This window comes from Salarias fasciatus, chromosome 7 (assembly GCF_902148845.1).
Source record: "Salarias fasciatus chromosome 7, fSalaFa1.1, whole genome shotgun sequence".
Taxonomy (NCBI): Eukaryota; Metazoa; Chordata; class Actinopteri; order Blenniiformes; family Blenniidae; genus Salarias; species Salarias fasciatus.
Genome location: NC_043751.1, coordinates 8,092,877 through 8,235,550, shown reverse-complemented (window position 1 = coordinate 8,235,550; position 142,674 = coordinate 8,092,877). Strand labels below are relative to the sequence as shown.

The following is a 142,674-nucleotide window of genomic DNA, read 5'->3' as shown; positions in this document are numbered from 1 at the left end:
GCAGCTTCCTGATCGCTTTTTGTTTCAGTGTCATTTTTCTGAGTAGGAAATGTGGAACCAAGGAGATCAGCTAAAGCGCATGATGCTCTGGGCCTCTTCACGGGTGGCATGTCGGGAATGGGTTGACTCTCAGGTTCTGGTGAGGGAGCAGGTTGATCCTCTTCATGTTGTTCTTGCTAAAAAACATAAAACAAGATTTTAAAATTCACATTACATAATACAATCAACTAAAAAGGTTATATTTTATTTACTTACACTGTGCTTTTGCTTTTCTGTCACGATAGCATCAGTCAGTCTGGAGTAGATGAGCCTCTGCTTTTCTTCAGGCAGAAAGGGCAGGTTCTTGAATTGTGGATCAACAGCAGATGTCATGTACAGGGTCTCATCATTGGCATGTCTTTTCGACAGATCTTGTGCTATTGCAGCCTTGATGTCTTTAACAGTTTGTGAATCTTCAGAGTTTTCCTCTGTTTCCATAACAAGCTTGGCATGAAGTGGCGCAATGACTGACAGAGTTGGCATGCCCTCCTCAGACATCACTTTGGTAGCATCTTTCATTGCCTTCAGTGCTTTGAGTACCTCCTCTGCGCATGTGATGTCAGCCTCAGTCAGAGTGAACACTTCCTTTTAATTTTTTCTCACTTCATTGGAAAGAAGTGCTGCGACGATAGCTGGCTGCTGCTCCAAAAACCTCTCAGTCATATCATAGGAGCTGTTCCATCTGGTGATCACATCTGTGATCAGTCTGTGCTGTGGTAGCTGCAGTTGGGCTTGAGCTGGAGCTGGTGACTTGCAGTGGTGCTGCGTCTGAAGAATCCAGTGACACGTCTTATTCTGCCGAGCAGCCTCGCCACTGCTGGTAGTTTGAGTGCTTTTTGCGATGCCAGGTTAAGGCTGTGTGCAAAACACTTAATGTGATCCATCTCTGCCAGTCGAGCAGCTACAGCCATGTTGGGAGCATTGTCAGTAACAACCACGGGTTCTTTTGCTCTCAGCCCCCATTCATCCACAACTTCACGCAGCAAAGCAGTAATGTTCTCTCCCGTGTGGCTGTCATACATTGGTCGTGTTTGTAACACGTGAGAACTAATCTTCCACTCGTCAATGTGATGTGCTGTTACTGTTACATATGACTCAGTGGACCTAGATGTCCAGGCATCACATGTTAATGCAACTCGCTCAGCAAAACGAAGCTCATCCAGAACAGTTGTTTTCTCTTCTTTGTATAAGCGGGGCAAAGCGACATCAATGAAGTGCTGGCGGGATGGTATTGTGTACCTGGGTTCCAGAGTGTTCACATTGAAACGAAAGCCATCTCCTTCCACCGTGCTCAGAGGGCGCATGTCTTTACACATGTAGTAGATCACCGAGTGTGTTATTTTTGCAGCACGCGGTGAGCTTGAGGCAAATTTGGCTGAAGTTACTTGTTCAAGAGTAAGTTGAGACGAGGAAGTCGCTTGTTTTCCCTTTACCTCTACGTCCTGGTGGTGCCTTGCAACGTGAGCACGGAGGTTGGTGGTGTTCCCGCAGTATTTTACTTTTGAGAGGCACATTTTGCAGATGGCGTGGCTTTTATCTCTACCTCCGTCCTTGCTGTAAAATCCAAAGTGCGTCCATATTTCTGATTTGTAAATACTCCTCGGAGCGTCTTCCAGTTCACCCGCCATAAGACCATGAGTAAACAAAATACCGCAAGACCGTAGTGTAAAGAAGCCACTTGGGATAGCTCTCGCGAGATGCTGTTCTTGCTCTGCCGGACTGGTGGCTCTGCAAAGCTCCTGGTGTGGAGCGCTGCCAACTAGTGGCCGGGAGTAAAAGTACAGCACACAAAAAGAAGCTGCAATGGATATTTACCCGAAAAATACATAATTAAAAATCGATATGGACGTGTTTTGAATCGATGCGAGAATCCCGTGACGTAGTATCGCGATATATTGTCGAATTGATTTTTTTAAACACCCCTAATTACCATGTTAATGCCATTTCTAGGGTTTGGACTAGCTAAAAAAGCATGATACAGCCTCTTTAAATTAAAGTCTTTCATTGCAGATAGGGTCTCTAAGCAGACCAAGCACATAGTTTTGCCTTTACATTCTGTAAACAGATATTTTGCTTCCCATTTAACCTCGTCATTCAAAGTTCCTCAAAGGTAAGGCAGAATCTTTTGTTTATAGTTCTTTTATTGCGGTTAATGAGTTAATTATGACAAAACAGTAGTGCAAAAAACATGGGCATGAAACTTACAAAAACAACCCACAAAAATATGTATGCATATGTACAGAATTTACAAGTGTCAGATATGTTTGCTGATGGACACCCCTGGCTTAGCGTGTCTTTTTCTTTCTTTTGACAGTGGATGTCTGTGTGCAATCTGCAGCAGGGGTGACTTGTGCGATGCTGTGTTGTGTGGTGTCATGTGTGTAATGTTGGGCCACTAGCTCGGGCAGCACAACGTTGTAAAAAAAAAAACAAAAACCCTGAGCCACAGGTAACACTTGACCCCACATGTGCTCGTCTGGCAGGACACGTGCTATTACACACGTTTTGTTTGTCCAAACAACAAAGTCACAGAACTGTGACTTGGTGACAAAAATCTGGGTTTGGACTTGTTTGTAGTAAGGGTGTGTATGTTTCAGTTCCAGAACTCCATCAGTCAGTTGTAGACAAAAGTTCTTGTTCTCACAGGCCTGTAGCAGGTTGTGGTCCCGGTGCTTGAAAGGTCATTTTATTTCGAGACAGCCCTCCCCACAGCAAGCGCAATAAACCAAGGCATCTGGGGTGGCACCCGACTCAGGGAATGAGGGGTTGATAATAAATCCACAGTTCTCCACTTCCAGCTCGCTGTGCGTGCGCTGTGTGTGACATACCACTCCCTGGCTGTTTGCTCGTGGTTTCTTCCCCATTTGATCGGCTCCGGTTCATTGCCATTCAGTTTTTGAGTGTGTGGATAGCAAACCTTTCGGATTGTGGAGACTGCAGGGTTGGAAGCTGAGGTCGACACAACAGCATGTAATGCTGTGCGGACACTGTGCTCTGACCCAGGGGTGAGCAGTGCAATAACAACAAAGCTTAAAGCTCGTGTCCGGAGTTTTGAAAGATATCCAATGTCTCGAGGTTCCGCCCTCCCTCTGCTTTCATGAGCGACCAAGCCACGCCCCTTTAATTGTGCACGCTATTATCCGTCGGGTGAAAATAAGAGCCTCCGAGTCCTACAGCATCCTACACGTTTAGCTGTTTACGGTCCATGATTGTTTAATAATTTGTTAAATTGAATCCTAGCCAGATTTTGGAGGCCCAGGTCCAGGTGATTATAATTTACTACAAGCAGCATATTAATTAACCAGATGGTAATAGCATGTTGAAATGATCTCTATCTCAGTGTTTCCCCTAGGATTGGCTCCTTTGGGGGGGGGGGGGGGGGGGTTCGGTTCGCGTTGGTCATTGTCGCCGTCGTACAAAAACTCCAAATAAGGAATTTGAGTCGTAATATGTTCTTCTTTTTTCATTTCTAATTAGAGCTGGGCAATGACTAAATTTCTTAATCGCGATTAATTGCACCCCAATCCTGGAGTTAATCGCGATTAAATGGCTCATTTGAAGTCTGCCGATTCCATTGAAAATGTGTGTTACATAAATAATTTTACAATTGATCAAATATGATTTATAATGGCTTAAAATACCAAGTCTTTATCAAGATTGCCCTCCAACACACACACACACACACACACACACACACACACACACACACACACACACACACACCAATAGCAGAGCAGATGAAAAATGGAAGTTTCTTATGAGCGCTCCCTTCCTCAAACTTCATCCTATCTGCAAGACAGCCTAAATTCAGTCACGCCGAATTTTGCCTCATACTTATGTAGCGTGGCACAATACGAAGTTGTACTCGACTACACATTTAATTTTAATTTCTTTTATTTTGATGCTGTAAAGAGCAAAAAGATGTGTTTTAACACCACAGTTCACATTCACTGACATCCGTGGGTGTTCCCGTTCTCGGGGTGTAATCACGGCGAGAGTACCCCTATCCATGAACACACCGTGTAGTGAACGCGCCCTCTACTGGCCAGAATTAGATACTGCCCCACAAAACAACAGTTTTCAGTGTACTAATGGCTCTAAATGCCACACTTAACTTTATTAAGCCAGATTGTGTGTTGAAGGGAAATGTCCTTTATTTTGCGTGTTTTCAGCGCCTGAAAAACGCCCAGCTGGCCGAAACGCTGCACCGACAAAACTCGCGATTTAAGTTTCAGTTTCATTTTCTTCATATTTGCGCTTGTTATTTCAGTTTGTGCCTCATACCAGCATTTTCCTTGTGATTTTTCTGATAATACGGCCGAGTTCGATATGGCAAATAATGAGGAATGGGCCGTGTTTCACCGCTAAAAGCGCATGTGTCGTTTTTTTTTTATGCTCAGCTGGAGCGCAGTGAGGCTCTCCTACTCGGGGCGCAGGACAGGTTCGGCTAGCGGCGCACGCGGCGCCCCCCTGCGCGTTGTGTGCGGGCGAGAAACTCCGTGCGCGGCGCTTCCACGTTCAGTGCGTTCAACCCGTACAGCACTCGCTGCAGCACTCCACTGTGTCTGCACAGTGAACACAAATGAACTCTTTTCTTTTGGTAGGCCATCATATATGGCCTGTCTAAGCAGGCCAATCTGTCCGTGCAGGAGGCTGAGCAGGTCTTCTTCAGTGGTCCTGCTTACCATCAAAGGTAAGAGGAAAGGATTTTTTTTTAATTCACACAATGCACTAAAATGTTTTTGTTTTTTAACTGTTTACCTATTAAAGTAGTTGCCACCTTCGTTGAAGTGTACCAATGTCTGTGAATGTATCCTCTAAGTGTTCCCAGTATTTCTGTCAAGCCTGCAGTGATAATGTCTGCCTACTATTTCAGTGAAGTGGAGGAATTCTGTCAAAGGCTAAAGAAAGACCTGAAGAAAGAAGGCAGACTGTTCAATTGGTACGTGCTGCTCATTTCAAAGGAGAAATATTGGCTTGAAATGTAAAAAATAAAATATTTTATTAAATAAGTGAAATATGTACCGTTTATCAGATAAATCACTGCTATATGTACTTATTCTCGTTAATGTCTGTCTGTGTGTCTCTGTCAGGAGGAAGTAAAATACAGCGGGAGTCACAGACAACGACGTGTGTGTGTGCGTGTGCGTGTGCGTGTGTGTCAAAGTTGGAGGAGACGGATCAACATGTAATAAAAATAAAAGCTACACACACACACACAGGGTGAAGTAGTGAGAAGCGTAAAGCCAGGCCAGTCAATCAGAATCCCGGAAAGCTTCACACACAAGTCACACACACATCACACACATGGTGACAATAATGCTTTTGCTGCTTATTGTCATATTGGTTGGTTGCCTAGCCAAGTGTAAAATAAATATATATCTGTCTTAAGAGTTGCCCTTGTGTTTTGTCTCTTTCCCGTTAGATCTGGACTCCACAAAGGCCATTACAGATGATTTCATTAATATTTTCTCTTAATAAATAGAATATTTTGATAACTTGTGACATTGTAATAAGTACTGCTTGTGTGAATTAAACATTTAAAATCATAGAACATAAAGTGTGTGTGTTGAATACTCGGTGTGGTCCAGAAAGAGCAGACTCTGGCTGTGTAAAAAGAAATATAGGGGTTAATATAAGTATAATTTGAGTGGAATTGTGGCATTTAGAGCCATTAGTGGTTGTTTTACATTAATGTTGTTTTATAAAGCAGTGTCTAACTCTAACCAGTAGATGGGGCATTCACTACACGGTGTGTTCGGGGATAGGGATAGTCTCACGTGGTTACACTCTGAGAATGGGGACACACGGAAGTCAGTGAATGTGAACTGTGGTGTTAAAAATACTTTATTTTTGCTCTTTACAGCATCAAAATAAAAAAATCGAATTAAATGTGTAGTGGAGTGCAACTTGCGCCACGCTACAGAATCACCAATTTAAAACGTAAATTGCGGTAGGGCCGTATTCGTGCGGGTCGTATTCGTGCGGCATCCGGCTGCAGACACATCTTATTGGACGCAACACGGCCAGGAAAGAGCCCACGGCCACCGATCCCCCACAGCCGAGGCTGCACCGCCCCTGCAGCACCCCCGTCTCAACAGCGGCTACTCACAGGCGAGGCAGGGATCAGACCCTGCTACTGTCGGAGCTGCATGCCGGGTGCTGGCGGTCTCCGTTGGGTCGTGTTGGTGGCCCTCTCGGTGTTGTCCCGCTCCACTGCCTCACTACTGCCTGTGTAGCGTGGACTGGCCTCGTCTCCTCTGCTGTGCTCCCCTCCTGCTCCACACCTGCCCTGTTTAAATCTTGGGATCCCTCACTCCCACACAGCAGCCCTGATTAGTCTGATCAGCTTCAGGTCTGAAGACTGCAGGTAGTGGGAATGGCCTGACTCAATTAAAAATGTCCACAGCAACCAATAAAATTGCAGCAACAAACATGCAAATAAAACAAATATAAAAACACAATAAAAGAGGTCGCTAGTCCCACACAGAGTTCAGGATTTCACTCAGTTTTTTCAACCTGCTTGGTGAAATGGACCTCAGACCTCAGGTGGGCCGGTTTTGGCTCACAGGCCTTATGTTTGACACGTGAGCTTAATAAAAACTGAAAAAGACTCGATTCTCACAAAAGAATCGGTTCTTGATTCCCAAGTGGCTGATGTCATTGACTTCCCAATGATGTCATCAGACACAGTCAAACATCAAAGCCCCTTTCATCTCTTGAGATGATAACCTCTGAGAGTCCGTGTAACAACACAAAAGCAGCATTTCTGCAACATGGCGACAGTTCAGGAGGAGCTCCGTTTAGCTGGATTGCTTTGTGATGCATTTCTGAAAGTTCAAGACGTTGAATTTCAAATTCACAAAATTATCTTGTGTGAATGTTCACCATACTTCGAGTAAGTTGAAACAGAGAAACAATGTTTTCCTTTTAAAGTGATACATTTCACCTGGTATGATGGATAGAATATGAAAAACTGCTGAGCATTTTGTAAATTGTACTAATTTAGCATAAATGTGCTGGACCCAGCAACTTTATTGTGGTTTGAGTTGTTGTTTCAATGCCTGATGTGCTCCTTTTAACCGTTTCACAAAAATTTGAAATGTTTTCTCTTTCAGAGCTCTTTTCGTTAAGAGATCCAGCCCAAACCAGAGGGACTATGTCATTGATGGCGTCACTCCTGTGATTATGGAGCTTATTATCCAGTTTGCATACACAGGCTCTGTTCCTGTGACAATGGACAATGTGCAGGACCTCATGGTCACGGCTAATCATTTTGAAATAATGGACATTGTACAAACCTGCAGCCATGCACTGGAAGAACAGCTCTGTCCAGAGAATTGCATAAGCATTTGGCAGTTCACAAAAAACTATTGTTTCTCCAAGCTAGAATTTCAAGTCCAACGCTATATTCTGTATCACTTTGAAGAAGTGGTTTCCAGTAGTGCAGGGCAATTGATGCAGCTCAGTGTCCATGAATTTGTGCATTTCCTCAGCAGAGATGACCTTATTGTAAGGACAGAGAGAACTGTGTATGAGGGCATTATGAAATGGATCACCAATGACCCCCATCAACGAAAAGGACACCTCTGCTCTCTAATTTCAAAGGTACAGTAATCTGTGTGACTCATATTCAGGGTCATACACACTAGGCAGGATAGTGAAAGGCTAGGGTTTGACTTAAACATCCACAATCATAGACAAATAGAGATAACTGACAACAAGTGCCATATTTCATAAGGTAATACTCATAAAATGTGTCCATTTCATTGCTTTTTAGATGCGACTCTGTATGATGAGCTCGACTGACATCATGAATGTGCTGCTGTCCAACGACCTAGTGAAGAAGGACTCTCAGTGCCGGGCCATGGTCACCAGAGTCTCCAGAATCCTGCGTTACCTCAACAATCACCATGCTGGTGACATCTTCTCAAACCCCTTTGCTCGACCGCGTCAACCAAATGCCATTCTGGTGGCCATTGGAGGCCTTAATGAAGCAAACGTCATCTTAAACATTGATGCATATGACATCCGGGTCAACCGTTGGTTCCAGTTAACAGCCCCTTTAGAATCCCCTCGTTATTGCCACGGCACCGCCTTCCTGAATGGATATATTTATGTCATTGGTGGCTCGGACGGAAATGAGCAGTTGAACAGTGTGTGCAGGTTTAATCCCATCATGAAAGTTTTTGAAGAAGTGGCACCGATGCATTTTTGTCGTGTCTTTGTCAGCGTGACTGTGCTGAATGGGCTCATCTTTGCCATGGGAGGCTCTGATGGGCAGATGTGTCACAGATCTGCAGAATACTACCTGCCCGAGAGCAACCAGTGGACCCTCATAGCACCCATGCATGAAAGGAGGGGTGCCGCCAGTAGCACAGTCCTCCACGAGAAGGTGAGTGACTCCAAAGAGCAGCTGAATTTAAAGTTTGACAGTCTGTTTGCACCTGATATGAGATGGGATTTATAATGACCTCTAAGGATGAAATAACTTATTTATTTATTTATTTATTTATTTATTTATTTATTTTCTCATGTTCAGAATACTAATGATGATTACCATAACACTGTAGCTCAATAGTGACATAGGAAACATTGGCAACACTTACGGCCTAAAATGTAAAATGACTTCCTGTCCTTGCTTTAATTTTTAGATTTATATTTTTGGAGGAAGCAATGGGAGGGACCCTCTGCAAAGCGCTGAATGTTACAATCCACAAACCAACCAGTGGACAAGGATTTTTGACATGAGTATTCCCCGCGATGGATGTGCAGCTGTTGCTCATAAGAATCTCGTCTATGTGGTAAGTTTACCAAACCAAGCTGACACTTCGATAACATGTAACTCACTCATAGAATGCTTGGAATGATGGGCGTAGCTCGGATGTATTCCACATGGGTTTTCATGCGGGAGTTGCCGAGTGGGGGGGGGGGCGAGCGTGTCCGAGCAATGCCGAGTAGTGCCGAACGCTGCGGTGCTCACACAGAGCGTCGGAGCGCTCGGAGAGCATGGAGCTCCGTGCACACTCGGAACACAGAGCGTCGGGGCGCCAGGGGGGCCCGTGGGTTTTCATAACCCACCAACCCTACGTAAATTACGCCTCTGCTTGGAACCCTGGATGAGCTGGGTTTTGAATCTGAGTTAGTAATATGATTTATCCTGACCACTGATGAAGAAAAACAATTATTTAAAAAGAAGTATCCATTAATTCATGTAATTAAGAACTTTTTTCAAATACATTATTCCTTTTTCTTTCTGAAGGTTGGTGGCTTTGATGGCAACGAACATCTGAGCAGTGCTGAGGTCTATCATCCATTGACCGACAGCTGGGCCGTCCTGCCGTCCATGGGAAGCAGGCACACCGCCCCTGGCATCGGAGTACTTGATGATCGCATCTTTGTGGTTGGGGGTTTCGACGACCGCATTCACACCATCCGTGCTGTGGAGTGCTTTGATCCGATGTTGAATCTGTGGTCTGATGTCCGGGACTTGTATGACTCTTGTGCTGCATTGAGCTGCTGTGTGATTCACGGACTCCCCAACATGGAGGACTACACCTTCAATCGAGACAGCCTGCCATTTATTCAGGTAGACGCAGAAATGGAGGATCGGGAAGAGTAACAAAAAGAAGACGAACACAAAGAGGACGAAGAGGAGGGCAACGAAGATGATGAGGAAGAGGAGGAGGAGGAAGAGCAGGAGGATGAAGACTAAGAGGAATAGAAAGAGGAGGATGCGATGAGGAGGAGGAGGAGAAGGAGGACGATGAAGAAGAAGGAAAACACAGAGGAGTCGGTGCCACTTGCCTGCCCACTACCGATAGAAAGAGAGAAAAGAACAGGAGAGACAGATTGATTTACTGATTCAGCGTTAATATGTGTTTTTAGGGAGAGGGAGACAGAGAAAGAGTGAACAGAGGGTATAGAGGTCCGATGAATAGTGAAAGGGAGTCAACAATTATTAAAATACAAGACAGTTTTAACAATGGAACTGATAAACCAGGACAAAAAGACAATTCACAGAGAGCCATCTACATCCAAAGGTGCCACAGTCCATTTCTACGGGGGCTCTTTACAGGATCACGCCGACCCACAGCACGGTCCATGAACCATAGTGCAGGCCACCCACCAATCAGGCCAGAAGAGTCCCCAGGACGACACCCTCCATAGGCAGACCAGACACAACTCCCAATGTGGACAGCCCCCATGAAGATACACTCAGGAGCCAGTAACCAGCCTCATCAGCAGGAAGCTGAGACCAACAAAGTCACTGCTTTAGAGTCTAAACAAAAGCAAATGGACTCCAAGCTTCGGAAGAAAGACCAGCAGGGCTGAGGAGTTGGATGGCGCAGAGCTTGAAGACTGGAGAGCTGCCAGGTTTTGTTGAAAATGGTATCAAAATATAATTGGTCAACATGAAGAAAGCCGAGGACAAAGCATGAAAACAAGCTGAAAGAGAGAGGAGGACGTGGAGGACCAGAGACAAAGCAGACACAAAGACATCCCTGTGGACAATAAGGATCTTAAAAAGAGAAAAGAAAAATACAACAAGTTAGAAAGAAAGAGCAGGACAACAACTGAGATATAGAAAAAACAGGTAAAGGGGAAACACTCAGGTAAGATGGGGTTGAGCAAACCAGTCATATGAACCGCATGGTCCGCCTCAGAACGTGTGACCTGAAATACGTGCTCAGCCACCATGTTCAGCCATGCCTCTGGCCTCCATCTTGGTTTGTGGACCGTTACGCACAGCGCCTGAAGGCTTGTTTCTCGCCACACATTCCAACGTGGAGAGCTGGAGGGCTGCAGAGCTTGAGGACTGGAGAGCTGCCAGGTTTTTTTGAAAACGGTAAAAAAATGTAATCGGTCAACATGAAGAAAGCCGAGGACAAAGCATGAAAACAGGCTGAAAGAGAGAGGAGCACGTGGAGGACCAGAGACAAAGCAGACAAAAAGAAATCCCGTGGACAATAAGGATCTTAAAAAGAGAAAAGAAAAATAGAACCAGTTAGAAAAAAAGAGCAGGACAACTACTAAGATATAGAAAAAACAGTTAAGGGAAAAGACTCAGGGAAGATGGGGTTGAGGGAACCAGTCATAGGAACCGCATGGTAACGGCAACAACCATCTGACCATTGCTGAGGTCTATCATTCATTGAAAGACAACTGGGGAGTCTTGCTGCCCCAGCGGTCGGCCCCCATGAAGATACACTGCATATAAAATAATGAAAAATAAAGTATGAAATTAAAACAAAACAGAGTAAGAGAGTATGAAATAAAACATGATTAACAGTTAAATACATAGTATGTCCTATTTGCACAGGGTATTACCTTGGGACCTCCGGTAATTTGGTAATTTGACATCTGTGTTTCTGTCAGTGCATTTGCACAGGACAAGCGAGCTCTGTATTTTATTCAAATTTACTGACATTACAGTCAGATATGTGTCATTTCAGATTATGTTTACTATGTGGGTCAGTTTTGGGCCACATGCCTTATATTTGACACCCCTGGATTGGAGATTTTTATATTCAGCATCCTGTTGTGGATGAGGAGCCGTTCTCCCTCCTTAGCATTGCTTCATGAACATACAGTTGGCCGTCTTGACGTTGGCTTGGGATCATTTGATGTCTCTAAACTTGACTGGAACGAGTTTCAGTGAAAACAGAGTCTCCTGTGTTTGCAGGCGGTGCAGCGGCGTCCTGATGCATCTGTCCAGCCTCCATGCGGTGTTCGTGGAAGTCCATGGTGCTGCTGGCTCTGGCGTCCATCGCCATCCAGTACACTGCCATCCGGACCTTCTCCGCTAACCCTCTGAACCTGCTGTGCTCCGTCGGCCTGGCCCCCACCGACCACGCCGTCAACTGCAGCCTCGGACAGCTGACGCCGGTGGGCCGGAAGGCTCTGGGGGGCTGCGATGAAGCCCCGTCCCCTACGTCTGCTTCTCCGTCCTTCTCCCTCCCCGCCTACAACAGCAGCAGGAGAACCCACATCCTCATCCTGGCCACCACCCGGAGCGGATCCTCCTTCGTGGGTCAGCTCTTCAACCAGCACCCGGAGGTCAGGGCGGGACACACCGTCACCGACGGCTCCTTGTTTCCTTGTAGTCTTGAAATGACAGAACCTTAAAAATCCCCTCATACCGCTGCTTAATAAGAGACTGGTCCAGATTGAAACCCCTCCCTCAAGCACAAACTGATGTTTAGGAGTATTTCAGTAGCTCAGCACAGATTCCCTTTCCACTCCAGGTCTTCTACCTGTTCGAGCCCCTCTACCACGTCCAGCTGGCGCTGCTCCCCCGCCTGGATCAGAGCTGGAACCCGGCTGAGAGGAGGGTGATGATGGGAGCCGCCAGAGACCTGCTGAGGTCTCTGTTCCACTGTCACCTGGACGGCCTGGAGGGTTACATCCAGCCCCGCCCCGCCCGGCCCGGCACGCCACCGACAAGCTCTTCAGACGGGGCGCCAGTAAGAACCCCGCCACTCCCCGCAGCTCGCCCGGCGGGTCGCGGCGCGGCGCTCATCCTCCGCCTGGCTCTGTCCGCAGGTCGCTCTCTCTGCTTGCCCCCGGTGTGCGAGGCCTCGCTGGACGCCAAGGAGCAGAGTCTGGTGCTGGCCGACGAGGGCGAGTGTGTGAGGAGGTGTGGGCCGCTCAGCCTGTCCGTGGCTGCGGAGGCCTGTGGAGCCAAACGCCACGCTGCCATCAAGACGGTTCGAATCCCACAGATCAGCGACCTCCGAGCCCTGCTGGAAGACCCCAAACTCAACCTGAAGGTAGAACCAGTCTCATCAGTAGCTTGACTTTTTTATTTAAGATTGATTTTCTTCTTAAATGGTTGTATGAGTATTTTTAAGCTTTATCTAAAGCAGAGCCACAGTCTGGTCTGTGTGGGATTATATAGTCCATCCATTTCTTCCAAATAGATCCTTCTTGTAAACTGACTCTGCTGTTATCCTCTCCATTCTCCTCAGGTCCAGGTTGAGCTCTCCCTTGAAAGCCATCTTTTCATCAGGGCCTTTTTTCCTGCCACCAGCAAAAGTATTTATCTCTCTTACATTATGTTTTCTTGCAGTAACGTTTAATAACATGATTTGTCCCAAGAAGCTAAAACGTGGCAATCATGTGCATTTCCACAATTTCTCCAGCAGGTGGCGACAATTCCTTCACATATGGATGTATAATAACTGAGTTACCCACTCTTACTCTGTTATCTATTTCCCATTTTGCTTGAACTGTTTTAACTCCAGTGTTTCCTTCAGGGGGGTTCTTCACACCGGGAGTTGGTCTCGGTCCTCTGCTGGGGTCACTGCGCTCGAGTCCTTATCGTTTGGCATCACCCCCCCCCCCCAACAACTCTCAGGACTGCTCGAAAAACACGCTCCCAAGGGGCGCTCATCTCGGGCTCGCCTAGGGCGCCTTTGAAGTCCAGGCCGGCCCTACCTGGGGGTCTCCACACCTCGGTGTGTGGGTTCTCCTTGGTCTGGCGGGGTCGGGGGTCGAGCGCTGGGGCCCCAATATTAATGACCTTCACCTTCTCCTGGTGAATGGCCCCACTGATAGTGTTTTCCCATGATGCTTAGTGCCATGCCATGTCTCTTCTGCTGTGTGCAAATAATTCAGAGTGAGTGTGAGTGTGAGTGTGAGTGTGAGTGTGAGTGTGAGTGTGAGTGTGTGTGTGTGTGTGTGTTCTTGTACATACCCAAAAGTAAGGACCAAAATTCGTATTTCACCAACAGAGTGAGGACATTTTTGCCGGTCCTCACTTTTCAAAAGGCCTTTTTTGGCCTTTTTGAGGGTTAAGACTTGGTTTTTGATTTAGGGTTACAATTGGGTTTAGGTTAGGTTTAGGGCATAGGTTAGGGTTAGGCATTTATTTTTGATGGTTAGGGTAAGGGGCTAGGAAATGCAGACCTGCCAACCTGTACGCATTTTGCGTAGCAGGTACGCAATTTGACATTAAAATACGCTGGTACGCTCCGCCTCATTAAACTACGCAAAAAGCTGCAGACGTCTGTGAGCGCTGTTATAAATGCGGACCGTGGACGTTCTCATGTCTGACAACACGATGCAGCAGCAGGGCTCTGAAGTGTCACGCATTTCGGTGTGTTGTCACACATTCACGGCACACATTGTATTTGTCACGCTGAAAAAAAATACCGGTAAAGTAGGCTGGTGCGCCGTAGCTATGGAACCGGGAGGAAACACATGTGCTACCCTCGTAGTGCTGCGACGTTCAATGAACGAGTCGTTCGTTTGAACGGCTCTTTCAAGTGAACGACGAGAGCCGGTTCACAGCTGTCTGAGAGTCGTTCCTTTGTGCAAATTGTCCTCGCTTCCTTCACATGTCTCCTGAGTCCCTCTTGAGTCCAGCTGTCTCCGCTGCTTTCGTGTTAACGACCGAGTTTCACTTTTCCGCAGCAGTTCCAGTCACCTGAACGCAGCAGCTAACTAGCGGAGGAGGAGTGTCGCGAAACCGGAGCGGAGCCGGTGTTTTGGAATAACTGAGTCCCTTTTAGCTGGCGACTGGGTTTCTTTCACGTCCCTTGTTGCTGATAGATATTAAAAACCAGACAAAAAGTCGTGTCAGACCTTTTATGAGTCTGATTTCAACATCTGCGGCTACTAGCAGCAGCAGCAGGAAATGCTAAAGGAAGTCAGTCACCAGGTAACATGGACACCAGTTAATTTGAAACACCGTATTCACGGCTTTATAAAGGTTTTAGTAATGGAACAGACACGCGCACGCATGCGCACACACACAGCAAAAAATGCTTAGTTAAAGGACATGTAGCAGCATTTTGAAGCTCTTTTCTGGGGACAACGTGTCACGGTCAGCCGCAATGTAATGTGTATCACAAAAACATCTGTTAAATCTTTGCCAATAAACAAATTAAAGAACAACCCCCCCCCCCCCCCCCCCGGTCGACAACTGTCCCGGCAACAAGTGGTACTCAAAAAATTTCACGAAGGTTGGCAGGTCTGGAAATGCATTATGTCAATGAGTGTCCTCACAACGATATAAGTACAAACATGTGTGTGTGTTTGTGTGTGTGTGTGTGTGTGTGTGTGTGTGTGTGTGAGAGTGTGTGTGTGTGTGTGTGTGTGGTGTATACTGATTGATGGTGCGGTTTTTTTTCTTTTGTTTTTATGACTGTTTTTACTGTTCAGCACTTTGCGTTGTTTTTATAAACATGAAAAAGTGCTCTACAAATAAAGTTTGATTTGATTTGATTCGAACATACAGTGGGTAAAATAGGTGTGCTGTTCTCACTAAAGCGCGTTTACTTCAGCTCAACAGCGAGCTAAACTCCACTCCAAAAATGACAGAGTCGTGTAGTAAAGTTGAACATTTACTGAAGGCTCTTCATTTCAACATGGACATGGAGTAAAAACTGAAATACACAAAATAAAATAATGTTACATGCCATCAGTCTCGAGTATTACAGGCCAGAATTGGAAACACAAACACTTTTTATATGATGCAGAAACAATCACTTTTTAACACATTTTATCATCTGTTTTATCTTTCTGTAACTTATTAACATGAAATATTACTCACGGCATTGCTTGAACGGAGTTGAGAGATGTTTTGAAAGAAGAGAGAGCTGAAAACATGGAGATTTTTACATCTTCTCTGTGAGTGTCTGAACACTTCCTGTTTCTCTGAGAAAACGGCCCTTCAAAATAAGAACACTTCCGGAAAACCCGCATTTTCAAAATAAAAGTCAGATAAAGAAACATCTCTGAATAACAAGTAACAACACACTCCCCGCCTGACCTTTATGAGGTCACTGCTAAATTACTATAAAGATTTTGAACATCATTCTTCTTTCGGTAGAAGCAAAACTACTTCAGTCACTGGTCTGTGGAAGGTTTTTGTGCATCCTTGGTCCACAGTCTTCACTTCCACCTTTCGAACTCTCTCATCATTCCCTGGAAAGGTGCATGTGATCCTTGCCATTGGCCAGTTGTTGCGAGCTTCTTGATTGTCCTTCAGCAGAATGATGTCTCCTTCCTGCAGATTTCTTTTAGGTTCCGTCCACTTCATTCTCTTCTGCAAGGTAGGCAAGTACTCGCGACTCCAACGTCTCCAAAACTGGTCAGCTAGAGCTTGAACTTGTCTCCACTGCTTGGTGTAGAGATCCTTCTCTGTGAAGTCTCCAAGAGGAGGGGGGACTCCAGCTTTCTGTGTGAGAATCATTGAAGGTGAGAGTATGAATGGAGAGTCTGGGTCTGTAGACACAGGAGTGAGTGGTCTTGAGTTCATGATCCCTGTGACTTCTGCCATGAGCGTGCACAACACTTCGTGTGTCAGATGGACATTGTTTTGAAGCAACATGGAGTCTATGATTCTTCGGCCCATGCCGATCATCCTTTCCCAGGACCCGCCCATGTGTGAGCTGTGAGGGGGATTGAACTCCCAAGTGCACCCTTGCTGGCTGAGGTACTTTTGTACACTGGTGCCCCTCTGGTCTTGGGTGAGTCCCAGTTCATTGCAGGCTCCTATGAAGTTGGTCCCACAATCCGACCTTAGCTGCTTCGCAGGTCCTCTGATGAAGAAGAAGCGCCTAAGAGCATTGATGCAGCTTGATGTACTCAGTGACTCAATTACTTCAATGTGAATGGCCCTTGAACTCATGCAGCTGAAGATAATAGCCCACCATTTGTTCTCTGCATGTCCTCCTCGAGTGCGTCTTGTTACAATGGACCAAGGACCAAAAACATCCAGTCCCACATAGGTGAAAGGAGGACATGTTTGAAGGTGTTCTGGAGGTAAGTCTGCCATGCGTTGCTGTTGGAGTTTCCCTCGCAGCTTTCTGCAGGTCACACATTTGTGTATGACCGAGTTGATCAGAGTTTTTCCCTCCCAAGATCCACAGACCTGATGTTTCACTTGGCCATGATGGTGTCTGACAAGCAGTAGAGAGACGTGGCTGTCCTTAGGCAGGATAACTGGATTCTTTTCTCCTCCACTCAAATGTGCATGCTTGAGTCGTCCTCCAACACAGATCAGGCCACCTTCGAGGATTGGACAAAGTGGCTGAAGACTGCTACCTTTTGAAATTTGGTTGCTCTGTTGGAGAGCGACAAGTTCTTTTGAGAAAGTTGCTCTTTGAGTTGCTTTGAGGACAACTTCTTTCGCTTGAGTCAGCTCGTTTGGGGTGCGAGGTCGGTTACAGAAGTGCCATCCTTGGCATTTGCCATTGTTTTGTCTGAAGGATCGTGCAATATGGATCAGGAGTGCTACACCTCTTAGGAGAGAGCTGAAGGTGGAGAAACTCTGAAATCTTTCAATGGTGAGGCCTTTCTCTTTCAGCTGAGTGGCGTAGGTTTGGATCTGTGGTCGTATCTCAATGTCACTTTCAGGTTCAACCAACTCAAATGGCTGACCTTTTCTTGTCTTTTCTGCAGGATGCTGGCGTAGGAAGGCAGGTCCAGTGAACCAAGTGGTCTTTCCCAGATGTGATGCGGGTACTGAGCGAGATGCGTGGTCAGCTGGATTGACTTCGGTGTGTACATCGTGCCACTGAGCAGGTTTCATGGACTGACGGATTCGCTGCACCCTGTTGTGGACGTACACAAAGAATCTCTTGGTCTCATTGCATATGTAGCCTAAGACTACTTTACTGTCTGTGTAGAAGTTGGTTTCCTTCAGGTTGATGTCAAGCTCATCCTGGATGAGCTCCGCCATTTCCACAGCTAAGACAGCAGCACAAAGTTCGAGTCTTGGGATGGTAGGCTCAGACTGAGGTGCCAACTTTGACTTTCCCATCACGAAGCCGATGTCGACATGTCCATCTTTGCACTGCTTTTAGGTACGCCACCGCACCTATTGCCTTTGTGGAAGCATCGGAAAACACACACAGCTCTGTGCGTACTGCCTTGGAGAGAGAGGTTTTCGTGTATGCACGTGGCATGTGCAGACCTTTGAGGTCTTGGAGAGAATCTCGCCAGGCCATCCATTTAGGGAGCATCTTGGCAGGGATTGGGCAGTCCCAAGCAGACTGGTCTCCAGTGAGTTCTCGAAGAAGAGCTCTTCCTTGAATTGTAACAGGAGCCAGCAATCCCAGGGGATCGAAAACACTGTTAACTGTGGAGAGCACTCCTCGGCGAGTGAACGGCTTTTCTGCTGAGGATGCAACGAAAGTGAAACTGTCAGTTGCTGTCTCCCATAACAGTCCCAGGCTACGTTGTGCGGGCATGGCTTGATCACTGAAGTCTAAATCTTTCACACGTTTAGCACAATCTTCAGGTGGGAAGGCTGCCATGACAGCTGGATTGCTTGAGACAAATTTATGGAGGCGCAGGTTCGATTCAGCCAGTGAGGCTTGGGTCCTTCTCAGCAGGTCAATAGCTTCAGTTTCAGTTGGTACCGAAAGGAGTCCGTCATCAATGTAGAAATGTCTTTTCACAAACTGGACGGTGTCTTCTCCATGGCTGCATGCACCTTCCATGATGGCTCTTCTCAGGCCATATATGGCCACTGTGGGGGAAGGGCTGTTGCCAAAAACGTGGACTCTCATCCGATACTCGATGACTGGTTTGGTTGTGTCGTTGTCTTTGTACCAAAAGAAACGTAGAAAGTTCCTGTGGTCCTCTCGAACCTGGAAACAGTAGAACATTTGCTGTACATCAGCCATTGCAGCAACTTGTTCTTTGCGAAAGCGGATCAGGACACCAAGAAGGGAGTTATTGAGGTCAGGGCCCGTGAGCAGCACGTCGTTGAGAGAGATGTTGTGGAACTGGGCGCTGGAGTCAAAGACCACGCGAATTTGTCCGGGCTTTTGCGGATGGTACACTCCAAACGTCGGCAGGTACCAGCATTCTTCATCTTCTCCCAGCGGGGGTGCTACTTCAGCGTGGCGATTCTCGAAAATCTTGCTCATGAAGGTGACATACTGATCATGCATTTGTTGGTTCTTTCTCAGAGTTTTCTGGAGAACTGTGAAGCGATCAACTGCCTGTTGTCTGTTGTTTGGTAGTCTTTGACGTGGCTTTCTGAACGGTAGTGGAGCAACCCAGTTGTTAGCCTCGTCCTTATAGACTTCCTCATCCATCATTTTTATGAAGATTGCGTCTTCAATGGAGGGAGCTGGCTTATTGTCTGATTCGGTTCTGTTGAATACTGTCTGTCCGATCGTCTTTTCTTTACTCTTGCTCGCCCTGAAGAAACTATCACGTGACTCCCTGCCTTGGGAGGTTTTCTCTTTAACGTGCAGAAAGTTTGTGCATGGTCGGAGGATTGATGGGCGGCCATTTTCTAACCCGTTGGTCTTAAACGTTGTGACCACGGGTTTGTGCGCGTTGCCCAGGCATACATCTCCTATGAGCACCCAGCCTAAGTCCAGACGTTGGGCGAAGGGAGCATTGTGTGGCCCACTGACTTGTTCTCTTACTTTATGCACTCTGATGACATCTCTGCCAAGCAACAGTAATATCTCTGCTTGTGGGTCTAAATGTGGGATGTATTCAGCAATCTTCCTTAGGTGTGGGTGGTGCATGGCTGCATCTGGTGTGGGGATCTCTGACCTGTTGTTGATGATCTCGTTGCATTCGATAAGCGGTGGCAGATGGATACTGACATTGCTGTCCAGCGACTCGATCACAAATCCCTCAGCTTTCCTGCCGGATGTCTCGACCATGCCGGAACATGTCTTGAGGCAGTATGAAGATGGTTCAACCTGTATGTCAAACAAATCAAAGAAGTCAGATCTTGCCAATGAGCGGTTGCTTTGGTCATCTATAATTACATAAGCCTTGATGGCTTTGTCCCGAAAACCCTTTGGATGCAGTTTTACAAGACAGATCTTGGAGCATGATCTGCCAGCTTGGCCCAGACCGCATATTTCTGTGCAGCTGGAGCTAACAATGGCTTTGTTAGCACGGTCTTCTTCTCCCTCCCCGCCGTCATCTGTTGGCGATGAAGTAGGCCGGGATGGCTGCAGGACTGGTCCGGGATGCATGGCTGTTTCATGCAAGCTGCTGTTGCACTCAGCACACTTTACTGCTTTTTTTGCAGTCCTTTGCCATATGAGAGGATGAAGATACACATCTGAAACATATTCTCTTTTCTTTGAGAAAATTCTTCCTGTCAGGCAACGGTTTATTCCTAAATGCCCTGCACTTCTGAAGAGAGTGTGGCTTGTTGTGGATTGGACATGTTCTGGCTATGTCAGTATCGCTCTTTACTGGTTCTGTATCCAAGTTCTCTGAAGAGATGTTTGTCTTGTGAACTGTGACTGGATTTCTGGAGCTGTGACCTCTAAAGGTAAGTTTATCTTGTTTTACAGGTGTGTTGCTGCTGCAGGGAAGAATGAAACTTGGATCAATGCGCTTTCTGGCTTTGTGACAGACAAACCTGGTGAAGTATGCGAATGGTGGGAAAGAACCACCATTTTCTTCTTTCCAACTGGAGCCAGCGGACACCCACTTTTCTTGAAGTGCATACGGCAGTTTCTCAACAATGGGATTTATGCTTCGTGCAGTGTCTAAATATGACAATCCCAAGAGATCACCATCCTCCTTTGCACACTGAAGCTCCATGAGCAGGTCACCAAGTTCCTGTAGCCTTTTGTTTTCTTTAGCTGACACCCGTGGAAATTCATCCAGCCTCTTGAATAGGGATCTTTATTATTTCTGGTGCTGCATAACATTCATGGAGTCTTCTCCATGCTTTTGTGAGTGCTGCTGCTGGATTATTCACATGCACAGACCACATCCTTCTCACATGTTCACCGGACTCTTTACCGAGCCATTTTGTCAGTAAATCCAATTCTTCTGTTGGTGTGAGGCTTAGCCCTCTAATGGCGCTGGTGAAGGATGAGTGCCAAGCACGGTAATTTTCAGGTCTGTCATCAAACTGGTACAGGCTGGAGCTCACCAAGTCTCGGCGAGCGAGGAGCTGAATGAGAGGTTCGGTTGCAGCTGAATTACCACGAGCTGTTGGAGTGGTGTGGGGAGTGAAAGGCTGGGCTGAAACATTTAGATTTGGGTGAGGCCTGCTTGGATGTCTCTGGTAGTCATATTCTTCACATGAGAGCTGGCATTCACTTTTCATAGAGAATAGTTTACTCACCGCTTGATGGTCAAACTGTCTTGGCCTGTTCATAGAGTCAAGACATGATGGCTTTTTACTGTGGGTTACCTGAGCCTGGTCTTCTGGATGGCTGCCGTCATCATAGACTTGTGGAAGAGGGGTGACAGGTGTAGGTGACCCACCTTTACCTGAGTAGAAGTCGGTTTGTGACTTGACAAACTCACTCGTGCGTTCTATTTTTTCTTCTTCTGTGATGGCATCCAACACTTTAAAGTCTCCTTTTACTTCAATAGCTTCCAAGACTTCAGCCTCTGCAACGGCTGCCTCTGCTTCACGCTTGAGGGTGGGTGCTTCCAACTCTGCATCATATTTAGCTGCGGCTAGCTGTTTCTCTGCTTTCTCTATCTTGAGTCGAGCTCCTTGGTTGGCATAAGCTGCTCTTACTTTGGCGGCCTCTGCTTTAGCACGGGCACGTGCTGTGGCGCTGGCTGTCGAGCATGATGTCCGTGAACTTCTTATGCTTGAAGTTGAAGACGTGTCGCTCTGCCTCTCCGCCATCTTTCATAGCTGCCAACACCGCTGATGTACGGTGACATGTCTGTTATATAATAGCATGTGTGTTCAATACTTTTTTCCTGTGTTATTGCACTTAATTCCACATAATCACTATTTATGGATTTGAATGTTGTGATTTCTTTTCATGTGTGGATTATTTGAGTTAATACCAGTGTCTGGAAGAAATGTCACATGAATTGCATCTTTGGAAATAAATGTAATGACAAAACAGTTAATGCATTCAATACTTATTTCCCCCATTGTATATCAAACCGATTCTTTTGTGGAACCGGTTCCCAGTGACTCGATTCCATGGAATTGTTTGTCTCCTTGATGATTCCGCTTGTCGGTTCCGCTGTGTGTGTGATGGTGTAACATGCGCGGAGCTCCGGTTTGGCTCCGGTCCGGACACCGCAACCAATCAGTAGTCATTAAATTCAGTGGTGTGGCTCACACCAGCCACGGTGCGACTGTGGTCCAGCTCTGGCGCCGCGACGGAGCCCGTCCGGCAGTCCGGAAACTTTCTTCAGAGATCCATTTTTCTGCACACTGGAGCAGTTCCTCGTGAGTCTCAACAGAAGCTAGTCGGGTGCCGGAAGGGAAGTAGATACGTGTTCCAAAATAAGTGATTTCAAAATAAAATCTTTGTTTTTTATTCTTCTGGTAGAATACGTAACCACGTGATCGAGTCATTAGACACGCTAGAAGAATGAACTGTTTTGTACTTAGTAGGGCTGAACGATATGGGCAAAATTTCATATCTCGATATCCATGCCAGATATCTCGATATCGATACGATATATTACAATGATTTCAGTGAAAGTTAAGCATTTTTCAGAAAAATAAAAACATCATAATACAAAAGGATGTAAAAAAAAAAAATGCAGTTTTATTTATGAGAACTCACTGCCACTACCACCAGATTCTGCAACCGCCCTCTGCCATCAGCTGTCAACCAGTAAATGAGGTTTGTGGTTGGCTGGCCTTACCTGTGCATGGGCGAGCTTACATGCAGGGCAAGCAGGGGAAATCTTGACACCGTTGATTTTGAGAAACTAATGCCCTGAATGTTCATATCCTGATGTCGATATGATAACGATATATCGTTCAGCCCTAGTACTTAGTCATTGTAGGAAAGACAGACGACACCAAAACTGCACAAAAAACACTGGAGACCCGGTGTTCAGTATCAAGCTGTGACAATGTTACCTGGAGACCAAATGCCTCTAGCGTCCGTTGTTTCTGCTAGCAACAGCTGATGTGGAAAAGCAGACTGAAACCTATAGCTGTCCTGGCGAATGCTGTTCTACAGCATTTACAATAGAGTTTCAAAGTGTGTTACCTTTTAAGAGTCGGGTCGTGACTGTCACCCAGCTGCCTCTGCTGCTGCACGCGCTCATATTGGCATGATTGAAACAGTAACACTGGGGTCCTGACATGTCACTGAGGGGGCGGGGCTACACCTTGTGTCTCATCTTGACAGGGGAGTGCAGACAGTCACAAGCCATTATAAGCTGCTTATTGTTGGCCTGGCATGCAGGGCCGGCAATTAGGCCGGGCATCCGGGGCACTTGCCCAGGGCGCCGAGCCATAGGGGGCGCTCGAGGCCATGAGGCGCACAGCTCAGGGGGCACAGTGCACCCCCCCCGTTCGACAACTTTCGGCGACACTTGGCGGCCATTCCGCCTCCCCCCGCTCGACAACTTTCGGCAACAGTCGGCGGCCATTCAGCAACAACCCCCCCCCCCCCCCCCCCCCCCCCCCCCCGCTCAACAACTCTCGCGGCGTGACTCTCCGCGACACTACCACGGGGCGCTCAGAGGAGGACGGGGAGGTCTGTGTGGAGCTGCATGACTGGAGCAGACGCTGGAGCTCACAGCTGATCTGTGTGTGACTGCAGCACACAGGCGTAACAACAAAGCATTGTTTGTGGTAATTGTCTCAAGTCTACAGGTGAAAAGGTAAAGTGAACTGAAACTGAAACTGTTGATTGCGGCAACAGAGCCTGGAAAAGTGCGTAGAAGCATGAGAGTTACGCTAAAGATGTAGAGAGGGTGATTGACACGTTAGAAAACCAATAGATAACAAGGCTACCTCATTATTGATTGGCTAAAGTAATGTTGGTTTTACAACGTCGAGTTGATTTTTTTTTCTTTTTTTAAATCACGATAAAAACAAGACTGCTACAGCTTAATAATGCCATTTTTTTTTTGCTTTAATTCATTTTTGTTAAAAATGAATTTGTTATTACAGTTCTCTGTCTGTAGACGGATTTCCGTCAGTTGGAAAAAGTGGGAGGGAAAAAAAAGTTGCATGTGTATTTGTTGTGATTGAGTTTTGACTATGGAATTAATGACGCTGGTGTAAACCAACAAAGCCAGCCAGAGCCTTGCTATTAGCCAATCAGAAACAGAGGAGGGCGGCTTCACCGCTGCCCCCCCCAGAGAAGGATCTGGAACTTCTCTCAGCCATTCCGCGCCAGTGATGAAAAACAGTGCGAACGGGTCCACTGGTATGATGGGACAATGTAACCAGAAAATATTAAAAAAATCAAAAAGTACCCCCTCCTCAGCTGGCCGGAGAAGCGGGGCTTTAGTGCCGCGCTAATGCACAAATGAAACGTCCATGGCGGTCCAGTGTATGACAGGCCATTACGGTGTGTTTCCACCAGACTGCATTCGCGCGACACATGACACCGCGCCGCGCTAGATGCACGAGTTTTATCGCTGGTGTGTGAATTCATTTACGCGACGCGTCACGCTGGTACAAATATGCGACACAAAACATCCTGCAGAAACATCACAGCCCTCCTCATCACCGTCTCCTGCACAGCAGCAGTGGGCGGGATTCTTCTTCCTGTGTGCACGCGCTCGCATACTGATCGATGGTGCGGTTTTTGTTTTTGTTTTTGTTTTTTTATTTTTATGACTGCTTTTAATCTTCAGCGCTTTGCGTTGTTTTTATGAATATGAGAAGTGTTTTCACAAATAAAGATTGAGATTGAGATGCTCCGCCTGCCACTGTCACTGCTCTGTATTACTTGGCAGTCAGCTCCGGCTGCGGCGAGGCGCCGGCATCGCCTCTGGCTGCATGCTGCCCTCCGGAGGCAGTCTGAGCTCGGTGAGTTCCACCGTCTTCTGCAGGAGCTGCGCCTGGCCGGCAGGTTCCAACGCTACTTCAGGCTGATGCTGTGTTTCCACCAGAAGCGGTGAACAAGTGAGATCGTGCTCGCCGCTCGCCTTGGCATCCTGCCAACTGTTTTGCGTGGTCGGAGTCCTGCTGCCCTACGTCAGCACGTCCGTGAAGACCTCCATGCTGATAGGCTGTCCTGGCCCGAATTTGCTTGAAAAGTTCAATTATTTCAACTCGAGCGACAAGCGTGGAGCGATGAAGCGGCGGACTTTGGGCGGCGAGCGGTGGGCGGGGCCAAGTGGCAGTGAAAGTCGACGGGTGCACGGATTTTTCGCTGGAAACGCTCGTCGCCTCGCCGCCCGCCGCTCAAGATTGAGCGACAATCGCGGATTTACATTGACTATGTATGTAATCTCATCGCACGAAAAATTCGCGTCGCATCCGGTGGAAACACACCGAGATCCATCCTCTGCCGGAGTCAGAGCACCAGGAGCCTCCCAAGCCTCCTCCTCTGCTGGAGTCACAGCAACACCAAAGAAAACCCAGAACCGAACATCAAGTGTGCTTGAATTATTTGGTTTTACCTCCAAAAAAAAGAAATAATTCAAACTTGTTTCGTTCTGTCACTATTGCACTTTTGTTAATTGTTCTATTTATAATTGTTCTGTCCTGTTCCTGAGGAATAAAACCTAAACAGAAAAGATTTGTAGATGGTTACTTGTTTGACTGCATTACAAACTGAGTCAAGCCCTGCAAAAAGCATCAGTTTAATTGAATAGAACAAAACATTTAAGTTAAAAGCAAACAACAATAAATAAACCGCTCAAAACAACTTAAATGTTGTATTAGAGAAACTGAGGGGCTAATACAGCATTTAACCTTTTTTCTTGAAATCTTTAGGAAACTATTGCGTGAAAAAGGTGTTATTCTTAATGTGTAGTGCAGCATATTGCGGGGGAATATGAACTGGCCTGGAAAAATATTAGACTGAGTTGTTAATATTCATGAAGTTGAGTAGAACTTGAATTTGATATTTATAAAGTTATTTACATCATTAATGCAGTTATTGAACCTTTGAGGGTACTCAATTGTTGCTTATTCATGGAGTCATAGCCTCAGATTTTGAGAAAGGGAATATAGTTTTTTGTTTAATACTGCAGTAATATTTCTTGATCTTAAGTCACATGAAATGTTGTCTATGTTGTGAGTTTTCTTAGAATAATTGTGCAATAAAAAGTTGTTTTATGAGTAAACTTATTGTCTTCAACATATTTTCTATTTTCACAAAATGATATTTGAAAAATAAGGGTCATCTTATAATCAGAGTCGTACTATATTCAGGCCGACACAGTACTCTGGCATAGGGAGGTTAAACGGCTAAAGCAGGTGTGTGTTTGAGCAGAGAGAAGCTAACGATGCTAACGGTTAAAGCAGGTGTGTGTTTGAGAAGAGAGAAGCTAACGATGCTAACGGCCAAAGCAGGTGTGTGTTTGAGTAGAGAGAAGCTAAAGATGCTAACGGCTAAAGAAGGCGTTTGTTTGAGTAGAGAGAAGCTAATGATGCTAAAGGCTAAAGCAGGTGTTTGTTTGAGTAGAGAGAAGCTAACGATGCTAACGGCTAAAACCGGTGTCCGTTTGAGCAGAGCTAACGATGCTAAGCTAGTGGTGTCAGATTTCAGAGTTGGGGACGGAGCCTCAGCCCTCGGATGTCCTGATGGTGGAAGTGAACAACATGCACCATGAGCCGTTCACCGTCACCGAGGAGGTCAACGTGAGGGGGGGCGGGGCCCAGAGGAGTGGATGGGCGGGCTCGAATGGACAAGTGGGCGGAGCTAACCCCATCTCGACCCCTCCCCCAAACCCCAGGCTCGGACAGAGGAGATAGTGAAGACCATCTGTGACATCATCGCTCTGAACCCGCTGTACAGGTGACTCCGCCCCCTCTGCCACCCGACCCTGGGCTGAAGGGGCGGGGCTTACCTGTGTGTGTGTGTGTGTGTGTGTGTGTGTGTGTGTGTGTGTGCGTGTGCGTGTGCGTGTGCGTGTGCGCGTGCGCGTGCGCGTGCGCGTGCGTGTGCGTGTGTGTGTGTGTGTGTGTGTGTGTGTGTGTGCGTTCTCGTATTTCTATCCTTGTCGGGGCCAAATGTCCCCACAAGGATAGCAAAACGTAGAACGACGTGCCTTGTGGGGACCTTTTTCCGGTCCTAAGTAGGAGAAACAGTGTTTTCTTGACCATGTTGTTGTTACTGAAAAAAGTAAAAGTGCAAAAACATTTCTTTAGGGTTAGGCTTTGTTGTGGTGTGGGTTAGGGTTAGGGTAAGGGTCAGGGTTAGGGGCTAGACATGAATGGGAGTCAATGGAAGGTCCCCACAAGGATAGAAATACGAGACTGTGCGTGTGTGTGTGTGTGTCAGGGAGTCAGTGCTGCCGATGATGCAGGCGGGCCAGCGGGTGGTGGACGACCCGCTGTACCTCAGCGACAAAGGCGCAGCCCTGATGGGGGCGGAGTCCGGCGAGCTGCGGGACGTCCTGGAGGAGACCAGCATGAGTGGGCGGGGCTTGTATGGGTGGGAGAGGAGTAAAAATTTGGGGCGGGGCCTGACCTGTGTGTGTACTTCCTGTCCGCAGATCCCCGGTGGCTCTACAAAGCTCTGTCTCTGCTGAAGAAGGAGCACGAGCTCAGCAAGCTGCAGCAGAGCCTGGGCTGTGAGGTGAGCTAGCAGGCTAACGCTATACTAACAGCAGAGGCTGGGCTAGCAGGCTGACACTGTGCTAACAGGACAGTCTGGGCTAGCAGGGTAACACTGTGCTAACAGGAAAGGCTGGGCTAGCAGGCTAACGCTATGCTAACAGGAAAGGCTGGGCTAACAGGCTAACGCTATGCTAACAGGAGAGGCTGGGCTACCAGGCTAACACTGTGCTAACAGGAGAGGCTAGGTTAGCAGGCTAACACTATGCTAACAGGAGAGGCTTATTGTAGCAGGCTAATGCTGTGCTAACAGGAGAGGCTGGGTTAGCAGACTAACGCTGCGCTAACAGCAGAGACTGGGTGGTGAGGTGAGCTAGAAGGCTAACGCTATGCTAACAGCAGAGGCTGACACCTTGCTAACAGTAAGCTAAGATCATGCTAACATAATGGTAACAGTAAGCTATATGCTAACGCTAATCAGCCGTGTGGTGCAGGTGGAGAAGATCAGACGCACAGGAAGTACCTCCTGCAGGAGCAGCTGAAGATCATCAAGAAGCTAAGCTCCTACCCCCTCCTTGTCTGACTCCTCCCACATCGGACTGACCCCGCCCAAACTGCTCTTATAGCTAAATATGCTAATATAGTTAAAGCTGCTATTATTACTAAAGATGCTAACTTTGGCAAAGATGCTAATTTGGCTAAAATTGCTAGCTAAAGATGCTAATGTATGTAAACATGCTAACATAGCTAAAGCTCCTGTAGCTGCCATTGTAGGTAAAGTTATTAATATAGCTTAAGTAGCTGGCAATGCTAATGCAGGCAACACTGCTGTTTAAGCTAAACCTGCTAATGCAGTCCCGCGCGTTAGCGTGCTAACATTCTCCCGTGCCGCAGCGTGACCCGGAACTACCTGGATTGGCTGACCAGCCAGGGAACGAACAGCGAGGAGAACCTGAGCCTGGACCGAGCCACCGCCATCCTGGACGAGGACCACCACGGCATGGAGGATGTCAAGAAGAGCATCCTGGTGGGTCGGCTAGCCGCTAGCCGCTAGCATTGGTTTCCACTCAGGAGGTCCTACCGGCTAGCCAGGGGCGGATCTAGGATTCTAGGAGATCAGGGGCTTAGCCCTGAGGGTGCAGATGCCGATTTATTTTTTCCGCCATTTTTTGTGCCACGCACACTATACTATCTTTTTTTTTTTTTTTTTTTTTTTACATCAACTTACCACCAATTCAAAGCTGAGAAAGGCACGGAGAACACTTAAAAATCAGACCCTTTAATGACGCAAATGTCTTACCACCAGAAGCCTTGAAGAACATTGTTTTATGCCTCATGTCAACAGAAAGAAAAAAATATAAAATACAAAAGTTATTCAGACTGATCATAAACTAAAGAAATAAAATACCTTATTTCCTTACTGCAGGCTACCTGTGATCCTGGCTGGCACCTCTGCTGTCCTTTACTGCTCTGTTTTTCAATCCTGTCATCAAGTCCTGTCATCCATCCTCTTGTCTCTTCTCTCTTGCTTTCTCTGCACATTTTTTATGATTTCCTGTTCATTTTCCCCCTCACTTTCTCTTTCACTCCTTCCTCTCTTCTGTCTCTGTTACTCTTTAAATACAATATTTCAGAGCTGTTCTCATGTCTTGTCATGCCTTTTTTTGAATGTTAAATGTGGGTCATCTCCTGTCTTTTCCTCTTCACTCACACACGAACTAAAATAAATAAAAATATTTAGAAATAAAACCTATGAAACATACTGATATATTGAGTTTAAATGTTTGAAATGTCTCTCGATCACATTAGAAAATTCTCCCTCTTCTTTAAATAAATGAACTGTTTTGAACTCCCTTGGATTAGCTGAAAATACATCATTATTAACTGTTGATTGAACCACTCAAAAGTGTACATATTAGCTAAAATTAGGACAAGCTTAAACATCTGCAGTAGTAATATACAGTGTAATAATCCAAAAACATCCTATATAATGGCGAAGCACTGACAGGGAGCACTTTTCTGCACAATGAAGACTTTAATCATTTTGCCAGTAATACTTTTCATTCATATTTAATAAAGGGTTTTTTTCCTTATCCTGGAATGCAACATTGATCTTGCTGTCTTTCATTTTCAGTGCGGTTGTGTTGTTGTTGGTATTAGCTGATAATACTGATAGCCATCCAGCAAAATCAGAGTTTCACAAACCGGGAACATCAGTCCGTGTAGCTGCTTCTGCTGCTGCTGGTGTTGACGTCTGCTTTTTGAAAAAGCTTCAGACATCCATTACGTGAGTCAACTCTGGTCAGCAGTAGAATCAAGGAGCAGCGACTGGCACGCATAGACGTGAACGCTTCTTCTTCTGGACAGGCGGCAGACTGCTGGCTGCTCTCCAGCGCATGCTGCCACTCTCTGGTGAATTACAGTATTGCACATTATACTCAGACCAGCTCGGGTCAGCGATCCGGGGCTCCTGACAAAGCATCCAGGCCTTGAGCCCAAGTAGCGACCTCCTAGATCCGCCTATGCCGCTAGCTGCTAGCATCTGTTTCCACACAGGATTTTGTAGCTGTTAGCTGCTAACCGCTAGTATCTCTGTTTCCATACAGGAGTTCGTAATCATTAGCTGCTAACCGCGAGCATCTCTGTTTCCACGCAGGACTTCGTAATTGTTAGCCGCTAACCGCTAGCATCTCTGTTTCCATACAGGAGTTCATAATCGTTATCCACTAACCGCTAGCGTCTCTAGTTCCATACAGGACTTTGTAACTGTTAGCCGCTAACCGCTAGCATGTCTGTTTTAATACAGGAGTTCGTAATCATCAGCCACTAACTGCTAGCACCTCTGTTTCCACACAGGAGTTCGTAATTGTTAGCGGCTAACTGCTAGCATCTCTGTTTCCATCCAGGAGTTCATCATCGTTAGCAGCTAACCACTATCATCTCTGTTTACATACAGGAGTTTTTGTAATCTTTAGCTGCTAACTGCTATTAGCTGCTAGCCATTAGCCGCTAACTGCTAGCGTCTGTGTTTCCACTGAGGAGTTGGTAGCTATTAGCTGCTAGCTGATAGCATGTAGCTATCTTATGCTAAAGTAGCTCCAGAACTATCTTATGCTAAAGCAGCTCCAGATGCTAAAGCAGCTATTTTATGCTAAACTAGCTTCAGATGCTAATGTACCTGTTAAAGTAGCTTCAGATGCTAAAATAGCTATCTTATACTAATGTAACTTCAGATACTAAAGTAGCTTCAGATGCTAAAGTAACTTCAGATGCTGGTGTAGCTATCTTATGCTAAAGTAGCTCCAGATGCTAAAGCAGCTATTTTATGCTAAACTAGCTTCAGATGCTAATGTACCTGTTAAAGTAGCTTCAGATGCTAAAATAGCTATCTTATACTAATGTAGCTTCAGATGCTAAAGTAGCTTCAGATGCTAAAGTAGCTTTAGATGCTAATGTAGCTATCTTATGCTAACGTAGCTATATTATGCTAAAGTAGCTTCAGATGCCAATGTAGCTACCTTATGCTAAAGTGGCTCCAGATGCTAAAGTAGCTATCTTATGCTAAACTAGCTTCAGATGCTAATGTAGCTTTCGTATGCTAAAGTAGCTTCAGATGCTAATGTAGCTATCTTATGCTAAAGTAGCTTCAGATGCTAAAGTAGCATTGACTGTATCAATAAAAACACTCAGTACTGACCATTAATTCTTCACAGTTCACTCATTACATAAAAAGATTTTTCACCTGTGTTCAGAGCTGAAAAACATCCATATATTAATGATTTGTTTTCATCTGTGACCCACTGGCCTTAGGCCTCACACTCGTATCACTCTAAATGATCTTCAGCACCTTATTTTAATCTTGTGTAGTTCACATCAGAATAACAAGAAGAAGAATTTTTCCTGTTAGATCACAAGAAATCGGTACGATGAATATGTGATGACTACTTATGTTATGACACATGAGGAAATATAGTATTTTGATGACGTCACACTGGAACGGTCCAATCGGATGATGGGATGTGAAGAAGCGTTGATGTCGCGGCTCCGTAGAAACACTCAGCAAGAGAAAATGTTCTCAGTGGAGGTTCACATGCTGAGAGCTCATTTGGCTGAATAACAGCAGAAAAGCTCAACTTCTGGGGACACAAAATAAGATTGCTGTTGTAAATACTCTATCAGGAGCCGTTACCGTTACTTCACCACTTTCAGCATGAACCATTTAGTGATGAGTCAGTTTCATTAATTTATTAACTCAGTTACAGTCAACTGATGTTTCAGGAGGTATCTTCCTCCTGTCCCTCCTGTCCACACCTGAAGCTTCTCATGTTGTCTTCAGTAGCAGTGTGTAGTTAAATCCCTCCATGGTGACCTTGAGGCTCAGGTTTAAATCCTGGCTGTTGTTCTTCAGCACCATGGAGAGCTGCCTCCAGCAGGAGTTTAGGGTCTTGAGGAGACATGGATTCTGAAACACTCAGGCTCAGTGCAGATCATCTTTACTCATTTGAAGAGATCAATAAGTTCCTTGATGTCACGTGGAAAATCAGTGAAAGCCAGTGACTACTTCAGTGACACTGACAAGTTCATCAGATCTGTGAGCTCTCTGAAAAGGCTGGTTGGTCTTGACCTTCTAGATGGGTGAAAGCAGTGTCATCTCAGTAAATTCTCCACAGCTTTGTGAAAGGCAAAGACTGTCTCACCTGGCAGAGTGTCAAAGAAAGCTAAGTGATCTTGTTCCACTGGGTGTTCTCCCCTTTCTGCTGGACTCTACTTATCTTCGTGGACCTGTGTCTCCTTTTCTACCTCTCCATGCAGAACCTTGAAATAGGCTCTTTGAACATCAGTGGTGGGAGTGACCGACAGAAAAGACCACTAATCTCTGAGGTCGTCTCTCAGAAGCAGTTGGATGTGCTCTTTCTGCAGGAGACACTCACTACACTACCAGAGGAGGTAGACTGGTGGGACGGCTCTTCCTCTCCCAGCCATCGAACCAACTTCAGTGCAGGAGGAGCTGTTCTGATCAGACCTTAAGATAATGCAGAGCTTTTCTCCTCCACAGAGGTGGCAAAGAGTCGACTGCTTTTTGCCTGGGTGGAAATAGAGAGTTTGTTTTTTTTTTGTTTTGGTTTTGTTAATGTTTACGACCGAGAATCAGGGCTCAGAAAGATCAGATTTCTTCACACTGTTATGTGATTTTCATCAGGATCAGCTGATTATTGGTGGAGATTTCAACTGTAGCCTGGATTTCACTCTGGACAAGATAGGAGAGGAGCCCCACCCTCAGTCACCTCAGAGCCTGAATATCATCATCACAGGTCTGGATCTGTTAGACACACAGAGGGTGAAGCATCCACAGTCCAGACAGTACACATGGGTGAGCGCTGGCAGCAGTAGGTTCAGTACAGCCAGCTTAGACCACTTCTCCATCTCCCAGAACCTCAGCTCCAGACTCACACACAGCAGTAATCCAGCTGGTTTCACTGATCACCATCTCATGACTGCAGTTTTAGTCTGATCACAAAGAACAAGGGTCAAGTCTCACTGGTTTTTCAGCAAAAAGTTACTTCAGAACGGAATTTTCAATACTTTTGGAAGCAATTTGGAGAGAAGAGGGATTTCGTTTCTCTGAGACAGCTCTTTCTGTGTGTGTCTCTGGAGGAAGATCCCCATCCTGTTGTGGCTGCACCAATGAGAGCTTTCTAGGCTTGGTTACCAATGATCTCTGAGGTAAAGGCGTCACAATGACTGGTCCAGACCTTGGACTGTCCTCTTCTTAAAGGCCAGTACAGGATTTTTTTCAATCTTCCCCACACACTAGAAGACAACAGAGGACAGATCGCACCAGATCTTCCTCTCCTGATCTTCTAGTGTGTGGTGTCGCTCTGGAGCAGAACACACACTACAAGATTCTTCATCAGAAATGTGGCTCCTCACTCCTCCAAAATCTCGCTTAGTCAAACGTGACCTTGTGAGGTTTTCCCTTCATTCCTGTGTTTACAATAATCTCCACTTTCAATAATAAGCGGAGAACTCATTCATTCCCTCAGTTCATTCATTCACATCGGGCTCACAAGGTGACTTTGGTTTTCATCCTCCCAAAATATTTTAATTGTTCTCTTAATGTAGTTTTAATTAACTTCATGTGATTGAGTTTTATTTAAATTAAATTTCTGTGTTCACTTTTTTCTCTTTTTTCCTCCAGACTGTCAGGATTTCTTTCAGAGATGTTCTGCAGTGCTGCAGCTCCTGTTTTGCAGCTCCTGCTTCACCTGGCTGCAGCAGCTCCATGACCTCCACCTGCAGTTTTTTTATTTTTTATTTACCATCATCGATCCATCAACCAGCAGGATTCTCTCCATTTCTGACCTGGGATGTTCATCCTTGTTTTTTCTGTGGTGAATTTTCACTCCGTTCAGTTTGTCCTGAAACACTATTTAAAGGGGACATATGATGCAGTTTTTCAGTCACGTCATATCGCTCTCAGAAGAACAAAAACATAGTATTTAAATGAGCACAGCGCAGTTTGCTTGTTTTATGCGAAACGCCAACCCCTGCAGGCCTTAGGTGTAACTGTAGCTTAGTGAAAAGCTCGTGTCTGTGGCTTGTGCCCATGTACGTACACAGAAGAGGGGAACTCCTTCCTCGCTCTTTTAGCAGTGCTCGAGTAAAATGTAAGTATCTTTTGCCTGGTGGGGTCTGTGCTGGAGTTGTGGCAGTGCGAGGAGCCGGTCTTTTCTTACTTTCTGGAAGCTCCATCCTCAGTACTGCTCAGTTGTTGCTGCTAAGCGTCTGGCGGAGTAATGGCGGACAAATCGAAACTTAAGGATTACCAGGCCAGCGGGAGCGCGCATTACGTCATGCTCAGAGCGATTCGTACCCGAATCACTCATATTGCTGTGCCTTCAGTGCCCTGCACAGGGAAATAGGAGCGACTGCGATCTTGCAAAAATAGCTCTTGCTGCCCATCAGGCAAAGGTGAAAACGTGTGTGGGTGTGAATAATTGATAATGTTATATTTAAAACTGCGCTGTGCCCCTTTAAGTTTGTTCTCCCAAATTCATCCTTCGTTCAGAGTTTCAGCGGTCTAAAAGTGGCTCTGAGGAGCCCTCCTCAGAACAGGCTGTTTCTGAACCTGCTTTCAGGTATGCACTTGAACACGTCTGGCCACGCCCATTCTCACACACACACACACACACACACACACACACACTCACACACACACACACACACACACACACATGGTGGGGACACAGTCAGGGGGAGGCGTCACATCCACTTATTTCAGGATAAATAAACCAAACTCAGCAGTTTCAGTTTCAGTTTCATTTTCACAAAATGTGGTGCAGCGACACAGGACGAAACAGGCAGTTTTCACATTTGAACATCATAATGAGGCTATGGCAACATATACAGTACTACTATAAGAAACTCTTCACAAAGTGAAAAAAGCATAATATGTCCCCTTTAAAGGTGCCTTAAGGAGTTTGCACGTTTTATGCGAAACAGCGCCCCGTGCAGGCCTTGGGCGTAACGCAGCTTGAGTGAAAAACTCGTCCCTGTGGCTCCCGTGCACGGAAGAGGGGGACTCCGTCTTCGCTCGTTTAGTAGCGCTCAAGTAAGATTTAAGTTTCTTTTACCTGGTGGAGTCTGTGCTGGAGCTGTGGCAGTGCTAGAAGCTGGTCTTTTCTTACTTTCTGGAAGATCCTGCTCAGTTGTTGCTCTCTAAGCATCTGGCGGAGTAATGGCGGACAAAGTGAACTTAACAAGCCGGAGCGCGCATTACGTCATTCCTTTCAAATTCTCCCCCAAAAAATGCTGGTGCCGGACCGGCACTGCAACTTTCAAGTGACAATTTAGCGCTGTTAGAGGTACTTGTAATGAATATGTCAGGGCACATTGTACACATCATTAAAAATGTGGAACATATTTATGGTGGAAAATAAATATTTTTCAGGTTGTAAAACTCCTTAATGCACCTTTAAGGACAAAGTGTTGTCAATAAATTGGATTGAAACCTTCCTACCTCCCTTGACTTATTTATGACAGTTTTGAAAGAGAACAATGAAATGCCTCGAAACACCCATACATACATACATATATATATATATATATATATATATATATATATATATATATATATATATATATATATATATATATATATATATATATATATATACATATGAAAGAAAGCATACTCCTATAAAAATGTATTGCTGACTGTATCTTGCATTGATCACATGATTAAAGGAATACTCCACCCAAAAAACGATTTGGCCTCATTTTCTACTCACCCTCATGCTGAGAAACACTCTGGAGCACTTTTTTGACGTTTCAAATGCAGTTGGAGATGTTTGGGGATTTTCGTGGTCAACAAACAGGGACCGACAGAGCCCGAAAGAAAAAAAGATCCATAAAGTCCACAAAACGTTCCCATTTTCCTTCATACTGCTCGTCCGCTGTAATCCAAGTGTCCTGAGCGCATACCGTCCATAATTAATTCTTAACGAGGTCATTTAGTACATTTTAAGAGCCCAAACAGTGCGCTCTGGTACAGCTCCATTGCATGTCTGCACGCGCACCCTGCACTACGGAAGCCGCGGCAGACCAAGCCAGACGCTTGCCGCTTTCAGCGACTACTTTTCTAAATTGCAAGCGTAGAAGACGAAGTCCCACTGTTTATATTCTGCTGTGAGTGATCGAGCTGTGGACAATCACAAAAGTGATTGGCTACTGTTTTAAAGCTTTGCATTCCGTGTCCTGCTGAAAGGGCACAAGCGTGTTGCTTGGTCTGCCGCGGCTTCCGTAGTTCAGGGTGCACGTGCAGACATGCAATGGAGCTGTATGAGAGTGCCCTGTTTGGGCTCTTAAAATGTACTAAATGACCTCGTTAAGAATTAATTATGGACGTTACGCGCTCAGGACACTTGGATTACAGCGGACAAGCAGTATGAAGGAAAATGGGAACGTTTTGTGGATTTTATGGACCATTTTTTCTGTCGGGCTCTGTCGGTCCCTGTTTGTTGACCACGAAAATCCCTAAACATCTCCAACTGCATTTGAAACGTCAAAAAAGTGCTCCAGAGTGTTTCTCAGCATGAGGGTGAGTAGAAAATGAGGCCAAATCGTTTTTTGGGTGGAGTATTCCTTTAAAGGGGAAAATATAATATTGGAGACAAGAGGCAGTAAGAATAATAACTGTGTAATACTTCCACTTTTTAAAGACAATTTTTTATGGTTATTTCCATGTGGCATTCTTATTTTATTTGTATAATCCTGCATTTACTTCAGTCTACTTGTTTATATTTATTTCCTGAATTAAAAACAATAAAAAAATGCACTAAATTTAATATTCATAATCCCATCATTTTGTAACATAGAAACATTTTTAATCATTGATTTAATGTGTTTTTCCTTTGAATTTTTGTATTTCTGCATCTTTTCGTGGATTTTGAAAACACTGGTATGGTAGAAGTTTGGTTCACAGCTCAACAGGAGCTTGCATTCAAACTTTATCTGGTCAGTTCAGACAAGCTGCCAGTATCACCACCATCTCTGAAATGGGGAGTTCAACTACACAGACTGCAGATGAGGACATAAACCTGAAGAATAATGTGGGGAAGAATGACAGAAGTGATGGACGATGCATTTGAATGCCAAACAGTGGAGGTCGGCGTTACAGAGGCCCAGAAGGGTCAATGCCAGAACGCAACTGCACAAAGAAACAGTGTGAGCAGTGAGCAGCTGGCTGAGACGAAGCAGTGACGTCTCCAGAGAGAATGCTGTCCTCCAGAAACATCCTGCTCCTCAAACAGCTGGCCCGCCGAGCAGCTGTCCTCGCTCCATGAGCATGTTCATCTGGTCGTCAGTCACGAGGTGTTTTGCGCTGCTGCCTCACAGGAAGAAGAATCAAGCTGTAAATCTGGGTGGAGCCGTTTCTGCAGAGATTTCCTCTTTGATCCTCCTCTTCCTTTCTGCGACTGTAAGTGTGGCTGATGGTTTCCTTCGCGATCCCCATACAGCAGCCTGTGCAAAGGCTCATGGTCCTGCGGTTGAAGAAGAGCTGCAGCTGGTCCAGGTTGATACTGCGTCTGCTGCAGAGCGTCTGATGATCCATTCGCTGCAGCTTGTGGCCACCCCTCCAGCACTCACTGTGAACTTCCTGTCATCGTGCTGTAATTCTCTAATTGACTGAAGTGAAAGTGAGATTTCACTGTAGAAACCATGTAAACAGCAGTGACTGCTCAGTGTAAACACTGTCTTAAAAAATTAAAAAATGGTGCTTTAATCTTTTTCTGTTCATCTGAATTACAGTAGTTTTTGTGGAGCTGCTGTGATATGAAGCCTCTGTATCAATAAAGTTGGCTTGTTTGAATCACCTCTGACTGACTGACCGTTGATCTCAGGAGGAAGTGTCTCTGGGGTTAAATGCAGCTGCTGGTTAATCAGTACGAGTGTGTGTGTGTGTGTGTTTTGGCAGTCACGGTGGGTGTGTCTACTACAATAAGTGAGGTGAACACGTCTGCTCACTTCCTGTCTGCATGTCATATCAGGAAGTGGTGTGTTTCATATCATAACGTTCCTGCTCTGCGTCAGTCAGCTTCCTGTTTCAGTCGCCACATTCAGCTCAGTATCGTCTGACAGGAAGAGCTGAATTCAAACTAAAGGTTGTGTTTTGTGAAAATTGGACATTTTCATCATGTATGCCCTGCACCACGACAACAAAACACAACTACTGTAGAAAATGTCAACAGCCTCAACATCAAGAAAAATTTAATGGAACATTTTGGTGCAAAATGCAGTAAACTGTCCAAAACACTTAAATATAACTGTTGCTGCATGTATGTTATTTATAAGTCAAATCTTTTTTTTTTTCTTTCATAGCTGCTACGAGAGATGCTGCCATGTATCCAGGTTTGGTTTCTTGAATGACAGTAGAGCTGCTTCTCTCCTGGCAGCCTGGCTCTCAGCCTTAATGCTGCTCTGTTATCTTTCATGGCGTCTTTCTCGGTGACCCCTGCAGTGTGTTGATCAGGAGAATGGAAACACAGGGACCTAAATAAACCCAGATTATGGAGGATTACTGTCAAACGGTGGCCCTGCTGTGGAACTTCTTTACTTTGGATTAATCCCACTTCTTTATTGGTTTATTAACCAGTCTGTCCAGTCTGTCTGTTATCTGTTATGATTGCAATACAGCAATCAATTAAAAGAAAAGGAAATTACACTCATTTTTCACCTTGGATCTGTCCCAGATGATTTAAAAAGCATTATATATATTTCTTTTTTTATTTTGTTACTTCATCCGGTCAGATGAATCTGATCTCAGCTGCTCCTTTCTGCTGTAAGTCTCTTCTTTTCATTCTGGACAATAACAACCTGTTGTTCGAGACGTACACAGGAACTCTTCAACACCACACACACTGAACATGGATTTATTGGAGACGGAATTGAGTGCAGGCTGCGGGCTGAGAGGGAGCGCCGTCGCCACGGCGCCTGAGGAAGGTCGGAGGTCATCTCGACAGTTCCCCTCTGCGTTCTTCTACTTCTTGCTCTTGTAGTCCTCCAGGTGAGCCAGGATCCATCCGGACGGACCCAGGATGGTGGCGAACAGAACCGTCATGGCGATGGCCTGCTCCTGAGGACACACACACACACACACACCTGTTTCAGTTCAAACAGCCTCTGAACTGGGTGATTTGAAACAGTGTCTTGTTTGGGTGGAAGCTCCATCCAGCCGTTCCCACACTGAAAACTGTTTATACTGAGCATCCAGACTTCCCGGCTTCTGATCTGTGCAGCGACGAGCCACGTTCCAGAGAGCAGACTTCTCCAGGAACAGCCGATCAGGAAGCAGGAATGTGTTGTTGCTCAACGATAAACCGCTGCCTTGCCTCAGATCAAGGTCAGTGTTTTGGCACGACGCCAGCGGCGCGCCGAGTGTTTACAAGAAACCACGGCCTGTTTCACTTCAGCACGCCGAGGCGGAGGTGTCAAACGTGAGACCCGTGGACCAAAAGTGGCCCGCAAGGGGTTCCAATCCAGACAAACCAACGAGCAAAGTGGTAAAAATTAGAGAAAGAAAAGCAAATAAAAGGCAGTGTAGAGGCCCGAGCTGAGACCACTGTCCATGTGGAGGTGTCCTCCTGCAAACCGCTGCCCCGCGACCCGCTCCCAGTGGAGGGACTGGTTTGGGGCAGCAGGTCGTCTAGAGGTTAGGATTGGGCATGCACATGTTTGAATCCCTGTCACCACCTTGACCCCTGAGTGCCGCTTTGGGGAAAACGTAACCCCCTCCTGCTGATTATTAATAAAGTCAGATTACAGATTACTTTTTTACTTTTTTAACTCTCTGGGTGCCCATTAGACACAAGACCAGGCTCCTGGACAGGTTTGGGGTTTAATCCCCTCGGTCAGCGCTGCCTTTGAGCAGAGGGACGCGCATGAGACTGCAGTCGGTCTGCAGCCTGCTGGCGCGCGCGCGCGCACGCACGCACGCTCGCAGGTCTACGTGTTGGAATTAAGCAGAATCATGGAGAGACAGTGACGCACTTTATCTCGAGAGCCTCGGCCGTGCGTGAGACGCGCGCGCGACAGCAGCCCGCGGACAATTCATGAAAATCAAAGTGAAGATTTTTTTAGATGAGAGAAAAAAAGACGGACAGGTGTCAGGAGGAGGAGGGGGGGGGGGGGACTCACCCCGGCGCTGATGTTGTGTTTGGCGGGCTTGGACGTGATGTTGGCCGCGGGCGGCAGCGGCGCGCGGAGGGCGCTCCTGAAGAGGCGCGAGGCGGCGGCGGGCAGAGACATAGCGGTGCGTCTGATCCAACGGCTCCGGTGAGGGACACGGGACTGCGCGCGCCCACCTGAGAGAGAGAGAGAGTGAGGGAGCGAGCGAGTGAGGCGGGAAGGGAGAGTGACGACGCTTTAATTGGCCCTATCACCTCCGGATATGTGACACCGTGACCGCGGCGCTCTGCGCGTGTCCCGGTCTGACCTCGTGCAGGCGGAGCCGCCGCCGGACTCCAGCAGACCCCAAATATAGACAACGATCTGCTGTCCTTATCACCTTCACCTTCATCAGGTTTATTGTAGAATTGTTCCACATATTGTCTTTACAGAGTGATTATTTACTTTGTGCTTCGTTTGATCATTACAGGAAGTTTGTTTGTTTGTGTTTTCTTTTAATGTCCCCGGAAAACTCATGACCCTCCCGAACACATGATTTTTGCGTTTTCGTTTCAGAAAACTATGTTTACACAGAAACAAACAAGTTGGATTGTTATTACGGCGACTGTAAGCTCTAAAAATATAAGTCCTCTGGACCAGGACCAGGAGAATATGGATGGGATGCGGATATGGAATTTACTCCAGCCTTGCAGTAGCAGCGTTACATCGAGATGGAGCATTTTTAAAAAGTTCAACCTTGGTAGCCTTCTTCAAAAAGTTGTTTCCATTGTCATGGAAACCAGACACCAAACATTCAAAATCCCCCAAAACCTGTTGTGTAAATGGGGTTTTAATTAACTTCTGCACTTATGAACACTTTGTTACTGTTGATAGTAACTTTTTTTTATTTATTGTACTGTTGTTATTTATTTGCGTGTGAATTATTTATGTTTGTTGCTGGACACCTGAATTTCTCCCTTGGGAGATTAATAAAGTTTATCTATCTATTTATCTATCTTATATTCATATCGTAATAATTAAACATATTCCAAACAAAATTGTAATGTTGAATAATATTGAATGAATCTGATCAAATAGCCAAACATCTAAACAAACTTGTCAAAAATATGTTCATTATTACAAATTGTCATACACAAGAAATGTCATACAAAGTTTATATATTGTAAACTGTGGTTTTAGTTCATGGTTTCAGTCACATCCTGAGTCAGCTGAGTCACAGTTCACCTGAGGTCAGCTTTCAGCAGTTTTCATTCCAGATCTCCTCTGGACTGAAACTAGAGTTAGTGGGAAAATCAGACTGGCACATATAGAGGGATTCGAAAACCGGTCTAACGAATTTTTTACTTTTTTTTTTTCATTTTAATTTCATTTTTTGCATGTTATTTCCTGTTTGTTTTTTCCTGGCTGCAGTTCTGTCTCTGTCCACCAGATGGCGCCCTAGCAGCCTGTCGAGGTCACCTTCACGGAGAACTGCTGCAGACAGTCTCCACTTCTGAGTCTGGTTCTGGTGAAATTGTTGGTTTTCTCTGTAAAGGTGCTTAAAATGAGTGTGTTGTGTTTGTTGCTATCTGAATATAACAGAGCAGCAGCAGCAGCAGCGCTCGGCCCTTTAAAGGACACTAAATTCTCTGCTGACTGGTCTGCAAGCGGCTCTGGCTCTGAGCTTCACTCCCACTGCAAAGACTGACTCACCAGTTACTGAATAAAGAACTGCTGAACGCTCACATCTTTTACTGTGTTTTCTCTCCTGTTCCAGATTCATCTTCACCATCAGCTGCATCCAACATCCGCCTGGAATCAGATCATTGGCTGCAGACAAAGTTTATTGATTACTGAACAAATGAGCATTGATTTGGATTTGATTTGGAAAACAAATCTAAGAAGTGGTTACAATGGAAGTTATGCACCAAAATATAAATGACTGATCACTCAAGAATGACTTTATTGGTATAGTAAAAACAACTGTGACATGGGTACATAAATATGAGTTTTTAATATGTAAATAACATTGAAAAAACATATTAATTTACTTCCTGCTGGTTGGTATCACCATTTAACCTCACATGCATGTTTTTGGACTGTGAGAGGAAACCACACACACACTGAGGAAACATGCAAACTCCACTCAGAAAGGCCCTGATCAGTAACTGAACAACCCTCTGAGCTTGAATCTAGAACAGTAAATATTAATATTATCAGTTAATGATAATTAAAATGATGAAACATGAAAATCAGGGATCCACAATTCACTTAGGATTCAATTAGAATCACACCTTTCAAATATCCATTACAATAATGATTAATAAAGAAATGTACATTCTTCTCCTGCAGTTCTTATCTGTGGCCCACAATGCTTTGGGAGTCACACTGCAGGAGGGCTGCACAAGGAGGAATGTTTCAGGTGTTTTGCCCAGAAGGAAAAGAAAAAAAGATTCTGAGTGCTGAAGTGGGTTCAAGGACGGATTTTTAGAAAGATGACTGTGAGCGCACTGGAGACAATTTAGGCACTGATAAAAGAGAATTAACTGTGAATTAGGACTCACATTTTCAGATATTTTTTTGCAAAATATATTAATTGGAAAATATATCAGTTGACAACTGAAGGTTATAAAATACAATTTTCTTTTTCCCCACATATTTTTTCTTCCAAACAAACATACAAAGCAAAAAAGAAAACAACACAAACACGCACAAATCAAGCCCAACAACATTCACCCAGCCCACCCTGGCTCAGACTCAGGTCGTAAAAACTATACATGGAAGAATGTATAGATTTGGGAATGGGAGATTTCCACTGTAGGAGGAGGCGACAATTAAACAAGTAACATTTGGACCAAGTGGACCAAATTTTTTTGGACCAAGTTTAGTTCCCTCAACTTAAAAGGAGTGACAAAAATAGCAATAAATGGACAGGGTTATATAACAATTCCCATTATAGAGGACTTTATATTAAAATAACTTAACCAATAATTATGCAGGTGTGGGCAAAAGAGAAACGTGACTCAAATGACACTGTGAGTTGGAACAACGGTCACATTTTTCCTCAACCTCTGGAGGGATTTTAGACAATTTCAATTTAGAGAAATGAATCCTGTGTATAATCTTAAACTGGATAAGTGCCTGACTTACTCACCGCTCCATCCCACCGGTCTTCATCAGTTGGAAGACCAGTCTCCTCCTGACATGCAGCCCTCGTTTTTGAGCTGGAGTGATCACCCAGGTCCAGTATGCGGTCATACGGTGCTGAACTATATTGACCTTTTTTACACCATGCTGAGAAATTAGAATCCATTTTTGAGGGGGAAAACAGGTTAATACCACACCAAGAGGAGACGCTACAAGAAAATTGAAAGATTTCCTGGTCTGAAACCAAATCTTTAGTGTTGAGGACAACAGGATTTTTTAATGTATGTTGAGACCTTGACTCTCCCCCTAGAACTGCCACCTTAACGTGGTGGGGGAGTTTGAGAGCCCGCATGATCCCAGGAGCTATGTTGCCGGGGGGCATTATGCCCCCTAGTAGGGTCTCCCATGGCAAACAGGTCCTGGGTGACGGGCCAGACTGAGAGCAGTTCAAAACCCCCTATGATTAGAAAAAGAACAAAGGTCGTTACGTCGCCCGGTATGGCGCAGCTGGGGCCCCACCCTGGAGCCAGGCCTGGGGTTGGGGCTCGTAAGCGAGCGCCTGGTGGCCGGGTATTTGCCCACGGGGCCCGGCCGGGCTCAGCCCGAAGGGACGACGTGGGCCTGACCTCCGGTGGGCTCACCACCCACCAAGGGAACCGTAAGGGCCGGGTGCAGTGTGGATTGGGTGGCAGCCGACGGCAGGGTGCCCGGCGACCCGATCCCCAGACACAGAGACTGGCTCTAGGGACATGGAATGTCACCTCGTTGGCGGGGAAGGAGCCTGAGCTTGTGAGGGAGGTTGAGAGGTACCGGCTAGATATAGTCGGGCTCACCTCCACACATAGCCTGGGCTCTGGAACCCAACCTCTCGAGAAGGGCTGGACTCTCCACTTTTCTGGCGTTGCCCGCGGTGAGAGGCGGCGGGCTGGTGTGGGTTTGCTTATAGCCCCACAGCTCAGCCGCCATGTGTTGGAGTTCACCCCAGTGAACGAGAGGGTTGCATCCCTGCGCCTTCGGGTCGGGGATAGGTGCCTCACTGTTGTCTCGGCTTACGGGCCGAACAGCAGTGTAGAGTACCCGGCCTTCTTGGAGTCCCTGAGAGGGGTGCTGGACAGTGCTCCGACTGGGGACTCCATTGTTCTACTGGGGGACTTCAACGCCCACGTGGGGAGCGACAGTGAGACCTGGAAGGGGGTGATTGGATCGCACGGCCTCCCCGATCTGAACCCGAGTGGTGTTCTGTTATTGGACTTCTGTGCTAGTCACAGTTTGTCCATAACGAACACCATGTTCGAGCACAGGGGTGTCCATAAGTGCACTTGGCACCAGGACACCCTAGGTCGGAGGTCGATGATCGACTTTGTTGTCGTGTCATCTGACCTCCGGCCGCGTGTTTTGGACACTCGGGTGAAGAGAGGGGCAGAGCTGTCGACCGATCACCACCTGGTGGTGAGTTGGATTCGCTGGCGGAGGAGGAAACCGGACAGACTTGGCAGACCCAAACGTGTTGTGAGGGTCTGCTGGGAACGTCTGGCGGAACCCTCTGTCAGCATGGCTTTCAACTCCCACCTCCGGGAGAGCTTCTCTCATGTCCCGAGGGAGGCTGGGGACATTGAGTCCGAGTGGTCCATGTTCTCCACCTCCATTGTCGAAGCAGCTGCTCGGAGCTGTGGTCGTAAGGTCTCCGGTGCCTGTCGTGGCGGCAACCCCCGAACCCGGTGGTGGACACCGGAAGTAAGGGCTGCTGTCAAGCTGAAGAAGGAGTCCTATCGAGCCTTGCTGGCTCATGGGACTCCCGAAGCAGCTGACGGGTACCGGCAGGCCAAGCGAACTGCAGCCCGAGCAGTTGTGGAGGCAAAAACTCGGGTCTGGGAGGAGTTCGGGGAGGCCATGGAGGAGGACTATCGGTTAGCCTCGAAGAAATTCTGGCAAACCGTGCGGCGCCTCAGGAGGGGAAAGCAGGTCTCCGCCAACACTGTTTACAGTGGAGGTGGGGAGCTGCTGACCTCAACTGGGGATATTGTCGGACGGTGGAAGGAATACTTTGAGGACCTCCTCAATCCCATCGCCACATCTTCCGTGGAGGAAGCAGAGGCTGAGGTCTCAGAGGTGGACTCGTCCATCACCCAAGCTGAAGTCACTGAGGTGGTTGGCAAGCTCCTCGGTGGCAAGGCACCGGGGGTGGACGAGATTCGGCCTGAGTACCTTAAGTCTCTGGATGTGCAGGGACTGTCTTGGTTGACACGTCTCTGCAGCATCACGTGGCGGTCGGGGACGGTGCCTCTGGATTGGCAGACCGGGGTGGTGGTCCCCCTGTTTAAAAAGGGGGACCGGAGGGTGTGCTCCAACTAGGCCTGGGCGATTATATGATCGAGATTGTTGATCGAGATTAATTTCCAGTCGATCACGGTGATCATCTGTGAGCACATGTTCTAGATCAGACAAGGCAGAAATGTGCGTGACCACAGCCAATCAAAGTCAGCTTTTTCCTGCTCAACTTCCGCCTGTAAGTTGTCTGAGAAGTAACCAGAGATGAGCTGAACGTGGAGCCGAGGGCAGCGAAGCAGATGAAGTCAGCCATGCCTCGGCGTTATCCTCTGAAGATGAGGCTGCTGCTGACAGGAAAGGCTGCTCCACCCGCACCGCTGCTAGCTCACCGCTGCTAGCTCACCGATCCGCAAAGAATCTGGTCTTTTTAGTAGGAACTACTTGTGATACAGTTTAACTAACGATGGTTCAGTTCTTCTCTTTTACTGGAAATGACGGTGCATCGCATCATTGAACATATCTCCAGCACCCCTAGTGGCATGAAGTGTAAATGTAGTCATGGCGTCGTCTGTGGCCGCGGTCTGAATGAGGATCTCCCTGGGGTTATTATGTTTCAGAAACCAGAATATTTATCTTAACACGAATATTGACGGCATGTAAACGGAGCCAGTGTCATCTTTTCAGGCCACTGCAACATACGAGCAACATTCTAAGAGGATAAAAACAATTACTTTTGTCTATTTTTTTTGTGTGTTATTGTAGTTTTGTACTGCTACATTTTAAGTCTAATCTGTCCAATCTAGATTATTTAAATTTTGTACATTTGATGCAAGCATTAATGATGGCAGCAGCATATTTAGCATCATAACTTGAAAATAATGTTTACATTCTAAAGCACCTTCATTATCTCCAGGCGGTTTCTTTAGTTTTTTAATCTTTTATAGCAACAAAAATCCTCAGGGCTGTAAACTGTCACACTGTAACTAACGATCGTTCAGTTCTTCTCTTTTACTGAAAAAAAAACGGTGCATCGGAGGATTTTATTATCTTGGTGCTAGATTTTTTTTTTTCCATTTACTGCACTGTTCAGTGAAATTGTTCTTATTTTTCTATGTTTATATTATTTAAATTGCATTGCTATTTACTTAGTTTGTTAATAAAATGTTTAACTATTCTATACTTCTAGTTTTCAGTGCAGATGCTTTAAAACTGGTTTAAAAACAATATAACATATCGTGATTATAATCGAGATTGAATGATATTAAAAAAAAAGGTAACACTTTACTTGAAGCCCCCCTGCATAACACATTATAAGTACATTCATAAAGCATTATAATGCCATTATAACACGTGTAGCTATAGTTATAAACATTCATAGATGATCACAATGCCAGGACCTTACCCTAACCCTAACCCTAACCCTAATCCTAACCCTAATCCTATGCTGTATAGTGCTGTATAGTGAGTTATAAAGCATTGTGATCTTGTATTAGTGTTTATAACTACTTATAATGTGTTATGCAGGGGGGCTTCAAGTAAAGTGTTACCAAAAAAAAATCGTGATCATTTTTTTTGCCATATCGCCCAGCCCTAGCTCCAACTATAGGGGGATTACACTCCTCAGCCTCCCCGGGAAAGTCTATTCCAGGGTACTGGAGAGGAGGATCCGACCGATAGTCGAACCTCGGATCCAGGAGGAACAATGCGGTTTTCGTCCTGGTCGTGGAACAGTGGACCAGCTCTATACCCTCCATAGGGTGCTCGAGGGTTCGTGGGAGTTTGCCCAACCAGTCCACATGTGTTTTGTGGATTTGGAGAAGGCATTCGACCGTGTCCCTCGTGGTGTCTTGTGGGGGGTGCTCCGGGAATACGGAGTCCGGGGCCCCTTGTTAAGGGCCGTCCGGTCTTTGTATGACCGGAGTAGGAGTCTGGTCCGCATTGCCGGCAGTAAGTCGGACCTGTTCCCGGTGCATGTTGGACTCCGGCAGGGCTGCCCTTTGTCACCGGTTCTGTTCATAATCTTCATGGACAGAATTTCTAGGTGCAGCCAGGGGCCGGAGGGGGTCCGGTTCGGGAACCACAGGATTTCATCTCTGCTTTTTGCAGATGATGTTGTCCTGTTGGCTTCATCGAACCCGGACCTACAGCATGCACTGGGGCGGTTCGCAGCCGAGTGTGAAGCGGCAGGGATGAGGATCAGCACCTCCAAATCCGAGGCCATGGTCCTCGACCGGAGGAAGGTGGCTTGCCCCCTCCAGGTTGGTGGAGAGACCCTAGCCCAAGTGGAGGAGTTCAAGTATCTTGGGGTCTTGTTCACGAGTGGGGGACGGATGGAGCGTGAGATTGACAGGCGGATCGGTGCAGCGGCTGCAGTGATGCAGTCGTTGTATCGGTCTGTCGTGGTGAAGAAGGAGCTGAGCCGAAAGGCGAAGCTCTCGATTTACCGGTCAATCTACGTTCCCACCCTCACCTATGGTCATGAGCTTTGGGTCATGACCGAAAGGACAAGATCCCGGATACAAGTGGCCGAAATGAGCTTCCTCCGTAGGGTGGCTGGGCGCTCCCTTAGAGATAGGGTGAGGAGCTCAGTCACCAGGGAGGAGCTCGGAGCAGAGCCGCTACTCCTCCACATCGAGAGGAACCAGCTGAGGTGGCTCGGACGTCTGTTTAGGATGCCTCCTGGACGCCTCCCTAGGGAGGTGTTCCGGGCATGTCCCACTGGGAGGAGACCCCGGGGAAGACCCAGGACACGCTGGAGAGACTATGTCTCTCGGCTGGCCTGGGAACGCCTTGGGATCCTCCCAGAGGAGCTGGAGGAAGTGTCTGGGGACAGGGAAGTCTGGGCATCCCTGCTGAGACTGCTGCCCCCGCGACCCGGCCCCGGATAAGCGGTAGAAAATGGATGGATGGATGGATGGAGACCTTGACTGGCAGAGAAGAGTATTTAAGGGCAGGATTGATCCTCCTGTTTGCACCAAATTAAATGGGGACAGTTAACTCAACAACGTATTTTCACATTTTCTGAATGTGTGTTGCTCAATAAGAAAATTCAAAGTTTGGTAGAGCAAGACCAACCTCTAAGCTTACATCTATGCAATTATGATCTCCGAACCCTTAGAGACCCCGCCCCAAACAAAAGAACAACGCCTTTATCTAGACGTGTTTTGATGAAAACAAAGGGATTGATTAAAACAGGTAAAGAAATTTCGGTAGGATATTCATTTTAATAACATTAATCTTTCCGATCAAGGAGAGAGGCAGATTATTCCACCTCTCAAAGTCAGATTTTACTTGGGCAAAGTTGTCAGAGACAAGGCCAGAAAAAGTAGGAGTCACATAGATACCAAGTTATTTGAGGCTGGAGGGAGGAACCTTAAAAGGCAGGTCAGCCTGTTGGGGTAGTGAACCAGCTGGATTATTGGGGAAACATTCACTTTTATTGAGATTTTGCTTATATCCTGAAAATGAACTAAATGTATCCAAAATAGACAGGACACCTGGAAGAGAAAATACAAGATCTGTTACATAAGGCAACAAATCGTCTGTGTATTACAGTACTCAGCGCCGTTATGGATAACACCTGAATTAGAGGACCTTATTGAGATGGCCAATGGTTAAATAGCTAACGCTAAGAGAGATGGAGATAGAGGGCAGCCCACGTTCCAGAGCAACACAGTCTGAGTGAACATTGTTTATATGAACTCTAGCTTGTGGTGAATTGTATAGTAGTTTCACCTAACTAATACATTTGTGACCAAAGCCAGATTTTTCCAGTACAGCAAACAGGTACCTCTCGACCCTATCAAACACCTTTTCAGCATCCAAATGAGACCACAATCTCAGGTAAACTGTCTGAATGGTTGGAATAAATTATATCCATGAGGGAATACGTGTTGAAAATATGATTTTCCTTCATAAATTCTGTTTGCTCCACAGAAATAATACTGGGTAGGACACTCTCCAATTGAATGGCAATAGTTTGTTCACATCAGCATGGAGAGAGGAGAGGCCTGTAAGAGCTACACTGTGTAGGGTCCTGTTCACTTTTTAAAAGAAGAACTATTGAGGCTTGGGATGAAGTGGGCAGTAACAAGGCATTCTCCAAAGATTCGTTAAACACTGATCCATCAAGTTTTAAATGAAGTCATTGTCCAGGTAGACTCTGAAGACCTGAGTGAGGAATCTCAAGTAAGTGTACATATTTTTACATGCTGATGTGACCGATATGAGGAAATAAGTGTGATCTCTACAGGATACAAATTAAAATACTTTCACATATTATGATTGCTGTCGTTATCAGTTTGTTGCATTTCGTAGAAGTGGCCAGCAGGGGTCAGACAGACACTCACATGCTGAGTGCCGCTGCAGAGATAAAAGTGAAGAAGAAGAGTCTCCTGGAGGTGTGGAGTTGGATCTTTCTGAGCTCTTCTCTTCGTTTAACGTTTATCCTCTGAACCCCGGTAAGTCTGACTGACCACACTAATCTGGTTTCTTATTATCAGTTCGGACAGTCAGGTTTATCAGAATGAAAGCTGAGACGAGCTCCGCTGTGGAGTATCTTCAGCTCAGGGCAGGAGATGTTTCCATCAGTCAACACCAGGGCGCTTCTCTCCGCTCCGCTTCTTTACGCCTCCGTCTCACCGGGAGCTTCTCTCGGTGGTATACCGGGGGTCGGGGCTGAACTTTGGGTTGAACCTGTTAAGTTAAGTCGCCTGTTCCGTCCTCCTCCGCACTGCTCGGCCCGCAGCTAGCGACACTCTGTCTCAGTTCCGTGTCCTCCTGTCAGCTGCTGCTTCGTGGCACACACGTCGGCTCCTGTCCGGTAACGTGAGCCGGTCACCGGCGTCTCCTGCTCCCAAGCTGACTTTGTATCAACCTTCAACTGTAGACATAAAGGAAAAATCACCTCAGTGACTATTGGAGCTGAAGTGTCGGCTCTGCCGCCATGTTGGATGGGTCTCTGTGTCTCCTTTTGGGCTCCCACCGTCTAATGCAGTATCAGAGTGTCCGCCATATTGGATGGGTCTCTGCTTCTCCTCCAGGCCATTCGCTTCTGCTGAGGAACGAAGTTTTAACACTTTTTAAATTAACTTAACTCGGGGACTGTCCAACTATCTGGTCGCAGTTTGGTTTGATACAAAATGCGGGCATGTAGTTGCGGTGCTCCTTGCCTTTTGTGCTTAAAAAATATGATATTTCATACGAAAACAGTACTTTAATGCAGTATCAGTACTAGTTATAAACTAAACTAATCATACTTTTTAACCACATTGACCCGTCCTGTTTTAGGATGCTGTGAGTAGTCGCACTGAGGCACTCAGGGAGCTGATCAAGGGTCGTGGGTCTTGCTCATGGAGCCACAGTAGTGGCCTGTCTACAGAGGGAGTCAAATGCTTATTTCGTTCCCTGTCCAGGTCCCAACACAGCTTTGATCAGACTCTTCTCTTCATCTAATCACCATAGTTCAGTGATGCACTGTTAGTACCAGGTTGGACCTTCTTTGACCTCCTTTGCCTTCAAACCTGCTTTGACTCAACAGGATGTTGGGAAACAGTCGCTCAAGAGTTCAGTCCTCATGCTAGTGTCACTCAGTTGCTGTAGATTTGGAAGCTGCTCGTTTGTCATCCAGATGTACAGTTCAGGAGACTGGATGCTGCTGCAGTGCAGTGAACTCATTGTCTTGTTGAAATAAAAGTAAATATATGAAACACATCATAAGTTTATGAGATAGTCAGACCTTCCCATCTGCTAACAATCCTGACCGTTTTTATGTTTAGTTTGGACTTCAGCAGTCCTTCTTTACCATGTCTGCACGCTTCAATACACTGAATTACCTCCATGTGGTTGGCTGATGACTTCTCTGTGTTACGGAGTGGTTGAAAAGTGGCTTCTGCGTGTTATGCACAGAAACAGTACAGCATATTGATAAACGATAAAACTTTGTACTCAGCCACAGACTGTGGCCCACAGTGCAATAACAAAAAATCTTAAAAAAAAAAAAAAATCGCTGATATGCAAAGGCCATGATTCTGTCTTCCACATCTGAAGACCCTTGCACATCCTGTTGAAATCCACTGTGTCAATCTTGACATATGATTGACAGATTTATTTTTAGCAGTTTTAAAAGCAATAAACCACCCTTCATCTAACCTAATCTAATCTAAGTGCAATACTTAGATTACTGATCAGACCCAGAGTCTGCTCACTGCTTGACATGGTCAAGAAAAATCTGACAAAGAGGCATTTCTACTTTCTAATATAAGATTGTCTCCTGCCTACCGCTGTCCAGCCTTCTTTGTGGTTGGAAAGGTATCCTTGATCTTTCATGGTGCTCCATAGCAGCAAGCAGGTGGCCAATGGGAGATTGAAATTTTCTTGTTGAGGTTTAATGGAGTGAAAAATTCGGTTGTTGATATTTGGGCTGCACAATATTAAGGAAATGATGTTGCTGTAAAACAGGTTGGATGTAATGTTGAGCTAACATTTTCACCACAGTGGACTTCAGCAGCACTCCGTCTGCCCGGCCTGACATGCTGACTTGCAGAACATGAATGTACAGTGCAGGAAACACAATCGCACTTCAGTCTGTACATGATGTATTGTGCAATTTGGGTTGCACAATACGTCATGTACACACTGAGGGCAGGAAAAAAAAAAGGTTGTGTGGCCTTGTAACAGGGATTCCTGTCAGAATGTCCTCTTCCAGCTCAGGGGTGTTGGCTTTTGCTTCTTTTGTATGTTCCTTGTGAATGACCTTTGTGCTCAGCACTGCCCCCTACAGTGAAGTAGAGGCACTGACTGAGTCGACACTGGCTTTTTTTTTTTCTTAATGGCTCTTTATCCTTAATGGATCAAATCAGTAAGGCCAAATACCTTCCTGACTTGAGCTCTCTTCTGGGAATGAGCCCCGTATAATTATAACAGCGTCTATAAACATCAGGCGAGTAACATATTAACAAAGCAGTTTGAATTGTTCTGTGTGATCCTTGCGAAGCCTTGGCTTCGCGTCTGCAACAAATGGTTTGGAGTTTGATGATAACATCATTAAAACCCTCCAGGACTTACCTTTGAACTTGTGAGCAAAGTGTTGTGTGGCAGCGTGCCTGCTTTCTGTGTCCTGTTTACTTTCTGGGCAGGGTGCTGTGTAAAGTGGAATCCACATATTCAACAAAACATCTGCCGCGAACGTCACTCCAAAGATTTGTAAAGTGCAACAACTGATATGGATGTTCCGAGAGAAGTTTTCCCTCAATGATTCTTGTCAGATGGTCTTAATTTGCTTTTTTTTTCTTCTTCTTCTTGATGTTTTGATTGTTTCAATGATTTTTCATTCAGGACTACCGTATGAGCACAAGAAACAGAAAATCAAAAGGGAGTCGGACTGAAAACAGTCACTTTGTAATGTTAAAGTAATTAAAACGGTTCACTTCTGTTTTATTTCTAATGCACCAAATAAGACACTTTTACAGAGAAAACCAGCGATTTCACTTGAGCAAGACATTGAGTGGTACCGTACCCAGAGGAGGAGACTGAACCAGCTCGAACTGTGAGCTGTGTCAAATAGAAAGGTCTTAAGCAGAGCCTTGAAACTAAAGATGCTATAATCAATATTCGGGTTAAGGTCAAAATTCCCGTTTCTGAAACAATGTTCTGAAAAATGTTCTCTTCTGTTTTGCATGTGCTGCAGGTGCACAAAGTGGGCGTGGCTTCACATCCTTAGTCCTCCAGCTGAGTGGAGCCTCCTCCACTCCTCCTCCTGGTGGAAGCTAGCCGGTATGTACGTGTACGTGCACGTGCGTGCGTGTGGACCGGTGCTGGTGTTTGTGTGACGGCTGTGTAAATGTCAGCGTCTCTGTCGTCCTCTCGCAGTGCACCATGTCCAAGTATTCGTGGAAGCGCCGTCTGAGTCCGTGGTTGTGTGTGGAGCTCCTCCTCCTGCTGCTGCTGCTCCTCTCAGACTCCTCCTCCGCTGTATCCAAGAAGGATCTCCCAGACCCGGCGGATCTACCGCAGGTCAGCGGAACACAAGGGGGCAGCACTACTCTGGGTGAGTACGAGATGAAGAGTCGTCCTTTAAGCTGCCTGAAGGTCCAGACCGGCTCATCGTTCAGCAGACAGACGGGAACGGAACGCTCCGTTTACACGACAACGTTTTCAAGTGAAAACTGAAAACCTGTGTTTTAGGGGTCAGTTTACACGACAGCGGTGCTCGTAGTCACTGAAAATGCAACTTTTTGAAAACTCTTCGATTCCATTGCTCAAGTTGTTTATGTTTATGGTGTATTATTCTGTGATCGGACGTGTGTTTTGGGCTCATTACAAAAACAAACAGCTCCTAAAGTATATCATTTTCAGCGTTTCTGTTTAAACAGATGTCTTTTTCAGAGCATTGTCGCTTAAATGTGAAACTGTTTTGAAATGAAACACAAAAACGATGTTTTCACTTGAAACGTTATTGTGTGAACGGGGTAAGCTTGAACCTGTTTGTGTTAGAAATTTGTCCCTCATGAAACCAATGACGATAAAAATAATTAAAAGAGAATCTTAAGAAAAGCAGAAGATTTTAAAGAAGTTAGAATAGAAAAGAGAAATGTGGCATCCAGTCATCCACAAGAAAACTAAATGAAAAGTGTCACTTTTGGCTGTTTTCAATGGAGACTGAGTGGGAGGATTTAAGAAAAGTTCCATCCCAGCATTTGTTTTAGGATCGTTGTTTTCCGTGGATCTGAGCGATCTTGTCATGTAGCCGGACACAAAGTTTTGGTTTCCTCTTGAAAACGCTCTTAATGTCACAGGTTCCTGAATGTTTTCTGATGCTTGTGGGTTTATTTCCCCCAGATGGGAGCGATGGTGTCGCCACTTCTGTGGACAGCACTCAAAAGCCTCCAGAGACGAAGGACTCCCAGGTCACCGTCGGAATCGCGTCCGTCAGCCAACCGTCGGTTTCTGTGGCGCAGAGCGACTCCAGCTCGAACAATGAATCTCTGACCACGGCCACGACGGCGGCGCCGCAGGTTCAGACCTCCCTCAACTCGTCCTCCACCACCCCGCCCTCGCAAGGGGAACCAACGGCCTCGCCATCCACCCGGCAGCCGTCTACATCCAGTGATCCGACGGCGTCGGCAGGGAAGGGGCCTCCATCTGCTTCGACTGTCAGCTCCACTGCAGCGACTGCAGACGCCATCACCATCACGACCACGCCTCTGGCAGCTCCTACCACCATGACCGCCACCAGGCCTCCGGGAGCCCCCACCACCACGTCTGTGGGAACTCCTAACACCACCAACTCTACGCCTTCGATGACGACTACAACTAGGCCTCCTACAACTCCTCCCACCGCAACAACCAGGCCTCCTACCACAACTACAACCACCACCACCACCACCACCACCACCACAGCAACACCACACCTTCCAACAACGAGAGTTCCTACTTCTGCTCCAGCTCCTCCCCCCTCCAGCAGTAACCGCACGCTCACCCCCGCCCTCAAAGACCCGGCCGCCTCCGCCCCCGCCTCCGCCCCCAGCGCCCTGACCCTGGGGGACACGGCGTCGCTGCTGGCCGTGCTGCTGTTCGGCCTGCTGTTCTTCCTGGTGACGGTGGCGGTGTTCGTCACGCAGGCCTACGAGAGCTACAGGAGGAAGGACTACACGCAGGTGGACTACCTGATCAACGGGATGTACTCGGACTCCGGCGTGTGAGCGAGGACGAGCGCGGCGCTCGGGGGCGTCGGTGCTGCGAGGTCTCGGGGCGACCCCCAGCCTCGGATATTTCAGGAAGTGGCGCTAAGAGACTCAATCGACCAGCAAGGACTCCGTCTGCTCCGTCACTTCCAGGCTTTCTCCTTTCACTCGTGCTTCTCGGAGCGCCGGCTCGTCCCGCTTTATCCGGTCAGCGTGGGTCCTGACTTCACTATGTCCCGATAACTCAATGCCTTTCTAATCACTGCTGCTCAAAACACGGTGGGATCATTTCAGTTCCGCTTCATTCCACACCATTTCCATCAAAGTTCAGGAGTCGTTTTCACCAGTGTAGCATGAGTGAGAGGCCGAATGAAGACCAAAGCCGAGTGTGGCTGTGAAGCTCCCCCCGCCATTTCCCCCCCGCCATCAGATGGTGACCGGTTCTCGGACTGCTGCTCTCCAGCTAAAGTGCCTCCGACAGGAAGTGCAGATCATGTGATCAGATTTACTGTCCATCTTTTCAGATGCCAGTGTTTCCACCTCCGTTTAAAAAGATGCTATATTTTCCTCTCAGAATAGTTATTTTTTCACTAATTTTGCTCTTAGTTTTTCCCGTCTTCTGATATTCTCAGAGCTTAATTCTTCATCTAGTGACAGCCTTCATTTAGGTCGGAATTAGTTGAGATTTGTGTGAATTGTTTTGTTTTTTATTGTCGTCACTCTGACAGCTGCTGGTTTACTCACCAGGTGGATGCTGGTGTTTTTTCCCTCAGGTGGGATTAGAACCAGGCGAAGTAACGTGCACACTGATCCCACGGTGTCTCACACACTCATTCCATCGTCATCTGACTGATTCGACTGTTATGGGAGAGCACGGGTCGTGCGCGGCTCTGCGAACTCCCCGTCTCTTCCTGGCTCCCGCAGGTCCGGATCAATGTCTGACCTTTCCGTTCTCGCCAATATTTCTTCCACATGTCCTTTAGTTTCATAAGCAGAGAGTCGTATCAGAGAACGGCCCATCAGCCCGTGTTAGCGGCTGGACGCTATCTGATGGAACAGATCGGTTGCCATAGTAACCACTGGACTGCCCACCGGGATGGAGAATTCAGTAGTGATGGAGCCTCCTGCTGTTCATCGTTCCATCAACTCCATCCTTTTCCAATCATTCCTTTTCTTTTTGCACCAGGACACGTCAAACCGGAGTGCTTCCATGAGAAACTCTGCATTCTCAGCTTCAAAGTAGGAACAGACGCAGGTGTTTTCCTGTCCCAGTATTGGCTTGTGATGGTGGAAGTAGTGGAGAACGCTGAGGGGCCAGCGCAGCGTCTCCTCCAGCTGCTGCGAAGGTTTTTCCCCAAAAGGTCCGACGACATTTCAGCCACATCGTCTTCCACAGGCAGCGCGGAACAAGTTGGTTCAGTCTTTGCTCATGATGAATGTATTTCTTTTTTTGGATTCTTAAACCCAAACTGCAGCTCACTTCTCATGCATCAGCGTCCCAGTGAGTGACTCGCAGAGACCTGAGAGGAATCTCGGCGTGTGAGAGCGCAATCATTTTAATGAGCTGGTTATGGAAGCCATCAGCGTCCGTCCGCCGGGGCAGGAGCTGTGGAGACCGGGGAGGATAATGACGGCGTCTCTGATCTCCTTCCAGTCCGAACGTTTGGACTGTCGATGGTTCAGCCTTGAAACGCAGAGGAGGGACGGAGGAGCGGCGTTTATTTCTGAATTACTGATGCCTTTCCTCTCCTCTCCAGCAGATTGTATTTTAATTTCTCTTCTTGCGGGCGGTGGAAATCACTGAAGCACATTTTGATGATAAAGCCAAGGGAAACGTAAAGCCATGATGAGTTATCTACCAGAGCTGTATCAACCAAACATTCCACTCGTCACATGCCATGCTTTCTTTAAGAAAAAAATTAAGAAAAGTAGCTCATTTGTTGATTTCTTGTCTTGTTTTTTGTGGAGAAAATCTAAAGACCTTTCAGATTGTCTTATTGAGCACAGTGTTTGAGCACTGCTGCTTCGTTTGCACTCAGATTTTTATTTTCCCTTAATGTAAAGAAAGTAGAGCAATATTGTTTCTTAATGAGAGCTGAAAAAATGTCTTTTTTTTATTTTTGAGTATTTTCATTATTTTGTTTCTCGGTACAAATGTTTTCCACATTTTGATTTCTGACCAAAACAGCTTTTTTTTTTTTTTTTTTTTTCTTTTGTTAAACTGTGGTGCAGGTTACTTCTGTGTTTAAATCTTCATTTCAAGTGACGTTTCCGTTTTGTACAGGAAAACGACTGAATGTGCCTGAGATTAATGTCGGTTTCACCACAAAAGAGGTGATTCGTTTGAAAGAATACGCGGATTAAATCTGCTGCAGTGTTTCAGTTCAGTTCAGCCAGTGGTACTTTTTCTGCAGAAGTGCAGAAATGAAAGTTGTTGGATTTTCAGAAAAGGTGCAGTGACAGAGGACGTTTTGGGAATAAATCTCAATAAAAATATAAAAAAATGTTTACTGTATTATCAATATTTTTAATCAAAATTTCTGTTTGACTTATAGATAAAAAAAAATCAACAATATGAAAGAGTAAAGCCATTATTTCAGCATAATACACATTTTATGGACTGATTTAAAGAGATAAGGTATATAAATAAATATTGAGTGGAATTGTTGCAGAAAAGGCTCCATTCTGGCAAAAGCAAGCTTTTTTTTTTTTTACAAATTTCTACAGAGTAGCAAACAGAACACTGAGACCCGAGCTGAGATATCAGTCATGAAAGATAGATAACCAACATTAGCACAAAACCCTTGAGTTTGTGAAATCGCCCATAATGCAACAGCGACAGGAGACGTTTTTTTTTAGACACTTGACTGTATTTTGCACCAGAAGTTTCATTAAAATTGGCCTTATGTTGAGATTGTAATAATTTTCCATACTATAATTGTCTAATTCTGTGAAAATAACATTTCCATCGCCGACGCTCTGCGCCACAGCGAAGACAAACTTTAAAGTGTGAATTCAAAGTTCATCATTTCACCGTTTCAGCCGTTCACTGCAGATAAAATCAGAACGCACGTGGCCCCTGGACCGAAGTGTGCTGAAGTAAAGATGACTAATTTAAACGTTTACCAGCAGGAGAAAAGTGATTCATTCCATTTAAAGTTCCTTGAGACGGAGTGTGTGTTTGTGTGTGTGTGGTATATGAGAGTTGGGGTGGTTCAGAACGAGGACTCATCCTCTCATTCTTTGAGAAACCCTGGTTTACATTAAAAACCCAGCATGAACACATCAAGATTTGAACCAGTTTGTCTCATTTTCCTAGAAGAGAAGCTCCTGAGACAAAGCAGGAACCTGGTGATTGTGTTGTTGTCATGTTTACGGATGACGCCACGGTTTTCTAATGTCATTGTACTTTTCAAGACCCTGGAGGAAAAGGAAACATGGATTGTGTACCTGACGCGCGGGAAGTGTAGGACTGATGTGTGACCTGCCTCGTGCCAACAAATAATTGTACTAATGCACTTTGAGAAGCTCTTTTTACTTTGCAGAAAATAAAGAGGACTGAACATGAGCGCAGTGCTGTTGTGTGATCCGTCCAGGCCGCCTCCTCAGCCTGAGGGGATCCGGCCTGTGCGCCGCGTCACCCGTGAAAGGTGAAATATTTTTTATTAGCGCTGCTTTCAAAGCGGCTGTTGTTGTTCAGATGGCAAAATGCGGGCTAATAGATCCCACGTGGCTGTTAAACACGGGTTCCTGGCAGAGGCTTTGGCAGGAGGACGACCATAAAATGTTTGTTTTCCACTCTCAGCTCAGTAACCGTGTCCATAGCTCCGTCCGCTATAATGCCCGCATGTGGGTTGAAACAAGGCGCTCCGCAGCGATTCACAAAAACTGAAATGTTTCCACTTTACATTGATGGAAGTTCAACTGGAACAGTTTATCACTGGGAGGAAAACCAGAGCTGCTTATCGGCCAAACCCATTCTGACAATACCAGCGTTTACACCACGACGCTCTCCAGTGAAAACGGAAAAATATCTTGGCATTTTGTATCCATTGGAGTGTTTTCCTCCACAGTGTCATGATTTTCAGTCCAGGTTCTCCTGGTCCTGGTCCTGGTCCTGGTCCTGGTCCTGGTTCTGGTCCTGGTCCTGGTCCTGGTCCTGGTTCTCCTGGACTTGGTAGTTTCCAGGTGACGGTCTAAAAACAATCAAACTTGGTCGTGTGCTCATATGAATGTGTGTGTCTACCCCATTGTCCGTGTTGGGCAAGTTACTTTTAGAAAGTAATTAGTTATGGATACTAGTTACTTCTTCAAAATAGGTATCTGAGTTACAATATTAAAAGTAGCTAATTACTAGGAAAAGTATTGTATTCCTAATAAAGTAAACAAACACTCCATTAATCTGAATTATTCAAATGTAGCTGTGTGAGGGTCAGTGATGGGGAGGGTGTTGGACAAACAGCCGTAACCTTTCGAACATTATTTGATCTGATGTTGCTCTGTGTCTGAAGCTGCAGGACTGTGTGAAGTGTGACGACACACAGCATCTTCAGTAGACTGGTCTGGGGTCAGTGGACTGAGGCAGGTTGGTTTTGATATTCTGTCAGTATCTTGAGACATTTGATCACAATGAACCTGCAGTTGTGAACTCTGCCCCACCTTCTTAACCCCCCTGACCTCCTCCACCTCCCCGTGAACCTCCACCCGGGGACAGGAGGGGCAGGACGGAGGCCTTATCATCCAGCAGCAGAGGATTTCTCTCTGTCTGTGGCTGCTGATGATACCGGCTGGTACCTCTGATCCCTTCACTCACTCGTTTACCCGCTGGTTGTGTGGATCTAATTCTCCGTTTCAGTATCCTCATTCGTCACAGAACTGACACACACACACAAACAAACCGAGCTACACAGTGGCAACTACTTTATCGTAATTAAAATGACAAACAAATAAAGCCTCGATTTGAGTAAAGCCGAGTATAAAGGCATTCAATAAAACAAACTGTGAAGCTGTAAAAACATATTTTCATGTCACTGACCTTAGCCTGCTGCTTTTAATGCTGGACTGTCACACATTTGGCATCAGGTTTACCAAGGAAATACAAATACATTGGTAAAGAGATATTACAGAGTAGGACCACATGGTGGCACTATGGAGCCATGTTTAATATGTACTGTATAAGTGACACACTGAGTTTCAATAGTTTGAACAGTGTGGCTGACACCAGTCTAACAGACATCTATAAGCTATTGGTTGTGATCAATGGGCTCTGATGTTGCCAGTAGTATAACTTTGTTCTGTTATGTTTTAAAAATAGATGAGTCAGCATTTCATTGATGTAAGTCACTAAAGGGATTATTTTTAAATTTACTTTACCAGTTTATTTATTTATAAGTAACCCAGAAAGAGTTCTATGGTTGCCTGCTGGCACTGAATTGCTCTGGGATGTGAATGTTTGTCCTGTGATGAACCGGAGAACTGTCCAGGGTGGATCCTGCCCTCCCCCACGGTGAGCTGGGATTTCTCCAGCACCTTGTGACCCTGAGGATTATAAAGAGGTACGGAAGATGGATGAAGTACGATTGTATTTTGAAATATTCCAAAGGGCATGTTGAGACTGAACATCAGATCTGCAGTGAACACAAAGGTGAACCAGCAAAGTCAGCGACAGGTGGAAGAATGGCAGCTTGTACAGAACGGAGGAGATCAGTCTGTTCAAAGGAATAAAGAGAGTGATGTGGAATATGGCTTCAGTGAAGCAAAAACTAGAGCTCAAAGTATCTTTTGTGTCAAAAAACTGAATGACGGTTTGAGACTCAAAGCTGCACCATAACACCAAGAGACGGAATGTAAACCTGAAGAGTTTATTATCGAAGTAAAGGAAGTCTCCATCACTGAATGCAACAAAGAACCTGTATTTCTTTATTTCCTTTTGGTTCTTTTAACTTGTCATTGTACAGGGTGTAGTCATTAGTGGCGTCACTGAGGTTTACAGCGGCAAAAATTTGAGTCCCTCAAGTCAGAGGTTGGGAACAAGAGTTTAGAAGACAGTTTGATGAAAGAAAACATCGTGAAAAGAGTACAGACAGGATATGTTCTCAGCACCTGGTAACAACTAGTTGAAAGTGAGGATGAAGGAACGATGACTGGAATTCAGCGTGCCAGCAAATTCCACACTTGGTGGTTTGATTCCCCTCCTCTCACACCATCCTTTGGCAAGACGCTGATGCTTTGATATATAAAAAAAAAAAAAAGCTTCTCCTATAGCTGTTATATTCAGCATGTTTTTTTTAAACTCCCCTGACAGCAGGGATTAATGCCAGTTTACTGACTTCCATGGCAGCTCAGCTCAGGTCTGTCTTAAGGAATTTGTTTAAAGGAAAAAGAAAAGATGTTTTCTTTGTAATTTTGATACTTTGCTTGTTGGTTTGGGGCCCAGATTGAAGCCTCTTGCAGGCCAGTGTTGAACTGTGAGCCTTATGTTTGACAGCCCTTTCTTTGTTGTGCAAGTTTGGATGAAATTTTTGGGATTTCTGATCAAGACTATGGTTTCATACTCTACAGTCATGGTGACATTGTTGTATTCTATCTGAAAAACTGACAGTACAGCAAAGGTTAGACTTCCTGATCTACAGTCTAAAAACTGCAGATTTGCTGAAGTTACAGTGTGTTGTTTTGATCCGCTCTTCCCGTGAAGGAAACTCCAGGACACAGCCAAAAAACATAGAAACCTGAAACCTGAATATATAATGTGACAGAAAAAAAAACAGTCTATAGAAACACATGTCGGTGTGCTTCTGGTCTGAGACTCGTTTTCTGGAGCGTGTTAAACCCCACAGTTGGAACTAAGAAGAGATGTTTCAGCTTGATCTGAATAAAGAAACAGATGTTTGCACGGGGTTCTGTTCAGGTGGTGGAGAAAACAAACACACCACAGGTGGAGGAGATTAGAGATCTTGTGATGAGAGGGGTGATTGTCAGACGGGGCATTTTTATTACTATGAAGTCTTAAAATAGAAAAGCTCACATGTAAAGCAATGTAAAGCAATATCCGATCAATATCACAGCAAATGATAATCCTGAAGAGGTCCGTGTGTTTGTCATTATTTGTGACGGACTCGGTGAAACATGAAGGAGTAAAAAAGAGAATATAATCTAACAGTACTCCTAAAAGAGCTGGAAGAAGCTGTGGAGGTCAGGGGTCATCATTACAACCCCATGAGGACTAAAAGCTCATGAATAGATGCGTACGTTCACTTTCTTATTCTAAATGACGCCATCGAGGAGAAACAGCCATGAACGATGCAGGGAAAATGTAAAGTAAGACGCTGTCAAACTGCAAGAGTTTCCAGGAAATACCAGGAGTTAAACCTGAGGGACCACCGCGAAGACACGAAGAGACGTCAGGAGGTCTGGCTGCACTCTTCTCTTCAACATCTGCTGTTTTGGGGTGGGGTAATGAGTGTGAGTGAGTAAGAGTGAGAATCCAGTGACGGAGGAGTGGCCTGCAGTGCCAGCCTGGAAGCTTGGCCCCTGTTCAGCAGGGTTCAGAGGTCATGTGGATGTTTTCTTATAAACTATGCTGTGCATGCTGCTTCAGTTCTGGGGTGTCAAACATAAGGCCCGCGTGCCAAAACGGGCCCGCAAGAGGCTCCATATCTAGTTTTCCTAACTCATCTAATATCAAGTACTGTCCTCAGTACTGTATATTTAAAAAAACAACAATAAAAAAAAAACATACCGTGGTAATATTATCTTTCACCACTAGAGGGCAGAGTGGAGCTCTGGTGGAATTTAAGGCCATGAGAGGGATTCTGTTCCCCAGAGCACTGAATGCGTGTGTGATCATCTATGTCCCATGTTCAGGATTACATGGTTGTTTTTCATGTCCTAAAATCAGTTTTATTGCTCTGATTTCAACAAGAAAAATACAAACAGAATCACATTCAGCAAAATGCAACCATATACATATATATATATATATATATATATATATATATATATATATATATATATATATATATATATATATATATATATATATATATATATATAAGCATTATTTGTTTTTTTCTGTCTTTTTTATATCTGTGTTTGAAAATGCTTTGACTTGCCTTGAATGAATTAATAGTGAAAAAAAGTAGTTCCATAATGTAATGGAATATTTGAGTAGTAATAACATTTTTCCAGTTATCTAATAAATAATCACATCAATGAGTAGCATTTTTTTTAATTTATTTTAAAAAATGTATTCATTTTTTAATTTATGTAATAACCGCAGTAAATATCACACAAATAAAAGTACATTTTTGCTTTGTTTAGTTCGGATCTCTGATGAAGAACAGGCAGAGTGGATGAACGCTCTCACTTATGGTTTGAACGGTTTCATCACGTCACTGCCAGGTTGTTGTGTTACTGGCTTTGTTACACTCAGAATGGACCAAATTATTACTTCACTGGCAAATCTTCTGTGGCTGCTTCATTCAGTGAAGCTCATTCAAAGATATTCTGAAATGCATGGTTGTCTTTGTTTATTGATTAAGCACTGAAAACCTTCAATAAAAAACTTTATTCATGGAAAACTTTTGCTGCACTTAGGCCCTGTTTGCAGGACATTTCATGTGAAATCGCATCATAAATGGGGCGTCTATTAGTCGGAAGTGGCAGAAACATCATAAAGGTTACAGAGCGGCAGCCCTGTCCTGAGCAGCAGTCCATAAAGCCCCTCATGCTTTGTCTTGAAATCACACACATCAACTAATGAAGAGACGATTCATTGATAATTTTTCTCTAAACGGTGAGAGAGTTTCACTGTGGACGTGTTGAGTCTCAGACATGCAGGCTGCTTTAGTCAAATCATACATTTGATACGACGATCCCTCAGCTGAGACGTACAGAAAGCGAAGAAAACATTCCCAGGACCAAGGTAAACCACCTTTTGGAACATTAAAAGAAATGCTATTCAGCGTTTTATTTGCACCAACTAGCAGTTAAGTTGTTAAGCTGATGTAAAACCTGAATAATGTTGGCTGAAAACACTCGCGTGTTTAATGAAGCAGTGAAGGATTGAGTGTCAGAGAGTCCTTCTAAACAGATGGTGATTCAGAATATATAAACAACAGCCCCACGGCTAACTGGCGTTATAAAAAAGAAGTTTTCCATTAACCTGTAGAGTGAGCAATGCTGCAGAAGGATTGCTGGCCAGGCTGTAACTTTTTGAAAATGTACAAATAATCAAATCCCTCTTTCAGAAACTCTGATGGAAGTTGTTTCTGATGTGTGGAGCGTGTTTCAGAAGAGGCTGGCACACCGCTGCCTGCACACTGGGTTCTGACAGATGTCAGTTACCTGTCCAAGCATGACTTCAGCGTTCGTCAGCGCTGCGGCTCGGCGGACGGCGATCAGACCCGACGCCGGCGCCGCGGCCGCCTCTGGCCTCATCAATCATTTCATCGTGCAGCACGGGCAGCGAGCACCACTCAGATCAGACTTTCTGTTTGGGTCTGACCGAAGAGAGGCAGGGCAAATTAAAAACATGTCTGAACATGGAACAAGAACAAAATCCACAGTAATCTGAAAACGTTGGAGGAAGAAAAGATCAAGATGGAGAGAAGAACCAAGAGTGAAAAGCAGCAGGAATCAGGAGAACGGTGAACAGACGGAGCAGCGATGGACAAGCCAAGGGATGGCACGGCCGCGAGGACACAGTGGGAGCGAGGAGGCACAGCTGCACACAATCAAGGCTAATCCAGAGAGGAGGGAGGGAGCGCAGGTTTCCTGCTGCAGGTCCCGTTTACACAATGTTTTCCAGCACAAAACACAAAACTTTCATTCCTTTTGGGTGTCTGGTTCCATGAAAACAGCTCCAAGGTGGAACTTCCTGAAAAAACCCAGCGCCTGTCTCCGAGGATATGGTGGAAATGCGAACTTTAGAAACAGTTCCTGCTCTATCCCTATGTATAGGGTGGAAAATGTCATTTTTTTTCAAAAGCTCTATGATTCTATCTCTTAAGAAATGAGGGATTTCTTTTTTAAACCAAACTTTGAAGAGTAACAAACAACATGCGCTGAGATCTCAGTGATGCTACCATGAAACACAGAAAACTAACATTAGCCTCAAAGCCATGCCGTCAGGAGGAGTTTGTAAAAACATGCAGAATACAATGAAGTCAAGAGACATTTTTTGGGAATATTTCACAATATTTTACACCAGGTTTCATTAAAATTGGTTTTACATTGAGACTGTAGTCATTTCCTGTACCGAATGTTTGTTTTTGTGAAAATATTGACATTTTCATTCACGCACACTGCAGCACAGACAAACTTCAAAGTTTAAATTTAAAGGTTATTACGGTGCTGCTCTAAACTCCAAGCGCTGAACATTTAGGTAGGGATGCTTGAATGCGCTGGAACGCGTTCGCAGCTCACCCACAGTGTTGGATACGCCACACACCAGCGTTCACGCAGCGGGAGGACTTCGTAGATTGAAGGAAAACAAATATTTTAAGAGGGAAACATGGGAGCCATTAAGTGTGAAAAACTGTGAGAACACAACTTTCTCTGGCTTCAAAGGCCCGTTTTCAGGTCCGCCTCAGAACACAGATGACATTCAGTAATGCCGTTCCTATCGAGGCTGGTGTTTTTACGAGCACCGAGGGGCGTTTCTTTCAGTTGCTTTCGGTGGTGTTTCTTCAGCGGAGTATGGCTCCAATCATCCACCGAGGCCCCCGAGGGGGACGCCAAGTTGAACCTGTCTCAAGTCCTCAGCATAAAAGTATAACTTCATCACAGCTGGGAGTGTTTTCCCGCTCGTCCCAGCCGCCGTGCGTATACCTGCAGTGGTGCGTCGATGTTCCCGAGGAGACCCGATCAGCCTCCAGAGGACGGAGACACCAAGCATTGCGGTTTTGATGAATGCATGGCATCTTTTTTGAATCACTGGGAGCGGTGCGGTTTTGATCGGGTCTGCTTCATTAGCTATAAATTTAACTTCAAAAGGTTTTTGGCCCTTTTGAAGCAGTTGTTTGGCTTCATCGATCCTTCTTCGGCTTGGTTGAACTTCTGCTCTGCGTTATCCATCAAACGTAGGAAGCACAGTTTTGACATGACTGTGTTCTGAACATGCTGCTATCTGCTGAGAAGACGGAAGACGGAACCTCATGTCGACATATTTCTGCTCCAGCATCGCCAGTTAGAAGAGCGTTGCTCAGAGGTTGAAGTAAAAACGATTCATTTCTGAAAAGTGTTACATTTTGAAAACCGTTCACAAAATAAAATTTTTCTGTTTCCACTTGAAAATGTTGTGTAAAATAAAAAACATGGAAGGTGATTCCATGTCTGCCTGCAGCTCTGAGCGCGTTGTTGGCTTTGTGAATCATCACTTTGATCCATATTCAAAAATGTTGATGTCATTTTGTGAAGATAACAAAGAAAGAATCCTCCCTGACTGTTTTTTCTCTGGCACCAAAATAACACTTGCATCTGGAGGTTTTATTGAAATCCTCTCACACGTGGACCATTGATGCATCATCAGTTAATGTTCAAGCAAACTACACTTGGCAGGTTGGAGCCTCTTTCAGGACGGTTGTGGTCCACGGGTCTTATGTTTGACACCCCTGCAGGGTGTTATCCATGCTGTTAAAAGCTTCCACAGCTCCACAGAATAACTGGGAGGAAAGAGCAATGAAGAAAGAGGAACAGTGTTGATCGCACTATGTCGTTTGTACGTCTTACTAAATGTGGAGTTTTTAATGTCAGTGCCTCCTCCCATATGCCTGTTCAACAAGTCAGATCGTTTGAAGGATAAATGAAGAGCAGAATCGACCGTCCATGTCATTTATTCTGCAGAACTCCAAAGAGCGCATCTGGCTCATTGAAAAAGTCCTTGTAAAAATCAGCCACCACTCAGGCCGAGCAGCCAGCATTAGGCTGTCTTTGTCTCCAGCGTCTGGAGGCCTGCTCATAACACACACACTATCACCAAGACATGAGATATTCACTGTTTGTGGCAGTCTTCAATATGAGCTCCATCTTCAAAATAGTCCTACAATCTGGTCTTCTTTTTCGTGGGTGAGCGTGACCTCAGGCACGTTTTTCTTTAATCCTGGGCGGCACGCCATCGGGCTCTGATGCCATCGCAGGCTCCCCACCAACAGTCTGAACCGCCAGCTTTTCCAAACACTTGTATTTTTCTGATATTGCAAAGACAGATGTGGCCATAGCGGGTGTTCTGCTGTCATTTTCTCACATTTTCAAATCCCCAAAAAAGGCCTCCCTCACTTGACGGCAGTAAATTTATCCGCATTAATCTCCATGACGATAAAAGTTCTTACCACACCGCCAACCCGCCTCAATTAAGTCATGTTTTCTGCCTGTCAAGCTGCAAAAAATGGAGTTAAACTCAACGTTTAGTGTCAGAAAAAGCATGTGAGAGGCGTCTGATCGTTACAATAAAAAGGCTGACTCTTCTCTGGTGGGGGAGCAGGTTGAATTACCACAGTTCAACCTGCTGAATGGGATGAAGCCTCAGTGTAGGGCTACTCCTGGATGACCACCCTGCAGCCAGGTGGAAGACTGTGGTCTTCTCTCTGGGAGTACAGACCAAGTCAGAAGTGAAGCTGTGTGTGTGGTTGGCAGCATCTTTAGAGGTCAACTCAATATCCATAGATAGATAGATAGATAACTTAGTGAGTGTTGTAATTTAACCATTCAGTGACGTGCATGTGCTTTTGGAGGTTCAGGTTGATGTAAAGCTCCCACGTTGTAAACAGCTGCACATCCAGACAGCTGAAATCTTCACCTGCTCCTTGTTACCCCAGGGGGAAAAAAAAAGAAGTATTTGTTACTCTCAGTTATATTACTCATGAGCCCTGGATTTGTACAGCGAGGATGCAGGACAACTCGTTCTGATATTAGCAGCCAGCAGTGTGTGGATCAAAGTGAAGCCGCCGGCTGTATGTTGCAGATGACTCGTGAAAGAAAATCTACTTTATTACCAAATTCCAAGGCCAGCATGAACGCATTGAAAAGGAATATATAGAATGGACAGTTTGATGCTGCTATGTGGACCAAATAGACCACAGTAGACAGCACAGCTGTATTCTAGAGCTCTTCTGCACGTGCACGAGTAGATAGATGGACAATAATAACGTGTCGTGAATTCCAGTTCATTCCCCTGGAACTCCCCAGAGGCAGGAACACGAGGAGGTGGATCCACCTAGAGCCCTTCAGGGACAAATTTAGGCAGTTCCTCAGTGGCATCAACCAGCCTGAAGACAGGACAGGGACTGGCATGGGGACCTCGGTGGTCCCTGGCTCTGACTCTGCAGCCTCCATCCCCAGCAGGAGATGCAGATCCTGGTTGTCGTGGTTCCAGGTTGGAGACCCAAGGGTTCGCCTCACAGACACAGATGGTTTATTTAATAACTAGTGTTCTGTATCGGGAGGTCAGTACAGTCAGGAAGAGGTACAAGCCAGGGAAATTAATGCTGGTATGAAATTCTGCCACAGCGGATGATAAGAGAAACAAACAAGAGTATGGACCAAACATTTACCCATCAGAGTGGAGAGATGGCCATCGGAAAGGGACATGCGGTCAGATAGAGTAAACCACAAACCAAGGCCGCAGAAAGGAATACAAAACTCAGGTCAGTGACAGATATTACAGTTACTGTCAGTTACTGGCCAGACTCCTGGAATCAGCTGTTCAAATACTTCTGTTTATTCTCTCTCATGCACAAATATTGACCCGTTCGAAGGGACATGGTCAACTATTGGTACTTAGTTTGATCTGTTGTGCAAACAGAATAGTGCACAAAGTTGTTTTAGAAATGCTTCTTTCTTCAGAAACACATTATAAACAAACCTTTAAAGTAATTATACCACCTTATGAATCCTCCTAATTGCAAAACGTGCCATTGCAGCTCCAGTCACCTCAGCCAGGCCTTCTGAAACAACAGTACCTGTCTCTCCTGTGTATCGTGTGGCACTGACGGTTGCTTACCTCTCTACATGCACTTGGAGAGACCACGGAGGAGAACATCTGCTTTGAGTTTACCAACCCTTTAAAGTAAAGGCCATCTGGAGCAGGGAATCAAGGCATTCGGAGAGCAGACGAAAAATGACAGGCCTGGCCTCGCTTTAGGTGTGTGTGAAGACAGCTCTGGATATATAATCTCTGCTTTCAGTTGGCAAGCATTTGTTGTCCAACTACCGCTTTGAAAAACTTTCACTGCAACGTCTCTAAATTACATTTTTCTGGAGATTCCAGTATTAAATGCATTAAAAACATTTGTTCTCGGTGAAAAGCTGTCGGAAAAGCAAAACGTTCATGCAGAGTCTTATAGTGATGGAATGTTTTCTTAATGCAACACGAGACTGTTTTTGCTCCAGCGTGGTAAAGATCGTTCATTTGATTCATTTTCAGGACAACTGTGGCAACTGGTAGAAAACAAACTGCAATATACCCACATGGAAGCACCAGGATCCCAACTCTTAGGACCTCAAGACAAACCAAAATAAGAACGAAGTTGTCGATGGAGGGTTCACTGTACATTGGCATTTCCTGCTATTCAGGAAATGCCAATGAAATTCCAAGGAAAATACCATTCTCTGTAATTTCACCCGATTCAGGAGGCCGCAGTCGAGGCCTCTTTTTTCTTCCAAGTACTTTAATAAAGCAAAGCGCGGACCCCGGTCTATCTGCTGTTGCACAACGAATCCCGTAAACACTTTCAGTTATTTGCATTTCAGTGTTTGAATAGATGCAAAGTCAATAAATCTCTCACAACTGTGCCTCTTTCAGTCAAACTTGTACAAGTTACTGGAAAGTACAGGTTATTGGCCCCGATGGAAAATGAGGGGAGGGCTTGGTGCTGAGTTTAATGGGCTCAGATTCAAGTCCCTGTTGCAGCATGAAGGGCAACCGGCGTGAAATCCAGCTGAATCTACAGCGCAGGTTGCAGTAAGTTTCTGTGGTGGCCCCTGTAAAAGTGAACAGCTGGACAGGCAGGATAACGGTTTCAAGTTACAATGAATAAAAAATAACTACTTGGAGAAATACCTCATGTTTTAGCTAACTAGTTTATACAGGTCTGCATAATTAAAGCGAACCAAGCAGTGCTATTTTAACATGGACGCATCAGCTGTGTGGATCGAGGTAGCGGCTGATTCACTCAGCTGAAGTTACATCAGTTAGCAAACATTTAGAAGCAAACAGCCGAGAACGGCTTTAATACAAGGAAGCTAGCGTTTATTAAAGCACGCTCGAAGTACTGTGGTCATGGATACGCCAATTACAACACACCTGATTGCAATAAGGGGCTCTTTATTGGGCTTTTTACGCGCTTGACGAGGACATGAACGTTAGACTGAGGTGTGCTGAAGCTGGCAGAGACCGAAAACACGCAGGACGCCCAAAGAACCGGAGCCTGAGAAGCCTGTTTGTTTGCAGAGGTCCAGTCACATGATGGAGCTGATCAGCTGTGAGGTTGGAGCCCGGCCTCCGCCGCCCAACATGTCTTCACCACAGGTTCACCGAGGATCTATTCACACAACGGTGCTCAGAGCCGAGGAAATCACGACTTCTGAACTTCAGTCCTCATTGTCACGTTAACGAGCAAACGGAATGACTTTACTCTGCTGCTTTATTTCTTGGCGTTATCTTTTTATTGCTTTTTAGCTTGAAAATAAAGTCAAGCTTGTCTGGGGAAGTCCGATTTATTTTCTTGAAATGCGGAGTTGAATGTTTGATCGAGCACAAGCTTGATAGTTGATGCTCGTCCTGATGCAACCCTGTCAAAACTAATTGATCCTGACCTGATTCAGTTTGTTTTGAGACGCCGCCCACGCGCACGAATGCGAATACGAGCCTGGAATTTCACCGTCCGTCCAGAACTCTAAGGCCCTGTTTACGCAACAGCTTTTCTGAGTGAAAATGCTAAAACTTTGTCGTGTTTTGGGTGTCGGGTGCTCGGAACCACTGGATATGCAACTTTTTGAAAATGACTCGCAAGGTGAAAGTTTTATAAAAATGCTCAGACTCCATCTCCATGTAAAGACAGGGAAACAGCTCTTTTGAAACGCTGCTAAATTATGTAGCCGATACTCTGAGAGTATAAAATCTTTTATCCGGAATGAAAACACATGGAAATTCCCTGCTGGAAACAGTTTTTGGTAAGAAAAAGCCTGAAGCTCGATGCCAAACCTGAGGCTTCTCTTGTAGACCTACAGCTTTTATTTTGCACTCTCCGGGCACGCTTCATCTGCTGCTCTGACAATCCTGTTTTCTTGTGGTGGCAGTTTGGGAAAGAGCCTCAGTGTTGAGGTGTTCCTGATGTTCCAGCAAAGAAGAGCGGAGTGGAATCAAAAAAAAGAAAATGACGTGTGTAATTAAATGTTCGCAGTGAGCTGGAATTAAAAGACGCTGTCTACTGACTGAGCTGTGTTTTTTCACTTTTCACACAATTCAGATTCCACTGATTCACACTTTTTTGCAGCTCGTGTTGGATTAGAAATGGCATTTTTTAAGGTTATACCTTAAAATAAAAAAGAATGCGTCAAACTTTAACCTCAATGAATTTTACACCATGATGAACAACTGACGATGAACAACCTTATGCTCCACCAGTTGTTTCTGATTTTTTCCCATAACAGCCGAATTCTCGTGCAAGTTTCTGCCATGGAATTCAAAGTGAGCTCATGTTTTCCATGAAGTGCTAAAATGTCTCCATTTCAACATCGGATATGTTTTTTTACGGTGTAATTGGCAATAAAATACGGTCGTATGAGATTTGTTATTCATTTACACCGAACTCGTTGTCTCTTGTTTTTGTGTGGAAATGAAAGTGGATTGTAAAATCAAACACCGATAAGCACGAAGACGATTTTTAACAACTTCACTATTCAGCCATCGAATTGCTCAGTATCGCCTCGTGCCGTTCAGCATCCTGCATTGAACACTAAAACAAAACAAAAAGTGGAATCAAAAATACAATTTTGTTAAAAAGAAGAAGTTAGAAGTGAACATGATTTTACAATTTAACAAATAAAAGGAAAAAAATGGGTACAAAAATAATCTCAACTAACAGATAGAAAAATATTTCATTCATCTATGTAAAGCATGGATCTGAGGCATGTCGTCATCCGTGTTTACAGGTACCGTAAATGTGCCTTTTTATTCCCTGTCTTCGTTGGCAAAAATAACCTGCGGCACTGGTTTGTTATTCAGCTGTAGTACAGTCATTATATACAGACTCTACTTTCTGTTTTTTAGGGTTTGCTGTTTGTGTTTCGAGCACACTAAGACTTCTCACCCTCAAGAAAATTGATGTGTCTCACAAATAACTCATTTTCTCTTCTTTTAATGTATCTTTAATCTGTGTTGACGCTGATGCCTTTAAGTGCATCTGATCTCATATTCTGGCCTTCAAGCTGTTTTCTTCTGCATTGTATTTCTATTCATCTGAATGCATTAAGAAAACCTCTCTCATGTCTTATGTTTTTTTTTTTTTTATTGAATAGTGATCACACTTTATCACATCACTCTCAACTTCTCTTCTATCTTTCTAATAAATCTAGAAAAGGATTTTAAATCCTACTTTTAAATAATAAAGCTCATCTCACCTTAAAGACCTGCTCGTCCCATGTTACCCAGCAGAACGATTTTTTCTCCGAGCTCTGCTCACTTTCAGCTCTCTGAAAGTGGAGTGGGAGGCAGAGCTTCCAGCTATCCTCTCTGAAAATGATTTTTCCCCTTTTTCTTATACTTCATGTGGATTTTTTTGGAGTTTTTCTCTGTCAAAGTGCTTTGAAGTAACCAAGCTGTATTTGATGCCATAGAAATAAAAAAGAATTGTTTTCTTAATTATTCCTTAATTAATTGAATAAATTAGTAAAGTACTGGTACAATGTTCAGTTTACGTGATGTTTTCAAGTGAAACCAGAAAACTTTTTGAAAAATTGCTCTCAGGACATCCTCTTCTAAACGCTGCAGTGTGCACACAGAGCGTTTCTGAAAAGTTCCACCGGACACGTCAGGTGGAAGTGAAACTTTTCTGCAACACAGAAGCAAAGCGCTGCGCTCTCACCTGAAACTTCGTCTCGTCAACGACGCCTTGGTGTTTATTATGGAATGATTCCATATTTATTCTTATGCACGCTCGCACGCGCGCGCGCGCCAGCAATGACAACATTGGAGTCGGACTGAAGGGGGGTTGGGGGGGGGGGGGGGGGGGGGGGGGGCTGGAGAGGGGTGAGGTGGGGGGTAGCTGCCTCGTGTCGGTGACGTCATACCACGTCCGCCTGCCCTTTCTGCCAGTGCGCGAGCCCGACGTCCAGAGTATAAAGTAGCGCGAGCGCCGTAACGGAGGAGAAAGTCACACTCAGTCACACTCGGAGATATAAACACACGCGCTCACAGTCCTGTCGGGTCAAAGGGCATTTTGTGGAGCTTTTTTCTTTTCTTTTCTTTTTTTTTTTTTCTTTTCCTTCTTCAGCCGAACTTGCAGAGCAGGAGCTCGAGGCGGACATGGAGCGGGAGTTGCGGGTTTAGAGGAGTGGAAATGGGCGCTCTGCTGGGACTCTGCCTGCTCTGGACCTGCCTGCTGTCGCCGACCGACGGTACGAACACTTCTACTTTCCTGCTCTGTTCGGTCTCGGTGCGGATCTTCGGAGGGGGGAGAATCCACTCGGCTGTGCTGCAGCCGTGTGTGAGTGTGTGTGTGTGTGTGTGTGTGTGTGTGTGGTGAGTGTATGTGTGTGTGTGTGGTGTGTGTGAGTGTGTGTTTTCTCCTTTCTCCCCTCGCAGGTCCCCTCCACACTGGAGCCCAGCAGACGGACTCAAAGTTGAGATTTTCCAGCCTGGTGTGTCCGGATGCGGGGAGCTGGGCTCCGGGCTGCAGCGGGCGGTCGGAGGGGGGGCCGCCGGGGGGGTTCTCCTCTTTACAGCGGCTCTTTCTGGAGCTGCAGTGAAGTTTGGAGTGTTTGTTCGGGCCTCAGCAGCTCCAGCCATGAAGTGCTCGGTGTCGGGTGTCAGGCTGTTTTTCTTTTTTCTTTTCTTTTTTTTTTTCTTTTCCTCCTGTTTCAGCCCCGCTTCGCTCCGTTTCATCTCCCTTTGTGGGGATGAAACACAGCGGGGCTGCAGGAGTCCTCCTGCGGATCAAGGTGTTCTGATTTGCGCTCTTACTGTTTAATAACCTGTTTGAAGTGTGGAGCCGGAGGAGGAGCTTCCTCCTTTCTCCTCTGGATGCATTGCCTTCAGCACGGCGGTGTCAAACCTACGGCCCGGGGGCCAGAACAAGCCCGACAAGAGGGCAGTCAGGTGGAAATCTCTGAACTCCAATCGGTTTACACAACTGCTGTTCTAGTGGAAAGTTGTTGCGTTGTTGTTTCACAAGAGATTTGCATTTACACCTCAACGTTTTCGACGTACGTTTGTTTTAATAATAAAACCGCACATAGAGAACCGTACGCTATAAACCTGGACAGTGGGAGCGCACGAAACATTCGAAACTCGACAGACGATGATGTTGGATTGGAACTAATCATGTTTTATTAATCCGCTTTGGTTGAATCCCTTTTTAACCCACACTGACCAATCCTGCGCTGCTCCAGAGAGCTGATGGGGGGGGTCAGGGGTCAGGGGTCATGCTCAGGGACCCTCAGTGGTGACCTGTTAACTCTCGAACCTCTGGGCCACTGCAGCTCCAAGACGCTCTGTCCATCCACTGGGAGCAGAGGGAGGTTCAGTGCTTTGCTCAAGGACACTCCTGCAGACGGACAGTGGAGCTTGAGAATCAACAATTAAAATTCCATCAGAACTTTGGAGTTTCATCGTCATTGATATGCCATTAGAATTGCAGCACAGCATCGGTGTCGGTCTTATCTAAGCCTCTTTTCACACACGTTCAATTAGATACATGTGTTATGAGAGTGTGTGTGTGTGTTTAGATGTGTGCATAGATTACTTATAGATTAGTCTGCATAGTTTTTTTTAATTCTCTCTTCTCGTTGTCGTCATCTAACTGCTCGTGCATGTGCAGATGAAGTGTTTACCACTGTTGTGGGGTGCATGCACGCTGGCCCTGTCTGCTGCACGGAGATATATAGACGGAAGTCAGAGCGTTTCCAGAAAGTTGTCTTTTCCCCTGTTTCCACGGAGATGGAACTCAGAGCATTTCTACAAAGTTCCACTTTGGGAGCTGCTCTCAAAAAGTTGTGTTTCCAGCGGCTTCGAGCACCACCGCTGTGCAAACTGACCCCCAAAATCTCTAGGAAAGTTTTGTGTTTTCACTTGGAAACGTTGTGTAAACTGGACCTTAATCCCAAAAAGGCTCCTGATCAGACTTTTTTTTATCTTTACATGATGAAATCCTAAACTGTGTTTTACCTGCTGAATGATGACAGACTCTTTCTTCTGCTGTATTCTCACACCATCTGATAAAAACATGGGAAAAAGTGTTTGCAACAAGCTGAATTATCTCCAAGTCACAGACTTTACAAATACAGGATGTAGTGGACATATCACTGGGATTGACTGAAAACAGCTTTTATAACAAGTTAAGCAACTCCTGTTGATGTAACCAGCTGATCAGCTGTGTGAAAAAAAAACAAAAAAACCCCTCAGTGCTTGACCTCAACATAATACAACATTTGAACATCTGCTGCTATTTCCCTTCAGATCAGCTCAAAGAGGGAAGAAGACACAACGAAATAAATACAATTATCCTTTCACTTTTTTAAGAGAAAGAAAGTGAATTGGCTGTTGTGAAAAGGTTTGCTCAAGTATTGAATCCGCTTAGTGCTGTTTGATAAAGTGCATCAGGAGGCGTTACGCGTTGTTTCACTGGCAGTTTGATGGACGACATGAAAATGAAACAGATGGATCTTCACCTGCAGAAATCAATTAAAGGCTTTATAACTTCGATCACAAGTTTGTGTATACAACTTTAATGATCCCATGATAACCTTTGTCCATCCATAAAACTTTAAAACTTAACTTCATGCTCATTTTATTCAACACTGAAAGAATCTAAAACTTCAACACGGAAGAAAAGTTCTTCATAACGTGTCTGTCTTATAAAATAGTAATAAAAAAGGTTTGATTATTGATTAAAGTTCAACTAGAATTAACCAAAGTAGTTCTAAAATTGCAGTTATTCTTATCTATAAATGAATAAAATAGCAAAATGTTTTTTTTCTGCACAAGCTAGATTCATGGTTCATGTTAAACTAAATTAAAAAGTGGTCACATTAGTGCAGGGATGTGAAAACACCAGGCCCCTGGGCCTGTTCTACTGGAGTCAGAACTCTGCAGCCTTCATGACTAAAAGAGCATTTTTCTCTCATTTTCCACCAAATCAAATTTATCTGAAGCCGCAAAAGACGTCTGAAATGAGGCTGATGCAGCTTCTCAGGGTTCAAATACACTTTTAGATTTTATGTTGCATTTATGAAGGTTCACTTACAATTCAGGGCGGTAAACATTTCACTGCATTTTCAGCTGTGTTTGTGCCTAATTTGATCAGTTTCACTGTTTTATTTCAGCATTTTTCAGTCGGTGTCTTGTTGACCAGGGTTGAACATTTTTCAAAATGGGAAACTTTCCTTGGGAATAAACAGGAATTTATGGAAATTTACAAAATAGAAATTCGGCTCCTCATAGGGGAACTTAAATAAAGTCGTGGACAGTCTATTTCAGCATAATGCTGATCAAAACAATCACGTTGCATCATGAAAGCACAGCTGAGTATTTCTGCCATTCCTCGATCACATGCACATGGACGTTCATGTGGGTTCAGCAGAAACGCAGAGGCTCAGCTTGAGAACCTGGAGGGAAGATATTTTTTCATTTGCATGTTGACTGAGTGAGAGGGGCTCTCTTCATTTAACAGTCTGAATGGGACTTTTGCACGGGGGTGTGTGCTGTTTTGTTAATTTTTGAATGGGTGGGGGTAGGGGAGGTGGGGGAGTAATATTTAACTCAACATTGATGTTTTTGTTCTTCAATGAAAGAATAGATAGTTCAATATGATATTTAACTCTTGATAAAGTTCTACTTAAATAAGTTTTAATTGTAGTATTTTAAATGAATGTCTGCTTCTAACAAAGCAAATATCTATGCTTGGATATGATAAGTTTCTATTAAATCACCTTCAGTTCCCTGTTGATCAACATAAATTCCCATAATTCCCGTGGAAAGTTTCCAGTTTGGAATATTTCAAAAATTCCCCAGCTTAGTTTTAAATTTATCAGAAGCTTTATGGAAATTTACCAGGAACACTCGTCCCCTTTGCAACCGCAGTGTTGAGCCATAATGAGGGACAGATGAGCGCTGTACCTGTGTGTGTCACGTCAGGATACACACACACACACACACACACACACACACACACACACACACACACACACACACACACACACACACACACACACACACACACACTCTCTCTCTCTCTCTCAGTGTTGAGGAGATCGGCTCCCTCTGGTCGGTTCAACACTGCATCGGTTGAAGTGGTCTTGAGAAAAGACCGATGTGCTAAGTTTGGACTGAGGGTGATCACAAGAACACACACTTCACACTCACTGGTGCCAGACAAACATCAGGCGTGTGAGTGTGTGTGAATGCATGGGTGTGTGTGTGTGCGTGCCCTCATTTCTATCTGATCTTTAGAGAATTGTTAACGTAAGAATGCGGTCAGGTTTGTTCCAGGGTCAAGTCTGACCACCGTCACTCTGTTACTTTTCATTTTGAAAGGCTGTAAATGATTGAACTCCGTCTCTCTCTCTGAGTTCACACATCCACCGTTTTCACGTCTTTATGGTCGAACAATAGACGCAGTGTTGCTCAAGTTGCGCCTCACTCAGTCAAGCCACTCCTCCAAATTGCCGTGCTACCTTGAGAGAATGATTGTTTTATGATGATGTTGTTGTGTAGTGGTTAGATCATGCTTGGCAGAGAGCGTAATCCCGGTTCGAGTCTGGGCTCTGGGGGGGGGGGGGGGGTTCTTCGGCGGAGTTGGCATGTTCTCCCTGAATGGGTCTGCTCTGGGTGCTCACATTTCTCCCTGCAGTCCAAAACATGCATTTGAGGTTAATTGGCGACTCTGGATTTGTGTGTGAATGTGAGCGAGTGAGTGTGTGTGTGTGTGTGGTGTGTGTGTGTGTGTGAGAGACTGCCTCTCCCTGTGGGATCCGAAGTTGGATGAAGCAGCATAGTTGGATTCAGTCTTATTTATATAACTGATGGCACTTTTACAGAGAAAACCCATTAATTCCACATGAGCAAGCAGAGGCAGCAGTGAGGAGGAAACCCCCCAAAGCCGTTCAGACTCCGAGGTGCTGCGAGGGGCTGGGAGGAGACGACCAGAGGCAGCAACGCAACCGTTGACATGAGACCTGCTGAGATCCTGAACACTTACTTTTTTTTTTTTTTCCAAGAAGAGAAGAAGCAAAGCACTTCTCAGATTCACCCCTTCCACTGAAAGAGCGCAGCGGTTGCTTCCTGTGAGCCGGACCCTCGGCCGTCCGGGTTTTGGCCCGTGAGTCGTACGATTTACACTCCTGATGGAGGAGACTCTGTGTAAGAGTGGTGAACGACGTCAGTCCTGATTGAGAACAGCTTGAGCGTTTGTCTCGAGCAGAAATGAAAGCTGATGGATGGCAGACACATCACGCAGTGCGTGTCCACGTTGCACTCCCCCCCCCCCCCCCCCCCCCCCCCCCCCCCCCCCCCCCCCCCCCGCCTCCCTCCGGCCCGCCGTACATCATCGTGTTACACGGCGCTGTTTATTCCCGACACACTCAGACCTCAAACTCACACTGGGCGACTCGCAGACTGGAGAAGTCGGTTTGGATGACCTCTGAGGAGAAATGTTGTGGGGTTTGGGACCTCACTGGGGCCAGATGCCAGAGATCCTGATGGGGGAGGGAGGAAGGGGGGGAGGGCTGACGCTCTGCTTGCTTTGAGGTTATCAAAATTAGATTTACACATGTCAGAGAAAACCACCACTTCAGAGGTTAGAGCATATTTAGGAAAGAGCCCAGAGCTTTTATTGGTCAGAGTGTCTGGATTCACCGGAGTTCAGCTTCAGAGGGAGGTTTCGACCAATCAGCCCTCCACAGAGGCCGTCCGGGGGCCTGCAGGGGGAGGGGGTGGTTCAGTATCACTGGCTGAACAGGGAAGGGATAAGATGCGCCAAGAAGTATGTCCCAGTTGGATTGGTGAATATTGAATCGGGACCGATATCAGCGATTTTTGATTGAATAAATCAGGAAATCCAGCGGACACAGATGTCGTCCCAGATTGTAGCCTTGAGGTGTTACAGAGCAGGAACCTTTGCACCACGGACGGCTTTTACTCAACACAAACTGTGAAAGCATTGATAGAAGTGAAGCATTTTTCAAAATAAAACAACGCAGACTAATGGAAATGTAATCATCTGTTTTCTTTTCAAATTGCAGATTTTTTTTTAACCATTTTAATTAATTGTTTTTTATAATTATATTTGTTATATAGCAATAACAATGTAAGTATCAGATTGGGAAAGTACTGAGATCAGTCGATACTCAGTCCATGCAGCTTTATTTATAAAGTGCCAATTACAACATAGTCATCTCTAGACGCTTTTATAGAGAAAACCCAACAGATCCACATGAGCAAGCATAAGCGGCTGTTGACGTCTTAAATACTGTTTCTTTACAAGTCTGGTGTAACAGTTACTTTCTTATGATCATCTGGCCTGTTAAAAATGTGACAGAACGTTACATTATGAGGATGTAGTGGAGGCAGTTGTGTGTTGCGACCAAGGAACCATGTTTTAATCAGTTAAAGGAGAAGGAGAGGGAGAGAGAGAGAGAAGTCTCAATTCCTGGGTTGGAATGAAAGTTGCAATTTCAAGTAAAAATCTGGGCATTTCCGTACACAACCCTGCCACAGTTTTACACTGATCAGCAGTAAAATGTGGCGTAAGCGATATTAAAATCTTGTTGAGCTGCGAGCTCCCTGGCTTTCTTCCACTTCTATCTCACTCTGAATCAGGAGAAGTTGTACTTTACGCCACATAAGTTGGGCACTCGGCACAAAATACAAAGAAAAAACACAAAAGCATGTAAAACTACAGAAGACTGACTGGGAACAGGTAACAGTCCTTCAGTAACTGTAGAAACGAGGGAGGCATCGAGACCAGATCAGGTGAAAAAGTGATATTGGTGCCTCCCTGATAGAAACGTTGAGCCATATCTGACTAGTCAGTCAAAACTCACTGACACATGTCCTTCAGTTCAGGTTATTCAACAAGTGTGACACACTGCAGCGTGATGAGGTGAAGGGAAACTGAGGAGAGGAGATGGTAACGCCGCTGAGGAGGAATGTCGGCGAGAGATGGATATCTGTTCCTGTTTGTGCCGCTCCGCTGTGAAACTGGAGGAGATTCTGTGCCGCCTGGGTTCAACACAGGCCTGATGGGAGGAGGAGGAAGAGGAGGAGGAGGAGGAGGAGGAAGGTCAGGGGAGACAGCAACAGGAATGAGAGCAGGAAAGGGTTAGAAGGAGTCAGGGGTCGAGAGGAGGCCCGTAAACCAGAGGCGGTCAGAAACATAAAGCGTTACATGTTAAGTAAGGACGTCGACTTGCATTCATAACCCATAACTGCTCGCCTGTAACCATTATCCTGACTTTAACCAACCCACAGAACCTCAATCCATGTCTCCAGCGAAGACTGTGATGAATGGAAGGAGATGGTGGCGTTGGTGGGTGTAAAACAAATGTGTTTTCAGAAAAGGCTTTGACTTGTATTTTTTTCTTTCGCCTGAACACCTTTACCTTAAACTCAGTTCTGACTGAGAACCCACAGTTTCCCTGTTTTGTTCTGCTTGAGGAAAGCTAACAGGCCCCCTCGCTTTACATTTTATCAAAGCCCATCTTAACAGGATCCTCATTCTGCCTCCCCTTTTGAAAAAAAGAAAAAAAAAACTTCTTTTGGGACCCTTCTTTTCATTTCACCCCCACCCCCTTGAACAATAACACACACACTCACACTCACACACACACACACACACACACACACACACACACACAGACTTGTTATCTTTGTGAGGACATGCATTGACTTGACACACAAAGCGTCCCCTAACCCGACCCACACATCAAAACTGAACCCGTACAACCACGAGACCCAATAAACCGAGGGTTAAACCTCACTAGAACCGTGCCTCATAAAGTTCTGGAAAAACAAAATGTCCTCACCCCCAGAAGTCCCAGCGGTCTTCATAAAACTGAGTTCAGGGCTCTGAAATAAAACCCCATTATCTGCAGGTACTTCTGCAGCACCGAATCCTAAAGAAAGGAAGGTTTTGTGGGGGTTTTGGAAACAAAAAGAGCTTCTTTCTTTAAATTCCCACCAAATGATTGATTTCGTATGGTGCAGGGGTCTGCAGCCTTTACCACCAAAAAAATGCAGTTTTGGTCCAGATAAATGAAACTCTTCCAGAACAACGCAGGGTGTTTAACCTTTAGAGTGAAGACAGAACAACTTAGAAACTGTTGTTATCTAAATAAATCTGTAGCTTGCATTCCAATGAAACTGAATCAAATTAGATTTAAGATCATCATTTGGGACCCATGCATTTTTTTCCCTTTACCTTATTTTAAACTAACAAACATGTAGTTATTTTCAGGAATTTGACCATACCACACTCCACTTTGATCTGTTTAGAGATGAAGACTCTCTCTTTCAAAAAACGTTATTACAATATAACATATGTTGGGTCGATGGGGATTAAAAAAACAAAAAAAGAAATGTTAAAGATTTTTCAAAATATTAACTTTGATCAATTGTTTTTTTGCACAGCACCAGCTTGAGGTCTTGTTTCCACAACATCCATAGTGAGAATGTATCGTTTCTGTGTTTTCATTTCAGAAAAGTTTTGTGTTTACATGGCTACATTTTGAAAACACTCAGTTTTCCATTAAAAATTTGTGAAAAAGCTACAATTCTGACCCTAATTAGTTGTTAATGATTTGTCCAGTGAAAATATGTCAACGTGTTCAACCTGCACACATACACACACACTAATAGTAGATCATTGACAAAGGTTTATCAAAATGCTTGTGGACGTGATGTACAACAGGTTTTATATAAATATGGGTGCAGAGCAGATGATGCAAGGTTGACAAGTTTTGCATCACAGTTTTTTTTTCTCACATTTGAAACAAACCATTGAAAAATTGATCTTTCTGTGGTCAAAAACTCAAGAACAGACAACGGCTTAATCCTTGTTCTTGTAATGTAGCAGACTACCAAGTCCAGGAGAATGTGGACTGGGAGTCATGACACTCTGGAGCAAAACGTTCTTACTGTCTGTCTACTGAACATGACCCATGAGCTAAAGAATGATTTACTGTGGCCGTAGTGCTCATGTGCAGTCGTACCATTTCCCCCGTCTACATAAGTATCTTCAATAAGTTGCAGCGTGGATTTCGATGCCTATATTGGTGTTTGTTTCATGATTTCACAGATTTTATTAGGATTCTCTGTGCGGCTGAATCAAACCCAGACTGACACATGAACTCTGTAATTCACGTGAGCCTCAGTGCTGCCGGTGCAAATCCACTTCAAACCCTGTCCAGTATTGCCATGATACACGACTTTCAACCGATACCAACATAAAAGAGTGTGAGGGACACAGACGGGGGGCGACACAGCAGTGCACATTGTATATCCACACAAGACTTATTTAAGCATTAAAAAGAAAAAAACAAAACGATGTCTGTGTCTATGGATGGACCAAAAACAATGTGTGCCATAATCATTACAATATTCATTGCTCAGGACCTTGTATTGAAAATCTGCCCCGCTTCTAAGAAATAGCAGTGATGTTTAAGTTGCTTTTGGTTTTGCCAGTGTAGCTGGACTGATGGCGCCGAGGTCCAAGACAAGGATTTACTCCTCTGAATACGGCTGAGTCCCACATGCCATGGCTTATAGAGAGATCACAAAACGACGCTGATCTGTTTGCACTTTTGTAAAATTGAAGTAATGTAACATATGTCAAAATATGAAAAAGATTTCACACTACAGATGTTTTCTTTCTTTTTTTTGTTTGTAATTTTTTTTTTCCTTTTTTGATTTAAAAAGAAAAATATAATAAAAACAACAGAACTCCCATCGGGCAGGTTTTACACTAAGTTTCTTTGTCCTGTGTGACTGAATGAAAACCCGTCGGAGGCAGTGACCGTGCTCGGTGTTTATGATTGACTGATGGTGGAGCGTCCACATCAACCCACTGACTCCCCCTGAATTACGATCTGTATTAACCAAACAATTTAATAAAGACGAAGGAGGCTTCTTGAAAAAAAAAAAAAAAAGACACTTCAAACCCTGTTGAAATGTACTGTAGCGATGCTACTTACAGCTGTTCCGTCAGCCTTGACCGTTTCATGTGCTTATTTATGATGGAACAATTCAACAGCTTGTAGCTGAAGTGCGTTAGCGCCGTTCCTCACCGACAAATTGTAATTCAGCGGTCGAACATGCAGAAGGTTGCTAGAAGCAAATAAACACACCAAAGGGCCAGAGTCTTTCAGAGGTGTGACAGTTGTGTTTCATCTGTACTTTTTATATGGTCTGTGTCACAAATGAACTACACACACACACACACACACACAAAGGACAGACAGCTTTTATCTAGTAACAAAGCAGAGTCAGTAAAACCATCGATAAGAGGCATTGCCGTAAACTTCAGGGTCACAGACGAGACGTGAAAGCATTGAAGAAAAATGTATTGTTCTGTGGAGGATTAGCGAGGTCAATAATCCAAAGTGCAGCCAAAAATCACAGCAGCAGGACAGAATGAGCGCGCTGCTGTGTCTGGCAGCAGGAATGTGACTTGAGCACATATTGTAAACATACGTCACAAGCTGCAGAGCAGCGGGGCTCCTGGGTCTCCCGGTGCATGCTGGGCTGTAGCTGCTTTCCTCCTACATGTTCAGTTAATTAATGACTACAAATTACACGTAGGTGTGTGTGTGTGTGTGAGCGAGTGCATGAGCGCGGCCTCATTTTGCTGCGTTCAGTGAAGTCAGTGTGTTGTGAAGTGAAGACGTAAAAAGTGAAACTCTTCTGTAATGAAAACATAAAATTCACAACATTTTACTTGTAAACAGGGTCTCAACCTGGAACATTGTCACCATAATGTGTGCTAACTGCTACATCCTCACAGTTCATTTATTGTTTTGTTTATAAATCTTACATAAGTGTCAGGGTCATGAGGGACGGGAAGAGCCGTATTTTTTGTTTGTGGGTGAGGTTGAATCTGCTGCACTTGGTTGAATTGGTTTGCAGATAAAGTAAATATTAGTTGTTGTTTTTTTTAACTCCATTCGTTCCTTTGCGATATTGACTTTGAATGAAACGGTCACCCTGTAGTTTCTCACAAATTGCCGCTTTCGCTACAGTTTTTCAAAGGACAGTTGAGTCTGGGCTGGCAGCGCCGCTCCTCCTGTCAGGACTGGGTGTTGCTCCGGGCCGGCCCGGCGCTGTGTGTCTTAATCCCGCGGACGCACAGGAGCCCCGCTGTGCCAAACCACATCGTAGCTGCTCTGCTGGCCTGCCAGACCAAAACCACAGGCGTCCCCGGAGGCGCTCGGGCAGCTGCTGCCACCGCCGCCGCCGCCTGCAGCAGCAGGGGGGGGGGGAGGGGAGGGGAGGAGGACGCCCCAACGCTGCGGCTCCGTCGCACACTAACGTTTTTCCTCTGCCAGAGCGGGCCTGGTATGTCGGGGATGTGCGCTGGACTGTGACATGTGTACAGATGTAGCAGCGAGCAGAACAGAACTGGTAAACAAAACGCGTCTTTGATTCAGGCTCACAAGCAGTTGTGGTTTAAAAGTAAGGAGATTGCTCCATCGCTCATTTGTAAGAGATGTTTTTAAAGATATAATTTCCCCTTTAATTCCGATCGTTTGCAGGACGTCGGTTGCAAAGTACTGGTTGAGATTGAAGCTTTGTGTGTTGCAATATTTTCACTTCATAATGCTGCAAGATGAACTTATTTCAACCTCTGGGACATTCTCAAGTTTTCCAACTTCTTTCTTTTTTTTTTTTTTCCACAAGTTGAACTTCATCTCCTCTCTGAGAGAATTAAATTAGATTAAGCAACTTGAGATTAACAATGCCTCCAGAAAATCTGTTGAACGATCCAGTGAGCTGCACGACTCTGACAAAGTGTCACAAGGTTAAATTTCAGGATTCCACTTTATTGTTTCTGCATATTGTTCCGGGATCATGTGGTTGAGTTTGGAATGACACTAAATCTGACGCTTGATAGGTTACAGATTGATAGAAAACCTTAAATAACCACCGAATGCTTGTTTTAACAGTGACTTCAGATAATCAAAGTGATAGTCGAAGGGTTTTAATCCCCAAGATGATTGAGGGTCAAAGTTGCTTTGACCCTTGAAAGATTGTTTTCCTTAATGAATCGGTTGGTAAAGAAATTCCTGAGGGCTGAGAGATAGATTTTAAATTTGCAACAGAATATAAATGGAAGAAAATCTGTTAGAATTCTCGACTGAATTGCCTGTGGAGACATTCAAAAGAGTCATTTGGACACTCTGGGAATAAGAAATTACAATATTCCAGTGTCGAAGGAACAGATTAAGGTCTACTTCACGTGACGTTTTCAAGTGAAGCCAGAAACTTTTGTAATGTTTTGCGTGTTGGCTTATAGCGAAATGTTGCATGTGTGTTGATTAATAATAAAAACAAACTACAGCATCCGTCAAGTGGCCCACCATGAAAACTACAGCTTTTCCAAAGCATTGTCGGACAAATACGAAGGGAAAAAAAACACAGAAAAAAAACATGAATTTTGACTCGAAGTGTTGAGTAAACGGGACCTCAGTCTGAGGCAGCACGTTCCTGATTTGAGATTACGCAGGTGAAAGAACGCAGGCCTGCTCAGAGTGGCAGTGAAAAAAATCCCTCACTTCGCTCGCTAGTAAGAGCATTTAAACTAAAAACCCTCCGCAGTGTTTATATGTTGGGTTTGTTTGTCTCTAAGGTGTTTGGAGCCAAATAGACTCTTCTGTGTTTATCTGGGTTGAGGAGTTGACTCATTCATCAGCATCCTCTGGTCTGATGGATAAATGGACCCATGTGTCGTCTGCAGTGAAAGTGAATGCAGTGCGTCGCAATAAAAACATTCTGGAGTGTGTTTTTCAGTCTGCGCTGCCTGCAGGGGAGTGCTGTGATGGAGGAAGGCCTTGCGTGGAGCGATTCAGATGTTTTGTGTCGCTTCCTCCCCAGGCTCGCCGCTTCTCCTGTTCGCCAACCGGCGGGACGTGCGGTTGGTGGACGCGGAAGGTGTCCGCGGTGAGTCGGCCATCGTCGTAAGTGATTTGGAAGATGCGGCGGCGGTGGACTTCCTGTACGCCGAGGGCCTGATATTTTGGACAGATGTCAGTGAGGAAGCCATCAAGCAGACACACTGGAACCAGTCGTCCAACTGTAAGAGCGCTTCCTGAAGGCCGAGCACTCAGATCTCAGTGTTCGGAAGACGCTCATGTGTTTTTCCCCCCCCCTGTGCGCCTGCAGCCCTGAAGGAGGCCCTGGGGACGGGCCAGACTGTGGTGGTGTCGGGCTTGGACAGTCCGGACGGGTTGGCCTGTGACTGGTTGGGTAAAAAACTCTACTGGACTGACTCGGAGACCAATCGGATCGAAGTGGCAAATCTTGATGGCACCTCCAGGAAGGTTCTGTTCTGGATGGATTTGGACCAGCCCAGAGCCATCGCCCTCAACCCAGCCCAGAGGTAACCACACACACACAAACGCACACACCACACCTACACATTCTGCACACCAGGGATGCACCAACACCACTTCTTTTAAACTACCAGCATAAGTATAGGTACTAAATTTGGCTACTTGCCGATACAGAGTATGCAGCTGATGCACGAAGGCCATGCAGCCGCCTTGACGCTATGCACACCTCCAGCAGCCTTGAAGGCTCCAGTGTGCTGCTGCATCTGCAGTATAAGGCTGTGTGTAGACGTTTCGCACTGTTCTGCGCGTACTGCAGAGTATAGACCGAACGAAGCTTGCTGTGTACCATCACACGCTGTGTTTCAGTCACTCTGTAATCATGTTTAGCATGTAGCATTGCTGGTGTGTGAGCCCTGAAACTCTTCAGCATGTAGCTCGACTCAGAGTGAAATCCTTCCGTTCAACCGTGTCTCTGCTGATTATGTTTCGGGTGTTTTAACAACTGTTTTTCTCCTTGTCTTCATATTTTGTCAGAGCATAATTTACATTCTGTCTTACTTTTGTCGTTCTCATTAATATTAAAGAATGTCCAAACCGCCGACATCGGCCGTCCTCTCCTCTCTCTTATCGACCCGCTGCTGACTGTTGATATTATGTAACACTTGCAGGATTGTATCAGGGAGCTTTTACAAGCTCGAGTACTCTTAACGTTAGCTGCTTTTTTTGGCAAACCGAGGGAGCAGACACCAAAAAAAGTAGCACCAAGAATGTTTTACTCAGTGGAAACACACAGAAATGCGAATAAAGCAGAGTAAAGCCGATACCGTCAGTGGAAACATGGCAGACGCACGTTGAAACTGGAGAAATGATCAGTCATTTTATAGGATTATAAGTATTCAACTTCTTCACAACATCTCCAAAGTGTAAATGTCTTTATCAGTTGTAGAGTTTGAAGTTACATGACAGAAAAACATGATTCTGATGAGAAACGATCAAAGTATGATTGGCAGCTTATAGCCTCATGTCGCTTCATAAAATGTACATGAAATGTACATGAAAGCTATTCATTATTTAGAAAATAAAATCAGAAACATACATACATAACTATTGCAGAACAGTAAAACCTTGAAGTAGTAAACTTTAGTGAAATGTTAATTGTGAAAGTAAATGAAATAAACTAAAATCAAATACAAACTACAAAAATATTAATGTAAGTAAAAAGAAAATAATAGATTCATACTCATCTTTGGATTAATTTACCAAAAACAGCTGATTTCCACATTTACTTCTTGAGAAACTGTAATAAATGTATAGATGTGAGAGAACTTTACAATCACTTGTAAGTTTATCACATTAAGTAGGCAATAAGTAATGAAAAACGTGATCACTAGTCGTAGTTTCGACAGAATGAATGTTGGTAAAGATCAGTTTTTAGCTATAATCACAGAAAACCAATGAAGAAACATTGAACTTGGTGAAAGTTAGCTTATAACACAAAGCAGTATCATACTGGAGACGCTGTACGGAGGCGGTACAAGTCGCCTCACATATGTCCTGTCCTTCCCCCTCCAGCTACATGTACTGGACCGACTGGGGCGAGGAGCCTCGGATAGAGCGAGCTGGCATGGACGGCAGTAACAGGTACAGCGCTTATGAAGCTGTCTGTATTCACTGGAGCGTCGGTCGGTCGTGCGTGCGCGTGAGCGTGCAGTCCAGGTCTTTACGCTGTGGTTTCTCTGGTTTTTTCAGGAAGGTGATTGTGAACGCAGACATATACTGGCCCAACGGCCTCACCATCGACCTGCTGGAGCAGAAGCTGTACTGGGCTGACGCCAAGCTCAGCTTCATTCACAGAGCAAACCTGGATGGATCGGCACGGTACGGAGCCTTGCTCAGTCTGTTTTCTGTTTTCCATTGATTGACCAGCCCTTCTGGGTTTTTTTTGGGGTGTGTTCTGGAATGAAAAGCAAAAATTGGAAAGAACAAAAATTGTAATGAAGTGAAACTTTGATCGGAGTTTTCAGTGAGGATAAAGCAGCTTTGATATGATAACTTCTTTGACGTTTCTGGCTGCGTCATGGACGTACCAACACATATCAGGACAAGGTGTTGTGAAACAATTTCAGAAACGAAACATAGACCTTGTGAGATTTTACTGTGCTCAATTTTGTTTCAACCAGAGAAAGTGAGGGAGAGAAAAAAAGCTTCAGAGAGAAGAAGTGTGAGTCGTCCCCCACACCAACAACACAAACTTTGAGTTAGTTTCTTGCCCAACAACACTTGAGATGAAGGATTGAACCACTAACCTCAGGACTGGAAGACACTTCACTTTCCACTGAACCATATTCACCCTGCTCACAACACACACATTAAGGAATAAGAGAGTGTGTGTATTCTGCTGGAGACCACTGTTGGCTCCAGGCAGCTCATCTCTGTAGTGATAGTTGTTGTACAGCGTGGCAGTGAAGGGATTATTGATCTGAGCCCAGATGGACGCTGTTTGATGATGTTGGATGTTACATCAGCTACTCACTCTGTTTTCTTTTTTTTTCTTTTTTCACCAGTCAGCACTTTTCTGCGGCCGCAGCACTCAGAATAACGTGTTTCCAAGTATCTCGGGAACATTAGATATTTTGTGACCACATTACACCTCCGCACCGCTGCTTTGACTGGATTGGGAGTTCTTTTGAGCCACAGAGGCACATCCGTGAAGCCTTCACGTTAAAATGATCTTAGTTTATTGCTGATGGCTGATATCCTTGTAGCGCAGCAGATGAAATTGCCCTATATTGAGCCGCTCTACCAAGTACTGGCGGATTCATCCATATGATTTTTATATTCCAGATGTTATAAAAATCCGTGACGCAGACGTGTTTTTCTCCCATTCTGCAGTGAGACAGTGGTGGAGGGCACCCTGACCCATCCCTTTGCTCTCACGCTGTCCGAGGACACGCTGTACTGGACCGACTGGCAGACGCGCTCCATCCACGCCTGCAACAAGAACAGTGGCGACAAAACCAGAGAGATTCTCAATGGGATTTACTCTCCGATGGACATCCAGGTTCTGGAGCCTTACCGACAGCCCGACAGTAAGTCCAACGTTCTCTGACAGAAGGGAGCCGGGGCCACAAACCACCGGGCGCGCTTTGATTTATCTTTATATTTGTGTTTCTTTCACAACAGTCCGGACTCCCTGTAGCTTCCAAAATGGAGGCTGCAGCCACCTCTGCCTCCTCTCTCCAGTGGAACCTTTTTATAGCTGCGGCTGCCCCACCGGAGTCCAGCTCAAGGCTGACGGAAAGACGTGCAAGCCAGGTACACCGACTCATTTCACTGGTATGATTAAACAGCTGGAATCAGGCTGGACTCCCGTTTTCAGAGTTGTGCTCTCACAGTGTGAATCTTCTGCTCCTGAAACATGTCAGAGACGCTGTGTTTGAGATCTGGTGATTGTGGAGGCTGTTTGCCGTTTGAAGTGGTTAGAGCTTGATGAAATGGTTCATAATCCTGCTGGAAGGAGGCATTAAAAGATGGATTCTGATCATTCGAGGACCTCAGTCAACAATAAAAGTTTGTGTCACATGACTTTGTGCTCAGTTAGATATGAGAAAATGCCTTCTATTGTACAATGAAGACTGGATTCATGTTTTCTTGTAGTTTGCACCATTTTCTGCAAAAACTTATATAATAATTTGATGTAAATCTTGAAGATTAACAGTGAGAAATACTGTCGCTTTCAACTCTGACTTAAATTGAAGTTGCACAGAATCAGGTGAATATGATAACATGCAAATAACACTGTGATTTATGATCAATGCAAACACTTATGCAGATGATGTTAATCTTTTTGCTCTGAATTCTGTTCTTCTAAATAACAGCAATCTTTTCTCGTCCTTGAGTCTCACCAACTGTGAGTGGACTAGGATTTATTTAAAATTTATTTTATCAGATTTTTTTTTTTTTTAAGTCTGGTATTCCATCCACAGTCAGTCAATGAATACATTTGCATACACCTAATGTCTCCCAGTCTCCTTCCTGATGTTCAGGATGAACCCCAACTTTATTTCGGTGCTGTTCAGGAGCAGGTTGTTGTCTTTGCGTCGAGCAGCCAGATCCTCTACTTCCTCCCTGTGAGCTCATCAACGTCGTATTGTCTGCAAACGTCCTGATGGAGTTGTGTCCATGCACAGGCCTGCAGTCGTGGGTGAAGAATGAGTAACGGAAAGGGGCTCAGCACTCAGCCCTGTGGTACTCCTGTGTGTGCTTCGTTGAAATAACGTGGCTCCTCCCAGCTGTGCTCAGTGTGAGCCGCTTCTGACCCACGGGTACCGTTGTCTTTGCTGCGCGGCGTAGTGAGTGTGCACGGTGTGGATCAGCTGAAAAACAAGTTAGAACACTGGCCTGTGCGGTGGCACTGTGGAGCGCTGGTGGACGGGCGGCCATGTTGATTCCCACGATGCTGAAACAATAGCGCCTTATTCTGCGAAAACACAACGCTGTGTCAGTTTGTCTCTATTAGCTTGCGTTCTGTGAAAGTATTACATGTGAATGAAGCATGCCAACCAATCACTTAGCCACCGTTCACAATAAAAATAACAATGCTCTATTGTGTGAGCCTATTCGACTGTGTGTGTGTGTGTATGTGTGTGAGTGTGTGTGTGTGCTTCTAATTTGTTTTGCTTGGCTGGTTAAATTGAAGGCGTTTGTTATTGTGCTGCAAGCGGAGGGCGCGGGGGAAAGTGTGTGTGTGTGTGTGTGTGTGTGTGTGTGTGTGTGTGTGTGTGTGTGTGTGTGTTTCAGGGGTCTTTGTCTCAGAATGAAGTCAAGTGAAGAGAAAAGCAGAATCAAACATGTTTTACGTTTCTGTTCATTAATGGAACATACTTCTCAGCAAATGCGACTGTTGCCAAAGCAGCGAGACGCCTGTTTTGGTTTGGTTGTGAGATGAAAATATTGCAGAAAAAGCAGAGCTGTGTGTTTTTATTCGGGAGCCACAGATCCATTTTTCATTGTGTGATTTCATAGAAAGACTGGAAATGTGCATTCTATTTCTGTGTTCTATTTCTGCTGTCCAGCCATGGCTTTTTAGAAGTTTAAGAGACAAAGAAAAACATAATTATCTGTCATGATACGAGCTTAAACAGTGGAGGATGCCTTGGGACAGAAGAGCCCTTTGTTTTCTCGCTATAGGTCACAAGAAAGAAGCCAAAAGTGATATTATTGATGCGTTTAGCTCCAATTTGAAATTTGCTGGCTTAACTAGCAATGTCATAAAGGCCAGTAATGGAATTACTTTGGCCATTTTAAATGCAATAAACTCAGTGTGATGAAATAATTGAGCCAATGACATTATTATAGTTTGCCATTAGTTCAATAAGGTATTGAATTATCAAAGTAGCATGAAGGAAAGCCCTCAGTACTGTAATGATGCATAAAAAGGACTGTGCTTGTTGGAAATAAACCAAAAAGCTTTATTATTTAGTATTTTAAAAGATACATACTTGGAAAACTTGGTGAAAAATATGAAAATCTGGCTGCTATAAAACCTGAAGTACCTCTTGAGGAGTGTTCTCGCCGGGCTGTGGCGCAGGGTCGTTGGGATGCATCGCAGCTCCCCTCCTGGAGGCTGCGAGCAGAAGAGAGGCTGATTGTTTGTCAAGTTTAGAAGTCAAAATGAGGGAAAGAGGATTAGAAAGGGAAGGACAGTGAGCAGCGCTCCAGGACAGGCTGGAATTGGTCTCCGAGGAGCGGAGATCGCACAGCAGCTCGGCGGCAGCGACGGGTCGCTCATTTAACCGTCTGCTGGTTTTAACATGCGTGAGAGCCGCTCCGGGCCCTCCGCTCGCTTAGCCAGTCGCTAACAAACAGGGGTGTCAAACATAAGGCCCGTGGGCCAAAACCAGCTCACAAGAGGCTCCAAATCAGCCGCAAAAAATTTCAAAGGAATGTTTTTATTAAACAAATTTGCTTAAGAGTAGCAGAGACAAAAAAAAAAACACCGAGACCCCAACTGAGATATCAGTGATGCTGTTATGAAAGATAGCAAGCTAACATTAGCCTTACTGTTACAGTAAGTTTGTAAAATTACCCATGATGCAACAGCTAAAGGAATTTATTGAATTTTTCACTGTATTTTACACTAGAAATTTTCATTAAAATCAGAATTATGTTGAAATTGTAGAGAGTTTCAGTAGTAATAGTTTATTTTTTTATAAAAATATCAACTGTTTCATCACGTTTCCTCTGCACCACCACACGGACAAAATTTAAAGCTTAAATTTAAAGGTTGTTTATGGAACCGGTTATTTACCGGTTCTTCCCACTCAGAACGAAATTGGGCTGTATGTGGCCCCTGAACTAAATCATTCTTAACACTCAAATTCATGAAATACAACATTATCTAATATAGGAGAAGGGCTTTTTTTTGCTTTCACTCCTTAAGACATGGCTTTAGAAATGCCGTGAAGTCGCGTGGCTTCATGAAGCTCTCTGTTTCGTGCAGGTGCAGAGCAGGTTTTGCTGCTGGCTCGACGGACGGACCTGAGGAGAATCTCTCTGGACCTCCCAGACTTCACTGACATCGTCTTGCAGGTAAAAACACCCTGACTTCCCGGTGAAGTCTCGTCGTGTTGGAATCAGACCCTGAAGCGTCCAGAATCCCTCCGCTGTCCCTGCAGGTGGATGACATTCGCCACGCCATCGCGATCGACTATGACCCGGTGGAGGGTTACGTCTACTGGACGGACGACGAGGTCCGGGCCATCCGCCGGTCGTACATCGACGGCAGCAACGCCATGGTGCTGGTTACCACCGAACTCGCCCATCCCGACGGGATCGCCGTGGACTGGGTGGCCAGAAACCTGTACTGGACCGACACCGGCACCGACCGCATCGAGGTGCGTCTGAAGCTTTTAAAGCTTCATAAACGAGCCATTTTTGTCTTCCAGAACAGAACACAGGTCTAAACTTGTGCGTGAATAGTTTTTCTATATTCACACAAACTTGTAAGTCATATTAAATTTCTAAAATTCAAGAACTGTTGATATTCTTCAGCCAGCAGTTGAAGACTATTTTAGATCTAAAACTAATAAAATGTTTAATTTAAGTGTCTCATTTATCACTTTAATCTTCAAATAAGGGATGAGAGCAGCTTTGCAGTGTAACTGAACCCAAATAAAAAACTGTTTGTGCAGACATAGTTCAGTGAGAGCAACAGAAAGGCTCCGGAGCCACGTGTTGCGGACCCTTGGGTTGGTAAATTTAAACTATATTTCATTGCGCATTAACTCTGGACTGTCATGTGGTGTTTACAGGTTACCAGACTGAACGGAACCTTCCGGAAAATTTTGATCTCTGAGAACTTGGATGAACCCCGAGCCATTGTCCTGGACCCCGTTAACGGGTAGGTGTCTAATGTGACTCTCCCAGGAGGGCCGCGGCGGCTGGTAGGGACTCTGAGGTCAACGCTATATTTAGTCAAGGAGATTGAAGGAGGCGGCGGCGGGCTGGACATTCCATTCAAACTGACCTCGCTGTGATTCTTTCATGCAAAAGAGTGGGAACGTATTGGGCTGGTGAATCTGAAACACAGTTATATAAGTCTAAAATAAACACCATTACCGTTTGACACCCGTCCTGTGTAGCTGAAGCTTAGCCATGCTCGCTTGTTTACCGTTATGTTGATATATCCTCAGATACATGTATTGGACGGACTGGGGGGAGCACCCCAAGATTGAGCGAGCCAACCTGGACGGGACGGACCGAGTGGTCCTGCTCAACAGCTCTCTGGGCTGGCCCAATGGACTGGCTATCGACCACACCGCAGGGAAGCTGTACTGGGGAGACGCTAAGACGGACAAGATAGAGGTACGCACACACACACACACACACACACGACTGGACACACGTCAACACCCTAAATGTTTTTAATTCTTCTAACCAAATGAGCAGGAAGCTGAGTGTCGCTGTGATATCATGTATTTCAGTTTAAATCAAGTGACAGAAATGCTGAAATGAGCGTGTCAGGCCAGTAGTAGGTGCTGCTGGTAGTTTTTGTCATGAAACCACACACACACATGCACGCAGAGAAATGATACGCTATAAACATGTCGGCACAGACGACCAAGTTGGATGGTTAATACGGTGACTGTCAGCTCTAAAACTATGGAGTCCAGGAGAATCTGGAGGAAAACGTTGTTGTTATTGTACAGTGTGGCGTAAGCACGGTCTTAACATGATGTGAACCGAACTACTGCTCTTCCAGGCCAGTGGAAAGAATCGGAATTGAGTATGACTGTCAGCTTTAATGCATTGAACTGCTTGTCTTTGAGGCTAATGCTGGTTTGCATTTTCGTGCAAATGTTGTGTTGTTTGTTTAAAAAAAGTTTTCACACTTTTCTTGGTGAGCCAGATTGCAGCGTCTTGCGGGCCGGTTTTGGCCCATGGGCTTTATATTTGATACCACTGGCTCAAAGGAAGCAGAAAACAATTCTTTAAATGTTAAAAAAAATTCTCGTGCAGTGTTGGTGTTTTTGGGGCGTTTCGTGCTGTCAGATGTGTAATTCTCATCAAAGTGTTGGTGTTGGTTCTTCTTTCTGGTTTCGGTGGAACTTTCCCCATTTTTGGGGGACATGACCTGGAAAAGACCGAGTCACAGATGCACTCAGTGTTTCTCAGAGATGTCAACTTTGGTTTTTTTATTTGGAACTAACCCTTGTAGACTCGCTTGTGTCACTGCAGCCGACTTGTGGACGTGTGAGTCCTTCTGGCTGAACTCGGAGCAGTTTGTCTAAATTAACATGCCGAACGGAGGAATTTCTGCTTGTTTTTTTTTTTGTTTTTTTTTTTAAACTTTTTTCACATCTTTTGATCCTTTCTTAAAAACGGCCACGTGAGCGTGAAGAGAACCAGAGAACCTTTCTGTTTGTTCTGTTCAGTGATGGGAGACAATCACTGATCTCATCCACACTTTGGCCAATTCGGTAAAACTGAAAATCTGAATATTTGACTGCTCTTGGTGCTGTAAACACCATGTTATGCTGTTGACATGTTAATGTGAGATTCCTTCAGTACTTTGAGATTTAGCTGTGATAACGATGGTGCTTTCCTCCAGAGTGTCCAGACTCCTGGTCCAGATTCTGCTGCACCTGGTAGTTCTAGCGTTGACAGTCACAGTAAGAACAAACTTCATCAATGCACACACCTCTGTGGTGGGAATCACATTTTTTCCTTTTTCCTCAACATAAAACCCCCAGAAATGGGCTCTCAACGAGTCTAAGGCTTGTGATCCGGACACCTGGTGCTGAGGACGTAAACACGCACAGCCAGACGGCTCGCGCTCCTTTCTGGGCGAGCGGGGAGCGAGGCGGAGGCACGGCGAGGGGTGGTGCTGCCGCCCTTCCCCCTCTCACCAAGACCTCTGGAGAGCCTTTGAAGCGAGCGCCGCCCGCCCTCCTTCACCCTGTCAGTGTCACACGCTGTGGCTTCTTTTCTTGGGGACATTGCTGCATTTACATGCCCCCTCCTTCCTCCCCCCCTCCTCCCCCCTCCCTCCCCAATCTGTTCTTTATTTCCACTATCGTAATTTCTCCCCTGCTCTTCAACTCTCTGCCCGTCTTTGAGGTGTGTTGTGTTTGGTCTGACTTGGGCTCTCTGTTTTCTTGTTGACGGCTGTGTGTTTTGTTCCGTCATAATTTGAAGCTCTACTTGCGCTCGGCCATTTTTCAGCGCGGCTGAGAAGCGAATATGGAAGACCACTACAAAACAGTGAATGCCTGAGCTTTCTGGCTGAATGCTTACCAATTGAAAAGCAGTGGCTGCTCGGTCTCTGCCTCCCTCCCTCCTCCTCCTCCTCCTCTTCCTCCTCCTCCTCCTCTGTCAGGGTGAAAGGACCCACCTCAAAGGGCTTCTTTTTTTTTTCTTTTCCACGTTTCAGCCTTGTTTTTATACCGTTGAAAAGGAATTGCTGCTGGGGGTGAAGACATTTTCATTGTGTGTGTGTGCGTGTTTGCGTGTATGTGTGTGTGTGTTACTGTTTTCTGGTTTGAATCTGTTTACACTTTATGGGCACTTTAAACATGTTTTAAGGTCAAGCTGAGGTTAGTAGTAGTAACAAAAATGTATGAAAGTCATTGGACAGTCAGCAAAAATATGTGAAAACCCATTTTGTGTGTGCGTGTGTGCAGACGTGAGATGAATAGGCTGAGTTTTGTTTCATTTTTACATGCATGAAGTCTGAAAACAAATCACAATTGTCAGATTTACACCTCGTCGACCCAGTAATGGCTCCATTACTGTGGTGTAATTAGAACCGTGGTCTCATTCTGGAGTGTTTTGTTCGTCTTTTCAATCAGTAATAGAACTGCAGTGAGCAATTACTCACATTTTATTTGGTCCCAATGGGATTGGGTTTGCTGTGAAAAGGCTTCACTGTGGCTTTAGTTCCTGTTTATGGAAAACTTATGAGGATCTGCTGAGAGTTCGGACATTTCTTGTACGTTATGCCTTGGGTTTCATACTGTGAGCCATTTGCAGTGTATGAGAAGAATAAATCCAGAGCTGAACCGAGGTCATGTTGCAGGTGAAAAATGCTCATTTTAAACAGGAGGAAACTTCCAGCACAACCAGCTTCCAAGGTGGCAAAGATTTGATTTGACCTTTTGACAAGAGAACAAATCTACATGTTGCAGAGTGATAGAAGGACAAGAACCGCAGGCCGGGAACGTTCTGCTCCGAGAGGAAAGACAAAGAGAAAGAGGATCAAATTGAGAGAGAGAGAAAAACGAAGGTACAGAAATAAAAACCGGCCATTCTCCATTGTCATGTTTTGTTTGTTTTAAGACTAAATAGCACAAATCGGGTCCAGGCCACATTTGTGTGTGGTCCTCAACTGGCTTCTTGTCCGATTTCTCTTAAAGTGACCTCAGTCTTTTTTCTTTATTTTGAAAAACAGAGGCGTCGTTTGCGCAGAGTTCACACGGCAATGTTCTGAAAGGTGTGTCTGTTTACACTGAAACAGAAGAAACACTTAAACCGACGTCGTTTTCATGTTGAGCCACTCGTGGGTGCTGTCCGTCCTTTTTGTAATAAAACCACTTTCACGTCGTTCAAAGAACGATATGCTGTGAAAATCAACGACGGCGGTACAGGGACGCTCAAAGGGATTGAGTCCCTGGAGGATCTGGACTGGAAGTCATGACACTCTTTCATTACTGTTTGTATCTACTGAGCATGTGTAGAAGAGCGTTTTCTTACAGCCACAGTGCGCGTGTGCAGCATTTAAGAAAAGTTGCGTTTTTCTCCGTTTCCACGGAGACAGAATCGGAGCATTTTGGAAAATCTCCACCTTGAAAGTTGTGTTTTTAGTGGCAAACTCCAAAAAAAACTCCAAAACGGAACAGAAGTTTTCCGTTTTAGCTTGAAAACATCGTCATGTAAACAGGCCCTGCAGTGCCCAAGTATGAAACACCACAGTTCTTTATCCATTATTCAGCAAACTCCAGTAAATCTGTGAGATTTTGTCAAGCAATTTTCAAGCTGAAGTTGTCCTATAGTGTTGAATATATTCCTTGAATCGCAAATGTAGAGAATTTAAACTCCCACAAACGAACACAGGAGACGAAGAAGAGGTTAGGAGCTAACAGAGCGTTGAGCTGAACTGCTGTCAAACATGAACCAGAATAACCGACGAGAATCTGTCTGTACTTATTGAAGAAACGTGACTTGTTTTCCTCTTTGATCGGGGTGTTTGTGAGCGCATCGGTTCAACCCCAGATTGAAATGTAGCCGTGTGAGGAGCCGGGCCTCCGGGAGGCTCTGCGCTGCCCCGGTGCTTTATCCCCTCTGAGGGCCGTGAAAGACGATTTGAGATGGTTTTTGTGAATCACAGAGCTTTTTTCAAAAAACACTGGCAATAGTGATAATGGAACAGGCTTCCAAAGACAGGCAAACACATGCATATCGGAGCCAGCTCGGTGACAGGCACAGCACAAACTAAGCTGTCTCCTCACCGGCTCGCTCCGCTGCGGGTGATTCAGTTCTCTATATTTGTTGGATGTATACAGTGCGGTGATAAATATTATATGAATCCTTCTTGTTCCCGGAATAAGCTCTTTCAGCTCTTCCAGTCCGTCAGTGCTGAATCCTGAAACTGGTCCTTCACATTATGCAAAGTGTGTGTCACAGATTTCAGATGTTTTTAGGTGAGCAGTATCAGTGTGTGTGTGTGTGAAGGAAACTGGACTAATTGATCATTTTCTGCTGCAGATCAGGTGAATATGGTCTAAAATGATTTTATCTCAGACTTTAATGTCTGAATCTCGTGGTGAACGTGAGCTAGGGGGTTGGTGTGGTGTTGACTCTGCAGGTTTTGGGGAGTGTTGCACGTGTTGCTCTCGTCTTGGAGGAATAATGGAATCACCTGTTAGTCAGAGTTTCCACAGGATCCGGCCAGCTCTCTGTCGTCCCTGTTTCATCCATCATACACTCTTTTTTTTTCTGGTCAAAATATGGTCAGGTACTTTTTTCTTCAATTCAGGTTGCTTGAGTTCTGCTCAGTTAGAATAACTTTCTGTTTTTTCTTGCTACGAGTGGATTTTCCCATCTGCCATGTTTTCATGGCCTTTTTCTGCAGTTCTCCATTTAAAATAACCCCATGCCGTCTTCACAAGCGAAATTAAAATAACACCGCTCAACGGTCTAATAACATGGCTACATAACATAACATACGTGTCTGTGATTCTGGAGTGCAGAGCTGAAAGTGTTGAAAATGAAGTCATGTTTGGAGACACAGTAGGAAGATCATTTACTTTTCTGCTGACTCAGCTCTGCACGCAGATAAAACCTTTTATTTATTTATTTTTATTTTTATTATGAGATTGGAAGTAGAAATCCAGTTAATCCATTTTTCACAACGTGATACAAACAATCGTTTCTTGAGGTTGACGTCTGCTGTTGTCTTCTTCATGCAATAAATGCTGGCTGTAATGCTCATCCATGTATTTAAAGTTTGCCTCACCTGTGAAAGACATTTATTTTCTTTGGTGGCGTTTTTGCTGTCCGCCAAGAAAATGTTGAACAAATATCCATCTCTTTCTCACTATTCTGATGCCTGAAGATGTCTTGTACTGTGCTGGGTAGGTTTTGATAGATCATTCCCAGAACGTGGTCATGATTTTCCGTTCTGTTCCCATGTACTGGTACTTTATTGATCATTTTTTCACTGTCTGGTTTTTTTATTGATACATTTTCACTCGTGATGATATTATTACACATTCATATCTCCCTCTTTTTGGTAGGTGTCAGTTGTGAAATGCTTAACGGTGGAAATATGCTTTGAGACCGTCACAGCTTGTAGCGGCGACTCGCAGAGAGGAAGTTACATTTTGCAGCCTGAACCTGAATTATCAGTCCTGTGTTCGGCTTCAGGATATCAATTTCCACACTCTGGTCAGTTTTAGGATGCACATTTCCTGAAAACTGCTCTGATTATGAAACTCTCGCTCTCATAAGCAAACATCCCCACGGTGTCTTCACTTCTCTGTTTGGTTGTGTTGAAAACGGATAGCAGTGTGTGTTTATGGATCTGGGTCAAGAATGCGTGTGTGTGTTCTGACCGCAGAGTATCTGCGAGTGTGTGTGGGAGAAGAACTGACAGCCGTCACCGTGGCGGTAAAGTGCCGCTGGAGCGGTGAGGACTCAGGACTCAGGAGTGGTTGTTAATGAGGGAGGCGCTGCTGGGATCAACTCAGGAGCCAAGTAAAGCATAGTTGAGGAGTGAAACACTGAGTTTCTACTCAGCAGGTATTTTCCATCATCTGCTTTTTCCCGTCCAGGCGTCCAGAACAGTCTGACTTGGTGTTGGTGTGAACATTTGGGCTCAGGTTGGCTGAAAAAGCCGGCGCCTTTTCTGGATTCGGTGTTTCAGCGTTTGGTTCCGTCGTTCATTCATCCTGTACGTGCCGCTGTGTTTATCAGGGGAGGTGTGTGTGTGAGCGTATGTGAACTGTCCTGGGACAGTCTGACTTCTTCCTGCGTGTCCAATCAGACCTTTGTTACTTTTCTGCTGGCTTTCTTTCTGTCTCTTTGTCTTTCACCCCCCCTTGTCCATCAAGAAATGAGACATTCTCACACCTAAAATGAAACAAGTTGGGGACAAAAAAAAAAAAAAGATCACTCTCCCAGTGCATAATTCTTGCTGAAAAAGCTTGAGAAGAGAAGAGAGAGTAAGAGAGGAGGAGAGAGGAGAGAAACTGATTTTCTTTGCCATCTTTTCACTGGGATGGCCATGTCTAATTGTGTCCCGGTGATAAATGAATAGGTTTTTTGTGGCGGGGTCAGGAACCTCCCTCGGATCAGAGGCCCATCAAAGTGAATGGTTTATTTTTTTTCTGTTTGCTCACCTCCTCACCCCCACCTCCTGAATGGATATTTAAATGAGCATTCACAACACAGATAGCTGGATCCACAGCTGCCCATCACAGCAACGGCACCACACTTTCTCATGTTTCTTCCTGTGAAAGAGAGCAAATCAAAGGCCATACATGCAGGAGTTCAATGGAAATCCAAAGAAATGTCAAGCCCTGGTCTTTTAGGAGCATTTTCAATCAGTGATTCAGTTAATTTTTTCTCTTTCTGACTTTCGCAGCTACGTTATGGTGTGATCTGATTCTTTCTCAGAAAAGTTGTGAAGTTTTCCTCTTCGTGTCGTCCTCTGCTGCTCTCTCAGGTCATCAATGTGGACGGCACGAACAGGCAGACCCTGCTGGAGGACAAGCTGCCTCACATCTTCGGCTTCACCCTGCTGGGGATTACATCTACTGGACGGACTGGCAGAGGCGCAGCATCGAGCGGGTCCACAAGAGCACCGCCGTGCGGGAGATCATCATCGACCAGCTGCCGGATCTGATGGGACTGAAGGCCACTAAAGTGACAGAGACGTATGGTGAGCACCGCCACTCCTCCTGTTTTCTCATGTTGAACTTGTCCTGTGTCCAGAGTGAAGCAGCGGTGGAGCTGGAATGATTATCTTCAGACATTTTATGACATGTGCTGACAGAAATAGCGCTGCGCCGGTCTAAATCAGTTTAAAATAAGAGAGAAAAGCTTCGACTCTGACAGGAATCGCACTTCAAATGGCTTGAAAATAGAAAACACGTTCCTGTCAGCGTCTCCAAACACTTCTGTCCCCTCTCGGTTTGTATCACAGGTACAAACGGCTGTGCGGTGGACAACGGCGGCTGCAGCCACCTGTGCTTCTGGCGCCAGCAGGCGGTCAGCTGTTCCTGTCCCATGGGGATGGAGCTCCTGTCGGACCTGCAGACCTGCGTGGTGCCCGAAGCCTTCCTGCTCTTCACCAACAGGTACGCCGTCAGTAAAACCCACGGCGACGCTTCCAAGCCTCCTCAAAGGCAGACAAATACATCAATCCGTAACACGCAGATAGTAAATTCAGTTTTTATAGAAGTCACGTAACGTGCCGTCTGGGAATAAACCGATACCAGTGTTGGGTATCAGGTTCGATATTGCAACTGCTCAGTGTATCCAGGAGGATCTGGGGATATGAAGGGGCCTGGCTGTTCAGAGCGTTATGGGTTAGAAGAGGACAGCTCTCAAAGTCACGTCAGAAAGCGGATCTGTACCTCTGGCTTTGTCTCCGCGGTCAAAGCAGTCCAGTTGATTTGTGTTTTGCAGATGTTTCTTCTTGATGGATTTTTCAGCCCTTGCCTGTTGGGATATGAAGATATTAAAAACAGAGAACAACAACCATTAGCTATGTTGTGATATTGTTGACTTGTGCAATTTCACTTTGTGATAAAAAATTTCCCATCGCCAGCTTTAATCCGGCTTCTTTGTTTAACGATCGCACCTGCAGCTCTCGCTGGCAGTGCTTCATTTTGTTGACTTTGCTCTTTCTCACAGTTTCTCTTGATGTTTGTGCTTCTGACATCTGGTGAATCTCCACAAATCATAACCCAGTGTTGGAATAATGAGTTGAAATGTGGAGAACTTGAACGTGCAGTGCACTAGATACTCGATTTATAGCAGTCCAGTCACCAGTTCACGTTACATGACAATATATCATTCAGCTCTAATTTAATCTAATCAGTTGTAGACAAACCTTGAACTTTGGTTTCTTGGCTCCAGTTTTTGCCCGTTTTTGGAGAGCTGGACTTTGTTTGAGGCTGCTGTAGCTCAGACTCATGTTCCTTGCCAAAGTGGTCAGAACCTGTGTGAGCTGGAGAGAGCAAAGTAACGGCTTATGATTCTGAAACGTTCTCTTATCTCTTCAGGGACAACATCAGGAGCATTTCTTTGGGCACCAACAGCAACGACGTGGCCATCCCTCTGACAGGAGTCAGGGAAGCTTCAGCTCTTGATTTTGATGTCAGCGAAAGAAGAATTTATTGGACGGACATACTGGCCAAGGTGAGGGAGTCCAGACAAACTGAGGCCGCATTTACAAGACAGCGTTTTCAAGTGACAGTGCGAAACCTGCATTTTGGAAATGAGTAGCGCTCGAAGCCACTGATCACAACTCTCAGCACCCACTAGTGGTTCAACACATCTTTCTCTGAATGTGTGCTTTACTTTTTCTTCCATCTCTCTGTCAGACGATCAGCAGAGCGTACATGAACGGCAGCTCCGTCGAACACGTGATCGAGTTTGGACTGGACTACCCGGAGGGCGTAGCGGTGGACTGGATGGGTCGCAACATCTACTGGGCCGACACCGGCACCAACCGCATCGAGGTGGCCCGACTGGACGGCCAGTACAGGCAGGTTCTGGTCTACAAGGACCTGGACAACCCGCGCTCTCTGGACAACCCACACTCTCTGGCACTGGATCCAGCCAACGGGTGAGACCGAGACCTCAAAATCGAGACCTTGGTACCAGCTTTCAGCCCTTTTGTGTGTGTATGTGGTAATCAATGTTCATTTGTTGCTGGCTGCAGACGAGACCCTCATGGATGCTAGCGTGCTCACGGTGCCGAATGCGGGAGTTGTAGCGTAGATCTGAGGCTGGTCACTCCTCAGCCTTGAGAAAAATCAATCTTGTTCTTAACCAGGAGCTTCCAGATTAGAAGTATTCCCATAGCAGCGAGCACAATCTGCTTCATATTTTGAAAAGTGATACTTTCAAGCGCTTGCTCGTCTCATTTACGTTGTTGACATGCTAGCTGCTGACGTCATTATGCTCTAGTGCATGCAATGCTGCATTCACGTCCAGCATGGAAAATCGGCAAGTCTTCCACTCCCTCGCAGTCACAAGGATGTGTTCAGGCACCAAAACATGGTATCGTTTGATTTTACGCGAATCGGTACTCGATAGTACCAACTGAATTCACTCGGTACCTATAAAAGTACCGAATTCGGGACCCATCCCGAAAATTTCACTCATTTTTTTTTTTTATAAATTTCTTCAGAGAAGCAAACACAACACAGCACTGAGATGTGAGCTGAGATATCCGCGATGCGGCGTTAATAGCGCGGTTACTCTGGTACTATTTTGCCAGTCTAGTCCACTGTAGGTGAATCTGGGCTGCATGGTTCCACTGAACAAAATGAGTTTAATTCGCCCCGTATCGAGCGGGCAGTGCAGAGATGAAACAGCTCGGAGAGTCAAAGCAGCGACTGCTTGAAGATTTTTTAAAACAAAAGAAAGAAACCTGTGGAAGGAGGCTTGAACGGGAGCTAGCTGCTCCTTCTTGCGAGCTTTGAAACCAACCTGAAACTGGCTGACTCTAAAATGAAGTTTGTTGCAGTAATCCAGGTGAGGCGTGATGAAGACGTGGATTACTTTTTCAAACAACAACTTTGTGAGGTAAAGCTGGAAGTGATTCATGATCCCAGCCCTGTTTTTCTGGAGGACAGGTTATTTTTACGCCGATGACTTCACCCCGTTCGAACTGGCGAGGGCTCAGAAATGTCATTGTGTTGGTATGTAGGTGCATCAGCCCGCTTCGGGCCTCTTCTCCCCATTTGTAACCTCCAGCTGGGATTCTGCCATCAGACCTGGTTGTTAACAAGGCCGGCATTATCGCCGAGCGTGCGCGCCCACATCGTCCTGACGGCACCTCGTGGGTGTTTCAGCGCCGGGCGCCAGCTTGCAAATCTGTCACTCTGTTTGTAAAAGTCTTCATGATGTCAGGCGGCGCTGCCTGGAGGCTTCTGAGATCATCTGATCGTCTTATAAACCTGCTCCGACACGGAGAAAGACAATAAAGACACACTTGTGTTCTCTCATTGAGCTTTTTTTTAAGTCACATAGTGGAAACAGACAGGTAACCCGTGAAACTCCGTCTCTGCAGCTACATGTACTGGACGGAGTGGGGGGGCCGGCCTCGGATCGCCAGAGCCTACATGGACGGCAGCGTCATCATCAGCCTGGTGGACAAAGTGGGACGCGCCAACGGGCTCACCATCGACTACGTGGACCACCGGCTGTACTGGACCGACCTGGACACCTGCATGATCGAGAGCACCAACATGCAAGGTTTGAGGCCGACGTTATCTTTAGACGGACGAATGGAGGCTCGTGGCAGGAGATACCGAAATACACTGATAAAAAGAGGAAAAAGAAGGGAAAAATGAGGAAAAGGGAAGCAAATTAGAGAAAAAAAGTAAAACACTTATCCAACGGGAGGAAACATATATAAATATAAATCATAGAAATATTGGAATTAAATTTTTCTTTTAGTGTATGTCAAAGTCGTGTCTCTGCATATTCAGTTAGGAACAAGTTCAAAGCACTTACATGATCGACCATTGATCGTTGGACCTTTGGTTTTTGAATCTATTGATCCACTGGATTTCTACATGCTGAAGCGATCCGATCAGGAGTCTGATCTCTGAGTTTTCGGTTTCAGAAAAGCTGATTTGAATTAGTTAGATCAACTCTGAATAGTTTCAGCTGGAGTTAAGCGCAAGAGACACAACTTTAAAAAGACAGCATTAATGGAGCGCCGTTTCAACGAGTCGCCGTGGCAACGGGGAAGCGGATGGAGGGGTTTTCATTTGAATGTGTTTTTATAAAGTGGTGTAACACGCTGCTGCTGCAAAAAAGAGGGAGAACGTGGCTGATCGGGTCAATGCATCGGTTTAAATGTAGTCCTTTAAAATCACCGTAATGTTAGAGGAGGAAACGGCTTGAACTGTAGGCTATTATTTTAATTTATTTAACTTTGGTGCAGTCGGACGAGGAGAAGCACACTGGCAGCAACTTAAAACATTGTTAAACGTCTTCTCATCTGTAGATAGATATTTATATTGCATCTCTGACATTGTATAAAACATTATTTGGAAAAAAAAGGGCCGATCAGGTTGTTTATAGACAGACGATGATGTGAAACTGTATCGCTAAAAGACAGAATAATCTTAAAATGCTGTGGCCTGATAGCCTTGTCCTGATCAATATTCGACTGTTAAGCTCTTGTTAGTTCACCAGCCACATGCAGCCTAATTTCATCCTGAGTGGGCCAGAAAGGTAAAGTAGAGCCAAAATAACCTTTAAATTTCAACTTTCTTTGTTGTGGCACAAAGTAGACTTGATGAAAAAGTCTATATTTTCACGAAACCACACAATTGCTACGGAAAATGACTCAAAATAACGTCAATTATAATGAAACCTTTTGGCACAAATGTTCAAGAGCTTCTATTTGTAAAAAACTTTTCTATCTATAGCATAAAACCTCAATGCTAATTTATTGTCGTCTGGTGTCCCGCAGGCCTCCAGAGGGAGATCATCGTGGACGACCTGCCGCACCCGTTCGGGTTGACTCAGTATCGTGACTTTATTTACTGGACCGACTTCAACCTGCGCAGCATCCAGAGAGCCGACAAACGCAGCGGACTCAACCGCACCGTGGTGCTGCAGGTAGGGAAGCCGTTGACCAGGGGGGCGGGGCTTCGGGCCATCCGGGTCGGCGTGCCTCAGCGTGTCCCCCGTCACTGTGTCCCCAGGGCCAGCTGGAGCTCATGCTGGACATCCTGGTGTTCCACTCGTCGCGGCAGGACGGCTCCAACGAGTGCTCGCACAACAACGGCAACTGCGCCCACCTGTGCCTGGCCATGCCTGCCGGAGCGCAGTGCCGCTGCGCCTCGCACTACACCCTCAACGCCGACGGCAAGAACTGCAGCTGTGAGTCCAAAACGTCTGACGGGCAGGGGGAGGCGTCAGCCACCTGGACTGTGATGTTTGGAGAAATGTCTTTGACCAACGTTCACCCACAAGATGAAATTTTCAATGACAATAACTGCAGTGCATGTATTTGACCACCAGGGGCGCACTTTACCCTGGGTACCTTGTGGTTCACCAACTGCACAGATGGAGGAATGTGTCTTCATTATAATTACTCTGGTCGTAGTATAAACTAGCCTGGTGTAATTTCCAGTTCCAGCTCCAGGTGGAAAAATGTTTTCTGCCTTTCAAGATGTGAACAGTTTAATAAAAATCCGCTGTGATCTGTGAGTTTAAAGCACGCAGTGAACCGAGGCAGAATACTGTTGAAATTGCGGTTTCTTTTTTCAACTTTTAGTTTTGTTAGGGTGTTTGTGAAAGGATTGTTTGTTCTATGTGAACTCCTTAATTTTATATATTCAATCCAGCTTTATTTATACAGCGCCAGGTACAACAGTCCTAACCTAACCTGTGTGTGTGTGTGTGTGTGTGTGTGTGTGTGTGTGCAGCTCCCTCCAGCTTCCTGCTCTTCAGCCAGAAGGCCAGCATCAGCAGGATGGTTTTGGGGGAGCAGAGTCCGGACATCATCCTGCCCATCCACGTCTTGAGGAACGTCCGCGGCGTCAACTACGACCCGCTGGACCGCCTGGTCTACTGGCTGGACGGCCGGCAGAACATCCGGCGAGCCAGAGACGACGGCTCCATGGTGAGAGTCTCGCCTGAGCTACAGCCGTGTCTGAAGCGCCCCAGACTGTCCGTTGTTTTGGACATGCCTCTGATGCTGACGCAGGAAGTGAGGCTGTCTGTGACCTTTGACTCTGTTGTGTGTTTTTCTGGAAGGCGTCCATGATCGTGAGCAGCACGGCGCAGCCGGCAGACAACCAGGTCCACGACCTGAGCCTGGACCCCTACAGCCGCCACATCTACTGGACCTGCGAGACCACCAACACCATCAACGTGCAGCGGATGGACGGGCACACGGTGGGCGTGGTCGTCAAGGACGACACGGACAAGCCGCGGGCCATCGTGGTCAACGCCGAGAAAGGGTGAGGCTCCCGGCGGCGCCGCGCCAGAAGGCCTCGGAGCCCTCATTGACCGCCGTGCGTCCGTGCAGGTACATGTACTTCACCACGGTGCAGGAGCGCTCGGCCAAGATCGAAGGAGCCAGCCTGGACGGGACGGAGCGGGAGTCTCTGTTCACCACCGGCCTGATCCGGCCCGTGGCGCTCGCTCTGGACAACAAGCAGGGCAAGCTCTTCTGGGTGGACGCCGACCTGAAACACATCGAGAGCAGCGACTTGACAGGTGAGTCAGAATCCAAAACACTGTTTTACTGTAACACACTGAAGCAGACGCAGTTTAATTTTTTATTTTTGCTCACTTTGATGAAATAAATCCAAAAATGGTGTCGTTCAGAGTGTTCTTTTATTCCTGGGAGTCGTGGAGCTAAAAACTCACTGACAAGCAGGTATTAGTGAATTCAGACTCTCTTGGCTTATTAATAGCCCCGTGCAGCCACTTTGAACATTTGACCAAAAACAGGCATGTACTGAAAGATATTAAATCTCACAGATTGAAATTATTTATGGGGCCGAGGCTGGAGAACATAGATGGAGCCTGATTCTGCAGCAGTGTTTTACTGTCTCCACATCGACCACCAGGAGAAGAGCCCTGCTGCTGAGTTTGGCTCAAAATGGAAAAAGCACAAAGTACATTTTGATCACCTGACATAATGTGCACAGAAGATACAGACTGCATGAAGTTTTCAGCCAGGATTAGTGTCACTTCAGGTCATTTCACTGTTTTTTTCCTCACTCTGCACAGAGGCAGCATTTGTCTTTCAGACTTGTTGCTCGACTGAATGACAAAAATTCCCTCAAGTTAAGTCAATTTTGCTCCACGAGCCGGAGAACGTCACACAGTTCAGCCGGCAGAGTCATTAAAACTCAGAGGCTTTCTTCTTCCTGCGTCTGAAAACATATCGTGGCAACACTAACGACACACAGCGTGAACAGTAAAATCTGTGACCGGAAAAAGCTCTGATAGAAGGAACACAAACCAGGAACTGACTCCAGATGAAGAACCTTCAACGTCGTGTTGTTTTCTCTTTTCTTCGTGTGATTCCAGGAGCCAATCGCATCGTCCTGCAGGACTCCAACATCCTGCAGCCCATGGGCCTGACCATCCTGGGAGACCATCTGTACTGGATCGACCGGCAGCAGCAGATGATCGAGCGGGTGGACAAACTGACCGGGGACGGACGCACGCGCATCCAGGGCCGCATCACCTACCTGACCTCCATCCACGCCGTGGAAGAGATGGACCCCAAGGAGTTTGGTACTCACGTCTCACACACACACACACACACACACGTCATCTATCATGTATCGTCTGGCCTGTTACTGTTTGTGTGCGTCTGTAGTGACGAAGGCTTCTCCTCCGCAGCGTCTCACCCCTGTTCCCGGGACAATGGCGGCTGTTCCCACATCTGCATCTCTAAAGGCGACGGCACGCCTCGCTGCTCGTGCCCCATGCACCTGGTGCTGCTGCAGGACTTGCTGCACTGTGGAGGTGAGCAGCAAACGCCGGGCCGAACGCCGGGGACTCCACAACGCTGCAGGAGTTCCCAGAGAGAGCGACCGACCCCCAAAACTCTCTCTCTCTCTCTCTCTCTCTCTCTCTCTCTCTCTCTCTCTCTCTCTCTCTCTCTCTCTCTCTCTCTGTCTCAGAGCCGCCCACCTGCTCCACCGAGCAGTTCACCTGCTCCACGGGGGAGATCGACTGCATCCCCATGGCGTGGCGCTGCGACGGCTTCCCCGAATGCGACGACAGCAGCGACGAGGACAACTGCCCCGTCTGCTCCACCTCGCAGTTCCAGTGCGACAAGGGAGGCTGCATCGACGGCCAGCTGCGCTGCAACGGGGAGCCCGACTGCGCTGACCACTCAGACGAGCAGTACTGCGACGGTAGGGCCACACACACACACACACACACACACACACACACACACACACACACACACACACACACACACACTGGCAAAACGCCGAAGGTTATTACATTATGGTTTTTACTGTGGGAAGAGGAAAATCATTCAACAACATTTTAATCCAATTTAAACATTTTAGAAGTAATACTTTCAATTTAAACCACACTTTTCATGAAATTAGAAGCACTTTCAAGACATTCTTCTCTTTCCTGTTACATTATGGCTTCTGAAGTGAGGATAAAATGTTTTGGCCCTCAAAATGATCAGATTTATAGACGTACTCATAGTTGTAAAATCATGGATACGGCCTGGTGATACAGCCTTTTTTGAGAATGATAAAAGTAAGATGGACTGAAAATTGCTTTCTGTTAAAATATCACAAGGAAGCTTCATTTATTAACATTTAATGACAAGTAATAAGTACTTTTATTGGTGGTATAGGTAATTGAAGGTCAGTACTCCAGTGGTGTCCTGGTTTGAGTGATCTCTGTGTCCTGCAGGCATCTGCCCCCCGAACCATTTCCGCTGTGCCGACAACCAGTGCATCACCAAGAAACAGCAGTGTGACAATTACTCCGACTGTCCGGACGGATCGGACGAACTGGCCTGCGGTAAAAACAGAGACAAAGCAGCCGGCGAGCATAAGCCATGTGTTTTCTCCAGAACTGGGCCTTCGGCGTCTCGTCGTCCTCACGCTGCTGTGTGTTTTCCTCTGGTAGAAGTGTCTCCGCCCTCCGGCGGCCTCCCGAGCCCCGGCTCCGGCACCGTCGCCCCCGTCATCGCCATCATCCTGCTGGTGTTTGTGATCGGGGGAGCGTACTTCGTGTGCCAGCGCGTGGTGTGTCGGCGCTACAAGGGCCCCAGCGGCACGTTCCCTCACGAGTACATCAGCGGGCCGCCGCACGTGCCCCTCAACTTCATCGCCCCCAGCGGCTCGCAGCACGGCACCTTCCAGGGTACGAGCCCGTCTGCAGGGCTAGGCAGAGTGTGACCGTACGAGCCAGACATGAGCGTGTGTGTGTGTGTGTGTGTGCAGGTATTTCCTGTGGGAAGTCCATGATGAGCTCAGTCAGCCTGATGGGAAGCAGCAGCAGCGGAGCGCCGCTGTACGACAGGAACCACGTGACCGGAGCCTCGTCCAGCAGCTCGTCCTCAACCAAGGGGGTGTTCTACCCACAGGTACACACACACACAAAGACACACACACACTGAAGCACGCGTACATGCATGTATATACACATTGATGCACACAAACATGCACATGCACGTGTATCGTATACTCACAGATGTTTATCTGTTCTATTGGGAATTTAAAGAAATGGATGAGAGTTTTGTGAGTGTGCTGATGCTGTTCTGTGTCTGTCGCCAGATCCTGAACCCCCCTCCGTCCCCGGCCACCGACCGCTCCCTCTACAACGCAGAGATCTTCTACTCCTCCAACAGTCCCTCCACCACCAGATCCTACCGGTACTCTCCTCCGCCTCCGTCACCTCCGATCTGTGCGCTCTCAAGTTCAGCTCCATTTCAAGTTAGAGAATATTTAGAAAATTGAAGTGAAAAAAATAAATTCTGACTGATTCTTTTAAAAATATATATCAAAGAGTGAATATTAGCATGAATCCAACATGTTCTGGTTTTTATCGGTGAGCTTGTGTTCAGTCTTCAGACTGAAGATCAAGGTGTTGATCACCCTGCGTCTCCCCTCCTCCAGGCCCTACCACCCGGTCCGCGGCGCCGCCCCGCCCACCACGCCCTGCAGCACCGACGTGTGCGACAGCGACTACACCCCGCACCACCCGCCCTCGGGCCTGCCGTCCTCGGCGGGCCGCTGGAAGGCGGCGGGCCACGGCGGCCACGGCAAACAGAACAAGTACTACATGGACCTGAACTCGGACTCGGACCCGTACCCGCCGCCGCCGACGCCCCGCTCCCAGTACATGTCTGCCGAGGAGAGCTGCCCGCCGTCCCCCTCCACCGAGCGCTCCTACTTCCACCTGTGCCCGCCTCCGCCCTCCCCCTGCACCGACTCGTCGTGACCCCCCACCCCCCTCCAGGAAGAAAGGGATGAAGTCCGCTTCGTGTAGAACCCCGCCGGACGCCCGGACGGCCCACTCGTGCTGCTTAAAACCGGCCGGCTCGGCTCCAGTGCCTTGCTCAAGGTCCCCACGTCTCACCTCGGTCATTTCATCATTCCAGCCGTCAGGAGGCCCGGCATCTGACCGCCGCCCCAGGGTGCCCGGTTTTGAACCGTCGCTCCTCCGTGTGAAGGAAACGCTCTCCGCCGCCGTCCGGACTCCTCAGAGCGAGCGGGAGGCGCCGCTCGCCCTCCTCCTCCGTCACAGCGGGATTTAAAGAAACCAGTGGAATTTTTAACCTTGTCTTTTGTTGTTTTTGACGTTCGCCCGCGGCGGCCGATCCACCACCTCACCAACAGGACGGCTGCGCGAGCTGAAGACTGGACCGCAGAGTCCGGGAGTGCAGATGAATGTCAGGAGAGAAATGATTTCAGTGACTGAATGAATGTGAATCATAATGAATGAACCGGATGCATGGATAGAAAAGCCCCCCCTCCTCCCCCGAGTCGTCCCTGTTGATCCTCCTCACGTCCACAAACCAAATGAATCCGCACATTGAAAGCTGTTGTACAGATGTGTAATGAAGTCAGTGAGAATGCTTTGTTTTTTTTTTGTTTTTTTTGTGGTGAACCGTCTGTATCACATTTTACCTTTATTTTCTTCCAGTTTACCAAAAGTATGTTTGCTGCTATTGTGTACATACTATATTACTATATCACCACACAGAAAGGCCAAAATGACCACTCTCGTACTGACTGTAGATGATGAAGCTATTTTACAGCTAATAACTGATTATTCTTCTAGCGTTCTTTCTTCTTTTTGTGTGTAGATGAGTCGTTTCGTTGTGCGTCAGCTGCCATGTCTGGTTTGAAGGAGTCGTGAAAGTCTTCACCGCTTCCAGAGTCAGCCGCACGTCTCAATGCGTCTTTGTTTTTTCTTCTTCTTCTTCGTCTTTTCTCCCCCCACCCCCCGTCCCGTCTGTTGTCTGTTTCTGAAGTCTCGATGAACTCAGCGACCGTCCCAGCACAGAGAGGCCTTGACGCAGGGCCGTTCTTCAGCGCTGCTGCGACCGCACTTTGAAAACACGCCCACTTCCACTATCTGAAGCCCGCCGCTTCCCCACCTGAACCACTACCCCGATGGAAGAACCACGCCTTAGATCAGGGGTGTCCGACAAGCGGCTCCGGTCCGACCCATTCTGTCACCATTAATATGGAAGATCCAGAGCCGTATAGTGCGAGAGTTGCGGCAATGACCAATCGGTTCCTCCATTTTTTTGTCCAGCAGTCGTCTCTGTATTGTTTATCTTCGTGTTGAGACATCAGTGCCGTCCACATGTCGCTGGATGTTGCCTCAGTTCGACATTTTGATGGCACTGATGGAATAAACAATACAGAGGGAAAAATGGCGGTCATTGTGTCAACCCTCTCACTATACGGCTCTGAAAAAGTTCTGTTTATTTTTTCATCACATTAGATGTAAACTTTCTCGTGATGTATTTGCACTGAAAGGAAAACAGAAAAAGGAAAGTCTCATCAAAAGCCTTTGAGATCAAATTCAGCTGCCGGTGGCCCCTCGTTCGACACCCCTGCTAGACCCTGCCCGAACCTTTCCTCTATAGATACATTAGTTCTATTTCTAATTGCTGATCAACAGGCTTTTTCAAGCTCTTTACAACTAAAGGAATAAGCACTTTGCCTTTCGAAAGACCAACTTAATGCCCCGTTTTAGTTGGATAAAGATAAATGAGGTACATCAGTAGCACTAAGTCAACATTTTCACTCGGCTTCTCCATACAGTATCGATCTGGCAACGTTCAGACAGGTCAGAGGTCACGGGGGGCCACTTCAGGCTCCCGTACCTCTGGAGATGAGCGGCGAGATTCAGCCGAGGTAGCTGCAGCAGCATCCGTACAGTGAGCAGTACGACCAGCGAAGCCCTGCCTACAAACCACTGTGTCAGTAAAACCCTGTAATTGTGGTCTCAGCTAAGAATGCTTTGTGTAATTTACACTTGTGACATTTTTTGTATCAAAAGCATTTTTATATAATAAAGGTTTTATTTTAAGGAATGTCGGGTCGATTTCGAGTTGATCAATAAGCTGCTGTGAGAGCGAACGGCGCTGATTAGGAAGCAACAAGCAAGAAACAGGGAGCTGTGCAGGATAACAATAAAGATCGCCGTCAGTTTCTCTCCTCTATCTCCGGTGACCACAACAGCAGAAAGACTGAATCTGGTTCTACAGGGGTAAAAAATAAATATATAAAAAAAATTGATTTATATTCTAATGTATGCCTGGAAATAATAAATTTAAAATAAAAAAACAGAAAGCAGAAGAAAAAACAAATACAGATGTGGAGAAAAGCAGTGGGCTCGTCCGGGATTTGAACCCGGGACCTCTCGCACCCAAAGCGAGAATCATACCCCTAGACCAACGAGCCGCTGTGGAAGTTCGGTCCGAGATTTATCTACAAATTATACGATACGAGCGCTGTTTTCATATCTGTCTTGAGTCTGTTGCTGACATAATTCATGGTTTGATCGTCTTCCAAAGACGACAGGTCCGTCTGGTCCGGTTCTCTGGCCCGGTCCTCTGGCCTGGTCCTCTGGTCCGGTTCTGCTCTGCGGCCTGTAAAGTCCTACACGGTGTGATGCTGACATCTGCTGGTCAGCTGTTGAAACTGCATGCTGGACTTGAAAGGCTCATTCCTGCTTCACTGTAATACCAGACAGAGAACATGATCAGTCCCTCAACATTTACACATAACATTTATCTAATAAATACAAACAGGCCAGAAGCAGCATGAAAAATGAAAAAAAATGACTGGCATTCATGAAAAAAAAGCATGGGGAAATAGTAAGTGAACTTCACTTATAAACTGCTTTTACACTGATAAAAATCATGCTGAACCTCGAATTTGTATTAATCTCATGGAAAATGGATGAATTGAAAACATTCGATTAAATCAAATGAATTCAACACGTTTCTCAGTTCCTGAAAAATGAATCACAAGCAGGAGGCCCACAGACAAGTTTCATTTGAATGATCTAGGATTGAACTGTATACAACATGCATGGCTGTGCAGAATATGCAACCAACAATTCACATATCATCAAGCTTCAAATGTTTGGTTTCATCCCGGTGCTGAACATCTTGATCAGGGGTGTCAAACTCTTCCGTTCAGGGACCACAGGAAGCTGTTTTATGCTGAGAAGGCTGAACAAGTGAAATCAGACTGTATTAACTTTTAAATTTAAGGTCAAAAGATTTTCTTCGCCTTGCCACAGAGTATACATGATGAAAATGTTCATATTTTAACAAAAGCCAAGCAATGACTATCAAAAATTACTACAATCTCAACATATAGTCAATTTTTATGGTCCTAAATACAATGAAATGTAAAAACAAAAAAAAAAAGAAAGAAAGAAATTCTATAACTGTTGCATTATGCATGTTTTTACAGCTTGGCTTTGAGGCTAATGCTTGTTTTCTCTCTTTCATGACAGCATCATATCTCAGCTCAGGTCTCAGTGTTGTGCTGTGTCCATTATTATAAAGAAATTTGACTAAAAAATTAAAAATAAACATCTTTGAAATTTTACCAACATCCTTTGTGGTTTGTTGGGCCGGATTGGAGCCTCTTGAAGACCAGTTTTGAGCCACAGGCCTTATATTCGACACCCTTCTTTTGCTGTGAGTAAAGTCAGGAAATGAAGTAAATCCAAACTCTGAGCAGGACTCATTCCCCCGTATGAGGACAACCAGTCGATTATAAAATGCGAGGTAAACACAGATGTGTGATCGGGGTGTGTGTGGCGTTCCCAGCAGTGATCGGAGGAATGGAGAGTGTGAAGTGTGAGAGCCGTCCAGCTGGCGGACAGGTGCTGTGGGATGAACTCAGACCTGGAGAGGTGGAGACAACTTTTCTCCCCTTTCTCTGCCTTTCTTCCCTCTGTGTGCTCGCCGCTCTGTAATTACGCCAGCTGCCCCGCTTCTCCCTTTTCTCTGCGGCTCGGCCTCCCCGGCTCCCGGCCCGATCTCCCTCTCCTCTGACATTCTTTGAATGCTCCCTCTCCTCCCTCCACGGCGTTTCCTCCCGCTCTGAAAGTGCCGCACCTGCAAGGTGACGGCGCCTCTGGGCCTCCACGTGCGCCACGTGCACTGTTAAACAAGTTCATTAAACTTTTTTCAGCTTTGTTCCTTTAAGATCCCGTACAAAGAAACACATTTCTGATCGATTAGTTAATCTATTTACACCATATCTTCAAGTAAACATTAAAACTTTCATTGTGTTTCCATGACAACAGTGCTCAGAACCACTGAAGACACAACTTTGTGAAAACAATACTTTTTCTTGGAGGTACAGAGGTTTTCCTGTCTAGAGAAAGACACTTGAGTGATCAGAGATTTGTAAATCCGAGTTAGTCCAGACGGCAGGAGAGGACCACCTGGTCTGTGAGGTATCAGAGGGAGGGGAGGGGAGGAACCGGCGCTCCGGTCAAAGCATGGCGGGAGAAGAGGCATATCAAATGTTTCCTGCAGAGCTGCAGCATATGGAGAGAACGACCTGATACTGATCGTTGCGGAGGACAGCAGCCGGGCTGTGAAAACGACGGACACAGCAGAGGTTTGTTTATCCACAGAGGGAATCATCTCAGTAATGAAGCAAATTCCCTCAAAGCAAAAGAACAGAAGTTCAACAAGGAGAGCAAAGATATGAGCTCTCTGGAATCCTGGTTTTCTATCTTTCACAGCAGCGTCTCTGATACAGACTTTTAAAATCTGCTTGAACCTTTGCTGGGCCGGAGCGGAGCCTCTTGTGGACCTCATCTTGGCCCACGGGCCTTATGTTTGACAGCCCTGGTTGAGGTGACAGTGACGTCTCTCCGTTGAGCCACTCTCTGTCACCAGCAGCAGGTCTGAGCGTCCTTCACCCTTGACCTGGACATGAGCTCCGCTCCAGCGCTCACCGGGGTTCGAACCGGGGCTCTTTGTGCACATCCTGCCCTGAGCCACACCGACCGCCTTCGGTAATGACAGACGATGAAGGTGGTTTTTTATTCGGTGACTGTCAGACGACTGCAGATGCTGCAGGAGGGCCGGAGTGTGGCTTCAGGACGGTCGTCATGGTAACGGGCGGCTGTACCGTCAGCTGGAGCGGCATGGTCTGTGGATGACAGGCTCCGATGGAGGTCCGGGTAACGGCCGGCAGCGCCGTGAAGTGGACAAAACCAAGTGGTCCAAACATAAGGACTGTGGGCCAAAACCGGCCCACAACAGGCTCCAATTGGGCCCGCCGAGCAACCTGAACAAATCCTAAAGAAAATCATTTTCTTTTTGGAACACAGAGTGGTGGACACATCAAAACACAACAAAACGCAACAAAACGCAACAAAACGCAACAAAACACAACAAAACACAACACAATGCAACACAATACAATGCTGGTGCAGGAATAAGATCTCATTCCTTCTACCGAGCAGCGGTGCTGCTGCTGTTCTCTGCAGCTGGAATAAGTTTTTTTTTTATTTTATGCTCTGTTCCAAACTTCCTCAGTGGATCACTTACTGTCTTTGAAATAGATGCGGCATTATCATAAAAGCAGATGGGCAAATAGCGCAAAATAGATCCCCATTGAGATGTAAAGCAGGAAAAGATTCCTCCAATATGTCCCACAATGAGCTGTCCTGGTTTAGTGAAAGGGCCAGATGTCCACCGGAGCGGCAGGTGCTTCGCTCACTGTACTCACTGGGTCTCCTCCTGGTCGCACACCGGCTCCGCTCTCTGAAACAGACGCAGGTCCACCAGTGTGTTCACCGTCTCACCAGCTCCTGATGACTGGATGAGCGGTTTGTCACGGTGAGGTGGATCCTCAGACGCAGCGGCCAGAGCAGAGGCTGGAGCTCAGCTGTAACCTGCTCCATCCTGTCTGAGGCGCCGAGGACTGTGGGTAGTCGTTCTCCTCTGAGTCCGCCCCTCTAAAGTACCACAAGTCGCCCGTGTTGAGCGAGGGCGGCGAGCAGGACGAGCTTCCCCCGGACGCCTCCTGACAGGCTGACTGTGCAAACCAACTGCTGCGGCAGCTGCTGCTCTCCGGCCGGCAGGGAGGTGGAGGCAGAGGTGGAGGTCCGAGGATTTACTGCCAAACGCTCTGAAACGCCTCTGGAGACGTCTCATGGGAGTCGAGGACATTCCTGCTCTCTCTGATGATACAGGAATAAAGACTGCGTGCAGAAAACCAGAGCCACAGTTTGAACGTCAACCATTAAAAAGGCAGTAATCATGCACTAATTATTAGATGTCGTGATAAAACGAATCATCGGTACGAAAAAGGGAATGGGAGGAAGAAAACATCTTTATTCCCAACCCCAGTTCACCTCAGTAGAACACCAAACTGCAAAACTTATTACAAAATGTACTGCAGTGTCTTCGGTTTACATGGACGTCCTCTGGTGATGCTTTCAGATACCTTTGCTGAGACCTTTTTATTCAGAAATTAGCAAAAAAGGACAGAAACAGCACACAAAGAGCAGGTTACTGAACAAAGATGACACACACACACACACACACACACACACACGCGCACACACACACACACAGTCCAGCTTCGTTTCAGACAGAGGTGTCCTTTCTTCTTCCTCTACAGTCTCAGTAAATGTGAAAAGCTGCTGCTGCTGCAGGATTTTGATGTCACATTCAGATTTTTTTCAGAACCAAAGGCCTGCTTGATGGCTGTCTGTGCCGATGAGGATCTCCCATTGTGATGTAATCCTGCACAATCCTTTGTGCCTTCTGTTTTTGATGCTAATCCAAGGATATTGTACACGTCGTTGCTCGGCAACTGGAAACAACGGGAGCCGCACCGGGCATGCATCGGCCTCCCTTTGTCACGCATTTTGTACTTTTATTGACAAATGCTTGTAAATATCGAGCCTGCGGTTCACGTATGTTCACGAGCTCGTCCACGTCAGTTAGATCGCAGGACGGCTCGACTTCACCTGCAGCCGGCGCCGGAGCGACGGGCGGAGAGGAGGCCGATGTCAGCGTCAACATGATCGAGCTCTTTTCTGTTTCCTGACGGCCTGATGGAGAAATGTTAAGTCATTCTGAATTTGTTTGACTTGAATTGACCCAACATGTTCAGTCAAGTCCAAAATTTTTCACTGTCTGACTTATTAAAGCTCTGATTCGCTGATATCTGGAAACAAACGCTGCAACGAGCAACAGCTGCTAAAGTGTGCTGTCTTCCCGTGCAGAGGCTGGTGCAAGACAGTCCTCAATATGTGTGTGAATGGATGAGAGTGACTGATCATGTGAAGTGTGTGTGTGAGTGTGTGTGAGTGTGTGTTTGTGTGTGTGAGACTGATGAAGAAACAGAAATGAACACAGTGCAGAAAACAATGAGCAGCGAAAGACAGAAGGAAAACTTCAAGGAATCAGGTATTGCAGACACGCTGTGAACTTTGGTCAGTGTGTGTGTGTGTGTGTGTGTGTGTGTGTGTGTGTGTGTGTGTGTGTGTGTGTGTGTGTGTGTGTGTGTGTGTGTGTGTGTGGTTGTCAGAGTGATTAGGAGATGGGATGTAGTTAAACAATACAGAGAATTTTGAAAAACTACAGAGGAGGGAGGGTCTCTGGGCAACCTGCTGGGCATACTGCTAACACACACACACACACACACACACACACACACACACACACACACACACACACACACACACACACTGCAGCACTGCAGGCCATTGTTCAGTGAAATCTGTCTGGCCTGTATTGTCATTATCTGATGGTATTGTTGGCGGTATTGTTTAAGGCGGGCAGTTTGCGCCGGGCTCCAGTGAATGCTGATGGCCATTATGCTGCTGGAGGCCAGACCACGTCAGTGCGATCGAAGCGTAGGGGAAACAAAGAGACAGTACAGCTTGGCTTGTACCGTGGGCTAATGGGCTGAGAAAAAAAAAAAAAAAAAGATGGGTATGAGAAGCCCCGAGTGCTTGAAGTGGACGGGTGGAGGCATCATATGGGACAGAAGTGACACAGAAAGAGCTGCAGCATGCTGGGACACACAAAGACACAATATATGCATAATTAAGTCCAAGGAGTGTGACAGAGGGACAACTTTCCAAACCAGAAGGAAGGAAAAAGTGACGAGAAATGTCTTAAAGATGGACTAAAATGGAAGTTTTGATTCACCAAAAAGTGTCAAAAAGAGCATCCTGTTTAGTTTATCTCATGATCTGATGCTGAGGAAACTGTAAACGGCATGAAGCAGTGACGGCGTTGGTGGGAACGTGGACCATCAGGTGATCCTGCAGACGCCATGACCAGTGGGACACCGCCGAACAGCTGCCTAACCAGACAGCACTGAGCAGCATTCACACCCAGCAGTGGGGAGACTGACAGAGGTTCATAACTTTGTTAAAAATGTGGTATCTGGAGATGAAGTTGAAGCGTTTTCAAAAAGTTTCACTTTTGAAAGCTGCGTCCTCAGTGGCTCCAAACACCGTTTTCATGTAAACAGACCCCCGAAACACAGCCCAAGTTTCTGTTTTCACCTGACAACGTCACCTAAACGGGGCGTCACTGGTGGTTTTCAATGGAATGAAGCTGCTTAAAAGTCTGAAAGCTACGACCCTCTGAGCTCTGTGTCAGGACAGGATGAAGGAGGCGGACACAGCTTGGAGGCCTGCAGGGTGTCAGGACGTCCAGCGCAGATTCTCCTGGTCTCTTTGGTGAAGAATTCCAGCTCCGTCATTCGTGGTGATCGTCATTCTCTGGAGCATCAGTGTCAGAGATCCTGAACTGCTCCACTCAGAGGTTCATTCAGTCTGACAGAATAACCCGGCAAGATGTAAAGATTAGAAAACACACCTTTGTAAAGACAATAGTTCTAATATTCCTTCTTCCAGTTGTTGTCATTACTACGAAGGTGTCAGAGTGAACGGACACAGATCCAAGTATAGAACTTAGAAAACATTGTTCTCATTGTCTGCCTACTGAGCACCGTGCAGAAGAATAATTTATTGGATGCACATGCACAGTAACAGCATTTTCAAAAACTTGTTTTCAGTGGCTCCAGGCACCGTTGTTGTGTAAAATAACACCGAAAACTCAACAAAAGTTTTGAGTTTTCACTTGACAATGTCGTCCCAGCGAGGCCTTCATGTAGGCCAACGGGTCGTTTTCCAATCACAGGTTCCTCCTCAGTGTGTGAGACGGTGGGGGGAAATGTGGACATTTCACTGTGTTTCACACCAGAAGACTGCATAATGGTAAATACTGTTTTTAAATATTGCTTTTTTTTTACCTGTTAAAACCTCAACCTGTGTAAAATTTGGGAAAAAATGTAAAAAATTGATACGTATCCCTAAAAAACTTGAACCTCTGAGCTAAAGCCAAAGTAAGACTGTTACGTTCCTGATCAACCGGTCACTGTGACTCTGTCCAGAACTCCCTTCCCTTCCCTTTCTTTCTCTGTTTTTTTTTCAAAAACTGAGCTGATCGTGAAGACAGACAACAATGCGGACGCGTTTGATGGCGGTGTTGGAGCGCTGCAGGAGGAGGAGTGTCTCGGAGCGGCTGCAGCCTCGGTGGGTGGCATGGCCCGCTTCATTATCAGCTGCTCCATGTCATATAAAATTAATCCGTCTTATCAAGCATGTCCTCACACACACCTCGTTCCCAGGGTTGACACACACGCGCACACGCCCCAACATCCATGTACACACACGTAGGAGCTTGGAAAGTCGGATTTCTTGATAATCTGTATAACAGCCATGATAAGCTTGAAATTTTAACTTTAGGGTTTTTCTGTGTTTTGGCGTGAAGTAGGCGTGATGAAAATGTCGATGTTTTCAGAAAACCAAAAATGAAAACAATACCACCATAATATACAGTAAAATGTCCCAAACACTTCTCCTGGAGCTGTTGCATTGTGGTTATTTTGAAAAAGTCACGCTGACAGTGCGGTTTTGAGGCTATTTTACTGGCTTTAATGGCAGCATCACTGATGTCTCAGTGTCGTGTTTTGTCCGCTTGTCTCTTCTTATTGTTGCTTAATGGATAAAACACTCCAGAGTTCCTAAATGTATTGAGGGAATCTTGTACAAATCTGACCATGTATGATGCAGGTGTTGAGTGAAAACCATGTGATGAGCACGTGAATGAACTTCAGTGTCGTCTTTTACAGAGATGTACAAATTTATTGCGATTTTTCAGCAACATATTCACAAAATGCACCAGTTCAGTTTGATTCCAACAGGAAGTTATGAGTAATTTATGTCTTTTGTCACAGATTTCTGTTCAGTGAGTTGTGAAATGAGTAGGTTCTGTTTATATTTCATCGTGTTGAAGTCTTTACATAAGATTTCTATTTAAACTATTAGAAAGTGAAACTTTCATCATATGGGACTTCCAGTGCTCCAGAGCCGTCTGGGCCCAGACCTTTACTCATGTTCATCCTAAATAAAATCAACACCTCAGTCTCGCTGAATGCGCGCTCCTTCAGACCTAAAAAGAGTTTAAACCGCGGCTCGACTGGACTGATTGCAGACAGACAGGCTGAACATAATTGAAGCAGAGCGCTATATTCAGGGACCAACCTCACAGAGTGGGGTTGATGAGGCCGCCGGCTCTTCTGCCGGAGACAAAGGCAGCACCTGCTGTGGGCCGGCTCGGCCTGGAGCAGCACTACTGAGCACTTGTGTTCATCAGCTGAATGGTGCAGGAATGTAAACACAAGCCGTCCGCACTGTCGGCTTTTTGTCACGGACTGGGCTCCGTCCAACACAGATCGGAACGATCGGCGCTGAAGATTTTACATCATTATGCTGCTTTTCAGACTCAGGATGTGAAATTCCTCTGTAGGCTCACGGCGCTGGGCATGTTGGCATAAAGACGTGAAATAACAGCAAATAATAGCAGAGAATGGAGGCTAAACACTTTCAAATTAATTTCAGATCATTGAAATATGAAGTAAGTGACTGAATATCAAACATGAAGGACAGACGTCAACAACCTTTATGACTAAAAGGTACAAGGTAAAATGTTTTTTTCCATCATCCCCCAAATAAAAATAATCTGAAGCTGCAAAACACATTGAAACTTTAAAATAAGCTGCAAACACATGCTTCATATCAAAGTTTTTAACGATTTTACTGTGTTTTAGTTATTTTAGTGGATTCACTCTTTTAACCATCTTACATATTCTTGTTTTGACCTTCGACCTTCGCTGTTTAAGCTCATTCGGTTTGACTCTTTCAGTACTTTTGATCAAATTCAGTGATTTTATTTCACCTGTCCAGGCCATTTTGACTCTTTTAAATGTTTTTCCATTTCACATTTTCATTCAGGACTTCTTGGGGCATTTCAGCTGCTTTCAGCCACTTTCAAGGCTTGTTTTAAGAATTCTTGGCTGTTTTTTCCCCCTTTTTTTTCCCAACTTTTAAAGTTGTTAAAGTTGTTCTGTGTCTTCTCAACATTTTTAGCTACTCTTCCAAGTGACAAATTTAGAATTTTTACTTTTCCCATTTTGAGTTGATGTTTTTTTTTTTTTTTTTTTTAGGAACTAAGAATTCTTTTGAAGAGCAACTCCTGATGGGACTCCTGAGCCACAGGTTGCAGACTCCTGATGTTGGGCAGTAATTTCATTTCATTGTTTTTATGGATGCTTGTTACTGTCTATCTAATTCATCCGACATGGGTTGAGTGCTTCAAATGGAAAATAAATCAATAATCAATCATAATTAAGCCCTGTAAGACCGACTAATGAGAAACAGGGAGGAATAACAATAAAGTTTACTCCCACATGTGTGACTGAGATAATGTCAACTAATCAAAGAGCACAACACAAGTAAAGCCTTCAGCGGCTCGACAGGCACCGCAGCACGCACACTTGCATCATTTAGGAGGCATCGGGTCTGTTGTTCCGCAAAGCAAACCCAGCTATGGTTCATTGGACAACTATAAAAACTTCTCCTCCTCCAAATTACACGCCACAAGCCAGGCCGGTTGCCAGGCAGGCAGCTGGCATCAGCTGGCATCATTGTGCTCCACTGTAGTCTTGATGGGCTCCTTTCTTCTCCGTGCATGCGCTCAGCGTTCAGCTGCTCTGTGAACCCACACGTCTGCGAGAGCGGCAACAAAGAGCAGGCAGCGCACACACAGGACGGTCAGAGGGGGGAAAACACCGGCGCTCCGACCCGGTGAATAACTTCTTTATGGAGGAATCACATTTTCATACATCTGGGATCTTTCAGTCGAGGGATTTACAGTGTCAGACGGCAGTTTGGTAACTTTTGGGCAAAGAATTGAAGGCTATGGTTACACACAGTTAAGCACAGTTTGGTTTGAGGCATGAGAGATCCAACAAAAAGACATTTTTTGCTCTATATTCTCACAAAAAGTTAATGCTCATCTGGAGATTGAAGATCATGGCTTATAAACCCATAGAAATATGTTCCTTAAATCTTTAATCTATCCACTTTCTGTTCCTCCACTGGCATCTATGTCAACTATGTTAGTTTAAAATGTATGCTTTCAGTGGTAAAAGCAAGGGAGAAAAAAACCCACGTATTCACAGGGAGAACATGCAAACACTGCACAGTAAGCAGACTACTCACTTCCCCATCTGGATCCTTAATGGCTGAACAGTCTCTTCACTCACTTTATTGCTGTTTACGAAAAAGTATTTTGACATATTTAACTGAGCATGATGAGACTGATATTGCTTTTTATGAATACAGGAAATTTACTGAAACATATTTATGTACATTTCAAGAATATTACAATACTGGAAGTGTGTATTATAGTCAAAACTACTAACGTACAATTATCTAGCTAGAGCTGTGGAATTTGAAAGTTAATTACATCTTCAAGATGAATTCTAATCTCGGTTTGCTGTTTGAAGTTAATGGGGCTTCTTATATTTGATTGTTATTTTCTCTGTGAAAATGTCATTATAATCCATTGATGAAGCAGTTAAGTTAATAATTATTATAGGAAAAACCAGTATTATGTTAAAAAGGCATCTTTTTTCAGGACCATGCGGGAATCAAGGTAAGGCAAGAGGATTGTAAGAGTGTTTTGAAAAGCCCATTCATAGATATATTTTTACAAAAAAGTGTGAAATACAAGATCATTTTGGTCGGTTTTACACAGTCCAGCAGATTATAACAGAAAGTCTCCACCTCAGAATCTGGTTCTGCAGAAAGTCTCCACCTCTGAGTTATCCGTTCCTCCATCTCCTCTTCCTGATTATGTAATTGCTGTAAGTGCCTTGAAATGTCGTTGTTTTTGGAGCTACACAATTGAAATTGAATTTAATTAAATTACATTTTTATAACAAACAACAAAAACTGTAATTAGGAAATTCTTTAACAGCTGATCATTCAAACTCTTCGTATCCAAATACTTCAATGAGTGGCATTTAAAGGGTTAAATACAGGATATCCTTATGTTTCTTTTATTAAAATCTGTCCTCGGAGCAGCGTCTGATCATCAGATCTCCGGACACTGTGGGCATTTATTCAGGGACTAAAAGACTGAACTGAAATATGACGACAGATCTGCATCATTGTTCCTCCGAAAGCTTCAGTTCAACTTAGCTCTGCTTATCTTCTAAACCCCCACCCAGCCAGCCAGCCACCCACCCTGGGTATCTTCCCCTCCGTCCTTCACACTCTCTCTATCTGCCCCGCTCTCCTATCTGCCCCTCTCTTCCCACAGTCTTGTGTATGTGACCTTTAGTCTGCCTATTGTTCTGTAAGTGGGCCAAGAGGAACCAGTCATCTGCTTATTGAACCAGCATTTAGCAAAAATGGAGCTGTGCTTACAAGTAGTTAGGGTGTGTGTGTGTGTGTGTGTGTGTGTGTGTGTGTGTGTGTGTGTGTGTGTGTGTGTGTGTGTGCAGGGAGAGGATATGAACCATATGCTGTAAAGTTCTAATCCCATGAGGATATCCTGCTGTCTTTTTAAGGATTATCAGCAGCATATGCATATGCAAAGTTACATAATGCAATGACATAATCCTTAGAAAATCCTGTTTCTAAAAAGAGCGCTAACACACACGCACACACAAACACACACACACATAAAATGCCAACACCATCGTTTGCATCGACTTGTTCTGAATTTCAAGACACACTGTTTTCTTGCACAGAAGTGGAAATTTCCCATCAATAAAGTTGAAATCCAGTGAGATTATGAGGCTGTCTGGTCCGTGAGTTTGTCTCAGTGGTATTGATTCACATTACCCAGGCTCTGGCTCGCAGCTCTTGAATGTTTTACACAGTGTGGTATTTGTGATCAAACCTTTTCAAATACATGCAGAAGATGAAGACAGAGACCTCTGCTCAATTTGATGCCACATATTTCAAAAAGGTGTCTGGGGGTGGTGAGAATAAATACTTGTTTTCAGAGGCTAATATAGATGGATTCATTGATCCGCCCTCTACGTTCACTGTGTCTATATTTCTGTTGATTTCTTTGATGCCTTGAGACGCTGCAGTATCACCAGGTACCATAGGGGGCAGCTTTGCAACAGGAAGTGAGAGACGCTGCCTTCCGACTGTGAATCGTTGTAAATATCAAAATTAGATCAGACGTCATATTTGCATGGTCACTGTCACATTTGCATGATCACGCTGATCTTCAATCACTCTTCATATTCTGCATGTGGACTCCTTACCTTGCTGTCTTGTGGTGGGTTGGACTAACGTCTATCTGTAATCGGTCTCTCCTGATGCTCTGGTTTGTAATTTGATACCTGGATCCTCAGTTTGCACGTCCCGGAACACTACCAGAAATGTTCTCCAACAAACGTCCATTGGATGCCCTTTGACATATTTTTATGCAGGTGCAGTAGTCGGTCGTCTGGAGCGTCGATACTAATTGAAAGATCGTTGTATCTTTGCAGTCTCTTCCTTCTCTCCACACTTTTTCGTTTGCTTTTTGTTCACTTGTTTGTTTCCTTCACTCCTACCCCTTCCCCACTGCAACTAGCAGGTCGACCCGTGTTTTCAACCCGTTAACAATCGGCTTTTGACTCCTTTCCCACTGCTGGGTCTCACCGCCTGCTGGCGAGCCGCGTCGCTGCGTTTTACCGCGCTGATGGTGTCCCACGTTGATGACATCATCAGCACGACAGAGCAAAGCGAAAGTAAACAATGGAGCTCAGTCCTTGTTACCTGTAGACACATCTCCTCTTCCCCAAGGATCCAGAGAAGCTCTCTGGTCTCGCTATCTTGCCAATAGTGGGTCATCATGACGAAGGAAATCTCACGCTGTGTCTAAAAACAACAACAAGCGCGCTAACGTAGCCACGCTACGTCAACGTCATCACGCAAATTACTGCGTCGACTCGAGTCTGCCTTTCACATTCCCTTTCGCCCCTTCCACTGAAAAGCTGATAGAAGCCAAGCCGTTAAAAACCCGGGTCGATTGCAGGCCTTAACGACCCGGGTCGAAATGCCGATTAAGCCCTTTCACAGGAGCCAATTATTAGCGGGTTTAAACGGATTTTTTTGGCCAGTGTGAAAGGGACTTTAGTCTCTCTACCTGTCCTTCTGTCCCCCTGTCAGGTCCAGAAATATCATGTATCAGTTTTTAAAGTAAATAAAGTAAGAAGCCATGTCATCAAGAGCAGCTTTGTACTTATAAGAGCAAATCTGTCGGGCACATAACAGCAGCCAGACCTCCATTCTGCTGTTTCGATGCTGGACAGGACAGGTTAGAAAAAAAAAATCTAAATTAGATTTCCTTCTTCTTCCTTCTTAAAATGATCTCTTTCTTCTTGTTACTGGCTTGTGGAGTGTGGCTGTTTCTCAGGTGATTTCCACCTGACATCCTTTCTTTTTGTTCATGTCTCTTGGAAACTGCGGAAACATTTGTTTTGATCAACAAAATGTTCTAAATATTAATTACCCAATACTATGTAAGGAATCTGTAACCCCAAACACGCACGTGACCCTGTTAGTTGAACATTATTATCATGGTAGAACAAGAAGAAAACCGTGAGTCACATGACACAGTCGGATCAATAGTAAAGATCAGTTTGAGTGGAGAAAAGGTCTGTCTTCTCTTCTACTTCTTACATTTTTATAACATTATCTGCCTTCTGTGAATATCTCACTCTAGCTCACCCAACCCTGTTATGCAAATGATTACATTATTAATTATCATATCATATTAGTAATAATCATTATGATTTGGCAAAACAAGTTAATTTTTTTTCTTCTTTCCTAATTTTCTTATGAAAGTTTGTCCTCTTGGTTAATGATAAGCTGAACAGTAAATTTGCAACCCTGTTACTGTGATTATGCCAAATATATAGCGAATAACTAAGGAAACGTGATAAAAATGATACTCTCTGAGCTAAGACAGAGAGAGTACACAGCGACACACGGAGTGTTTCTGTGTCAGAGAGTTTTAGTTCATGATAGTTTGGGGAGGATGACAGAGGGACAAAGGGAACGACGGTTCACTGGAGAGAGGGGAGCCAGGCAGAAAGAGGAAGGAGAGGAATAAAGAGAGCTGCGAAAGGGCCATTCCAGCCTTGTAGCACGCTCGCTTCTTAGATTCATGAGCGTCAAGGATTAGACGGAGAGACGCAGCAGGTCAGAGGTCACCCTCCTTTTGTTGTGGCCAACCATTTGGTGCTGCGCTCAGCAGCAGCGAGCGACGTGAAAGGCGCCTTCACACACTTTATCAAGAACATCAAACCAGAGAGGACAAACAGCCAATAAGAAAATCCTACAATGAATATGATCATTTTTGGTATGTCTTTTACAAAATGTCCCACAAAATGATTATTTCTTTTTGAAAAAAAAGTATTATTATTATCATTATTATTACAGCATTACTTCCATTTGTCACGAAAACCAAATATTTTTGAAAATATTGCTGATAACAACAGATGCTGACTCATCACATCTTACCTCTACATGGCTTCATTATGACTTTAATGAAGAGTTCATTTGATTCTGTTGTCTATTGAATCTACATGATCAGTAATCTGTGACACGTTCAAAGGAAAGGTTCGGACTGATCGGAGTTCTGTACGCCATCTTTCGTTCTCAGTGACTTTGCTTGTACCATAGTTTGCTTCAATTTTACTATATTGATCTTGACATTTTGCCGCTGTTGATTTAGTCCCATTTCAGGGATCAGAGTCATGGAAAACAAAAACTGCAGCTTCACTTGAAACATTATTGAGACATTATTTTTATGGTATGGCTCTATCAATATGAAATTGGACTGAAATCAGACAAGAATCACATTGAAGTCAGAGTGGAATCGGACTAAAATCAGAATCAGATTGAAATCAGATTAGAATTAGATTGAAATCAGACTAGAATCAAACTGAAATCAGACTACACTCAGACTGAAATCAGATTAGAATCCAATTGAAATCAGACTAGAATGAGACTGAAATCAGACTAGAATCAAACTGAAATTCGACTAGATTCAGACTGAAATCAGATTAGAATCAGACTGAAATCAGACTAGAATCACATTAAAGTCAGACTAGAATCGGACTAAAATTAGATTGAAATCAGATTACAATTAGATTGAAATCAGACTAGAATCAGACTAAACCAGACTAGAATCAGAATGAAATCAGATTAGAATCAGATTGAAATGAGACTAGAATCAGACTGAAATGAGACTAGAATCGGACCGGAATAAGATTGAAATCAGACGAGAATCAGATTGAAATCAGACTAGATTCAGACTGAAACCAGACTAGAATCAGGACAGAAAAATCATTTGCATATTGCAACAACCAACTCTCTGCTACAGAGCAGCGATCGAACAGCACCACTCCAGACAGGAAGATGCTTGTGTTTGTATAACCTACCGTTTCCATCACCCTGCTGCACATTTCAGTGAGCAGTGAGAGTGTCAGCGGCTGTAATGACAGGAGGAGTGTTGGAACAGCGACCATTAAAGGAGGCTTTGAAGGACAGCAGGAGGTGGAGGGCCAGGCTGTAACAACAACACACACACAGCAGGAGTAACATGACAGCAAACAGCTACCTGTTTACTCACCGCACGGGAGGAATTTAATGCACCCTTCACTCCCGCCAACTGGCTGCAGCAGCGCTTAATGGCGAGACATTTGTCTGATTTTACAGTTCAGTCTGAAGAACTGAAGTTGAATAACTGTTGTATTTATTTATTCAGTGGAAAACAAACCGATGTAAAGATTTCAAACAAAACTCACAGCCAAGCCGACACATCTGTGACACCTGAGAAACAGCACCAGTCGAACTTATCAGCTCCTTTGCTCTCATTAGACAGGATCAGGATCAGCTTGAGCTCAACTAAAATGGGTTTGAGCATGTGTATTTCCCCAAGAGCAGGGGTTGTGAAACATAAGGCCCCTGGTCCAAAACTGGCTCCAATCCGGCCAAACGACCAAGCAACTGGTGAGAAAGAGAACCTGACGGGCTTCTTCAATATTCAATACTTGCTGAAAAGAAAACATAAAAAGACACATGGTTTGATTGGTGGTTTAGTGTATCGATGCGCCTGGTGTGGATTATTGATCATACGGGTTATTGATTGTGCAGACTTTCCTGATGCTCACATTTATGACAGAATCAGCAGAAATCCAAACGTTTGGGACCACAGTTCAGCCCGCTGCCCTCCTCTGATCACCCAGTCTGCTAGTCAAACTCTATTATAGTGTATTTTTTTGGGGGTAGAGAAAGAGTGTGGGGCGCCCGCTGACGACGGCATTGTCTTGGAGTTTTCCTCTTGTTAGCACCCTTGGCCTCTCAGTGTGCTGCGCTCCACACATACACTGCCATCCACTCCACCCCCTCCCTGCCCTGTCTTTTCGGATCACTTAACAGGACAATTACTCTATCCATCTTTTCATTATGGCCCATTGTGTTTGTACCCTCGGTTTAGAAAACTTTTATGGGGAAAGCATCTCTTTCTCTTCTTTCAACTCTTTCTTCTGGGCCACATTCACATTGTATCATCTAAAACTGAAGATAATGCTGCTGTAGGTTCAGGGTCAGCCAAACTTGTCAACATTGAAACCAGGGATTAAAAGTTTGCTTCAGCAAAAGTCAAATCATTAAACTATCAAATATTCAGGATTCTTCTTTTTTTTCTCTTTTTACAGAAGCTTCAGAGCTAAATCCAGAAACTGAAAAGAACCACGGTGAAGTGAGTGGACGGAGGAAAAAGCCGTGGAGCACTTGAACTTGCTGCTGCGTCTTCAGCAGGTTGCGTTTGATATCTAAAAGGATCACGTCAGATTTACTCGTGGTCTGAATTGAGTGGGTGGTGCGGAGTTATTCGACGTGTTTTGGGTTTTTTTTCTTCAGTAGGAACAGTGTTTGATTTGAAAAAGTTCCCTTTTCTGTGGCGGACAATGCCGGTGTCATTCGTTGTTCCTCGACATGCTGCGGTAAATAGTTCATCTTGAAAACCCCCAGTGAGTGGGCTCACAGCACAGGCCCATCCCCCCGGCAGGTCAGGGCCGGAGTCTGGGGCCTGCTGCTGCTGCGGGTGGGTGGGTGGTGGTGGTGGGTGGGGTAGGGGAGGGTGAAGGGGGGTGAAGGGAGGTGAAGGGGGGCAGATTCCTCAGGGAGAAGTTCTGCAAGTTTCTCTTCCCATAGTGCTTCATAGCCATGATACAAGGCCGTTCAGGGGCCTGGAGGATGCAGACGCACTTGAGAGCCACTTGGAACTTCCTACACACACACACACACACACACACACACACACACACACACACACACACACACACACACATGCATGTGTGTGAGAGAGAGATTGTGCTTCTCTTTGTTAGTCCAGTGACGGACAGAAGACGTTTCGCTGAAATCACTTTTCTCAGTAAAATAACGATCACGGGCTGATGGTGGTTTATTATCAACAAAACAAAAACCTTTTAGTTCAGGGGCCAAAAACAGTTCAACTTCATCTTGAATAGTGCCGCAATAACTTTTAATATTAATCTTTGAAGTTCTTCTTTGTTGTGGCGCAGAACATACGTGATTCAAATGTCGGTATTTTCACAAAACCAAACAACTGCTGCTGAAACTGACGACAAGCTCAACATAAAACTAATTTGAACGAAAACTTGTGGGGTAAAATACAGTGGAATGTCCAAAAAAACTCTTCTCCTCTCACTGTTGCATTATGGGTATAGTTACAAACTCCCCCTGACAGCATGGCTTTGAGGCTAGTGCTAGTTTGTTATCTTTCATGGCAGCAGCACTGATATCTCAGCTCGGCTCTCTGATCTGAAGCTTGTTACTGCCGCAGCAGTAAAACCTGCTTCCTAAGTAAAGTCCACAGTCCAGTGATCGTTCTAATGTCGAGGTGTCAAACATAAAGATTATTAAACCACAACAGTTTGTCTGTCTTTTACAACGAAGTGCGAATGTGTCTCAGTTATAGTTCTGTTCACGTCTCTTTTATATTGTTGTTAATAATTCTAAGCATTATGGTTTTAACTGATGTTATGCAGATGATATAGTCATATTCACATGATCTCAGCCAGGAGTGTCAAACATGTGACAAGTCAGCCAAAGTTTAATTTAATGTAATTTCTTTATGAAAGTTACTGTTTTACTAGACAGTCGGAAAGCTCACCACCTTAATGACAAAAACAAAACATATGGAGTTGTCCATAAAACCGCACTAAACAGTTAATATGCTTTCTTTTTCATGTAAAAATGCACAATTTTTCAATTTTTTTAATTTATAAAGCCTTCACATTTATACAGAAACAATCTTAAAACGATTTCTGTTCACACTGAAACAGCAGAAACATTGGAAATGATGTCGTTTTCATGCCAGGCCACTAGTAGGTGCTGCTGTGGTTGTTTTCGTAATGAAACCACACATTCATGCTACAGAGAACACGATAAACATTTACAATGAGAGAACACGGACAACCAAGTTGAATTATTAGAGTAACTGTCAACTTTAAAATGACCACAATAAACCATTTCACCTTCTGATCCAAACCCAAACATATTTAGTAGATTTACCTGAAGTATCCACTGTGAAATACCTCAGTGTTTGGATTGATCCATAACCTTTCTTTCCAATAAGACATCTTCATGCACAGCATAGAGGGAACTTGTGGAATTCCCACGTTGATGTGTCCTCCAAACTGTTGGGACGGCTCCATCACAAACCACCCCGCAGCAATCTTCTTCATTAAAATGCAGTAAAACAGGGGAAGTCAACAGCCGCGGCCACACGGCCCACCGTTTCCAGTGATTACTCTTCCTGCGGGTCTCTGTAGAGCCGCCCTGGCAGCTCCTTTTCTCTTCATTTGTCTGCCCTGAAAGCGGATTCCTCCGCATGGAGACCTCTGTGTGCTCTGCACAGCTGCCACAACGTTCGTCTTCGGCCTCGCGGTTTTGTCGCTTTCACTCTCCACCTGCTCTGATCTTTAATCACACCTCCTGAAAATGTACACTGAATGCAAAACCAGCCGATTCCAGACTGTCGGCGCAGGACAGTGTGTGTGTTCAGGAAGCCGAAGCAGGAGGCTGGAGGAGCGGATCGCCACACATGGGCTCCCATTGTGAGAGGGATCAGACGCCATGCATCAATAGGATCTATAGGCAACTTTTCTATGCAGTGTCCAAAGTATGACCCTGCACCAGGCCACCCTGAGAAACTGAGGTGAAAGGTCACACACACACACACACACACACACACACACACACACACACACACACACACACACACACACAGACCGCACTCCTCAGATCTCTGTGTGAGGAATAAAATAGTAAAAACCTCTCACGGCTTTGCACAGTGCAGAGCTGAGATATCTGATTTCCTTGTCTGGATATTCAGCTACTGGTGGGAGACACAGTCTATATTTTAGCTCAGAATTTACGACGGCTCACCAAGCTCTCTCACCTTTATGAGCAGTGATCGGTTGATTGATATTCTTTAATCCCGTCTAAATTTAAACCAGTCAGGCCTGATATCTCTAAACTACTGATGCAAAATAGATATTTAAAGACGAAAAGAATGAATATTATCTTCACGATGATGAAAAATGTAAATATTTTACATACTTTTAGTTTAGTGAGTAAATAACCAGCTCTACATCAGGAGTGTCACAAGTGGCTCGGAAGAAGCTCCAGTCTGAACAAACCACCAAGAAACTTGTAAAAATTACAAAGAAAACATCATCAAACCAACATTTTGTTTGTACAGTTTTAAAACAAGCAGAAAGCAACAGTTATAGGAGTATTCATTTTCTTTTTTTTGGACATTTCATTGTATTTTTCTTTAAAACTGGCTTTGCGTTGAAATTGGAGTCATTTTCTATTGTAATTGTTTGGTTTGATGAAAATTAGGACATTTTCATTGCTTATAATTGATGTTATAAATAAAGCTGATTTGAATTGAAATTTATTCTGTGTTAGAACAAAGACAAAGTTTCAATTTAAAGATAATTATGGTACAATTTCACTAGTCTGGTCCACAAAAGATAGAACTGGACTGTATGACGCTCCTGAACTGCAGCGTGTTTGACACCCCTGATTTAAGCAAATACAACTCATTTAAAAATATTGAGGACAGGAAATGAGGACAGCACCAATACACAGCAGCTGGAGGAAGAATTCAGAGTCATGTCAGAGTTGGTTCCCAACAACTTTCCACGTTTATGGATACCATGAAGCTTAAAAATACATTTTCTAGAACCATCCCTACAGAAGAAGTTGCATTATGGGTCAAAATCTGTCTCACAAAGCTGCAGGAACTGTTTGACACACTTTGTTCCACACAGTTGTTCCAAGAATAGAGGATCTGACGCTACACAATAGTTTAGAATGAGCTGATACTGAGGCCCATTTACACCTTTTCAAATGAAAATGCAGAAATTCAGTTGCATATTTTAGGTGACCGTTTACACAACAAAGCCATTAAAAACACAGTTTTTGAAAACTGGTCCCAAGGTGGAACTTTTTGAAAGCACTCTGACTCCATGTCCGTCAAAACGGGGAAAAACGCAACTTTTTTTCAACTGCTGAATACACACAAAGACAAGACAACAACACACACATTTACATCTAAAAGAGTGAGACTGAAGTGATGAGCCACAGGCAGAGGGCACGGAGAAACAGAAGCAAGCCTCCAGAACATTCTGGGACAGCTGGAATCAACAGAACTCTTCTTTCTCTTGTTCTGAAGTTTCCTCTCCCCAACCCCCCTCCGCCCCCTCTTCATGGTCAAACTAGCCATGCTGCCCAGACAGGAAGTGAACCAGTGTGAAGTTAAGAATAAAAGGACTGGCTATCCAGCAGTCACCTTGGACCAGAGCCTCATCCAAAACTTGTCATTTAAGTAAGAGCGAATGTACGCAATGAATGTACAATACTTTATGTATTCTGCTAAAGGTAATTAAAAAAGTTTAATGTTCAGACTAGTTCAATAAAGTTGTGTTTTTTTTATGTAACATCAATCAAAGAGAAAATACATGTTTCAGATTAGTTTTTGAAACTGTTTTGTCAAAAGATATTTAATTAAATGTGAACTTTTACACACTTAAGGCCTTGTTTAAGTGTTGACAATTTCCAAGTGAAAACGGAAAACTTCCATTGTGTTTTGGCGCCATTTACTTGACAGTGGAGGGGGGAGGGGGACACTGTAACACTTTACTTGAAGCACCCGGTATAACACATTACAAGTACTTATAAACACTCATAAATGATCACAATGCTTTATAACCCACTATACAGCATAGGATTAGGGTTAGGGTTAGGCCCTGATGTTATAAAGCATTGTGATCCTTTATGAGTGTCTATAACTATAGTTATACGGTGCTATAATATACTTGTAATGTGTTACACAGGGGGGCTTCAAGTAAAGTGTTACCGAACACTGAAAACGCACCATCCCTGAAATATGCAATATATTGTAAAATATACCCTGACATGTGCAGCTTCTAAGACAGCACACCCTGAATGCTCATTATGTAATGCATTATACTATGAAATACGCAGTATGTTGTTAAATATACCCTGAAATAAGCACCAATCCAGGCACTATATCCTGAAACGTGCTCAGCCAGACTCTGGGTTTTGCTGTGAAGTTGCGGCGGATGTGAGGCTCCTCCTGCTCCTGCTGCTCTCTCGCTTGACTGCAGCTGATAAAAAGGGACTGAGTGCAGACGGAGCCCAGATGCCCCTCTGCCCCCGGGTCTGGAGAGAACCCCCCCCTCCAGCAGCGAAGAGCTCACAAAGGGATGAACCCAAGCCAGAGGAGGCCAGTGAGGACCAGGACTCCCCCCTGCAGCTTCTAGAATCACCCTCCTCTTCCTCTTCCTCTTCCTCTCCTCCTCCACCGTCAACCGGCAGAAAGGCGTCATGGAGGAGCAGCTGCGGGGCTGAAGCTGCGGGTTTCCACCAGAGCCAGACAGCCGCCAGCCGGAGCTCCATGGAGCCGCAGCTGCTGTGCTGCGAGGCGGACCGGCCGGCCATCCGGAGGGCCTACCGGGACTCCAACCTGCTCACCGACCGGGTGCTGCACGCGCTGCTGCGCGCGGAGGAGCGCTACCTGCCCGCGGCCAACTACTTCAAATGCGTCCAGAGAGAGATCGCCCCGTACATGAGGAGGATCGTGGCCACCTGGATGCTGGAGGTGAGTGCGCCACGACAACTTTTTCTTTTACGCACAATCGCGAAGTGTCTGGAGGAGCTCCAGAAAGGAGGTAAAGAGTTTTTATTGTGCTTGGAAGCACGTGGAGCACAAAAGCAACAGGTCCATTTAAAGCCAGTCCGAGCGGCGCGTGGCTTCAGGACGCGCGTCTGGGGGAGAAACGCGTCAAAACGCGTCCGAACGCGCACGTCGGAGGTTCCGAGGAGAGGAAGAGGCTGAAGGTCCGGCCGCTCGCCGCCGAGAAGTGGGGAGAGCTGCCTTTGTTGTGGGGCTCTGGAGAAGTTCAGTAGCTTTCCATTCACAGCGAGCGGCGCTGCGAGCCGCGGCAGCAGGGGCGGACCAGAGAGAGAGAGGGGGCCCAGGGCTCCGGGAGGGGGGGCTCACAAAGTCATGGCATGTTATATTTCTAAACATCTTCATTCCTCTATTCATATTTTGTAGTTATTCCTCTATTTGTAAAGAATGGAATATTGATCATGTTATCAATGTGCATTAAATACATGTCGGCTTCCAAGAGGCTCCACAGTGTTCTAATCACATTATGAGCTTTTTAACGTTTTCCGTCCAATTATCAAACGTTTACTCACAACTGCTCCTGTTGGTTTTTTTAAGATAAAAGATAAAAAATGTTACGCAGACACACAGACACACCCTGTCCAGTTGCAGACATGGAAATTGTGCAAATTACCTTTTAATTGATTGAAAGAATGGAAACTATTAAAAAAAAATTCCAGCCACAAATTTAGTAATCAAATGAAGTTATGCACTTATTGAAAAACTTAATACAATACTCAACATTATTATCACATTATTCACATATTCATCCATCATACAACTCCAGACCTAGTGTCAGTATTGATCTTAGATCAGGTTTCTAGTCCAGCACTATTTGAGCGTGGTTCATTTAACTCCAAAGTTGTTTTGCAGTGACAAACCTGAAGAATTATCCTTGAAATCCCAGGTACCTCTCCTCTAACCCTCTTTAAAGCAACACCTGGAGAGGACGGCTAACTTCACTTGTAGCAGTTCCCTGTCCCTGTCCTTCCGGACATGCTCGCCACTGCTCTCTGTTGTCGTTGTTGTTTGACGTATTCGTTTCTGTGTGTGCAGGTGTGTGAGGAGCAGAAGTGTGAGGAGGATGTCTTCCCTCTGGCCATGAACTACATGGACCGCTTCTTGTCGGTGGAGCCCACCAAGAAGAACCACCTGCAGCTGCTGGGAGCCGCCTGCATGTTCCTGGCATCCAAACTGAAGGAGACCATCCCCCTGACGGCGGAGAAGCTCTGCATCTACACAGACAACTCCGTCACCCCCTCCCAGCTGCTGGTCAGTGCTTTACACTGGAGAAATCTGTGTTTTCCTGTCATTTCACTCTCAATCCTGTGTCAGATCATCTCACTGGACTCATGACAGGGCAGCAGTGATCAATATTGGGATTAAATAGTGTGTATGTGGCTGGAGTTTGACACCCCTGGTTTGATATCTGTGAGGAAAGTTAAAAAGCATTCTCAGTCCCCTGAGGATGTTTCCAGCTGAACGTCCTCCTGACCTTTCTTCAAGAGTGTCCTCACAGCTCCCACATTCCCAGAACCAGAGCCAGAATAATCCCCCCTCCTCCACCCCTGTTAATCCCTGCATCTGTGTGCCAGACCACACTTGACCCTGTCCTTCTGTCCCCTCGCCTCCTTTATCCTCCCGCAGCAAATGGAGCTGCTGGTTTTGAGCAAGCTGAAGTGGGACCTGGCTTCTCTGACCCCGCTGGACTTCATCGACCACTTCCTGGCCCAGCTGGCGGTCCGCAGGGAGAACCGGCCCATCCTGAGGAAGCACGCCCAGACCTTCGTGGCTCTGTGCGCCACAGGTGGGACGCACGCCGGACATCTGAATACATGAGAGGAGCTGAGATTTCTGCCTGTCGAAACTTTGATTTAGACTCATTTCAGCTGATGAAGAAGCTAAATCCACCGCTTTATTGACAAGTCTGCTGGCAAGCATAACAAATATTGATTGGATCAGGAAAGACGACATTAGCATTGTAGTAGGCGTGTCCAAATGATTTCAGAAGTGAATAAAAGAGAAAATGCAATATTTAGCCCAACAATGGTTTCTTAATATGGTCTCACTCACATTACTCTGTTGGTATACTGAACCTCATTAATAGTTAATTTGAAATAACATGGGCGAATCCTTTATATATTTGTATTCGGCTTTAAATGGCACAGGATGTTCAGTATGTTGGAAATACCAGTAGTTGTAGTGTAATGGTAGTTCAGTCCCACTGCCTCACCGATGTGGGTTTACACCTGCTAGTAACCTACAAAAGTCAAGTTTTAACCTTTTATAGAGTGGAGCTGGAGTGTTGACACTCACGTTTGGCCAACTTGTGAGTGTGTGTTGGCCTGCAAAACATTCAGATAGAAATGTCCTTCTGGAATTTTTCCCATTGATTCAATTTTCTGCAAGTTCAGTCTGCGATCAATTCAACATTTTCCTCATCGTTTGAGGCTTAATCAGCCTCAGACTATTTGATTTTCATCACCAGATGAGATTAAAGCTGGCGTTATGTGCAAATCCTGAATCTTCTCTAAACTGATGTATCAAAATATACTGTGTGTACCGCCTGGGACCACTCGATGGCACTGTATGACAACAGAGTGCCGCTACCGAGAAAAAGGTCATTTCCACTGCGTGTAGAAAACATGTTTTCAGAACGCTGTGGTGTAAACGGGGCCTGATGGAGCTTCTGTTCTGGTCCTTGCAGATGTGAAGTTCATCGCCAGCCCTCCGTCCATGGTGGCGGCAGGCAGCATGGTGGCAGCAGTGGAGGGTCTGCAGATGAAGATGGTGGGCGACGCCATGATGTCCCAGAAACTGACGGAGCAGCTGGCGGGCACCATCCGGAGCGACCCGGTGGGTACCACAGGATGAGGATGATGGTGGTTTGATTGATGTGGCACTCTGACTGAGCCCCCCCTCCCTCCACTCGCCCCCCCCAGGACTGCCTCCGGGCCTGTCAGGAGCAGATCGAGTCGCTGCTGGAAACCAGCCTCCGACAGGCGCAGCAGCACGCGCTTCCCATGGAAACCAAGAACCGGAGCGAGGGGCAGGACCTCTCCACGACCCCCACAGACGTACGGGACGTCAACATCTGAGGGCCGCTTGGCGAGGAGCAGCTTGTGGTTCTGCGTTTCAGTACGAACTGGTGTGAAGCCCCGTGCGATCCAGACTGCTGCATGAGGGCTCGCGCTGAGCGTCCGCATGGGAACGCACGGGGATTGCTGCCCGCTGCCCGCGAGGCAGAGCCGGTTTCCACCTGCAGGATGACCCCTTTGGTTCGCTTTCCACTCAGTCACGCCGGCAGCGAGTCTGCTCAGAGCGGCTGTTAGTTACATTAGATGGGTGGACTCCTACCAAAGTCAGTCTGAAACACGTGGCTTTAGACAGCTGTAGGCTTGAATATTACCCATTCTCAGTTTACTGGACTGTAACTTCTAGTGGTATTATAAAACTAAGCTGTTTTTTCCTTTTTTTTTTTTTTTTTTTAAATGTAACTTTTGCTGCACATCATATTATTTATTGCTACTGTATTATGCAGTCGATTTACAGCATGCCTCAGAGAGCATTGCAGCTACCTAAAACTCCTGAAGGCCGCTCTCCACAGATTCTGTCTCTTAGCTCATGAAGAGTATTTGTATGAATTCTTTTACACTTTTATAAATGTGGTCTGGGATCAATAACACTGAATGGTGCGAAATGGACGCCGCTGTTTAAATGTGACTCTTCTGTGAGGTGGTGGAAAACCTCCCGTGTTGCATTTTGATGAATAAAATCTACCCTGGTATGTGAATCCAAACTTTAAAGGACGCTGAAGTTGTTCCTGCTTGAATGAAAGTGACAACACAACACTGAGACCGAGTCCGAGGGTCACCGATGCCGCCATGAAAGCTAACAAACTAGCATTAGCATCAGAGCCGTGAGATTGTAAAAACACCCATAATGCAACAGCTGTAGGGGACGGTTTGGACACTTCATGTGCGCCACATTAGTTGTTCCATCCTTGACGCCATTGTTAATCTTTATACTTTGTTCTCTACAAACACGAGGTTTCATTACAAAAACCAACAGCAGCTCCCTCTAGTGGTCCAACATGAAAACTACATTGTTCAGTGTTTCTGCTGTTGAAATAGACGTTTTTAAAATGTTTCTGTAAACTTTTCTGAAAATGTCTTTTTTTCTTGAGACGTCATGCATGATAAACAGTCTAAAACTGACTCGATGTTGAGATTTTAGTTGTTTTTCAAACTAATTATTCACTTCTGTGAAACTGTGTCGACATTGTCATCGTGAATATTCTTCACCACCGACAAAGAAAAGCTTTAAGTTGAGATTTAAAGGTCATTACGGCCCACTCAAAATGAGTTTGACAACACTGATTAAAATATTTCTATACATGGTACATCTAATTAAGCAGTCTGGTTTTCAGTATTTCTCTTGTGTAATACACAAATACAAGTTTCATTGAGACGACGTTCTTTAATATATTGCCTTGTTCAAATTATAAACATGATGTAAAATTTTAATAGCAGAAAAAGTTTTTTCTGTATTCATTAAACCTTCCTGAACAGTTCCCTACATCAGTTTCAAATGTGAGGTCGTTGGTTTTCAAATTGTTCTGGGTGATTTTCTGAATTCGGTGCACTTTGGTGTCCCGCGCTTTTACCTCAAAGATTTTCATATAAAGTGAATCACAAAAGGCATTTTAAATCAAGGAATTGAAGGATCCATGTGTATTTGCATTATAGCACACAAATATATTTTTAAAATTATGTTTAGAAAAATTTTATGATTTGTTGAGGCCGAGAGGTCTGCCAAATGTACATGTCCCCACTTACCAAAGTTACTTTTTCATTGAATATAAACCAAATAAAAATATCCAGTAACTATATATTTTTTGCTAATATAATAATTTTCCTGTCTATGATTACCTAAATTGAAGAAATATAAGAAAAATACATTAAAAATTTATATAATGGCTATATTTAACCATGTCCCTCAGTTTTGTTCAACCCCGTTACACCATATGTATCGTCAGCCTTTTCAAAATAATGGTTCAGCCCAAGTTCTTCAGCATCCAGAAAGTGACATCTCTCATCATTTTCCCGCACATTCTGTTAAAGAGAGGTACGAGTTAACATACTTTCTTTGTGATATTTAATTGTTTTCATCATCAGATTGACATTGTCAAGCTCAACCTTTCAACTGTTACATACATAAATGATACTTACTATTGTTTCAGTAAAAGCAAATAATTGTCTTGGTAAAATACATGAATTTCTTGTTTTCCTCATGGTATATGATGCTCTACACCCTAGGTAATGTGGATGTGTGACTACTTTTATTTAAAATCTTCAACCCCGTAACAAAAAAGCACTTTTACATGGTTGAAGCGCTGTTACGGGGTTGAATGTTGCACCAGCCAGTCCCTTTTAAATCAATAATATTTCACATTCATTTGGATTTCATGCCTAAGGTGGGAATTCCTATTTTCTCTGAGGTTCAAATATGCCTTCATCAGATGCAATTATTAGAAACACAATTTTTTGTGAAATATTTTTCAACACTCAGAGAACTCAAAGAGCACCGAATTCAGAGAATCACCCTTCTAATGTTGGTCGTCAAGGGTTTATCCTACACCAAGGATCAGTCAATCTGTGCACTTTTGTGCTTGGACCCTTACAAAAAGTGGAATAGTCTTCATTCATTGGATTTATTGAGCCCTTACAATAAATTGATATAACTTTTAACGCAAT

At 45.3% G+C, this 142,674-nt stretch overlaps 6 protein-coding genes, 1 non-coding gene and 1 pseudogene across 7 annotated transcripts; 6 read left to right on the top strand and 2 right to left on the bottom strand.

Moving 5' to 3' along the window:
* The first annotated feature begins 6,815 nt into the window (after positions 1-6,815).
* On the top strand, positions 6,816-9,661 carry LOC115391532 (kelch-like protein 10). Its single transcript, XM_030095804.1, has 5 exons — positions 6,816-6,937; positions 7,158-7,647; positions 7,820-8,434; positions 8,694-8,843; positions 9,302-9,661. Exons 1-5 carry the CDS (start codon positions 6,816-6,818, stop codon positions 9,659-9,661), a joined length of 1,737 nt encoding a protein of 578 aa, XP_029951664.1.
* A 2,088-nt stretch (positions 9,662-11,749) lies between these two features.
* On the top strand, positions 11,750-19,382 carry LOC115391531 (carbohydrate sulfotransferase 1-like; annotated as a pseudogene).
* Positions 19,383-26,226: 6,844 nt separating this feature from the next.
* Positions 26,227-28,505, top strand: LOC115391530 (lon protease homolog, mitochondrial-like). The gene is made up of 7 exons (XM_030095803.1): positions 26,227-26,245; positions 26,442-26,533; positions 26,629-26,690; positions 27,177-27,310; positions 27,391-27,477; positions 27,952-28,006; positions 28,346-28,505. The coding sequence occupies exons 1-7, from the start codon at positions 26,227-26,229 to the stop codon at positions 28,503-28,505; spliced, it is 609 nt and encodes a 202-aa protein (XP_029951663.1).
* Positions 28,506-38,260: 9,755 nt separating this feature from the next.
* Positions 38,261-40,415, bottom strand: cox8b (cytochrome c oxidase subunit 8B). The gene is made up of 2 exons (XM_030096346.1): positions 40,148-40,415; positions 38,261-39,086 (listed from the first exon to the last, which is right to left on the bottom strand). Exons 1-2 carry the CDS (start codon positions 40,256-40,258, stop codon positions 38,991-38,993), a joined length of 207 nt encoding a protein of 68 aa, XP_029952206.1. The 5' UTR covers positions 40,259-40,415; the 3' UTR covers positions 38,261-38,990.
* Positions 40,416-49,911: 9,496 nt separating this feature from the next.
* c7h11orf24 (chromosome 7 C11orf24 homolog) lies at positions 49,912-57,399 on the top strand. The gene is made up of 4 exons (XM_030097310.1): positions 49,912-49,992; positions 53,220-53,305; positions 53,402-53,579; positions 54,371-57,399. The coding sequence occupies exons 3-4, from the start codon at positions 53,408-53,410 to the stop codon at positions 55,231-55,233; spliced, it is 1,035 nt and encodes a 344-aa protein (XP_029953170.1). The 5' UTR covers positions 49,912-49,992; positions 53,220-53,305; positions 53,402-53,407; the 3' UTR covers positions 55,234-57,399.
* A 16,180-nt stretch (positions 57,400-73,579) lies between these two features.
* Positions 73,580-114,301, top strand: lrp5 (low density lipoprotein receptor-related protein 5). Its single transcript, XM_030096153.1, is given in 30 exon segments — positions 73,580-73,830; positions 86,516-86,716; positions 86,804-87,020; positions 88,546-88,614; positions 88,723-88,851; positions 89,866-90,062; positions 90,157-90,288; positions 93,476-93,564; positions 93,651-93,869; positions 94,287-94,375; positions 94,668-94,839; positions 101,699-101,771; positions 101,774-101,914; positions 102,179-102,332; positions 103,263-103,398; positions 103,584-103,828; positions 105,281-105,465; positions 106,697-106,845; positions 106,932-107,109; positions 107,658-107,854; positions 107,989-108,194; positions 108,263-108,453; positions 109,276-109,485; positions 109,594-109,719; positions 109,878-110,114; positions 110,638-110,748; positions 110,857-111,093; positions 111,174-111,316; positions 111,507-111,604; positions 111,849-114,301. Coding segments are annotated over 30 exon segments (4,914 nt in total). The 5' UTR covers positions 73,580-73,772; the 3' UTR covers positions 112,174-114,301.
* A 280-nt stretch (positions 114,302-114,581) lies between these two features.
* trnap-ugg (transfer RNA proline (anticodon UGG)) lies at positions 114,582-114,653 on the bottom strand. Its single transcript has one exon. It is a non-coding gene; the product is annotated as a tRNA-Pro (tRNA).
* Positions 114,654-136,642: 21,989 nt separating this feature from the next.
* LOC115391694 (G1/S-specific cyclin-D1-like) lies at positions 136,643-140,395 on the top strand. Its single transcript, XM_030096014.1, has 5 exons — positions 136,643-136,846; positions 137,975-138,190; positions 138,566-138,725; positions 139,626-139,774; positions 139,861-140,395. The coding sequence occupies exons 1-5, from the start codon at positions 136,643-136,645 to the stop codon at positions 140,014-140,016; spliced, it is 885 nt and encodes a 294-aa protein (XP_029951874.1). The 3' UTR covers positions 140,017-140,395.
* The last annotated feature ends 2,279 nt before the right edge of the window (positions 140,396-142,674 follow it).

What these genes read in the sequence shown, in the direction of transcription:
- LOC115391532 (XM_030095804.1), top strand. Translation starts at nt 6,816, where the DNA reads ATGGCGACAGTTCAGGAGGAGCTCCGTTTAGCTGGATTGCTTTGTGAT. An exon ending in TCTGCTCTCTAATTTCAAAG is followed by an intron (nt 7,648 to 7,819) that starts GTACAGTAATCT and finishes ATTGCTTTTTAG; the next exon opens with ATGCGACTCTGTATGATGAG. An exon ending in ATAAGAATCTCGTCTATGTG is followed by an intron (nt 8,844 to 9,301) that starts GTAAGTTTACCA and finishes TTCTTTCTGAAG; the next exon opens with GTTGGTGGCTTTGATGGCAA.
- LOC115391530 (XM_030095803.1), top strand. An exon ending in CCGTCACCGAGGAGGTCAAC is followed by an intron (nt 26,534 to 26,628) that starts GTGAGGGGGGGC and finishes CCCAAACCCCAG; the next exon opens with GCTCGGACAGAGGAGATAGT. An exon ending in GAGCCTGGGCTGTGAGGTGA is followed by an intron (nt 27,478 to 27,951) that starts GCTAGCAGGCTA and finishes GTGCAGGTGGAG; the next exon opens with AAGATCAGACGCACAGGAAG.
- cox8b (XM_030096346.1), bottom strand. Translation starts at nt 40,258, where the DNA reads ATGTCTCTGCCCGCCGCCGCCTCGCGCCTCTTCAGGAGCGCCCTCCGC. An exon ending in AACACAACATCAGCGCCGGG is followed by an intron (nt 39,087 to 40,147) that starts GTGAGTCCCCCC and finishes GTGTGTCCTCAG; the next exon opens with GAGCAGGCCATCGCCATGAC.
- c7h11orf24 (XM_030097310.1), top strand. Translation starts at nt 53,408, where the DNA reads ATGTCCAAGTATTCGTGGAAGCGCCGTCTGAGTCCGTGGTTGTGTGTG. An exon ending in AGGGGGCAGCACTACTCTGG is followed by an intron (nt 53,580 to 54,370) that starts GTGAGTACGAGA and finishes TATTTCCCCCAG; the next exon opens with ATGGGAGCGATGGTGTCGCC.
- LOC115391694 (XM_030096014.1), top strand. Translation starts at nt 136,643, where the DNA reads ATGGAGCCGCAGCTGCTGTGCTGCGAGGCGGACCGGCCGGCCATCCGG. An exon ending in TGGCCACCTGGATGCTGGAG is followed by an intron (nt 136,847 to 137,974) that starts GTGAGTGCGCCA and finishes CTGTGTGTGCAG; the next exon opens with GTGTGTGAGGAGCAGAAGTG. An exon ending in CGTGGCTCTGTGCGCCACAG is followed by an intron (nt 138,726 to 139,625) that starts GTGGGACGCACG and finishes TGGTCCTTGCAG; the next exon opens with ATGTGAAGTTCATCGCCAGC.